Source organism: Myotis yumanensis, unplaced genomic scaffold (genome assembly GCF_028538775.1).
Source record: "Myotis yumanensis isolate MYYU_CA2020_CCGP unplaced genomic scaffold, mMyoYum1.0.hap1 SCAF_23, whole genome shotgun sequence".
NCBI classification, from domain to species: Eukaryota; Metazoa; Chordata; class Mammalia; order Chiroptera; family Vespertilionidae; genus Myotis; species Myotis yumanensis.
In genome coordinates, this window is record NW_027223774.1 from 13,646,071 (window position 1) to 13,754,750 (window position 108,680).

The 108,680-nt window shown below is 53.5% G+C and overlaps 3 protein-coding genes and 2 non-coding genes across 9 annotated transcripts; 2 read left to right on the forward strand and 3 right to left on the reverse strand.

Annotated features, from left to right (window-relative positions):
- Positions 1 to 23,526: 23,526 nt before the first annotated feature.
- On the reverse strand, positions 23,527 to 33,898 carry CEACAM16 (CEA cell adhesion molecule 16, tectorial membrane component). Of its 2 annotated transcripts, XM_070401803.1 has the most exons (8): positions 33,893 to 33,898; positions 31,827 to 32,001; positions 30,391 to 30,735; positions 29,796 to 30,071; positions 28,570 to 28,848; positions 25,987 to 26,313; positions 24,025 to 24,096; positions 23,527 to 23,902 (listed from the first exon to the last, which is right to left on the reverse strand). In XM_070401803.1, exons 2-7 carry the CDS (start codon positions 31,861 to 31,863, stop codon positions 24,032 to 24,034), a joined length of 1,329 nt encoding a protein of 442 aa, XP_070257904.1. In that variant the 5' UTR covers positions 31,864 to 32,001; positions 33,893 to 33,898; the 3' UTR covers positions 23,527 to 23,902; positions 24,025 to 24,031. The 2 variants fall into 2 exon arrangements, with proteins under 2 accessions (XP_070257904.1, XP_070257903.1); XM_070401802.1 differs by lacking the exons at positions 24,025 to 24,096; positions 33,893 to 33,898 and having other exon boundaries at positions 23,530 to 23,902; positions 31,827 to 31,938.
- A 6,603-nt stretch (positions 33,899 to 40,501) lies between these two features.
- On the forward strand, positions 40,502 to 40,607 carry LOC139000419 (U6 spliceosomal RNA). Its single transcript, XR_011469595.1, has one exon. It is a non-coding gene; the product is annotated as a U6 spliceosomal RNA (small nuclear RNA).
- A 4,400-nt stretch (positions 40,608 to 45,007) lies between these two features.
- Positions 45,008 to 66,833, reverse strand: CEACAM19 (CEA cell adhesion molecule 19). The gene is made up of 7 exons (XM_070401991.1): positions 66,778 to 66,833; positions 63,933 to 64,301; positions 55,399 to 55,549; positions 48,828 to 48,874; positions 47,450 to 47,526; positions 46,805 to 46,861; positions 45,008 to 46,078 (listed from the first exon to the last, which is right to left on the reverse strand). Exons 1-7 carry the CDS (start codon positions 66,830 to 66,832, stop codon positions 46,025 to 46,027), a joined length of 810 nt encoding a protein of 269 aa, XP_070258092.1. The 5' UTR covers position 66,833; the 3' UTR covers positions 45,008 to 46,024.
- On the forward strand, positions 52,724 to 52,849 carry LOC139000432 (small nucleolar RNA SNORA25). The gene has a single exon (XR_011469608.1). It is a non-coding gene; the product is annotated as a small nucleolar RNA SNORA25 (small nucleolar RNA).
- Positions 66,834 to 75,544: 8,711 nt separating the features above from the next.
- IGSF23 (immunoglobulin superfamily member 23) lies at positions 75,545 to 97,013 on the reverse strand. 4 transcript variants are annotated; one of them, XR_011469407.1, is made up of 7 exons: positions 96,881 to 97,013; positions 89,496 to 89,780; positions 84,695 to 84,955; positions 83,627 to 83,777; positions 80,570 to 80,606; positions 76,936 to 78,961; positions 75,545 to 76,840 (listed from the first exon to the last, which is right to left on the reverse strand). XR_011469407.1 is itself a non-coding variant. In XM_070401760.1 (6 exons), exons 1-5 carry the CDS (start codon positions 96,942 to 96,944, stop codon positions 80,573 to 80,575), a joined length of 795 nt encoding a protein of 264 aa, XP_070257861.1. In that variant the 5' UTR covers positions 96,945 to 97,013; the 3' UTR covers positions 75,545 to 78,961; positions 80,570 to 80,572. The 4 variants fall into 4 exon arrangements, 2 of the variants coding, with proteins under 2 accessions (XP_070257861.1, XP_070257860.1); XR_011469408.1 differs by having other exon boundaries at positions 75,545 to 76,200; positions 76,668 to 78,961; XM_070401760.1 differs by having other exon boundaries at positions 75,545 to 78,961.
- Between the last annotated feature and the right edge of the window lie 11,667 nt (positions 97,014 to 108,680).

Sequence of the window (108,680 nt, forward strand, 5' to 3'; positions counted from 1 at the left end):
AGCTTGCCAGTTGGGGCCACGGTCTCCGGGGCAGCCCCCGGCCACTGACTGGGGTAGGAAACTGTGGCACTTCTGCCCGCTGTGGAATTCCTCTAGTGGGCACTTTGCTTCAGGGGCTCCCCCTTGAGCTGGCAGCCTGGCCTGATGTGGGGAGGTGAGCAGGAACCTGCCGGGTGAGCATGCCTGACTCCGTGAGGCCCTGGTGCTGCTCACCCTTCCGTTGCCCTCTTCGCTCACCTACGCTCTGCTCTCGGGAGGACCTGGCCCGGGGCAAAGGCCGTTGGAGGCCGACCACCTACGTGTGAGTGTCGGCTCTGCCTCAGTGGCATTGGAGCGGCATCCGATCTCCCTGGGCCTCAGTTTCCCCCTCTGAACCAGGAACATCATAACGGGATGGCCGAGAGGACCAGTGAGTGAGCAAGAAGCCCTCTGGCACAGCGGCCTGGCACAGACACATCGTGAGGGGCGAGCGAGCCTGGGTTGGCCTTCCACTCTGCCAGTTTGCCCCCGTGAGAGGGGCGCTGGGAGGTCAGGCTCGGAAAGCGCTGCCGGGCCTGGCGCTGCGGCTGCCATCCGGGTGGGAGGTGAGCGGGCACCTGCAGGGTGGGCCTGGGTGAGCCGTGAGGCCCTGGCCTCGGGCTGAGAAGTGGAGGGGAGTCCCCGGGCTGGGACACGGTGGTGTCCCAGAGAAGTTCCCCGATTCCAGGATGCACCTCGGAGGTGAGGAGGGGAGCCCCTGCCTGCGCGTTCCATCAGCAGCGAGGAGGGGGGACGTGCGCACCAGAAGGCTGCCTCCCTCCTCAGACCAGAGCTTCCCCAGGGCAGGAGGGGGGGCCTCCACCATCAGACTCAGAGGGCCCCGGGGGCGGGCCGGGGGGGGGGGGGGGGAGCATGTTCCCACCAGCCTGGGAGTTCCTTGCGGGTTTGAATGGTGTTCCTCCTCCCTCAGATCAGATCCTCCCTGAGAAGGCGGGTGTGTCTTCTCCATAGACCAGGTACTTCTAACAGTGGGTGATGCCTCTCCCATCTGCACTTGCAGCTCGGAACTCCCCGGGGAGGGGGGCGGGGGAGGGCGGGGGGGGGGGGCCTGCCTCCCATCAGGCCAGGAGTTCCCTGAACACAAGGCAGGTGCTTCCCTCCTGTGTCTGGGACAGTGGTTCTCAATGGGGGGGTGGGGGAGGGCAATTTCACCCTCCTCGCTGGGGGCACTTGGGTGAGTATTAGACTAGAGCAGAGCTTCCTGGAGATAGTGGGCGTGCCTCCATATCACCCTAAAGCTCCCGGGAGAGGGGAGGGGGGTCTGCTCCTGCCTCCTCCATCGGACTAGCTCCTGAGCTGTGGAGCCTGAATTAGTCACCACACTGGGGGCACCGTGAGAGCGAGGTGATCTTGTCCCCAGTAGGAAAGTGGGAGCTCCGAATTACCCAGATGCTAGGCCAGTGATGGCGAACCTATGACACCTCTGACACGCGAACTCATTTTTTTGGTTGATTTTTCTTTGTTAAATGGCATTTAAATATATAAAATAAATATCAAACATATATGTCTTTGTTTTACTATGGTTGCAAAGATCAAAAAATTTCTATATGTGACACGGCACCAGAGTTAAGTTAGGGTTTTTCAAAATGCTGACACGCCGAGCTCAAAAGGTTCGCCGTCACTGTGCTAGGCGGTACCTGCCTCCTTCATGAGCTTGGCCTTGCTTCCTGAGCCCCCCTCAGCCCCATCACTCCCTGAGACCGGCCAAGCCTCCCCAGTGATCCGGGCCCGGAGCCGGGAGCCCATCCCCGCGGAAGGGACAGCACCGAACCTGAAAAGACAGTCTTTTCCCTGGAAGTCTGTGCCGCCCCAGCCCCAGGCCACAACCTCCACCGCGGCCACCAGAGCCTAAAAATACAGACGCAAAAGTCCCCAGGCTCCTGGGAAAGCCGAGGCCACACCAGGCCCTTCCTCATTCGAGCCTGGGCCGCATGGACTCGCCGCCCCTGTCCCCCACCACTGTCCCAGGGGCCCACCCCTGCCCTCCCACACCTGCGCTCCAGGGCGCGGACCCCGCGGGCGTGTCTCCACCACCCCATCCCTCGGAATCGGGTGGAAAGTGGCGTAACCCCCCCCCCCCCCCCCCACTGTCGCCTCCCCTCTGGCCACCCTGGCAGGCTCCGTCTGCACCCTGAAAGCAGGGGGCTGGTGCTATCCGCGAGCCTGTGCCCTTGGAGGCCAGTTCTGGGGGTGAGGCGGGGGGCGGGGCTGGTGAGAGGGGGTGCATGGCAGCTCTCAGTGCCGAGCTCTGCGGGAGGCGGCCGTGGCTGGGCATTACCCAGCTCTGAACTTGCCGCTCTGGCCTCCTGTGGTCGCGGAGTCACAGCACATTTGCTCACTTCTGGGAAAATCACGTTGAAATGTGTGTTTCAGATCCCAAATTCTCTCCTCGCGGTGCCCGCTGCACCCCCGGCCGGCAGGCCACGGCCGAGGAAACTTGCCCCGTGGAGAACCAAGCCATCTGAGGAACAGAGAGATGTGGAACCGTGGGATGAAAAAATATATTTAAAAACTATGAGAAAAACCCTGTGAAATATGATGTGGAGAATCGCATAAAACACAACGTTCCATTTCACAAACGCTTGTGAAAGGAGCAGAGCAGGGCGCTGCCAGTCCCTTAGGAGCCCTTCCCACCTCTTTCTCTTCTCTTCTTTGTTGTTTTTTTAAAATGAACGCTCCATTTTTTAAAAATATATTTTTATTGATTTCAGAGAGGAAGGGAGAGAGAGAGAAAAAAACATCAATGATGAGAATCATTGATTGGCTGCCTCCTGCCCACTGGGGATCGAGCCTGCAACCCAGGCCTGTGCCCTTGATTAGAATCGAACCCAGGACCCTTCAGTCTCCAGGCCGAGGCTCTATCACTGAGCCAAACCGGGTAGGGCTCTTCTTTTAAAAAAGATTTTATTGATTGCGTTTAGAGAGAGAAACATGGATTTGTTGTTCCACTTATGCCTTTATTGCTTGATTCTTTTTTTTTTTTTAATATATTTTATTGATTTTTCACAGAGAGGAAGGGAGAGGGATAGAGAGCCAGAAACATCGATGAGAGAGAAACATCGATCAGCCGCCTCCTGCACACTCCCCACTGGGGATGTGCCCGTAACCAAGGTACATGCCCTTGACCGGAATCGAACCTGGGACCCTTGAGTCCAAAGGCTGATGCTCTATCCACTGAGCCAAACCGGTTAGGGCTATTGCTTGATTCTTGTGCGTGTCCTGAAACCTTGGCCCATCAGGATGATGCTCTGACCATCCGGGCTACCACACCTCTTTCAAATCACACCGCTTTCCTTCCCCTCAAGGTAAGCCACATTTTTGTGTGCTTCAGTGCTTTTTAAAAAAATACTTCTCTACCTATGAAGACACACCTGACCGCTACAATTTTGAATTTATAATGAAGAGAGTCCTATAGCACAACCTCTTGGACCTGGCTTCTCCCATTCCATTCTATGCTGCTGAAGTCCATTCAGATTCCAGCGTCGACTGGCGTGTCTCCGTTTCCATCGCTGTATCCTATTCCCCCGTCTGGATAGACCACAGTTCATGAGCCCACTCCCCTGCTGATAGGCGTGTGAGCGGTTTTCTGTGTCTGACGCTTCTGCACAATGCCGGGTGCATCTCCCGTGCCCGTGAGCACACGTTTTTCTGCATGATCCGGGCACAGGTGTGTGCGTGTCCGACTGCGGAGGGTGTGGCCAGTTTCCCCGTGTGGTGGCACCAATTTCCACTCCCATCTCCAAGGTTTGCTGTGAGTTCTATGTGCTTCACATTTTTGCCAGCACCAGACCTGGCCAGACTCCCCCTCTCCCCCTTTCTTATTTAGAAAAAATGTTTTTATTGATTTAGAGAGAGAGGAAGGGAAATGGAGAGAGAGAGAGAGAAATGTCCATTGGCTGCCTCCTGCTCGACCCCTACTGGGGATTGAGCCCGAAACCTGGGCATGTGCGCTGACCGGGAATCGAACCTGTGACCTTTGAGTGCTCAGCCAACTGAGCCACACCGGGCTGGGCCAGCCAGATTTTTAAAACAGGAATCATCCTGGCCTGAATCTCGAGAAGCTCATGGCGGTTCTAATCGGCAATTCCTGGCTCAAGAATGAGGTTGAGCATTTTTTCCTGGGTCCATTGTCCACTTGAATCCAAGTGTAACAAAATCTTTAGGACAAAATATTCTAGGATCTCAGACTCTTAGGGGCAACAAATTCTAGACTCCCAGACCTTCAGGAAAAAGACATTCCAGAACCCCGTGCCTCAGTTTCCTCATTTGTGTCGTGGGAATAACACAAGCCTCTATCTCAGAGGACTGGTGGCAGGATTAAGTGAGTTATACGATCACACCTACAACCGAGCCTGGTGTGCGGTGAGTACTCAGTAAACTTGGTTTTCCCTAAGGCAGGAATTTCATCCATTTGGTCCTTTTCTGTATCCTTAGCACCTAACACAGGATAAAGGCTCAATAAATATTTACTGAATGAATGAGTCCTGGAACCAAAGGTTCAAAGGGTCAAAGCAGCTTGTAATTGAAGAACTTTAGAAGCAAAGACTAACAGAATTTAAGAAATGATGACTGGCCTTAGCCGGTTTGGCTCAGTGGATAGAGCGTCGGCCTGTGGACTGAAGGGTCCCTGGTTCGATTCTGGCCAAGGGCACATGCCTGGGTTGCGGGCTCGATCCCCAGTAGGGTGCGCGCAGGAGGCAGCCGGTCAATGATTCTCTCTCATCGTTGATATTTCTCTCTCTCTTTTCCTCTCCCTTCCTCTCTGAAATAAATAAAAATATATTTTAAAAATGATGATGGATCAGGCCAGAGAGTCTTAGGAACTGAAGAATAATAAAAGTGCATCCTCAGCAAACCCAAGATTCACTTAAAGTTGTCGAAATGAGGAAGCTACACTGGGTCAGAAGGGTCTGGCGGGGCTGAGAAGACAAGGCCTCTGTCCTCCCATCCTACGAAGCCACCTCACCTTCCTCGCTCGGCTGCCTCCTCCCATCTCGTCCTTCCTTCCACGTGGGTGGATTCTAAGGAAGCTGGAGAAAGTCAGCGGGAGAAAGTCCAGGCTCCTGCCACGGAGGCCCTGCACCAGGCACCACCTCTCTCCTGCTTTATCTCCCACTGCTCTACCTCCACCCACACCCCTGCTTTTAGAAGCGCCTCTTCCCTCTCCCCCCCACCCCCTCCCTGCTTAACTTCAGCCTCAAAAATAAGCCTCTTTCTCTGAGATCCAAATCAGGGCACGCAGTAGGTGTTCAATAAACATATCAGGTCTCAGCTCTGACAGCCTCTCCTCCAGGAAGCCCTCCCTGATTTCTCATGGTAGGCAGGGTCAGGTGTCCCCTCTGGGTTTCCCAACCATTCTGGGATGTCGCTATCCGGGGGCAGCCCAGGCTCTGCTGTGTGAGAACCTGGAGAACCAGACACTGTCCCAAACAGCTGAGACCGCAGGGAATGGGTCTGTCAGGCCCCTCTCTGACTTTTAAAAAAGGCTTGCTTACAACGCTCTGAATTGTGCCCCCTGATGCCATCCCTCTGGGACCTGGGGATGGCTCTACTTGCTTTTCTAGGTCAACAAAGGAGTGCCGGATGGTTCAGAGGAGGGCCTGACAGGCCCAGCCCAGAACCTGCCCTCCTGAGACACAGAGCCATTGTCCGCAGCTCAGGTCTCTGTCAGCAGTTCCACCCCACAGGCCCATAAAGCACCTCTGTTTCAGGTGCGAACGTTTCTGTGTACCCACCGTGGGACCCGAGACCTCAGCGACCACCATGGTTGTGCATTCCCTCTTCTCACATCTCCCTCCGCCTTATTCAAGGCACAGAGAGGTTAGGGTCTTCACCCAAGGCAGTGGTCGGCAAACCGCGGCTCTCGAGCCACGTGTGGCTCTTTGGCCCCTTGAGTGTGGCTCTTCCACAAAATACCACGCACGGTGCGATTGAAACTTCGTGGCCCATGCGCAGAAGTCGGTTTTCGGCCTGGGCGAGTCTATTTTGAAGAAGTGGCGTTAGAAGAACTGGGGGATGTCGGTAGGTCGGTCGGGCGAAGGAAGATGCGGCACAGGCACATTGTTTTGAGGTACGTTCGCTGAGGTCGACCCCTTCCAACTCTCCCATCCACACTCGTCTATCTGAAACAAGTACACAAGACGAGTGTGGATGGGAGAGTTGGAAGAGGTCGACCTCAGAGAACGTGCCTCAATCAGATGGAGGACGTTTTTAGCAAAGGCCAGCTTAGGAGCACCCTAATTAAGTTAATAACAGCGTGCCTACCTATATAGTTTAAGTTTAAAAAATTTGGCTCTCAAAAGAAATTTCAATCGTTGTACTGTTGATATTTGGCTCTGTTGGCTAATGAGTTTGCCGACCACTGGCCTAAGGTCACACAGCCAGGGAAGGGCAAGGGGAAATAAAATTTTAAAAATCCACCACAGGGAGGGAAAATGAACATACAATAAAACACACCCACTTTAAGGGTGCACTTTGGATGAGTTCTGATAAAAGCGTAGCCATATAATCATATCACAATCAAGATAGAGAGCATTTCCCTCTGCCCACATTACCCTGTGTCCTTTGTAGTCAAACTCTTGAAGCCAAGTTCCTTGCAGCCACTGATCTGTGTGATTTTTTTAATTAAAAAAAATGTATTGATTTGCCGGCCGGCGTGGCTCAGTGGTTGAGCGTCAACCTATGAGCCAGGACCAGGGCACATGCCCGGGTTGCAGGTTCGATCCCCAGTGGGGGGACGTGCAGGAGGCAGCCGATCAATGATTCTCTCTCATCATTAATTTTTCTCCCTCTCCCTCTCCCTTCCTCTCTGAAACCAATAAAAATATATTTTAAAATTTGTGTCAATTTGAGAGACTGACAGAGAGAGAGGGAGAGAGAGAAACATTGACCTGCTACTGCACTTACTCACGCATTCATTGGTTGGTCCCTGCATGTACCCAGACCAGGGACTGAACCTGTAACCCTGGCAGATTAGGACGAGGCTCCAACCAACCCAGCACCTGGACAGGGCTGGTCTTTTTTAAAAAAATCTTTATAATTTTTCCCCCCAGAATGTCCTAGAAATGGGATGATACAGTGTGTAGCCTTTAAAAAATCATTAAAACAAAACAAAACAAAAACACCCGCACAGGCAGGAACATTCACCCTTTTCCGTGCACCGCGCCATGGCTGTGACACGCGTGCGGTTGTGTACCATCCCCGCATCCAAATGAACATGATTTTCATCGCCCCCCCAATTACCCTCCCCCCACCTCCCCCCTGCAACGGCCAGTCTGCGTTCTGCCCGCAGCGGTGGCCTCTCCCGAATGTCTAATAATGAGGCCTTTTGATTCTGGTCTTTCACGCAGCTGCGTGCACCTGAGATCCATCCACGCCGCCGTGTGAGCTGCAGCTTGTTGCTCGTTACAGGTGGACACAGCCCCTCGTCCCGTCTGCCCGTTGGAAAACATCTGGGTTGTTTCCAGTTGCTGGCAACTATGCACAGGGCTGCGATCAACAAGCTCAGACAGGCTTCTGTGTGACCAGAGGTCTGCGTGGGTCGTGGGTGAGTACGCAGGCATGAAATCGCTGGGTCGCGGGAGGAGTGTATGTTTAACCTCCGGGGAAACTGGCAAATGTTTGCTGAGGTGGCGACTCTGGTTTGCATTCCCACCAGCAGCCTGTGATTGCAAAGCCGCTATGAGAGTCTGGGTCAGGAAGACAGGTCTGAGCTCCTGGCCACGCAGCCACACCGCTCCTGGGAAAAACAAAAAAACAAACAAAAAAGATTGCGACAAAAGCTCTCTCCACCTTAATCACCACGCAAGCAGCTGCTGAAAGAAAGAAAGAAAGAAAGAAGGAAAGAAAGAAAGAAAGAAAGAAAGAAAGAAAGAAAGAAAGAAAAGAATGAGGCCTGGCCTGGTGGCTCCGTTGGTCGGCACGTCGCCCTGTACCCCAAAAGGTTTTGGGTTGATTCCCAGTCAGGGCTCATCCCTAGGTTGTGGGTTCGATCTCCAGTAGTGGGTGTGCATCATCATTGATGTTTCTATCTCTCTCCCTCTCCCTTCTTTTCTCTGAGATCAATAAAAACATATTTAAGAAAAGGGGGGGGGACCCCACACATCCTCAGGTGAGGATTAAAAAAATAAAAAAGAATGAGGAAGGACTTCCTGGGCTGACGCACTGTGATCTCCCAGATACATGGCTGGGGGCGGGGGCGGGGGGGAGGGGATACAGAACAGGATAAGAGGGGTGTCATTGACATAAGGAGGGGGCGGGGGAAGAAATGTGTGTACATGCTTTCTTGTTCGGGCGTAGGCTATTTCTAGAATAAAACACGAGAGCGAAACTGGGAGGTGGGGGCAGGACTGGGAAGGGGATGAGCAGAGGGGCCATGGTGGGTGGGCCACTTTCACTTCCATCTTGTGCTTTGTGGATTTGGAAACTTGTGAAGGCCTTACCTCTTCAAAATAAACGCCTACACCCGCTCACTCTGCCAGCAGGCCTTTCAGGCCCTGCTCTGCCGGTGAGCACACCGGCTCTGCCCTTGGGGAGTCAGAGTGCAGCTCTGGAGACAGGCTGGCTGTCAGTCAGAGGAAAACAGAGACAGGGTCGCCTATTTGCAGTGGAGAAGAATAAAGCCAGCGAGGGAGCGGGGAGGAGAGTGCAGAGTGGTTTAAAACCTTAAAAAAAATCCAGCCCAGCCGGGTGGATTCCATTGATAAGAGTGGTTGAGCATCGACCTATGAACCAGGAGGTCACAGTTCGATTCCCGGTCAGGGCACATGCCGGGGTGGTGGGCTCAATCTCCAATGTGGGGTGTGCAGAAGGCGGCCAATCAATGATTCTCTCTCATCATTGATGTTTCTATCTGTCTCTTCCTCTCCCTTCCTCTCTGAAACCAATAAAAATATATTTAAAAAAAATCCAGTGGCCAAGGGAAGCCCCTCTAAGGAGTGGCATTTGGGCAGTGGTGTGAAGGCGGTGAGAGAAGGAGCCATGCGGGCATCTGGGGAAGAGTGTCTAGGCTGCGGGAACAGCATGTGCAAAGGCCCTGAGGTGGATTGTGCTGGCTGTTTGAGGCCAACGTGGTTGGAGCAGAGTGAGTAAGCAGGAGAGGGGGGAGGCGGTGTGTGTGGAGGAGATGGTTTGGGGCCACGACAGGAACTTTGGTGTTTGCTCAGAAGGAGAGGGGAGCCGTGGAGGGTTCTGAACAGGGGTGGGCCGTGATCTGACTTGTTCTCAGGCCCCTCTGACTGCACATGGGGGCAAGGACGGAGGCTGGGAGCCCAGTGGCGGAGGGGACCACAGGGTCCAGGCTGTCGGTGATGTGATGGTGGGGAGCTGAGAAGCGGCTGCATTCAGAGGCTGTGTTGAAGGTGGTCAGGCCAATAGATCCGACTTCTACCTTGGGAGGCATTGCACAGAGCAGCTCAGGGAACTGGGAGAGGGAGGAATGAGAGGACCAGGCCTGGTTTGTGGAGACTAGGGGAGGCGATGCTGGGGCCCGAAGCAGGCGAGGACGTGTTTGCAGGAGGAAAGCACAAGGATCCGCCAGAGAAACAGAAAGGACGGCGGAGAGAGCAGTGGTCAGGCCGCACAGAGCCCTCCAGGCCTGTGGCTGTGGCACAGCCCTTGGGCTTCCTTCTGAGGGCACGGGGGATGGGGGTGGGGGGGTGGGAGGAGGGGGGCACTGGGGAGCCATAGCAGGTTCTGAGCAGGCGTCAGGGTTCTCCTGCATGAACTCAGTTTTTGTTTTTTTGTTTAATATATTTTTATTGATTTCAGAGAGGAAGGGAGAGGGAGAGGGAGGGAGAGAGGGAAACAATGGATTAACTAACTGCTTCCTGCACGCCTCACACTGGGAATCGAGCCCACAGCCTGGGCATGTGCCCTGACCAGGAATTGAACCATGACCCCGCTCAACCACTGAGCCACGCTGGCCGGGCAGGGTTGAGTTTTAAAAAGACCCCTCTGACTGTGGAAGGAGACCAGCTGCTCAGCAAGGGAGAAGGTGGCTCAGGTTAGGGAGGAGGTAAGGGAGGGAAGCCTCGGGGGCGGGAGATGGCGGGGTCCACGCGACTTCAGAGGCCACAGGGCTTCTCCTGCATGAACTCAGCGAGTCTTCACAACCACACAGAGAAGTATCCCTGCTCCACAGCTGGGGAGCCTGAGGCTGGGAGGGGCGAACTCAGCCCGACTCCAGGGCCTTTACGCCTCCATGACCCCTACTACTGACAGCTGGGGAGACTGAGGCTGGGAGAGGAGGCCGGGTCCCAGGTCCTAGGCCACAGTCAGGAGCCGAAGCGGCGAGATTCGAACCCATACCTGACCTTTCAGTGCCAGGAAGAGATATGGGCCCTGCCCATCCCTCACCCCCAGACCAGAGGGCTTGACCTCCTGGGAGTCCCCGGGCGGGGTGAGGCCGCCACACCTCGCTCCCTCCCCACCCTGAGCCCCAAGCCCAGCGAAGGACTTTAACCCTGGGCCACCAGCAGCCAGCACGCAGAGGCCGCTGCGCAGAATTCCCCTTCTCCCCGTGCCAGGGGAGTTACCCAGGGCGCAGGGGGCGGGGAGGGGCAGGTGCAGAGGGGACAAAGGGAAAAGGGGAACATCTCAGTTCGCCAGGGCCAGGCTGCTTTCCTCCTCTGTGTCTCAGTTTCCCTCTCGGGAACCCAGGCAAGGCTCCTTCCGTGGACAGAGGAAGGACCCGCAGAGCTTTGCTAGGGTGACGGACGCTTTCCCTCGCGTCTGACAGGGAGACAGTGTCCCCAGCCTGATGGGGGAGACGGGGGGTCCCAGCCTGATGGGGAGGGACCACTGGGAGCCCTCACCAAGTCCGATGGGGGAGACAGGATTTCCCAAGCCGGACAGAGAAGATCAGAAGTGCCAGCTCCATGGTGGAGAGCAAGTCTCTAGTTTGGGTTTCCAGTCTGAGGGGGGAGGCAAGATGCTCCAGGCTGAGCTCCCACGGTGACCAGAGATGAAGAACGTGTCTGTTGCAGCCCAGCCAGCTCTTTCCTGAGCCCGGAGCTGGAGCCCCTGTTTGCTGGAACCCCAGCGCCGCAGGGGCCAGGACCAAGGGGCAGAGAGGCCGCGGGCACGTGGGACTTGCTCCTGTGGCCCAGCCTGACCCCTCTTCCCCGCGCTCCCGCCCGGGTGGTGGTGCGCTGGCGCCACCTAGTGGTCGCTGTGGGCCAGGCCTCCCATCCAGAGCGGGAGGAGAGCTGAGCCCCCAGAAGACCTGGATGCAAGTCTCCCCTTCACTCCCCCCAAAACCCATCTGTGATTCTGTGGCTTCGCTACAGGCAACCTCCATGTGGCAGCGGGGGCGGGGTGTGTGTGTGTGTGTGTGTGTGCGTGTGTGGTGTTTTTCTGATTACAAACCCACCCCTGCCTCTCCTCTGCTCATGGCCTTCCCGTGGCTCCCAGGGCCTTCGAAGGAAGTGCACACACAGGCTGCAAACCGGCCTCCCTTAGCCTCTCCCCAGCCACCCGGGGCCTTGGCGGGGCCTCCTCGGGGCAGGGAGCTGTTTCTGGAGGAAGTGTCTCTCGGGGCTTACCTTGAGGCCTTTGCACGGGCTGTTCCCTCTCCCCGGAGCACCGTTCCCCGTCTCTTCCCCAGCACGGCTCTTAGTCCTCCCGCAGGCCCAGCCTGACTCCCTAGGTCAAGGTGTCAAGGTCACAGTCCTGCGGGCTGTTGTAGTCCCTGCTCTATCCCTATAGGGCAGCGGTTCTCAACCTGTGGGTCGCGACCCCTTTTGGGGGTCGAACGACCCTTTCACAGGGGTCGCCTAAGACCATCGGAAAACACATATATAATCACATATTGTTTTTGTGATTAATCACTATGCTTTAATTATGTTCACTTTGTAACAATGAAATTGGGGGTCACCACAACATGAGGAACTGTATTAAAGGGTCGTGGCATTAGGAAGGTTGAGAACCACTGCTCTAGGGCCTGACACTAACATACTCCACGGATTGTTTGCTTGTTTGCATGAATGAATGAATGAATGAATGAATGAATATGAATGAATATGAATGAATATGAATGAATGAATGAATGCCAGGCTAAAGAGTTTGCAAGGGCAGCCATAGGAGAGTTGAATCAGGGAGAGACACGGTCAGAGTTAGAAGCCCCCAAGGTCCCCCTTAATCCTGGGCCTTTGCACACACAGTTTCCTCTCCCAGAAACATTTGCACCTACTGGTATGAACGCTCACTCATCCTCCCAAGGAGCCCTCCCTGACCCCCAGCTGGGTTGTCACTGTCTGTGATATGGGCTCTGGGGGGACAGGGGGCACCCACCGCTTTCTCCTCAGAGCTGACAGCACAGACATCCTTCGGTCAGGACCTGGGTTGACATCCCTGCTTCCCCATTTGAGGAGCGTCTTGGGTGAGGGGGGCCTCTCCTGGAGCCCCACTTTTCTCGTGTGAAATGTGGAAAGAATTGGTGGTTCCTCCCCAGCTTCCCAGGGCCGGTGGGGGGGGAGGTCGGGGGGGCTTGAGAAGATGAGACCCTGAAGTCCTCAGCTGACCACAAGCCGGGTGACTGTGGGTAACCCACTTCCCCTTTCGGGGCCCATCTGGCTGGACAAAGGGGCGGCAGGGGCCCGGTCCTGCTGGGACAGTTTAGGAGGCCTGCGGGGCTTCCCAGGCGGGAGGGTCAGGGACAGGCGGAGGGAAGAGGTGTCTGCTGGGCTAGGGGAAAACCAGCCCGACCAGCTTTCCCCGCCATCAAACGGATAACCAGAGGGAAGCAACAAGGCCGGCTCCACCCGGCTGGGCTGGCCGGCGGGAGGGGAAGTTGGGGGAGAGGATAAGGGGCCCCTCGAGGTGGGTGAAAACCACAGTCCACAACTTGCTGCCGACTTCCACCCTGGAGCCTGCCTTCCTGCGGCCTCATGGGTGGCAGCTCCGCCCCCTGCCCGCTCAGCCCCAAACCCGAGAGCCCCGAACGCCTGTCTGCTTCCACACCACGTCCCGTCCATCAGCAAGCGCTATCGGCTCTGCCTTCCAAATCCATCCCACCCCCAGGGCCACCACCCTGGTCCAGCTGTCATCACCTCCCGTCACCATGCTGTCGCCTCCTGGCTGCATCCCCTACAGTCTCTTCCGACACGTGGTCAGAGGGATCCTGTTGGAGCCTGAGGTAGAGCCCCCGGCCTTTGCACATGGGCCCAGGCTCCCACCTCACTTGAGCTGAGGGCAAAAGTCTTCATCATGGCCCACGAGGTTAGCATGATCCGGTCCTCAGTTGCCCTCACTTCCTCCACTCTCCCCTTGCTTCCTCCACGCCAGCCACACTGGCCTTGAACCTGCCTCCTGGACTTTGCACATTCTGTGCCCTGTGTTTGAAATGATTTCCCTGCCAACTTTCCACCCAGCTCACCTTGTGGTTAGCCGAATAATGTCCTCCCTCCCACTCCCCCAATCCCAGTCTGAATCCCTAGAACCTGCGAATGTTGCCATGAATGGCGAAAGGGGCTTTACAGTTGTGATGAAGTTCAGGATCCTGAGATGGGGCGATGACCCTGCATTATCTGGGTGGGCCCTACCTGTCATCCCGGGGGGCCTTGTAAGAAGGAAACAGAGGGAGGTTGGACTACGGAAGAGAAGGTGATGTGAGGTAGAAGCAGAGATTGCAGTGATGCAGCCACAAGCCAAGGAATGCTGGCAGCCACCAGAAGACGGAAGAGGCAAGGAACAGATTCCCCCCTGGAGCTTCCAGAAGCCTGTTCCCACCTTGGTTTGAGCCCTGTCAGCCTCATCTTGGACCCCTGACTTCTGGAACTTTAAGAGAATACATTTCTGCTCTTTTAAGTCAGTAAGTCTGTGGTATTTGTTATAGCAGCCACAAGGAGCTGATACAGACCTTAAATCCCGCCCCTCTGGCAGGCTGCTTTGGAGCCTCCACCTTACATTTCACACTTGGTGTTTTCCTCTTAGAACCCACGCTTTTCTGTCAGGGCATCGTGACACTTGGTAATGACTTTGTCTACTGGCCTGTTAGTGTCTGTCCTCCACTCTGGGCTGTGGGCTTGTGAGGCCAGGGACCCGCAATGTGGGTCCGTGTGTGCACCTGTGACCTTATACAGTACATGCTTAGGGTACACACTTGATAGATATTCCCCATTCATTCATCCATTCATTCATCCATTCACTTATTAAGTGTTTACTGAGCACCGATTGTTTGCCTGGCACTGTTCTTGGAGCTGGGGTGTGCGGGCAGTGATTCTGCTCTTGTGTTGCCCCTTATTATGTTCCAGAGCCTCCAAATTCATATGCTGATGCCGAACCCCCAATGTGCCGCCTGGAGATAGGGCCTTTAGGGGGGTCATTAAGGTTAAGTGAGGTCCAGCAGGTGAGGGCCAGATCTGATAGGATTAGTGTCCTTATAAGAAGAGACACCAGCCGTCACCGGTTTGGCTCAGTGGATAGAGCGTCGGCCTGTGGACTGAAGGGTCCCGGGTTCGATTTCGGTCAGGGACATGTACCTTGGTTTCGGACACATCCCCAGTAGGAGGTGTGCAGGAGGCAGCTGATCGATGTTTCTCTCTCATCGATGTTTCTAACTCTCTATCCCTCTCCCTTCCTCTCTGAAAAAAATCAATAAAATATATTTTTTAAAAAAAGAGGAGACACCAGCCAGTTTGGCTCAGTGGATAGAGCGTCGGCCTGTGGACTGAAGGGTCCTGTGTTCGATTTCAGCCAAGGGCACATACCTAGGTTGTGGGCTCGATCCCCAGAAGGGGGCGTACAGGAGGCAGCCGATCCATGATTCTCTCTCATCATTGGTGTTTCTCTCTCTCCCTCTTCCTTCCTCTCTGAAATCAATTAAAAAAAAAATTTTTAAAAAAGAAGAGACACCAGAGAGCTTGCCCTCTCTCTGTCCCCATGAAGCCACAAAGAAGGGGACATGTGGGCACGTGGTCAGATGGCAGCCACCTGCAGGCCCCGAGATGAGGCCCCAGAAGGAAACATACTTTGCTGGCACTCGCAGCCTCTAGAACCGTGAGAAGTAAATTCCTGTCGTTTAAGTCACCCTGTCTGTGCTACTTTGTTACGGCAGCCGGAACGGACTAAGACACTCTCCAACATTCACTGTATTCCCGTTGGTGCCTTGGTTCAGTTCGCATAGCCCTGGTGGTTTTCAACGAGACCCTCAACTTCGTCCACAATCGTCCCCTGCAAAGGTGGCCCTGGGATCCCCCCCCCCCCCCCCGCCCGACATGGCTGGGTGCAGTGACACGCTCCCAGTGACACGGTCTGTGACTTCTCAGACGAGGCGTAAAAGGCCCCTGGCTTCCTCCTCGCCGCCCCATCGGATCACTCGCTCCAGGGGACTCAGCGGCCTGGTCCCGAGGATGCTCTGTGGACTGAGATGCGAGGGACTGAGGCTTCTGCCAACAGCCCTGCGAGTGGGACAGGAAGTGGGTCCCCCAGCCCCAGCCAGGCCTCCAGACGACTGCGGCCCGGCTGCCAACCTACCTGCACCCTCACGAGGCCCCTGAGCTGAGCCACCAGCTAAGCCACTCCTGGATTCCTGACGGACGGAAACTGTGAGGTAACAAAGCCGTTGTGTGTTGGGGTAATGTGCTATGCAGTGGCCTACAAACGATATCATAGCTCTTCAGTGTGTTTTGTTAGCTGGGAGGGCAGGCCTCCTTCGCATCACTACTGCTTCTATTCTATACCAAGCACTGGCTTGGGTGATAGAAACATCAGTGGTGAACAGAAGAGATCAAATGCCTGCCTCACGGAGCTCACAGTCTGGCGGAGAAGACGTAATGAAGGCGTGAAGAGGAAGCTATAACACGGTCGGCTGTGCCGTAAGTGCTGTGAAGAACAGGGCTGGAGATTTGAACAGAAACCTGAATGACGTGATCCAGGGGAAGAACGTTCTTGGCAGAGGGAGAGGCTGGTGCAAAGGCCCTGGGGCAGGAGTTGGTTTTGTTCAAACAGCCTGGAGGCCAGGAGTCAGAGGAGAAGCAGGTGGACTGTGATCCAAAGGGGAGCTAATTCCAGAAACTAGACCTTCCCTCAGGGAGGGGGTGGGGGTGGGGGTGGGGGTGGGGGTGGATTTCCTTTTCCCAGGAAGGTTCAGGCTGACACCTGCTTCTGAGAGTCACCTGCCTGTGATCAGCCGCACAGGTGAGGCCCTGTGGCTGCCCTGGTCCTGTGCAATCCCGTGTGTGTGTGTGTGTGTGTGTGTGTGTGTGTGTGTGTGTGTGTGTGATGCCCTCTTTGGAACCTTCACTGTGCGTCAGGACAGGCAGGAGCTGACCAGACTCCCTGTCCCTGCTGGGTTCCCAACGTCTGGCCTTGGCACCCTGGTGCTAGGCACCTACCCCCTTCTCTCTCTTCTTCTCCTCCTGCTCCTTCTCCTCCCTCCTCCTCCTTCCTTACCTCCTCCGCCTTCCTATTCATCCTATTCACTTTCTCCCTCCTCCTCCCTCTCCCACCCTCCTCCCCTCTCCACCCTGAATCAACATTCCAGCCCAGGGGAGAAAAACAGGGCAGATTTCCTTCCTCTCCCTGGCAGGGCTCCAGGCAGTGACTGGACCATTGTGTGTTCTGGCCTCAAGGTCATTCCCGCCCCTCCTCCCTGCCCTCCCCCCTGCAGAAGGGTTACTTGAGAAAAGGCATCTAGGGTGAGGGGGAGGGATGGGGCACAGAGAGGCAGAGGCTGACCTGGAGGCCCAGACTAGCTCCCGGCCACAGCCACGGCTGGTAGAATCCCAGGCCCCCAGCACCATCAACTTGGTGACTTTGAGGAGGAGGGGAGGGAGGAGCTGCTATCAGCCTCCTCAGTCTGAAACCTGCTGTGTGACGCTGGGCCAGTGCCTGCCCCTCTCTGGGCTAACGGGTGACTTCCGGCAAGTCACCTCCTCTGCCTTGCGCCTCACTTTCCCTTTTCTGTTAAACAGTCTCTGCATCTGGGTCACCCCACTTCCCAGTTGACAAAAATTAACCAGGCTATTTCTTGCTTTCTTTAAAAAAAAATTATTTATTTCAGAGAGGAAGGGAGAGGGAGAAAGAGATAGAAACATCTATGATGAGAGAAAATCATTGATTGGCTGCCTTCTGCACGCCCCCAACTGGGGACTGAGCCTCCAACATGGGCATGTGCTCTTTTTGTTTTTTTAAAATATATTTTATTGAATTTTTTACAGAGAGGAAGGGAAAGGATAGAGAGTTAGACGCATCAATGAGAGAGAATCATCGATCAGCTACCTCCTGCACACCCCCTACTGGGGATGTGCCCGCAACCAAGGTGCATGCCCTTGACCGGGACCGAACCCGGGCCCCGTCTGTCCATAGGCTGATGCTCTATCCATTGAGCCAAACTGGCTAGGGCTAGGCTATTTCTTTAAAAAATTCAACTTCCAGCTCTTTTCCCTGGAGAAGCAGATTTCCTGGGCCCTGTGTACTTTTGTTGTTGTTACTCCTATTTTTCCCCATTGATTATTAGAGAGAGTGGAAGGGGGGGAGAGAGAGAGAGAGAGAGAAAGAGAGAGAGAGAGAGAGAGAGAGAGAGAGAGAGAGAGAGAGATGCCTCCTGCACATGCCCCACCGAGGCAGGGATCTGAACTATAACCCAGGTATGTGCCTGTCAGATGCAGCCAGAGCTCAGCTGCTCTGAGTCCATAGATTCTTCTGAATTCTGCTCAACTACGCCAACTATCAGGGCAGGTATCTTCTCAAACCCTGCCCGTTGCACTCTCTGTTGGGTCTGAGCCCCTCTGCCTAGGGACTGGGCCTTCTTGGATGCCGGGTCTTAGACGGAGAAGTCGTGAGAAGTTGTGGGAATATAAAAAAAAACAAACGAGTCTTTACTGCAAAAGCCAGTGGCTATTTAGCCATCAGACAAAACAGTCCTTCCCAGCAATCCCCTATAGGCAGCCGCACACCGGCTGGTAAATACCTACCTTCCCCACACAGTAGCAGCAATCTCTGTAGCCACACTTATTATTTGAGCAGCCGCACGCTGCCCCCTAGACACACTGCCTCACAGAGTCGAGCACCTGAGCTCTCTGCCTCAGCAGCCTCTCCAACCGCTCCAGCCTTTCCTGCACACGGCAGCTGCATTCTCTGTGTCTGCCTCAGCTTCTCTCGTACGCTGGCTGGTCAATACCATGCATTACACCACGTAGATAAAGGAGGCCTCTAGCCAACAATGACATCAATCATGTTGGCTTCAGAAGGGCACAGTGCACAATGAGTTCACTGTGGCCTTGCAGCTGCTTATGGCACCTTAGCTTTGAACATTCTGATTAAGATTCCCATGTTCAGAGTGGCCTTGGCCCTTCCGGCGTACCATCAACAAGGCCTTTCACACTCTGTTGACTCTCTGTGACGCTGTTGTGGTTCCCACAGTGCCCTTGACTGGGAATCTAACCCAGGACCCTCCGGTGTGCAGGCCAATGCTCTAACCACTGAACACACCAGCCCGGACTAGACATTGTGAGTTTTTAATAAGCAGCCAGGAGATTGGGGGAAGGCGATCCCCTTTCAAAAGGACGAGGAGCAAGGTAGAGAATCCGTGTTCAGAGCCTGTCACCCCTGAACTTGAGACCAGTGAAGTCACGATTGTAAAAGCCCATAAACACTTACATTTTCTTGTAAGGAGTTTTCTGCAATTTAATTATCAGGAACATCGTGTATTTGATAAAAGGAGGCAAACCTGTGTGGCAGGGTTAATTCAGTCCCCCGGGGAGAAGGCATTGCAGAAAAAGGATTGTTTTTGGCTCTTCTATCTGCCTGTCGCCAAAAGCTAACAAAACGTTACGAGGGTCAAAGGCCTTTACCAAGCACGTGTGTGCCAGATTCTTTGCTCGACTCATTTAATCTTTTCAACAATCCTAGGAGGTGGGCACTATTTTAAAAAATATATTTTTATTGATTTTTTTTAGAGAGGGAGAGAAAGAGAGAAACATTGATGTGAGAGGGGAACATCGATCCTGCCTCCTGCACACCCCCTACCAGAGACTGAGCCTGCACCCTGGGCATGTGCCCTGACCAGGAACCAAATGGCACCCTTTCGGTGCACGGGACCGTACTCCAGCCAACTGAGCCACACTGGCCATGGCGATGGCCACTATTATTATTATTTTAAAATATATATATGTTTTATTGATTTCAGAGAGAGAGGGAGAGAGAGAAACATAAATGAGAGAGAATCATTGATTGGCTGCCTCCTGCACACCCTTTACTGGGGATTGAACCCACAATCCGGGCATGTGCTCTGTCTGGGAATCAACCTCCTGGTTAGTAGGTCAATGCTCAACCACTGAGCCACACTGGCCAGGCGATGGCCACTATTATCTTTTTACTAGAGGCCTGGTGCACAACACTTGTGCACTGGGGTGGGGGTGGTCCCTCAGCCTGGCCTGCGCCCTCTCACAGTCCGGGACCCCTCAGGGGATGTCCGACTGCCAGCAGGAAGCAGGCCTAAGCCAGCAGTCAGACATCCCCTGAGGGGTCCTTAGTGCTGCCAAGGAGGCGGGAGAGGCTCCTGCTACTGCCGCTGTGCTTGCCAGCCGTGAGCCCAGCTCCTGGCTGAGAGATGCTCCCCCTGTGGGAGCGCACTGACCACTAGAGGGCAGCTCCTGCATTGAGCGTCTGCCCCCTGGTGGTCAGTGCGTGTCATAGTGACCGGTCGTTCCGCCGTTTGGTTGATTTGCATATAAGGGTTTTCTTATATAGGATTTGTACAGGTGAGCAGAAGCAACCTGCCCACAGCGATGATGCGTGGCCAGCTCAGCTCCGTCTGGGCCCCAAGCCTGTGTCCTCGAGCACCTGCTCTGCTGAGGAAGGAAGGGGACTCACCAGCCAGGGCCTCCCCACAGCAGCTGGGGAAACGGTGGGACCTGTGCCTCAGTTTCCTCCCTGTAAAATGGAGGAACTGGCAGTAGCTACTCATAAGGGTTGTTGTAGGAATTCATTGAGATAGTGCCTGACAAAATCAGTGCCCGAGGTACAGGAGCTATTATTATTTTGTGGTTATTGTTGCTGTTCTGTGAAAGGAGGGAACTGGACGGCCTGAAGGATTCAGTCAAGGAGCCCAGAGATATCTAGAGAGATGGGAGACTTGGTTTTGGGGACATCTGAGCCTCTACACCCTAAGGATACGCGATCTGCTTGACCCAGAAACCTGAGCTGCCTCCTCTGTCGCTCCCAGCACCCCTCCTACTGGCCTCATTCTGAAGTGCACAAAGCAAGACCCAACTAAATACAACCCCAGTATGGGGGCGTGCAGGGGGGGAGGTAAGAGATCAACCGAAGGACTTGTATGCATGCATATGAGCATAACCAGTGGACGCAAGACATTGGGGGTGGGGGGTGGGGTTGGGGGTGGTTGAGGGCATGTGCCGGGGGGTAGGGGAGGCCAGGGGAAGGTCAATGGGGAAAAAAAGGAGACATATGTGCTACTATTTGTAATACTTTAAACAATAAAATAAAATTTAAAAAAATAAAAAATTAAAATGTTCTAGATAAAATACATAAAAATATAATAAAACAATAAATACAACCCCAGTCTCTCCCAGTTCCCCGCTACCATGGCTGTGGCTACCGTTTGGCTTAGGTGAGAAAGGTCATTTTGTCCCGCATGGAAGGTAGGAGGTCTAAGGTCTGGCATGGCAGAGCCTGCCAGCTACCCACCTGGGAGCCATTCTTCCTGTCTTCCTTAGTGGCAGGACCCTGATGTTCCCTCGGGCAGCAGTGCACCCAGGGAAAGGACTCTACTTCTCAGCCTCCCTTGCAGCTAGGGTCATCACGTGACTAAGAGCTGGCCAATCAGATGTAAGTGGAAGTTGTAGGATGGGACTTTGGGAAAGGTTTCTGAAAAGGGGCACGGTCCATACATTGGTGGGGGGCTCTTGTTGCTCTTCGTCCCCTTCTTTCTGGAACATGGATGAGGCGGCTGCAGCTCCAGCAGGCGTCTTGGACCACGAGGTGATGAAGAGAATGGAAGTCCCAGGCCAAGAACAATGGAGCAGAAAGAAAGAGCTGTGTCCCTGGTGACACCATGGAACCACCATTCCAGCTCTGAACAATTTGTTTATGAGTGCTTTTTTATGTCTGAGAGAGGCAACCTTCTATCCATGCAAGCTACTCTTACCTATGCCAGTCCTCTTTATTTTTTTTTAAATATTTTATTGATTTTTTACAGAGAGGAAGGGAGAGGGATAGAGAGTTAGAAACATCGATGAGAGAGAAACATCGACCAGCTGCCTCCTGCACACCTCCTACTGGAGATGTGCCCGCAACCCAGGTACATGCTCTTGACCGGAATCGAACCTGGGACCCTTCAGTCCACAGGCCGACGCTCTATCCACTGAGCCAAACCGGTTAGGGCGCCAGTCCTCTTTTATCTTATGTTAGTTTTGTCTTTGTTGCTTCTGTTGTGTGTTATTTCCAGTCTCTCCTACTGGCCACTAAAAAGAAATTCTCACCGATATACGGAGGCTCGAGCCCTACAGCTGCCACTGACTTTTCGTTGTTGTTGTTGTTGTTAATACTCACCCGAGGATATTTTTCCATGGATTTTTAGGGAGAGTGGAAGAGAGAGGGAAAGACAGAGAGAAACATCGATGTGAGAGAAACACATCCGTTGGTTGCCTCCTGCAGGAGCCCTGACCAGGGCCCGGGCCAGGGAGGAGCCTGCAACCGAAGTACATGCCCTTGACCGGAATCGAACCCGGGACCCTTTAGTCCACAGGCCGAGGCTCTATCCGCTGAGCCAAACCGGCGAGGGCTGTCACCGGCTCTTATGTGAACTTGGAGGGGTGGGGAGAAACGGACGCTATTTCCCATTGGGGGGCTGACTAGTGTTGGGATTAAGAGTAAGGGCTCAAGTCCATCCTCAGTTTCTAGGGGTGTTGCTGCCTGGAAACTCTCATACTAGAGGCCACTGATTTAGGTAATAGCTTCCAAAATCATAGCGCCCCTGGACTTTCTAGTGGACAGGACTTCTGGCTCTCTCTTCATTGGCCAGAGTGGGTCACATGGCCTCCTGTAGCTGCAAAGCAGTCTGGGAAAGTGAGTACCTGACATTTTTCATCTTCTTTCACAGTAGTCAGTGCTTGCTATCATGGAAGAGGAGAGGGGAATAGCGGCTGGGGAGCAGTTCACAAACCTACCATGTCCCCGTCCCCCCCGCCACACACAATGTATATTTATTGAGAATCTAACCCGGGACAGACAGGCCCTCTACTTCAACCAGAGCAGCGTCTCCTTTCTTTTCTATATGAGTCTCCTCTGCCTCTCATCTCAAAAAGTTTGTCTATTTTATTGGCATTTCCAAAGAATCACTAGGATTTATTGACCAAACCCAATTTTGTTTTAAATTTTGTCCAATTTTTGCTTTGATCGTTCTCAATTTCTTACCTTGTTTTCTTTGATTTATTTTGTGGACTTTTCCTAGTTTCTTGAGTGGAAAGCTTATTTGCTTCACTTGGAAGTTCTTTTCTTTTATTACATTCAATGCATTTAAACATCCCCCCTCCCAGTGTGGCTTTGGCCACACCCCACAGGTTTCTATATGGAGTGTTTTCACTGCCGTTTGATTCTGGTTGACTATGAATATATATATTTTAATTGATTTCAGATGGGGAGAGGGACAGAGAGATAGAAGCATCAATGATGAGAGAGAATCATTGATTGGCTGCCTCTTGCACGCCCCCTACTAGGGATCGAGACTGCAACCCGGGCATGTGCTCTTGACCGGAATCGAACCTCCAACCCTTCAGTCCGCAGGCCTGTGCTCTATCCACTGAGCCAAACCGGCTAGGGCTCTGGTTGCTATTTTAATGACCTCTATAATCTAAATATTATTTACATTTAAGGAATTGTTTTCAAATGTGTAGAAATTTTGGGGGAGAGAAGGCTATAGCTTTTGAACTGATATCTACTTTTATTGCATTGCTATTTTATTTATTTATGTACTTTTTTTAGAGAGAGTGGAAGGAAGGGAGGGAGAGAGGGAGAGAGAGAGAGAAACATCAATGTGAGAGAGACACATCGATTGGTTGCCTCCCGCACGTGCCCCAACCAGGGCTGGGATCAAACCTGCAACCCAGGTTCATGCTCTTGAGCAGGAATTGAACACATGACCCTTGGTGTACGGGCTGATACTCTCACCATTGAGAAACACTGGCTGCATTGCTATTTTAAATAACATATTGACCTACCATTTAAACTTGCATTGAGAGAAAGCTCTGCAGCTAATACAATGGTTTGGAAAACTCTAGTTTACCCTGAGCCCACACCCTGGACATACTGAAGGCCCAGTGAATCGATGGCAAATGTGAGATTAGGACCCCGATGTTGTAACTCATATCCATCCTGTGCACAAGCAGCTCGGCTTCAGGGCCTGGGTGGTGGAGCGAGCGCAGCATGGGGGAGGCCGCGTCCGCAGAGCCCAGCTCTGTGGGTGCCCACGGGAGGGGCAGTCTCTGGCCCCCTGGGAGGCCGGACCCTCAGCTGTCACCTGGGCAGATGTGGGAAGGGCCCGAGGCCCTGCCAGTGAGTAGGAGGGCTCGCAGCCCTGTGATCCGGGCACCCCTGTGCACGCACGCACACAGACCGAGAAGAATCTCGGGTGGGAAAGGCAGCCTGCGGGCAACCAGGAAGCGGCAGGGTTGGCGATGGTGGAAGGAGAGGCGGACACACGGTGTTAACCAGCAGGTTTATGGCCTCGGCGGCTCTCCGACAGCTCAGTGGAGGAGTAGGGCCCTGTTGGCTCTAACTCTACAGTGGAAGCAGGAGAACAGAGGACCGAAACCACGGTGATCTTCCGCTCACGGGGGGAGGTGGGGAGGGTGGCAGAGGTCTTCTCTCTGGAGGTCTCCAGGGCGGCGCTGCTACGCCAGGGCTGTGGGGGAGGATGGGGCAGAGGGCAGAGGGGGCCATCAGGGAGGCAGGGGACCAGGTCCCCGGTGCCCCCACCCCTCCCGCTCCCCTGCCCACCCCCAGCCTCCCGGCGGCCCCGCCCACCCCACGCTCAGCCTGTGCCAGGTTCAGGTTCAGGAAGGTAGCGCTGGTCCTCGTGCAAGGGAGGAAGGCTGACTGTGAGAAGAGAGACAGGTGAAAGGGCATTCCCGGGCCTCATTGGGGGGTGGCCTGCTGTCCCAGGACAACGTTCTCCGCCCAACGCTGGCCCAGAAAACCAGGGCTTGAAGAGTGAGTGGATGAAAGAGGGGGTCGGGGTGCCTGCCGGTGATTGGGTCCCTGATCCTAGAAGCTTCAAGTCCGAGGGAGGGCGACTCTGTCCCTGACTCAGGGACATGGCTTCTGAGAGTGTCTGGTCTGATGGGGGAGGCAAGACTCCAGCCTGGGGAATGACCTAGTCTCCAGTGTCTGTGAGCTCCTTGTCTAATGGGGAAAACACGGCCCTGTTTCTGGAACATGGCCTCTCAGACCCCTGGAGAGGCTCAGTCTGATGGAGGAAACACGGTCCCTGGCTCTGGGAGCCCCCAGTCTGATGGAGGAAACACGGTCCCTGATTCTGGGAGCTCCCAGTCTGATGGAGGAGGCATGGTCCCTGACTCTGGGAGCTCCCAGTCTGATGGAGGAGACACGGTCCCTGACTCTGGGAGCTCCCAGTCTGATGGAGGAGACACGGTCCCTGATTCTGGGAGCTCCCAGTCTGATGGAGGAGACATGGTCCCTGACTCTGGGAGCTCCCAGTCTGATGGAGGAGACACGGTCCCTGACCCTGGGAGCTCCCAGTCTGATGGAGGAAGCATGGTCTCTGACTCTGGGAGCTCCCAGTCTGATGGAGGAGACATGGTCCCTGACTCTGGGAGCTCCCAGTCTGATGGAGGAGACACGGTCCCTGATTCTGGGAGCTCCCAGTCTGATGGAGGAGACACGGTCCCTGACTCTGGGAGCTCCCAGTCTGATGGAGGAGACACGGTCCCTGACTCTGGGAGCTCCCAGTCTGATGGAGGAGGCATGGTCTCTGACTCTGGGAGCTCCCAGTCTGATGGAGGAGACACGGTCCCTGACTCTGGGAGCTCCCAGTCTGATGGAGGAGACACGGCCCCTGATTCTGGGAGCTCCCAGTCTGATGGAGGAGACACGGTCCCTGATTCTGGTGAGAAAAACCTGGTCCTCAACATTTGGGAATTCCCAGTCTGGCGGAGAAGACATTGTTCCTGATTTGTGGGAACTCCCAGTCTGATGGGGAGACACGGTCCCCAACACCTGGGAGCTCCCAGTCTGATGGAGGAGACATTGTTCCCAACTTCTGGGTGCTCCCAGTCTGGGAGTGGTGGTCCCCAACATCTGGAAATTCCCAGTCTGACAAAGGAGACACAATGCCTACCACCTAGACACCTCCATCGTAATGGAGTAGGTCATTCCCATTTCAGTTTGAGAGAGAAATTCCACCCTCCGCTGGGAGAAATTCTGTCCGCACTCCCACCGTAACGCAAAAGGTGAGACGTGATCCCCATTGTCTAGGGTGACAGTCTGAAGAGGGAGGCAGGATCCACCCTGACTCCAGACCTCCAGTCTGACAGGGGAGGTCAACTCCCACCATTAGCCAACTTCCCCAGTGCGATGGTAGAAGCAATGCCTTCTGTGTTTTAGGGTCTACTCATCTGTGGGGAAAAGGATGCCCTGTTCTCCTGTCAGTCTGGGGTACCGCTTGTCTGAGAGAGAAGGCATGGAAGCCCCCTCCAGTAGCCCCCAGTCTGACAGAGGAGGCCTATGGACCCCCCCAGTAGCCCCCAGCCTGACAGAGGAGGCCTGTGGACCCTTGTTCTAGGTCATCAGTTTGACAGAAGAGGCAGAAGAGCTCATTTGGGGACCCCCCCAGTCAGATGGAGGAGGCAAGGTCCTTTCTGGCAGTCTGGTGGGAAGGCATAGCCATGGGAGAGTTAGAGAAGCCCCTTTTGGGAGCCCCTGTCTGCAGGTGGCGCCCCCCGGCCCCCAACCCTTCCGCACACTCACGGGCCACCTGCAGCTCCAGCTCCAGCGTCTCCGTCTTGCCCTGCAGCGTGACGGTCTTGAGCGTGTAGCGCCCGGCGTCCGTGAGGTTCACTTTCTGCACCAGCAGCGAGCAGTTGGGGAAGCCCACCTCCCGGCCGGTGTGCGCGGGGCCTGCGATCCAGTTCCCGGACGGCAGCTGGCTGAGCAGCCGGTTGGGCTCGGAGGCAGGCCCGCGGTACCAGGCGTAGACCAGCAGGTCCTTGGGGTAGCCCTGGACGGTCAGCGTCACGTCCTGGCCCTCCGTCGGCTTGGTCGGCACGGGCACGATGGACATGGCCACGACAGCCGCTGGGGGGAGAGTGAGGGGACGCGGGCTCAGCTGGGCATCGTGCCCCCTTCCTGCCCCCAGCGGGCTCAGCTATGCCCGCCCCCAGCCGGCTGTGCTCCCCCGTGCAGGGCTCTGGGAAGGAGACAGAGGAAGTTGGTGGCTGATGTGGAGGGTCTCGCGTCCCGATAAGCCTGCCAGGGATTCTGTCTTCCTCGGTCAGACCGGGCGGCCCCAGCCGGGCGGGGGGTGGCCACCTCTCCCCCATGAGACGAAAATTGTTCAGCCTTTGGGGGATCTTTCTCTCACGAAAGTGCAAGACCCTAGAGCAGTGGTTCTCAACCTTCTGGCCCTTTACATACATTTCCCCATGTTGTGACCCAACCATAAAATTATTTTCGTTGCTACTTCATCACTGTCATGTTGCTACTGTTATGGATCGTCATGTCAATATCTGATATGCAGGATGGTCTTAGGCGACCCCTGTGAAAGGGTCGTTCGACCGTCAAAGGGGTCGCGACCCACAGGCTGAGAACCGCTGCCCTAGAGGCTAGGGTCATGTCTCCTCCATCAGATTGCAGACTCCCAACATATAGGGGCCACGTCTCCCCTATCTGATCGGAAATTCTAGAAAACGGGGGGCCGTGTCTCCCCCATTAGATCAGAAATTCTAGAACGTGGGGACCACGTCGTCCCCATCAGATAGGTGGGAGCTGTGTGCCCCAGGGGGTCCTTCCTGCCAGGCGGGGAGGCCCGGACATGTGCGGGCTGCGGTTTCCCATCAGGCTGAGCGTTCCTGGGGGGCAGAGGCCGTGTCTCCTCCATCGGGTGGGAGCACGATCACTGGGCTCGGTCTTTCCAATCAGGCTGGGACCCCAGAGACTGGACGGGGGCATCAGACTAGACATTCCTAGAAAGTGGGAGGCCTGTACTCCCCCATCAGATTGGGAGTAGCCCCAAGGTGGGAACTGTGTCTCCCCCATCAGACTAGGAATTCTAATAAATAAATAAATAAATAGATAGATAGATAGATAGATAGATAGATAAATAAATAAAAGGGCCATGTCTCCTCAAGGCCATGTCTCCCCCATCAGAATAGAAGCTCTCCCCAAGCGAGGACTGGGTCTCCTCCATCTGATTGGAAGCTCATTGAGGGTGGGTGTCAGGTCTTCCCCATTGCCTCTCCTCTCTGACTAGCAGATGGTCCCTGTCCCAGGACCATCTCTTTGAGGGCAGAGACCATGCCTCCTCCATCAGATCAGCGGCTCCCCCGGGAGGGGAAGGATGATGTCTCCTTTTTCCTCTGTCTCTCTCCTGGCACCTGCCGGGGTTGCTGACAGTTCAGAAGGCCCACTCCCTGCACGTACCTGCACGCCTGGGACACCCCCCTCAGGCAGGGCCTGGGGCAGCACCTGAGGTCATCTGCCCCCCCCCCCCACCCCCCCTGCCTCCTGCCAGGACCAGCTGCCGGCCCAGTGGGGAGGGGCAGGAGGCACACTTACCTCTGGGGATGTCATTTCTGCTTTGGGTGAAAGAGGATCCACCCTTTGGATGAGACCCAGCCTGTTAGGAGGAGGGAGGGGAGGAGGGGGGGGGGGCGACTGCTCCCACGGTCCCCGGGGGATGGGGGCCACTTGGGAAGGAACCAAGAGGGAATTAATCAGACCCTAATGTTCAAAGCCACCACCCCCAGGGGATGAGGAAGTGTCCCCGGAGGCTCCCTACGGCTCTGAAAACACCAGCTGTGCCTGCAGCCCCAGCCCCAGGTCATTTAAGGACAAGGACAAGACAGTGCCGTCCCAGCTGTGTTTTTCCATTTGCCAACAATTGGCTGTGATTTTCAGAGAGAGAGAGAGAGAAAGAAAGAGAGAGAGAGCCCCCCAGTGGGTGCCCACACCGTCGTTTGGGCCAGATAACGGGGTAACCCACCAGGCCGCCCAGAAATTCAGAGGCCTCTCCCAGGGCGTGGGTGAAGGCCCTTGGCAGCTGCGACTGAGTTTAGAACGGGGCCCCCGCTGTGCAGTGTGGGCCAGGTTTGCCGTCTGTTTTCCAGGTGACAGGACGCACTGTCTCCCTTTGCCTCCTGGACGAAGAGGGGTCCACCTGGCAGGTTGCTTGGCCACCAGCTGGGTTGAGACTCTCTCCCTTTCCCATCCTTAGTTGGGCGGATGGTGGCCTAACCGCTCGCTGGTGGAGCAGCCAAACCTTTACGGTCCACTGGGCCTCCCGGGGGGGAGGGGGCCGGGGGAGAGGGGCAGGGGTCCGGCTGGGCGACTCACCAGTGAGCTTGACCACCACCGAGGCCGATCCGGAGAGCAGGGTCTTGGGGTTCTTAGCAATACACGTGTACGTGCCCTCCTGGGCCGCCGTCATGCCGCTGATGTTGAGGTGGTCTTGGCCGTTCTTTAGGGCCCGCCCGTTGAAGGCCCACACGTACTCGGGGTCCGGGCAGGACCGGGACACGCACCACAGGGTGAGGGATGCGTTGAAGTCAACTTTGATGGTGCAGCCCGTGAGGGTGGTGGAATCCTGGAGGATGGCCACGCGTTCCGGGCCAACTGTGGGGCAGGAGCGAGAGACACGGGGCAGTAGAGGGGGGCGGGGAGGGGAGGGGAGGGGGCACCCCTGGCTTTCTTTCCACCGGCCTGGGCCCCTGGGAATAGCGGGGCCTCGTGGAGGGAAAAAGAGCTCCGGCCTTTTCGGATGCCACACGGGTCTCTAACTCGCTCTAGGAAGGATCTTGAGTCACTTTCCCTCTCAGGGGAGGGATCTCAGTTTCTCTTCTGGAAAAAGAGGGTGTTGAGCCAGACTGCATTTCAAGATAGGCTTGAAATCGACGGCTCCATTAAAAAAAAAATAAGTCTAAGCGGTTGGTTTCCGACAAGCCATTCTAGAAGTCTAGCGCGCTAAGGCTCCACGGGTGATGGCTCAGATGCTAGGATGGTCAGAGTCTGGAAATCTAGGTTTTCTAAGATTCTAGGGTCCAGTGGCTCTAAGGTTGCAGAATTAGATGCTAAGATTCTAAGAATCTCTGCTTCTAGAGTTACCAGCATCCTCAGAGTCTAGAATTCAGTGCTTCTTAAGTCGAGTCCCTTGGTCGGAGCATTCTAGGTTCTAAGATTTCCTACGTCCCCGGCCCTCGAGTGCCTCAGTGGCTAATTTTCCTCGGGTTCCACACCGCGCATCAGCGGCCCCTGGCAAGGACTCGTGGCCTTGGTAGTGTTTTTATTTTATCTCCCTTCCCAGTCCGCCACTTACTTCCCGCCTCCTTTTCAAAAACCAGTGTTGTCCCTTCCCTGAGGGAACTGCTTCAAACTGGAGGGTTATCCCATCCCAACAGTGTCCTGAGTCCTCAGGAGATGGGCCAGACACCTTTTCAGAGGGATCCCTGGTTCCTAACCCCAGGACACCTACGGACATGCTGTCTGCCCTTGGGCGCCCTGCCTTGGCCTCGGTTTCCCCAGCTATGAGGTTGGGTGTCACGGGCGGGGCCGGGAGGACTCACAGTACACGTTCAGGTTGATGGGCTCGCTGCGGCTCACACTGACCGGGTTGGAGACCTCACACTGGTAGGCCCCCGCCTCCTCCCGGCGGATGCCATGCCGGGTCAGCACCCGGCCGTCGGGGGACAGGCCTAGGCGGAGGGCGATGGGCAGAGCCTCGCCGTTGAAGAACCATCGGACCTCGGCGGGGCTGGGGCTGCTGCACAGCAGGCGCAGGGTGTCTCGGCGCTCCACCAGCTCCGTGCTGTTGGCGATGACCTCGGGCTGGGCCAGGATCTCTGTGGGGCAAGAGACAGAGGGGGAGGGCCCCGGGCACCGCCTGCTCCCGGGGCCTCCCCATTCCCAGGCAGGGGGCATGGCTGCATCCTGGTGGTGCCCCTGTAACCCCAGCCACAGTGGCAAAGAATGGGGAGAAGAGGCAGGTGTAATCCTGGAGGCCATCCTGAAGGAGGCGGGCATTTTCATGTTATTTTAAGTTTTTTTATGGCTTTAACATTTTTTGGAGGTTTTTTCTTCTTCTTTTTTTTTTTAGAAGAGGGATTGGAAAGGAGGTGGCAAGGCCTGGCTGGGGAAGAGAAGGGCTGGGGGTTATCTCACCATAGACTCGCAAGTGTCCGTAGCCCACCTCCGTCTGAAGCTGCCTGTTGAGAGTCTGAAGGATGTAGGTGCCCGAGTGCCCAGGCAGGGCGCCCTGAATGTCCAGGCTGCCGTCGGGGCGCACAGCTTCCCGCCCCGTGTGGGCTGGGCCGGGGGTCTCGTCGCCTGTGCTTACGATGTAGCTGGACACCAGGTAAGCCAGGCTGAGCGTGGGCCCCGCATACCAGCTGTAGGCGAGCAGCTCCCCCGACAGCCCGCGGACAGCCAGCGTGACGTTGTCCCCTTCGGCCGGCTGGTCGGGCTCCGGGGTGATGGAGATCTCTGCCCCGGTGCTCAAGAACGCGGCTGGGGAAGGAGCCAGAGGAGTGGGATGAGGCCGGCGTGGCCGGTCCCCTCATCAGAGGGAGAAGGAGACATGGGCTCCTGGCACCTGGGCTCCTGCGATGCCATAAGTGCTCAATACATATTAGCCAGGCTCAGAGTCAGTCCCGGGGAGGGGGGTGCTCTGAGAACTGAATTTGATGGGCTTTGCCAAGCGCATAGCCCACCGGCAGCTCCGGGGACCTTGCATTTCATGGGACTCAGACAGAGTCACCAGACGGAGGCTTCCAGGCCGGGGCTGGCTCCTCCGGCCCTCGGCCCTGACTCCCAGGCCAGTGCTCTTCCCTCGCCTCCCCACGACGAAGACACTCCACCCAACAGCGAACCTCCCAACCCGACCAGCTGGTCAGGGCCGCTCGGCTTTGCAGTGTGTGTGTGTCCCCGGGATGGGTAGCCACGGCGGTTCTCACGCAAGAGGCACGCACGCGCCTGGCCTGCTTTCTGGGACTTTCCAGGCGGGTAGAGCCTGGCTGCGAGGCAGGGCGCGGGTCTCCGCCGCTTCCTGGCTGTGGGACCCGGGCCGCGACCTCCCTTCTTGAGCCCCGGGTTTCTGGTCTATGAAGTGGGGGTGAGGAGTGGGCCTCGGAGCAGCTCCAGGTGGGGAGGACGCCCTGCCATGCTGCTCAAGTGACCTGCAGACCACGCTGTGCGTGAGGCCCATTTCATAGATGAGGAAACTGAGGCCGAGAAGGGGCAGGCACCTGCCCACAGCCAGGTCCTCGGGGAGGGGCCGGCCGCTGGTGAGAACGCACCCTGCTCCAGCTCCCACACCTCAGTCAGGGTTTGCCACGTGAGCCAAGGAGTAGCAGGGGCCGCCTCGCCCAGGCTCAGGCCCCGGCCGGCCCTGGGAATCTCCGGGGCCCACCCTGCCGGCCCCACGGGGCTGCCCGGCCCACGCCGGTGCCTCTGGGAAGAGCACACGGACCCTCTGCCTGTGTGGAGCCCAGCTGCCTCCCTGCCCAGCCTGCTGGGCTTCTGCTCACACCGTCCCTCTCCCTCCCCGAGGCCATCGGGGCTGAGGGTCGGGGGCACCAGGGGGCACCTCTCTCGCTCACCGCTGAGGAGGAGCCAGCTGCACCCAGCTAGCGCCATCTTTCGCCCCCGATCTGGCTCCTGGAGGCAGCGGCGTTGGCGTCCCGAGGCTCCTCCGAGGCCCTTCCTGGTTGGGGCTTGGCTCCGTCTGGCGCCGGACCTGGGAGGGCTCGGCGATTTGGAGCCGGGGGAGATCACCTGAATTTGGAGGGATCGAGTCACCAAGGATCGGAGGCCCTGTTTGGGTCCCAGAGCAGGCGTGGCGGGCACGGGCCAGGGGCCACGACCTGGCCAGGCCTCCTGGGGCACTGCCTAACCTTCTTTGTGCCGAGGGCCTGGGTTTGGTACCGGGAGAAGAACCAGGTCGCCGGGGAGGAGGGGGGTGGCGGGGGAAGGTTTCAGGCCAGTTCCTACCCAGGGCCCAGGCCTGGCCTCTCTGATGTGCTTCGGGGTCAAGTGAGGAGCAGAACCAAGACACGGAGGCTGCGGCTTCCTGGCCTCGCTGCTGCGGGCGGCCTTCAGCTGTCACCTCAGGGGGTGTCCTGGGAGGCGGGCGCTGTCAGGGCCTCCGTTCCTTTGCAGCTGGGGAAACTGAGGCACCGGGCAGGGGCTCCGCTGGCCTCAGTTCCGGCAGGAAAGGGATGTGAACTCTGCTCTGTTTCAAAGCCGCACAGAAGGGCCCGAGGCTGGGTGGCTGCCCTCCGCCTTTGGGATGTGCTTCCTGGCCTCCCGCTCAGGACCGAGAAACGGGGTGTAGCCCCCCGCTCTGGGCTGTGGCGAGCAGTCAGCAAGAGGCCGCACGTTAGGAATTAAGCCGGCGCCTGGCAGAGGGGGCCCCACAGGCGAGGTCGGTTGGTGTGGCTGCTACTAAAAATGTGGGCCTGGACCTAAGGCTGCTGTCCTCTCCCTCCAGGGCTCTGGGCACGTCATGGAGCCCACGGGGCCTCAGTTGCCTCATCTGTAAAATGGGAACGATGACAGCGACCCTCGCCTAGGGCTGCTGAGAGCATTAAATGAGTAAGCACGCGTGGAGGACTTACAGCAGTGCCCGGCACAGAGCAAATAAATGCTCAATAAATCGCTCTTTCGCGTATTCAGCGAGTATGGAAGGAGCCGCTCCTCCTGCAGGCCCTGTCCTAGGTGCTGGGAGGCATAGTCCCTGCCCTCGTGGGGTAAACAAATCAAATGTAAAATCTATTCCATGTCGAATGGAGGTAAGTGACGTCTAGGAAAATAAAACCCAGGAAGGGGGTTCGCAGGTTTAAATTGGGGGCAAGAGAAGGTGATGTTGGGCCGAGGTCACGTGGGAGGGCAGGGACGCAGGGGGGCGGGGGGGCGTGTCCAGGAGGAAGAGCATTCCTGACAGACGTGCGATTATCATGTCTTGGTGGCCGCTGGGTCCTGGTCCCCCGGGGCCCCAGGGGCCGGCTCCGGGGCAGGGCCCACCGGTGGCTCACCTGTCCTGGTTTGTTCCTCCAGAGCCCTGTCCTGAGCTGCCCTTGCTGGGCGGGGCTCTGATGGGGGAGTGAGAGGTGTGGGTGCCCTGGCGCCGCCTGCTCTCCCCATCCCGCTGTGGCCTCACCTCACCCTTCTCTGTCCTGGCCCAGCCCCTCCCCTGAGCCCGGGACCGCATCCCAGTGTCACTCAGGATGCCTCCCGGTGTCCCTGGGCACCTCTCACTCACCTCGTCCCAAACTGACCTTGGCATCTGCCCCAGATCTACTCCCCCGCCCCGTCCTCTTGTCAGGGGCGGCGCCACCGTCCACTGTCATTGGGGCAGAGAGACAGGCCGAGCCCCTGACGCCCCCCTCCCCACCCCACCATGCCTTATGGCGCCTGCCTCCTAAATGTTTCTTCCATGAGCTCCTTTCTCTCCCGCCCTGTGGCCCAGGCCCTGGTCTTGTCTGGCTGCCCCTCCCAACTCTTCTTCGGTCTTTGCCCCCCACCCACCGTGGTGGGTAGAACCTGCCATGGCTCCCCAGCCTCCTGGGACACCCCTTCCTTGTGGAACTTCTTGCTCCAGTTCTTCTGTCTCACGTGCACTCCCTCCACTCAGCCTGTCCCCTGCTTCCCTCTACTGTTTCCTCACCTGCCTAACAACTCCTCCTCCTCCAGGCAGCCCTCCTGGGTTCTCAGGCTGGGCCAAGTGTGCCCTGGGATCCCATCCCAACCCTGACCCCCTGGGTCGGTCTCCCCGACTGGACTGTGAGTCCTGGGACCGCAGGACCAGGGGTGCTGTGGTCACCACTGTGTCCCCCGCACTGCCCAGCCCAGCCCAGCCCAGGGTTGGGCACAGGGAGTGTTTGTGGAACCGGACCCCAGGTGTGGATGACTCACAGAGACCGGAGTCTCCAGGGAGGCCCTGGTTTCTGGTGAATTGGCTGAGGAGCATGACAAGGACTTGGCTCCAAGAGGCTTAGGGCGGAACCCGGCTCCTGTCCAGACTCCGCCATGTCCCTGCCGCCCACAGCATCACCGGGACCCTTCTCTGCTGTCTGCTCCAGCCCCTCCTCCCCGGCCCCTCCTCCCTGGTCCCTCCGCTGGTGCTCCTGGGCACCACAGGAGCCCAAATGCTCGGTCCAGTAGCTGCAGTTTGTGGAGCACCGGTGCCAGGCCTCACAGTGGAGCAGGCAGCGCTGGACAGGGCCCGTTGTCTCTCTGTAGAGTGGGTGGTGGGTGACCATGACATTGGCCTCCCTGGGTGTCCTCTGAGGGTGGAGGACAGCGGCGCATGGAGGGCCCTCGTGTGTGGACACTTCATTCACCACGCAGCTCACATGTGCTGAGACCTGCACTGTGCTGGGCTCCCTGCTAGGCGCTGGGTCGCAGCCATGAATAAGACAGACCCCAGTCCCAGCGCCGTGGAGCTGGGGAAGCCGGAGTGGCTGCGGCAGGTTCAGGGAGGGCAGCGAGAAGGCGTCACAGGAGGTGACATTGGAGTAGAGACCCGTCGAGAAAAACTCAAAAAGAGTCTAGAGCCCTAGCTGGTTTGGCTCAGTGGATAGAGCGTCGCCTGCGGACTGAAGGGTCCCAGGTTCGATTCCAGTCAAGGGCACACGCCCAGGTTGCAGGCTCGATCCCTAGTAGAGAGCGTGCAGGAGGCAGCCGATCAATGATTCTCTCTCATCATTGATGTTTCTCTCTCTCTCTCCCTCTCCCTTCCTCTCTGAAATCAATAAAAATATATTTTAAAAAAAGAAGAAGAGTGAGGCTTTACTAGAAATAAATGATAGAGATTTATTCTAGGGTCTTGGAGTTTGCAAACTGGAAACACAGCCAGGCAAAAACCCAGACGTGTCCCGAAGAAGCAAATAAAAGTACTTTTTAAAAAAAATAATAATTGACTTCAGAGAGGAAGGGAGAGGGAGAGAGAGAAACATCAATGATGAGAGAGAATCATTGATTGGCTGCCTCCTGCACGCCCTACACTGAGGATCGAGCTGAAACCTGGGCGTGTGCCCTGGCTGGGAATCGAACTGTGACCTCCTGGTTCATAGCTCCATGCTCAACCACTGAGCCACAGTGGCTGGGCGAAAAGCACATTCTTGAGAATGATCAGTCCTGCATTCTTAGCCCCGGGGTTGGTCCAGGACGGTTATCAGTCAGATTCAGGGAGACGGGGAGCTGGGTGCCAGGAGGTCTGGGCACCTTGTGCCAAGGCCCGGGTAATGGGTGTCAGGTGGCCTGGATATGTGAGTCCTTCAGGGCACAATTAGAGGGCTACCTGGAGGGCCAGGCACTCATGCAGGACTGGAACATTCCAGAAAGTTTAAGTTCCCGGGCTAGTGAGAACAGGAGTGGAGTCTTTCCTCATGCCCGGACCCTCATCACGTTACTACTTGTAGCAGCTTGGTGTTCCGTAGACTCAGGAAGGGACCTACGTGATTCTGGGGGAAGAGCCTTCCTGGCAGAGGGAACAGCCAGTGCAAAGGCCCTGGGGCAGGAGTGCTTTGGTAAGTGTGAGGCCCTGAGGCTGGAGCCTGTTTTGCAGACAAGGAAACTGGAGGTTCAGGGTCATTGCCTCGAGAAGCTGGACTGGGTACTCTCATCTTCCACACGACCAGCTGGGGACAAGGTTCTCTGACCCTGTTTTGTCAGCTCCGTTCCCCCACTCCCAGCCCTCTCTCACCAGCCGCCTCATTCATTCCTTAGGGAGCCCAGGCTGCCTGGGCCCACCTCATTCAGCCCCCAGGCTGAGGCCCCACCTACCGGGCTTAGTCAATGTTTGCTACGTAGATAAGGTGGGTGGCCTGTGTCCCCTGGCAGGACTGTTGGCCTGTCCTCCCCGTGCGGAGACCTTGGAGCTGAGGGGTTGGCTGGCAGGTTTCTGAAACCCCCTCCCCCTCTCGGTATCTCACCAGGGCGAGGCTGAGGCTGCTGCAATATTTACTCACGGATCTGACCTCAGGGTGTGGCTTCCTGTGCCACCTGGCCAGATCCCGGCTTGGTCATGTTCCTGGGGAGAAGGGACCCATGTCCCCTTAACTCCTCACCCTGGGAAGAGCACGCAGACCCCCGTGCGAGAGGAGACAGTGGGCGGGGGGGGGGGGGGGGGGTAGGCGCCTCAGGCCTTGGCACGGGCTGTTCCCTTTGCTCGGATATCCACCTCGCCCCCCTCCTCCTTCCCCTCTCACCTCATTTACCTGGGGCTTTCCAGGCTATTCAATCATTTAACAAATATTTATTGAGCGTGGACTATCTGCCAGGTTGCGTCAAGGGTACAGGCCACCTCGCTTCCCTGTGGGGCTAAGTCCTATTGGAGGGAGATGGGCAATAGTCAAACAACTGATAACCGCGTCTCATCAGGGAGTCAGGGAGAGGTGAGTGCTATAAAACATAACACAGGGCCAGAGGACGGGGAATGGCGGGGGCGGGCCTCTCTGAGGAGGGAACGTCGCAGGGAAAGGGGTTGGCAGAAGGGACAGCAAAGGCCCTGAGGCAGGAGGTGCCTGGTGAGTGAGGACAGCTGGGAGGCTGTGTGGCTGGAGCTGAGTGAGGGGGGAGGGGGCAGCGGGAGGTGGTTGGAGAGGGAGAGCATCTTGTCTCCCCTCCCCTCCCCCGCCCCTCCCATATCATTTGAAAGCAAATTCCAGCCGTTATCTAACTTTATTCATAGGTACTGCAGCCCGCATCCCTAAAATGTAAGGGACTCATTAGAAAACCACATGCACAGTGTCACTATTTCACCTCAAAAGTGAAAAGGAAGTGAAAACAAGCCATGCCTTAGTCTCTTCAAATGCCCAGCCAGTGTTCAAATTCACTTTGGTCTCCGAAACAATTTAATCTCTTTATCAGCTTCACCGGGGCATAAGTCCCTTCCCAGAAAATTCATCTCGGGCAGCCAGCACCCAAATCTAGCTCCAGGGCCCTTTTATCACCCTGAACGCTTCCTCAGGGCAGGATTTATTATTATTATTATTATTTTAATGTGTTATGATTTTTTTATTCATTGATTTATCTTGTTTTTAATCATTCTTTATTGTTGAAAATATTACACATGTCCCCCTCTCTCCCCCACTGACCCCCAAAGACCTTGTATGCATATATGCATAACCCATGACACAGACAATAGGGTGCTGAAGGTCTGAGGCAAGATGGGTGGGGGGGGCAGTGCAGGTTGGAGGGGGTCAAAATGGTTAGCTATTTCGACATCTTTGCTTCAGCAGTGGCCTCCTGGCCTCCAAGTCCCCTGTGGAACCCCTCCCTCCAGACTCACCCCCCCACCCACCCCGCCCTGGCACAGGAGAGAGCCTGCACCCCCCTCGACGGCCGCTCCCCCTGCGCCAGCTGACCAGCCACTGTTTCAGAGGGCAATGCCCTATGCTCACAAAGGGGCTGGATTCCGAGGAAGGGTTTTCCCCATGAATCATAATCACTCTTGGTCACGGCCCAGCCCGCTTCCTTCCCCACACAGCCACTTCCTCGTTCGCAAAATAAGCAGCCACAGCCCTGAGAATCTAGGGGCGCCCTGGACTCAGAGGAAGGAGTGGTGGTGGCAGGCAGTGACCTCCGGTGGGCAGAGCGTGGGTGGGCAGAGCGAGGGCTCCTACGCTCCGAGGTCCAGCCTAGGACACTGGTCTCTTCCTCATTGGGCCAAGCACTTCGCCCCAGGCCTGAAATTCCACCCTCCGGTTAGCACCCGAGGCTAAGCCTTGCGCTCTCCTCTGCGCCCTCTTGTGGAAGCCAGGGCCCCCTGCAGGACACACAGACCCCAGCGTGGGCTGTGGGCATGGGCATGGGCTACATCTTCTCCCTTCAGGCTGGAAAAAGAGGAGGGTAAAGCTTGGGTGTTAGAAAGATATTGGTTCCATTCCCAGTTTGTCCACTTACACCCTGCCTCAGTTTCCTCAGCAGTAAAACAGGGATAATGTAGTTCTTCCCTCACAAAACTGTCACAAGGCTCTCTCTATATAAAAGCCTAATATGCTAAGTGTCAGACCGTTCGCTCAACCAGTCGCTATGACGTGCACTGACCACCAGGGGGCAGACGCTCTGAGTGGTAGGTTAGCTTGCTGCTGGGGTCCAGCCAATCGGGACAGGGCAAGATGGGCCGGACACACCCTGGAGCCTTCCCATGGTCCCTCCTCGGCCGGCCCTGATGGGCCCGATCAGGTCTGGGTGAGATGGGCTAGACCAGGGGTGGGCAAACTTTTTGACTCGAGGGCCACAATGGGTTCTTAAACTGGACCGGAGGGCCGGAACAAAAGCATGGATGGAGTGTTTGTGTGAACTAATATAAATTCAAAGTAAACATCATTACATAAAAGGGTACGGTCTTTTTTTTTTTTTTTTTTTTTAGTTTTATTCATTTCAAACGGGCCGGATCTGGCCCGCTGGCCGTAGTTTGCCCGCGGCTGGGCTAGACACTCCCTGGAGCCCTCCCGTGGCCCCTCCCCTGCCTCTAAAATATTTCATCTAATCAATTTCCTTTCAATGAGCACGAATTTGTGCACTGGGCCTCTGGTACGTAAATAAATGTACAGCACTTAGCACAGTGCATGGTGTATACAGTACATGCTTAATAAATGTTTATTATTATTATTTGTTAATCCTCACCCAAGGATGTTTTTCCCATTGATTTTTTAGGGAGAGTGGAAGAGAGAGAGAAAGACAGTGAGAAACTTTAATGTGAGAGAAACACATAGATTGACTGCCTCCTGCATGAGCCCTGACCAGGGGCTGGGCCAAGGATCGTGCTGTAACCAAGGTGCATGCCCTTGACCAGAATGGAACCCGGGACCCTTTGGTCCGCAGGCTGACGCTCTATCCACTGAGCCAAACAGGCTAGAGCAATAAATATTTATTATTTATTATTACATTGGTCCCAGATTGCCTTCCCCACTAGACTGCAAGCTTTTCGAGAGTAGGAGCTGGTCTGGTTTCTCTTCATGTTCCTGGTGCCCAGTTGAGCTCAGCAACAGAGCTTGGTGTACAGTAGTTGCTCAATAAACGCTTGTCAGTGAATGAATGGAGACTGCTAGGTACCGAAGAGAAGGATCTAGATTTTGAGAATCTACGCACATTCACTTAGTCCACATACATTTCTTGAGCCCCTACCCTGTGCCTGCCCCATGCTGGGTGGTGCTGGGACCCACTGGTGACTGAGACAGGCCCTGCCCTCTCAGGGCTCACAGTCCAGCAGGGAGACAAACCTGTCTTCAGACAGTAACGACCCAGAGCGGGCAGGGCTGAGGTGGATGAACTCAGCTCGGGGTTTAAGGAGGGCTTCCTGGAGGAAGAGGCGTCTAAGCTGAGACCTGGAGGATGAATGGGGGCAGGGCAGGTTGAGTGGAGTGGTGTGCCTGTGGACATGCTCCAAACAGTGGGAACAGAATGTGCAAGGGCTTGGAGGAAGTTCAGTTCAGTGAACCTGCCTCCTACACGCCCCCTACTGGGGAACAAGACCACAGGGTGGGGTGAGGGGCGGGGGTGCTGAGAGAAGAGACTGAGGGGCCCCCAGGAGCCAGACCTGGTGGGGAGTTGGAGGTTGTGGTGAAAAGTCTGGACTTTTTTAGGGCACTGGGGAGCCATGGATGGTTCTGTTCTGAGCAGGGAAGGGCAGTGCTGAGCTTGGGCTTTAGAAAGATGCCGTGTCTTGTCTTGTGCTGGGAGGATGGCAGGGGGCAGGAGACCAGGTAGGAGGCTGGGGAGAGGCTGGGGAGGAACAGCCTGGCCCCGGGCTGGGCTGTAGAGACCACGGGACACTGAATTCGGGAGACCTAGGGGGCAGGTTCCAGTATCTGCCCCAGGGACACTGAGGGAGGGAGGTGCCTATGTCAGGTCTGTGCCGCTGGGCGAACTCTCTGCAGACCTGGAAAGGCAGAGAAAGGGGCAGATGCATGGGAGTGTGTGGAGGGGGCAGGTGCATGGAGAGCGGGCCTCAGCAGCCTCTTGTCTGCGGGTCTGCACGGTCCTCTGCTGCCCCCTGCTGGCTCCCATGCTGCCTGCAAGTCTGGCAGCAAAAAAACAACAACAAAAAAACCAAAAAAATCCCGGACCCAATAAAGCCCCAACCCCAACCAGAGGTAAAATACGACCGTGTTGCAGGCCAACACTCACATTCACTGTCCCGAATCCCGCCCACACCTCGGGCCTAGGTCTCCAGCTGCCTTCTCCCGCCAACGCCTCGAACTAAACTCCAACTGGCTTCCCAAACCCAGCCCTCCTCTTTCTTTTGCAAAAAAACCGGTTTTATTGGGTGCGCTGGGAGGCAGCACATATACCACAATCGGAACAGACAGAGCAGACTAGCCTGGCCCCTGCGCAAGGATGACAGGCAAAGGCGTGAAGTGTTTCATGTGTAAAAAACAAACACAGTTTTATTACAATGTAATTCACCGTCCATATAATTCACTCACGTTAAGTACGCAGGTCAGTGTTTTTGGCATATTCGTAGGGCTGTGAAACTGTCACCACAATAAAGTTTATTTTTATTATTATGCTTAAAAATGTGCTCTTATTGCTTTAGAGAGAGAGAAAGGGAGAGGGAGAGAGAAGCATCCACCAGCTGCCTCCGGCACGCCCCCTACTGGGGAAAAGCCTGCAACCCCCTGTTGGTGCAGAGGAGGCTGCCCAGCCAGCCGAGCCACACGGGCCAGGGCAGCTAATCAGTTTTAGGACCTTCCCATTACCCCCACAAGAAACCTTGTAGCCATTAGCAGACACTCCCCTCTCCTCGCTCGCAGCCCCTGGGCACCTTCCGTCTGCTTTCTGTCTGTAGGTTTGCCTGTTCTGGATATCTCATGTGAGTGCGATCCTACAACACGCAGCCTTTTGTGTCTGCTCCTTCACCTGACTCAGCGTTCTCAAGATTCATCCCTGTCGTAGCATTTCATTCCTTTTTTTATGGCTGAGTAATATTTCATGGTCCGGATAGACCCCATTAGGTTTATCCTTTCATCCCTGATGGAAATTTGGACTATCTCCACCTGTTGGCTATTGTGAGTAACTAGGGGCACAGTGCACAAATTCGTGCACCCTGAAAGAAACTGTGGGCCTCGAGGCTGCGGTAGGCTCAGGGGCGGGTCCCCACCCAGCCCCTCCCACTGCCGGGTCCCGTCCCCTGTCTGCCAGCAGCCCCACTCCCACCGCTGCGGCTCCCACACGCTGATGGCGCTGGCCCCGTTCGCACCAGCTGATGGTACCGAGTGATCGGGACCGGCCCCAGGCCCCAGCAGTGGGTGCGAGTGTGAGCAGGGCTGGTGCCAGCAGCAGGTGCGAGTGCCTGGTGGGACCACAGAGCATGGGAGCAAAGAATTTTCAATAACCACCAGAGCCTCGCCCTGATGACAGCAACCGGTGCCCTGCCTTGGTCTGGCGCCCCTGCTCATCTACTCCACCATCCCGCTGCAGCCAAGGCCCTTCATGTTCCACACATGCCCCCTGGTGGTCAGCACATGTCATAGCAACCGGTTGTTCAGTTGTTCGGTTGTTTCAGTTGTTCCACCGTTGGGTCTATTTTCATATTAGCCTTTTATTATATAGGATGCTGCTGTGAACATTCGTGTACAAGCTTTTTTTGTGTGGATGTATGTCTTAATTTCTTGCAAACCCAGCCCTTTTGCGGTGTGAACCCCATCACTGTCCCCTGTCATCCTGTTGAACAAACCAGATATCTGGGGGTTCCCTGACTCTAGTACCTCAGTTTTCCCAGCACCTGCTTCCTATTTTCCCTCTTCACACCGGCTCCCCGGGGACAGCACATGGGACACTTTGTTGTCAGCTCTCCAAGGGCAGGGATCTCTGTGTGTTGGCAGCTGTCTGCTCAGAGCCTAGAACAGCTGCACCGAGCAGGTGGTCAATAGATGCGGAACGGATGAACGGACGAATGGTTGACATGCCCCCCTCCCCAATCCCCCAAAGCTAACCCAGGACCAAATTCTATCAACGCTTCATTCTAAATATCTCTTGGCTCTCTGTACTTCTTCCCCCAACACCCGGGCCCAGCACCTGCCAAGTGAATGGATGAGCCATTGGATGAATACATGGAGGAGGGCAGGCCTGCCTGGACATTTCTCTCAGGAAAGCATAGTGGTTGAGAGTGTGGGCTCCGGTGTGAATCTCAGTGGTGTGTCGATTGAGCTGTTTATACACGTGGGGACCCTGACCAGAGTACGCCGGATGTTAAAGGCCCGTGTGCCATACACACGTGCAAAGGCGATGACACGGCAGTTTGCACGCACTGCACAGGCGCAACTTTATCGTATGTAACACTGATGTCGCTACTTGGCAAGAAGCCTCTTTTGTCTGAGTTAGTGTAAAGTGCACTGCTGACCAGCCTGCGTGTGGCTGCTGTGTTTGCAGTGGCTGCTGTGTGTGCAATAAAGCATGTCCCATACACCTCGGCTACTCGAGTCTTCTTCCAGTTCCCGGCGTCCTTGGAGCTCCAGCCCCGAGCAGAGGAGCTCGCACCCAGGAATACGCATTTCAGTTCTCCTCATTCTGGGCACCTGGTAGGATTGCACCTGCCCAGCCCTCTTGACACGAGAGTGGACCTTGTGACCTGCTTTGGCCAATGAGATGCAAGTGGGAGTGTAACTTCCGGGGTTGGAAGCCAGTGTGTGATTTGCCATGGTCCCTCCCTTTCCCTGTGCCGTGTTGGGCTCTGTCCGCTGGCTCCTGAATGAATAGATGTGAACCAGAGCTCTCCTGATCCTGGTCACACCCACCTACCTGACATGAGCACGTAGCATGAGCAAGAAATAAGTCTTTGATTTTTATTTATTTATTTTATTTATTTATTTTTATTTTTTAAAATATATTTTTTATTGATTTTTTACAGAGAGAGGAAGGGAGAGAGATAGAGAGTTAGAAACATCGATGAGAGAGAACCATCGATCAGCTGCCTCCTGCACATCTCCTACTGGGGATGTGCCCGCAACCCAGGTACATGCCCTTGACCGGAATCGAACCCGGGACCCTTGAGTCCGCAGGCCGACGCTCTATCCACTGAGCCAAACTGGTTTTGGCTGATTTTTAAAAAAATATATTTTATTGATTTTTTACAGAGAGGAAGGGAGAAGAATAGAGTTAGAAACATCGATCAGGTGCCTCCTGCACACCCCCTACTGGAGATGTGCCTGCAACCAAGGTACATGCCCTTGACCGGAATCGAACCTGGGACCTTTCAGTCCGCAGGCCGACGCTCTATCCACTGAGCCAAACCGGTTAGGGCAAGTCTTTGATGTTTTAGTCATGGAGATTGTGGGGGTTGTTTCTCCATTTGCAAAATGGAACTGTAATCGTCCCAGCCTCCCAATCTGAGAATTCAAAACATTCAGACCTGTAAAGGTACAGAGGCCAGGCTTTCTCACTGGAGCTATTGTTATCATTATTTTTATATTTAATTCTGGTTTTATAGTAATGAAGGAAAAAAACAACACCTTTTGGTAACGCCATTTCCTGGGGCTGTGGTAGGAGGAGCCTGTATTAGTCAGCTATGGCTGCCATACAAAACACCACAGACCTGGTGGTTTAAACCACACATTTTTATTTTCTCACAGCTCTAGAGGCTGGAAGTGCACAATCAAGGTGTCAGCAGGTGTGGTTTCTCCTTAGGCCACTCCTCTTGGCTTTCAGACAGCTGCCTCCTCGTTGTGTGAAACCAATCCTGTTGGATTAGGGCCCCACCCTATAACCTCATTTAACTTTTTTTCCCTTCACATTTGATATATTTTAATGGACACATTACAGATACCAGACTCCCCTGTGTACACCTCCACCCCATTTCCCTCCTAGCTCTCCAGAGGTGAAACAAGTCAGATTTTGGTGTTTTATCTTTCTCATACATGTTTTTACATTTTAGTGTATGTGTACACACCCATCTTTGTTCTGCGTGTTCGGAAAGGACAGTCTTGAATCGGGAGGGATATCTTGGCTGCAGAGGCCTCCTCTGAGAAGCGAGGGGTCCCAGCCCCACACCTCAGGATTCCAGAGCTGGGAAGACATCCCTGTAACTTTGGGCTGAAAAAACCAGCAGGGACTGTGGCTGAGTGACACGGAGGCTGCTGGAGACCCAGCAGTTCTTACACGGTCCAGCTTCCTCTGAGCTCCAGTGCTGGGTGGAGGCTTTCAGGGATCCAGAGACACACAGAGAGGAACTGGATTGTCTGGCATCAGGGCAGGAAATTGGGAGTGGTTTGTTCTCAGATGGGGTGCTGACAGGAGGTCATTGTTTCTGTGCTGGGACCTCCCCTGTGGCAGAGCATATCTGAGTTTCCATCAGCATGGACCACACTGTTTGCTCCACCCTGGTGCCTCCCTGAGCCCTCACCCCATCCAATTTGCAGCCCCACCCAAGCTGTTTGAGCAGCTTTTCCATATGAATGGCCTGTCTCAGCTCAGGCTCCAGACTTTTCTAAAATCTCTCAAACAAGCAGGAGCTGATATCAGTGTACCCCAAGCCTATCAATAAGAGGCCCAAGACACCAAACTAGCACCAGCCTGTCTTGCTTCACAACTGGGCCTAGCCTGGGCACTTCCAAGCCCAATACAAATAGCAGCCATCTGCAGATCTCTCTGTAGCTGCTGCCGGGTGGCCCCAGGCCGTGGCTGACTTTGCACCAGGAGCCAGTGCACCCAGGGGACGGCTTCAGACCATACCAGATTACAACTCTACACATCCACAACTGACACACTCCCAATGACCTATTCTAGTTTCTTTTCTTAAAAATATATTTTTATTGATTTCAGAAAGGAAGGGAGAGGGAGAGAGAGAGAGAGAGAAACATCAATGATGAGAGAGAATCATTGATTGGCTGCCTGCTGCACACCCTACTGGGGATTGAGCCCGCAACCTGGGTATGTGCCCTTGACTGGAATCGAACCTGGGACCCTTCAGTCTGCAGGCCAAGGCTCTATCCACTGAGCCAAACCCGTCAGGGCTACGTTAGTTTTTTAGTTTCCCGACTCTCTCCCGTCAGAGTATCCCTCCAGGAGAGCATTTCCTCCACTTCGTTCGCTGCCAAAGCTGCAGGATCTAGAACTGCGCATGGCCACACAGCCTGTTTATTGCTGGATGAATGAATGAGTGAATTAAGGGCCAGAAAGGGGGCTCCCACTTGGGAGTGGGGGTGGGGTGGGGTGGGGTAGAGAAAGGAGTCCTGCCCGGAGGGATTTGGTCAGATCCAGGTGGGGACAACAGGCAGAAGAGGGCCACAGGTTCTGAGAGATGGGTTTAGAGAGGGTGGGCTCTGCCTGAGAGGGGAGGGGTGAGGCAGCCAGAGTAACTGACCAGGACTGTCCTCTGGGCCACAGATCTGTGAGGCCAGCCCTCCCTGCGTGTATGGTGGGGGGTTGCCTTGTCCCCGGGGGGAGGGGCTGGGAAGGCAACCAGGGAGGGGGTGGGTGTTGTGGGCTGACAATCATGAGTCCCCCCAAGTGGGCGCCTGTGAGGTCTGGCTGGAGGCAGGCCCCAGACCGCCCTCCTCACCCCCAAATACCCCAGTGGAGGAGGAGAGGGGAGGGAAGAGACTGCTTTTCCCAGCTCATGGCTTAGGTCAGGTTGCTGGAAGGATCAGATGAAGGGCGGGTGGCACACGCAGAGGGTGAGCGACAGGATGGGCCCTGCCCGGTCTCCTGTCCCCGCTGGACACCTGCTGGGGTCTTGCTGTGTCTTCAGCGAGTCCACCCGTCAGCCCCACAGCCCTGCCGGCCTGGTCCTGCCAGTTCCCTGGGGCGGTCTGAGGCCTCCCCTCTCCCGCCGGCCTGGCTGGGACCCCTTTCAGGGGGTTGGCACCAGCTGGCAGTAAGGGGCAGGGTCGGGGTTCAGCAGGTCCTGGGGAAAGAGAGAGAGGGGGTGTTGTTGGGGTGAGAGTTGTGGGAGACAGAAGAACCAGCTAGGGACTGGGAGACACAGTGGAAAACACACCCAAACAGAGAATGGCAGGCCGAGATGGAGAGAGACTTAGAGACGGAGGAACGGGAAGAGGCAGAAAAGGGGGCAGACAGGGCGACAGAGATGAAGGAACGGGAGAGACAGACACAGAGAAACAAGAGATGTGAGGAGGTACAGAGAAAGTTAGGGAGAGAAAGATGAAAGGAGGGCGGGGGGGAGAGAGAGAGAGAGAGAGAGAGAGAGAGAGAGAGAGAGAGAGAGAAGGGGGTAGGGAGACACACAGGGGTCTGTAGACAGACTCAGAGGCACAGAGAGGGGGACAGAGACCCAGGGGCAGACAGGAGGGGCCTGAAGGGGCTGAGACCCAGGCCCAGGGATGGGCCTTGACCTGCTGTGTGACCCTGGGCGAGGCCCTTCCCTCTCTGGGCTGGTTTCCTCCTGTGACACTCACAGCCTTGGACCCTGTGACCAAGGAGGGAACTGCAGCCTCAGGAGGGGAAGGACCTGCCCAGGGGCTCCCCGGAGGCTGTCCTGGGCACCCCAGGGGCTGCAGACCCCGAGGCGAGAGCGGGGGCTGGTGGACAGCCCCGCCCAGCGGTCTTCCTGACCCTTCCGCACCCGGCTCCATGGGGTCCCCGCCGCCCCGCCTGCCTCCCAGCCTCGCACCTGATAGTGGTGGTCCTCCGGCACCTGCGGCGGGGGCGGGGGCTGCAGGGGTGGGGGCTGCAGGGGCGGGGGTGGGGGCTGCAGGGGCGGGGGGCTGCAGGGGTGGGGGCTGCAGGGGCGGGGGCGGGGGCTGCAGGGGTGGGGGCTGCAGAGGTGGGGGCTGCAGGGGTGGGGGCTGCAGGGGCGGGAGCGGGGGCTGCAAGGGAAGAACACAGGTGAGCCAGGCCCCGCACCTCCCGCCTCACCCTCCCCCCTCTGCCCTGTGGTGTCATCCCCGCCCCCATGGCCCCTCCCTGCCCTCGGTGCTCTCCGTTGGGAAATGGGTGTGGGGGCACCGCCTCAGGCAGCCTGACCATCACCCCCATACGCCCAGCCTCCCGCCAGCACCGGGGCTCCATGTTTTCAGTCTTAGCTTCTGAGGTTTCTCCTCTATTTAATGTCATTCTTATTCCCCCCACCCCCCCCCCATCCCCCAGGATAAAGGGCGTCCGTGCTCAGTGCGGAAATAGAGGCCAGAGGGAGACGGAGCCCACGGGCTGCTTCCTTCCAGCCCCTTCTCTGGCCTGTAGACCGGGAGGGTGCGGGAGGGGAGGCGCCAGGGGGGGCGGGCCGGGCGGAGGGGCGGGTGGGGCTCACCGCGGCGGCGCTCAGGGACCCCGTGTCGCGGAGGGGGGACGCCAGGAGGCCCGGAGACCGCATGGCCTCATAGATGTTGTCGTCACCTGAAGCAGAGGACGAAGGCGGAACAGCTGATGGATGCCCGAGGCCCACTCCGGCCGCTGCTGGCACCCACTGATTCACCCAGCGATCAGCCCTGCAAGCCCCTCTTCTTGCCCGGCCCTCTGCCAGGGACACAGCAGTGAGGGAGGCAGCGGGGCTCACAGTCCGGTGGGGGAACAGGCCTGCCCCCAGACAGGGGACCACCCCGAGTGGGCAGGGCTGGAGGGGGGAGCCCAGATGGCTCCTGGAGGGGTGTCGGGAGGGCTTCCTGGAAGAGGGAACATCTGAGCCTGTCAGGGAGGGGAGAGCTGTGCACAGAGGGGTGCAGGCAGAGGCCCGGCTGCCATGTTTTTTTTGTTTTTTTTTTTAATCCTCCTCCCGCCCCCCCAGGATATGTTACATTGATTTTATTTTTAATTTTTTAAATTGATTTCAGAGAGGAAGGGAGAGGGAGAGAGAGAAACATCAATGATGAGAGAGAATCATTGATTGGCTGCCTCCTGCACGCCCCACATTGGGGATGGAGCCCACAAGCGGGCATGTTACATCGATTTTAAAGAGAGGAAGGGAGGAAGAGAGAACCATCGTCGATTGCCTCCCTTATACATCCTGACCAGGGATCGAACCCAAAACCGAGGTATGTGTCCCGACCAGGAAGCGAACCTGCAGCCTTTGAGTGTATAGGTCCCATAGTATACTATAGGACAACGCTCCAACCAACGGAGCCACCGGACCAGGCCAAGCTGCCATGTTTGAGGAACTGTAATAGGTTTGTTCGGTCTGGATGTATATATTTTTGTTTTGTTTTGCTTGTTTGTTTGAGGATGGGAATGTACCATGTGAGAGATGAAGCCAGGAAAGTCGGGGGAGGGGGGCTGGCTTATGGGAGTCCTTGAGAGCCATGTTAGGGAGCCCGAACTTCAACCTACGGCACTGGGGAGCCATCGAAGGTCTTTGAGTAGAGTGACATGGTCAGAGTTTTAGAAGGACGCTGGCCAGTGGCAAGGAGCTGGGTGTGGGGATCTGGGAGGTGGAGCCTGAGTGGGTTGTGGCTGTTGGTGGCTGGGTGAGTGTGGTGCCTGGGGTCAGGGAGTGGCAGACACTGAGCAGAGGAGAAAAACAGGTTTGGGGTGAGTGCTGATGCCCTCAGAATCTGTGGGCTGAGCCTGGGGACCCCAGAGAGGTCTGGGGGGCAAATGTTTGAGAGGCCCCTAGTAGGGGAAGGCCAGGGGAGTTGTTGCTGGGGGAGAAGAGGAAGGAGGCACGAGACTGCCCGGGTCGCAGGACGGGGCCCCTGGCTTACCAGCGTTGTGACTGGGGCCCAGCTCCGGTTTCCCTGTGGTCGCCATCCTGGGGGCATGGGGAGGGAACCGACATTAGTACAGCGATGTCAGGGGGTGGAGAGAGGCCCAGGGGAACCGGAAAGCCCACCAGGCCCCAGAGAGAGCCATGTCCCTGCCTCAGAGTGAGCCAGGTCGAGGCCTGTCCCTGCCCACGTCTCTTCTCCCATAATCCCCTGCCACACAGCCGTTCCTCAGTTCCCCCAGTCTCCACCTTACGCCAACGAGCAATGTTCCTCCAAAGTCACCATTTATGTGGACTATGTAAGCCAGTGGTTCTCAATCTTCCTAATGCCGCAACCCTTTAATACAGTTCCTCATGTTGTGGTGACCCCCAACCATAAAATTATTTTCGTTGCTACTTCATAACTGTAATGTTGCTACTGTTATGAATTGTAATGTAAATATCTGATATGCAGGATGTATTTTCGGGGGTCTTGACCCACAGGTTGAGATTCTAAGCAATTCTGCTCCATCCACCTGCTCATGATTTCCTTAATATTTCTCTTCAGGTGTTCTCTATCTCTCTCTCTCTCTCTCTCCCTCTCTCTCTCTCTCTCCCTCTTCTAAGCTCCAAGAGCCCTTCTTTGGCCTCTGTAATTTGTTTCCTGAGCCCATGCAGCCCAGCTGGCTCACTCTTTCTACCTCTGTGACTTTCTAAATAAACTTTCCCTTGTATTTGAAAAAAAAATTCTTTTTAAATGGGCTCATTTGAATACTCTAATTTAAAAAGTACACTTGGCCTCACTACCACAAATTTGTAAATCTACTGAATAAGTATTTATGGACCACCACCCATGAACTGGGTACTGTTGAAGGCACTGGGGACACAGACCAACAAAGACCCCTAGAGCGGACACACTGGTGGGGAGAGAGAGATAGAGATTGCATTGATCAGATGATTGATAGATAGATGATAGAGAATTCGAATAAACAATCAGCAGTAGAGAGAAAAGTGTTATGAAGGAAAACGCAGATGGAAGGGTGGAGGGGGTGCATAGGGTGTCCGGGAGCCTCCCCGAGAAGGTAGCATTTGAGCAAAGGGCTGGACCAACCAAGGGGACCAGCTGTGCAGAAATCATGGACAGAGAGTTCCAGGCAGAGGGAACAGTCTGTACAGAGGCCAGGAGGCAGGAGCGGGAACAGCAAAGGAACAGCAAGGAGAGGAGTGTGGCTGGGAGGAGGGACTGTGAGCGTGGGAAGAGGGGAGTTCAGGGAGATGAGGTGGGGGTTGGAGATTATTCAGGTCTTATGTCCACGGTGAGTGAGGATTATGGCCTTGACTTTGAGGGACCCCAGCTGACTGTTTAAAAAAGTCTATCTATCTATCTATCTATCTATCTATCTATCTATTTTATTGATTTCAGAGAGGAAGGGAGATAGGGAGATAGAAACATCGATGATGAGAGAGTATCACTGATTGGCTGCCTCTTGTACACCCCCTACTGGAGGAGATGGAACCCACAACCTGGGCAAGTGCCCTTGGCCAGAATCGAACCTGGGACCCTTTAGTTCACATGCTGACGCTCTATCCACTGAGCCAAACTGGCTAGGGCCTGCCTGGTTTAACAGGATCTCTCAGGCTGCTGCATGGGGAACAGGCTGTGGGGCCAGGAGTGGAAGGAAGCAGGGAGAGCCGCTAGGAGCTGTTATATTATAAATAAAAACGCTTGCCAATGAGACATAAGCAGAAAATGACCGGGAAAATAAAGGCAAGCCCAACGATGATTTACATTTGTAGCTCAAGCTGGTCGCCGAGGTTCTCTTGGCAAAAGCCAGCAGGTGTTAGTTAGAAAGGCGTTCGAGGCTGAGCAAACCTGAGTGGGTTGTGCACTTGCCACAATCAGAATGATGCGAAGAGACTAGAAAACAGATTACCCACCCATTAAAAAACCTCTTTTAAATATGGAAATATTTCAGACTTAGAGAAAAGTTGCAAAAATGGTGCAAAGAACATCTGTTTAATTTTTACTCAGATTGCCCTATTATTTTTACTCCTTTTGCTTTAGCCTCTGTCCTCCCTCCCTCCCTCTCTCTTTCCCCCAGGTATATCCCCCCCTCCCCTTAATCATTTGAGGGTAAGTTGCCTGCATCATGGCTCTTTACCCTTAAGCGCTTCCATGTATTTAGATATTTCCATGGTTTTGTGTTTTTAGTGCCATGGCCCAGAATGCCATCTTAAGTTGCCTACAGCTTAGCCAGTGCTTTGAGAATCTTTGAGATTCTTTGAGAGTCACTGGATGTAGTGGGGGGAAAGCTGGTCTGAGGGTCTGGGGCTTACAAATCACTCAGGCCTGAGTTCCAATCCTAAGAAACGACTGGCATGCACAGGCTAGTTCCATGCCATTTGGCGAATGACTTCATGTCTCTAAGCCTTAGTTTCCTAGAGATTATGGCAAACTATGGCCCAAGGGGCAAATCTGCTCCACCACCTCTTTTGGTTCCTCTTGTGAGCTAAGAAGGAGTCTAACAGGAATGGCTAATGTGCCTCCACTACCTTTGCCATGACGGGAGCAGACATTATTAATCAATCCCAGCATCCTTCCCCACTGAACTTAGATGCGCCTCCAACCCCTTTCCACCGAGCTCTCTAGCACCTAGAACAGTGCCTGGCACATAGTAGGCCCTCAACAAATATGTGATGACTGCTTTACTGACCAGAACTGAAAAGTAAGACAGGCTAGTAAGCCAGGACAAGCAGAATCGGGAAACTGAGACCGATAGTTAACCAGCAGTTTGCAGCCATCCGGTAAATCCTGTCTGCCCCAAGCCAGGCACACTCGACACATTGCAGACGGCTCACGAGAATTCTCGCTTCATATTACACAGCGTTTTACAAAGTACCATACTTTAAAAGATATTATCTTATTAGAACATGTCATAAATAACTTCAAAATGCAATGGGTATTTCATGTTAAAGCGTGCCTTTAACATTTAGGTAAAACGTTTTTTTTTGTACTCGTTCAATAGAAACTTATGTGGCCAGTGGGTAAAGCTGGCAATAAAACTACTGGCCCGCAATTAAGATGGGTACATGGCTTGCACTGCTCCTCCCCAACCAGAGGGTAGCTTAACTCCCCTGCTTGGGGAGACAGATGCTGAGCAAACTGACAGCAATTTACAGCAGCTACAGAGGGTCACCTCCCTACAGGGAACATCTAGGCCTCAGCTGTATTTCAGCTCCAGACCCAGAAAAGCAGCAAAACCAGGTGGGCCACGCCAGGACCAGCTGCCATGACTGACCGCCCCGCCCTGGCACTGACCAGTCCGTGGAGACCAGGACCCTGGAGGAGCACACCTGGGAAAGTGATGAATATTCTGCTGAAACCCTCCCCGAGACTCCCCTGAAATTCCTGCTGCCAGAGAGAAATAAAAGCCTCAAGACAAAGGACCCAGCACAGTCTCCATCCCAGGAGCATGGCGGTGCCGCCTCCTTCTTCCCCCACAGGCCTGCATCCCCTAACCCAGTGGTCGGCAAACTCATGAGTCAACAGGGCCAAATATCAACAGTATGATTGAAATTTCTTTTGAGAGCCAACTTTTTTCAACTTAAACTATATAGGTAGGTACATTGTTATTAACTTAATTAGGGTACTCCTAAGGCTTAGGAAGAGCCACACTCAAGGGGCCAAAGAGCCGCATGTGGCTCTGGAGCCGCAGTTTGCCGACCACGGCCCTAAACTCTAAGGGACCCCATGAGGCTCGCAACCAGGGCAGCAATGGGCCGAGGCAGCTCATCCCAGACACCCCCCTGAACCTGTCCCAAGGCCCCCAGCAGCCCAGCAGGCTCACTCCCCAGCCCTTTCTCGCGTCACTGTCCCCCGCGTTAATAAATAAACGTCCTCTAAATTCTCCTGAGAGGTCGTTTCAAAGAGAGCTCACGGGACCAAAACCAGGAGCTCTTCGCCTGGGACCTAAGATCGAAGTTCTCCGCAGGATGCAATAGACACTCCACAGTGCTGTGCTTTCCCGAGGAGACAGAAGGTTAGGCTACTCATTTCAATGATGAGTGATGTGGCCAAGTAAATAAATGTTTTTCAAGTTTAAAAAATAAAATTCACCCAGACTCGTGCTGTGAAACTTCTGCAGGGAGTCAAGCCCCCACACACTCCGGGTGGCCCTAGGGCAGTGGTTCTCAACCTTGGTTGCACATTAGAATCACCTGGGAATCTTTTTAAAATCCTGATTTCTGGGCCTCATCCTCCGGAAATTCTGTTTCTTTGTTGCTAATGTTGTGGCCCCGCCCCATAACAAAGAAACTGAATTTCCGGAGGACGAGGCCCAGAAATCAGGATTTTAAAAAGGTTCCCAGGTGATTCTAATGTGCAGCCAAGGTTGAGAACCACTGGCCAAGGCAGACCGGCTCAGGGCCAGGCCCCTTGCCCAGGGACAGAAACTGTGTTCACCTAAAAATAAAAGGCCGATGCCAAAACTGGTTTGGCTCAGTGGATAGAGCGTCGGCCTGCGGACTGAAAGGTCCCGGGTTCGATTCCGGTCAAGGGCATGTACCTGGGTTGCGGGCACATCCCCCGTGGGAGATGTGCAGGAGGCAGCTGGTCGATGTTTCTCTCCCATCGATGTTTCTAACTATCTATCTCTCTCCCTTCCTCTCTGTAAAAAATCAATAAAATATATTAAAAAAAAAATAAATAAAAGGCCGAGCCCTGACTGGTTTGGCTCAGTGGATAGAGCGTCGGCCTGAGGACTAAAGGGTCCTGGGTTCGATTCCAGTCAAGGGCATGTACCTTGGTTGCAGGCACATCCCCAGTGGGGGGTGTACAGGAGGCAGCTGATGTATCTAACTCTCTTTCCCTCTCCCTTCCTCTCTGTAAAAAATCAATAAAATATATTTAAAAAAAAATAAAAGGCCGAACCGAGAGGCAACAAGCTTTTATCTGAGGCCAAATTGCCCGGCGACGAGCTTTTATCTGAGATAAAAAAAGAAGAGCGATTCAGGAAACAACTGGCTCAGGCAGAAATCCAGACAGTGTTCTGATTAGGAGGCGGATCTTGAGAAAGGGCAGGGATACAAGGACATCCATAGAAGGAGGCATTTCTGTGGGTGCAGAGAAGGGAGCACAGTGATTTTCATTCTAAAAAATGCTTTAGGTGGCCGGCCTCGTGGTCGCCATCAGCCCGTAGTCATAATTATAATACTGCCTCCTTGTTATTTTGCAAACAGTACTTTGGACACAATGCGACTTTAATCCCAGGCCAGAGGTCACCTTGCGCTGTTTAACATCCAAAGCTTTGAGGGAGGAAATGTTCAAGGCGCCTTTTTCACCCAGCGCCCTCCCCCCCGCCCTCTGTCAGCTGTCAGTCTGTCCTCTGTATCTATGAATCTGTTTCTATTTTGTTTGTTGCTCTGGCTACATTTTAAGGTGGTTCTGCTTATATTATTATTATTATTATTTATTTTATTATGTTAAAAATATTTTTTAATTGTTTTCAGAGAGGAAGGGAGAGAAAGAGATAGAAACATCAAGGATGAGAGAGAATCATTGATTGGCTGTCTCCTGCACGCCCCCTACTGGTGGGGAGGGAATCGAGCCCGCAACTCAGGCATGTGCCCTTGGCCAAAATTGAATGTGGGACCCTTTAGCCCGAAGGCCGACACTACCTACTGAGCCAAACCAGCTAGGGCAGCTTATATTATATTTTACAGCTCCTTCTCACCCCTACATAGAACGTATCAGGAGAAAGACAAGTAAAATGATGAAGGTTAAGAAAGCGCAGCACATAAGGAAGAGCTACGGGAGAGAGAAGACTGCTCCGACCCCCTTCCCTCCCTCACCACCCCCGCGCCCCCTCCCCCCTCCCCTCCCCGCCCCCCACCCATGCAGAGGTAGGCAACATCTGGTGGCTTTGCCTGCCCACCACCCACTCCACTTCTTTGGCCATAGCTTCTGGCTTTCCTTTGGGGAACCCCTCCCCACTCTCAGTCCGTTTGATCATGTGAAGCTGGGTTTATTTCCAGCTCCAGGGCTGCACGAATAGCCCATGTTCGGCCAATTGGAGCGTCCCAGCACCCGGCCACCATGCCTGGTCCGTGCAAGAGCCTGTGATTGAAGGCAGCCCTCTGGCTTCGTTGGAACTATCAGGGACAAGGTTACGGTCCTTCCTCTGCAGTGGCTGAGCTGGTGGCGTATAAACCTGGAGCTTTTTGTCACACTGCAAGGTAAGAGCCTGCCTGGGAATAAAGCACCATAGAGGGAAGCAGGGTTGAGAGATGCATGGAGGAGTTTCCTGACAAAATTGAGTCCCTGGATCCAGCCACACCTGAAGCTCATGCAGGACCAAAACACTTTCTAATTCTCTGTAAGCCAGTTTAAGCGGCGGGTTTTAGTCCCTGGCAAAGCAGAATCCTGTCTAAGACAGGACAGAAAGATTCTGTCACCTCAGGAGTTCCAAGATTGGATGAGATTGTGACTGAGCCAGATGATGTGACCTGTGGAAGAATCAATGAATGGGAGGGATTGAGAGGGGGCTGGGGAGGAGACAGAAGGGACGCAGCGTGGCCTGGGGCCCCCGTACCTGTGCCTCTGGCCCCTCCAGCCTCTTGTCACCAGGAGATAGGCAATGCTGCCGACGAGGAGGGACGCGGCGGCAAGAGATCCGATGAGGATGGCAGCCACGATCCCAGTGCTCACGGGCAGGTGTGTAACGGGCGGCTCCGTAAAATTTTCTGAGGAGAATGAGAGAGGTTATAGAGTGCTGATGTGTCATTGCCACTTCCCACCCCAGAGCTCTCTCCTGCTTTTCAGATCTGAGTTGGTTCCACTGCACATAAAACCCAACGCGTCACCCGGCCGGAGTGGCTCCGAAAGGTTGTGGGTTCGATTCCCCGTCAGGGCATGTATGGAAGGCAACCGATCGGTGTTTCTCTCTCACACTGATATTTCTCTCTTTGGGGGACTCCCGGGCACTCAACTTGAAGGGTTCTCGATCTCACCGTGCCAGATTTGGGACAAAGCCTACCTGACTTCCAACCCCCACCATGAGGACCCCCAGTCTGTAATCTCAAGTTGGACACTTATGTCCCAGCCCTTCTTGGCAGCTGAGTTCATAGACTATGAGATCAGAATACTGGGTTCTAGTCCCTGCCTCCTACTTGCTATGTTGAACGTGGGCAGATTGCTCAACCTTTCTAGCCTCAGTTTTCCCATCTGAGAAATGGGGATAATAAGAATACCTACCTTATAGGGTTGTTGTGGAGATTGAATGAGGTTTCTCACACACACACACACACACACACACACACACACCTCTCAGTTCTCCAACAAAGTAGAGTCTATGCCAGTGGTCGGCAAACTCATTAGTCAACAGAGCCAAATATCAACAGTGCAACGATTGAAATTTCTTTTGAGAGCCAAATTTTTTAAACTTAAACTATATAGGTAGGTACATTGTTATTGACTTAATTAGGGTACTCCTAAGCTGGCCTTTGCTAAAAACGTCCTCAATCTGATTGAGGTCCGTTCGCTGAGGTCGACCCCTTCCAACTCTCCCATCCACACTCGTCTAGTCTTGTATACTTGTTTCAGATAGACGAGTGTGGATGGGAGAGTTGGAAGGGGTTGGCCTCAGCGAACGTACCTCAAAACAATGTACCTCCCCCGTACTGCGTCTCCTGTCGCCCGACCGACCGACAACCCCCACTTCTTCTAACGCCACTTCTTCAAAATAGACTCGCCCAGGCCTAACACCGACTTCTGCGCATGAGCCACAAAGTTTCAATCGCACTGTACGTGCACGCCCACACGTGGTATTTTGTGGAAGAGCCACACTCAAGGGGCCAAAGAGCCGCATGTGGCTCGCGAGCCGTGGTTTGCCGACCACTGGTATGCCCTTGTACGGATGAGGCACAGACAGGTGAACTGACCTCCCTGAGGGCTCATGGTAAGTGGTCACGCCTGGGCCACCTGGACTAATAACCGCTCTGTGTGGCTCCTAAACCATGACTGAGTCCTGAGAGCCCTTGGATGGTGGGAATGGGCTCTTTCAGGCTCTGAGCAGGTAAAGACTGTTATTTCCAAATGGACTAGAGCAGCGGTTCTCAACCTGTGGGTCGCGACCCCTTTGGGGGTCGAACGACCCTGTCACAGGGGTTGCCTAAGACCATCGGAAAACACATATATAATTACATATTGTTTTTGTGATTAATCACTATGCTTTAATTATGTTCAATTTGTAACAGTGAAATTGGGGGTCACCACAACATGAGGAACTGTGTTAAAGGGTCGCGGCATTAGGAAGGTTGAGAACCACTGGACTAGAGCCCCTCTCTCTCTCTCTCTATTAATAAATGTTTGCCTATTTCATCCATCTCCCTAAAAGTTTATCTGTTCAAAGTGCTCAAAACCCATTTTAAACTTTAGTCTTGTCACTGGGGGGAAGGGGATAGCCTGTGTCCAGACTTGTCTGGTATCTGGGCATATTCAGTAGTCGATTCCATCCCCAGGGAATTGGCTAAGTTAGACCCATTTTGCAGATGTACAAACCAAGGCCCAGAAGGTCACTTTGGGCAGAGGATAGAATGCTGTCCCTTTTCCAGAAACTGCACCAGCAACTTTTGCACCTTCTAGCTTATCCAGTCCCTACAACAGCAGGTAAAATTCAGTGGCTTCCCTGAGTGATTCAGGAGGTAGGGCAAGGCCGAGGCTGTGTTCTGGCTCAGGGAACCTCCCAGTGCCTGTCCTCCCGCTCCCTCACTAATTGCCCAATCTTCCCACAATACCCAGAGCCCCCTCGGCCAGGACCTGCTTGCTCTGCCCCCTGCTGCCCAGTCCACCCACCACTCTCATCACCCCCGACTCCCTTCCTCACTGTCTTGGTTGTCCAGCCTTTGCCCATGCTGTTCCCTCTGCCTGGCTTGCTCTTCCCCACGTGCTGTAACTCCTCCTCATTTTCCCATTTGCAGCTCTTCTGGAAGTTTTCTCGGATAACCCAGGCCAAGGAGACTCCTGATACCTTCTCTTCATAGCTTACTCACTTAGTTATGCAATTAGTGTCTTTTAAAAATATATATTTTTTTATTGATTTCAGGGAGGAAGGGAGAGTGATAGATAGATAGAAACATCAATGATGAGAGAAAATCATTGATTGGCTGCCTCCTGCATGTCTCCCACTGGGGAGGATTGAGCCTGCAACCCGGGCATGTGCCCCTGGCTGGGATCGAACCTGGGACCCTTTAGTCCACAGGCCGATGCTATATCCACTGAGCCAAACTGGCTAGGGCACAATTAGTGTCTTCATGTTGGTAGAATGGGCATGTGGGTGTCCCCCCAGCACCTCTACCATGCCACCATTGTGGACAGGAGAATAGCAAGGTCATATCACAGAAGAGCCTATCACTGCAATCAACTTTGGGAAAAACAGTAATTCACAGGCTTTTTTGGAGGGATTGACCCCAATCCCAGTTCTGCCTCGGGCCTCATTAACATATTCCAATCAGTATAGACCCACCCCTTGTCACAGTTGGTTGGATCAGGATGGGCAGCAATCCAGATGGAAGCCAATCAGAACCCTTCATTCACTCGGCCTAAGTGATTGGTTCAGGCGGATCCAGCCCGAGTGAGGGGAAGGTCTGTGGTTGGAGTCTGGGAACAGGACATCCCTTCTTCCCAGAGTCCTGGAGTTGTGAGGCCTGTGAACACGGGTCATTTTGCCACCAGGAAGGCATCATCCATGCCTCCTCCTTCCTTGGGAAGAGAACCTTGAGTTTTCGTTGAGCAGAACCTGCTGCAAATAGACATTTCCCAGTCTTGTGCTTATGCCTTAAAGCACCGTGTTGAGCAAACAAAACGCGACATTGCTTCTGACATAGAAACCCCGGGCAATTTCACATCCAGATTTCTGGGTCCACAATTCCCCACGTTATAAGGACACGGGTCCTACTGGATCAGAGCCCACCCTACTGACCTCATATCACTTGGGCACCTCTGTGAAGGCCCTATATCCAAAGAAGGCCCCATTCTGAGGACTGCGGGCTAGGACAGCGTATCTTCCTGAGGGGACCTAATTCCACACACAACACCGCCCCTCCTGGCTGCCTGGCACCTGCAGAGCCCTTGAGCTGCTCTGGATTCTCCATCTGTCCCTTCGCTGCTTCCATCAGCCGGAAGCAGTTTCCGCCGCTGCAGCAAAGACCCTGCCCGGTTCGCATGACGAAGCGTCCTCTTTTTAGAACTCGCTGATTTTCTGCCTTTTATTATAGACAGCGAGCAAGCAGACAGGGAGCCTGTGAATCACTGTATTTTCCAAAGTTGATTGCAACGGGACGCCCTTCTGTGATCTGGCCTTGCTCTTCTCCTCTCCAGCGGGAGGCGCTGACACCCCGGCCTGGAATAGGGGCCAACCTCCGTGACTCCCTTGTAACCCAAAGGATGAATGCAGCGAAGCCCTGGCCCGCTGGCTCGGTTGGTTGGAGCGTCGTCCTGTACCCCCAAAAGGTTGCAGCTTCAATTCCTGGTCAGGGCACATACCTAGGTTGTGGGTTCGGTCCCCAGCTGGGGTGTATAAAGGAGGCAACCCGTTAATGTTTCTCTCTCTCCCCACCTCTTTCTCTAAAATCAATAAACATGTCCTCAGGGGAGGATTAAAAAAAGAAAAGAATGCCGTGTAGGTGGCACGGGGTGACTTCCAAGGCGAGGTCAGGAGAGCCCCCATTTCTGCCTTGGTCTTTTGGAATACTGACTCTCCACGTGCTCTCTCTCCCTCAGGGCCCGCGGGCGGCCACACTGTGTTTTCAGGCCGCCCTGGGCCTGCGTGCGAATCCTTCGCCTCGACTCCTTCCAGAGACTCCCCTTCTTGGCTTCCTGTTCAACCTCCCACGGTCATGTGACCCAGGCTCTGAAGCTAGAGACCTAGGCAGGGGCCCCGGACCAGGCCTTTAATGGTGAGGACGAGGTGGACATGCCCACGGACGTATAAACCAGGGCAGAGATCTCCGTCCTGTTCCTTCTGTGAACTCGGTGCCTCTCACACAGCAGGTGGGCAATGGATGTTTGTTGAATGAATGAATGAATGAATGAATGAACGAACGAACGAATGCAGCTTTCCAGTGCCCCGCAGGCAGGCAGGTGCAGTTTTGCTGAGGAATTGCTGGTTCCTGGTTCCCAGCCTGGAGGCCCCATGAGCACCCAGGACTCTATTAAGCCTCTTTCTTTCTTTCTTTCTTTCTTTTTCTTTCTTTCTTTCTTTCTTTCTTTCTTTCTTTCTTTCTTCCTTCCTTCCTTCCTTCCTTCCTTCCTTCCTTCCTTCCTTCCTTTCTCTCTCTCTCTCTCTCTCTCTTTCTTTCCTTTCTTTCTTCTGTTAATCCTCATCCAAGGATACTCTTCCATTGATTTTTAGGAAGAGTAGAAGAGAGAGGGAAACACAGAGAGAAACATCGATGTCAGAGAAACACATCGATTGGCTGCACAAGCCCCAACCAGGGCCCGGACTAGGGAGAAGCCTGCAACCCAGGTACATGCCTTTGACCGGAATAGAACCCGGGACGCTTTGGTCCGCAGGCCGACGCTCTATCCACTGAGCCAAACCGGCGAGGACATATTAAGCCCCTTTCTGCGCAGGCCCACTGGGGGGCTTCCCTTACAGCCAGATCCCCTCATGATTAGGAGAAATAAAGCACCCTGCCATCTCCACCCCTCACCATGGAGGGGCTGAACTTGGGCCCACAACGGCCCTCAAAAATAAATGCCCCGGTTGTCAAGGTGACTGTCCCAGCTCTGTCCCTAATTCCCATGAATTCAGCCGCTGCCTTTTGCTTTGCTCTTCCTTTTCCATTGAGCTGCACCGCTCTGCTTCCCCACTCCCTGTGCTCAGTCAAAGCAGGTCCTGCCAGGCCCTGTTACTTCCTGCTTTCCACGGGACTCCTCTCTCCACGGGACCCCTCTCTCCACAGGACCCTCTCTCCCCGGGACCCCTCTCTCCCTGGGGCCCCTCGGTGCTTCCTGAAGTCCCTGTGATAGAGAAAGAGCCGGTGGCAGAGGCACCAGGGGATGGGCTGGTCCCACCTGGAGCCTTGGCTCCCCTCCTCCCAGTGGTGGGGTCTTGGGCCCTCCCTGGGCCTCAGTTTGCCCCTCTGTAAAATGGGGGTCACCCCAGGGCTTCCCCAACAGGGTTTGTGTGGGAATGAAATGAGTTGAGGTCAGCAAAGTTCTGAGCTGGAGGTGGTGGTATGGAGTACGTGCCCCTTAGATGGGAGATGGCATTGCCATGATTTCCCCAGTGCCTGGTGTGTGCTCAGCACTGCTCTAGGCACCAGGGGATTAATGGTGAAGGAAGCGATAATAAATACTAATGCACATTATGACAATTATAGGTGCTGAGTTCTTGCTCATCTTCCCAGCCCTGATCCCCAGCTCCCCATCCTGTTTGCCCTACTTGGTCCCACCCCCTCGGACAAGGGGTGGACCCTGGACTCAAGGGGAAGCCAATCACAGGCCAGGTGGGCCAGCCAGGTTCTCTCTCAGTCTGTCTGTCTGTCTGTCTGTCTGTCCAGCCCCTTTTCTTTTTATCTCCGCATCCTGGGAGAGGAGATTCAGAATATGCAGAGAGGCCTGGGCTCCCAGGCCCCGAGGGGAGAATGGAGCCCCAGCAGAGACGAGACCAGCGATGGCGCCCTCTGGAGGAGGAGGGAGCACCTGCCTTCCTGACAACTCAATTCCCCGCCAGACCCTGTGGGCCCCACCCATTCATTCAACAGTGAGTCCTGCCCTGCTCTAGGCTCCAGGGAGACAGCTGCGGGCCCAGGCCTCCTGGCCCTCACATCCCAGGGGCTACCTCCGGGGCTTGACAAGATCGCCCCCCTGTGCGCCAGCTGGAGAGAGCTCTGTCCTTACAGTCTCATCCTCGGAGCAGGTACATCCTGCGGAGGCTCTCCTTGCTATCCTGCCTCAGTCATGCTGGTGTCCCGTTGGCTCAGGCTCCTCCTGGGTAAAACAGAAATCCAACCCGCACTGGCTCCACGGATGGGCTACACTGTGACTCAGATCACTCTCTTTCTTAAACCCGGTATGGCTTCTTGTCAGTCTCCCCACGGCCGACAAGCCTGTTCCCTGTGCGCCTCGCAGACTCGCCTACGAACACCCCACCTGCTCACTGCCGTGTGGCCATGGCATTGTGCGGTCTATGTGTCGAACACACCAAACTAGTTTGGCCTCAGGGCCTTTGCACTTGCTGTTCCCTCTGCCAGGAACTTTGTCCCCAGAAATCTGCCCGGCTTCCTGCCTCCTTGGCCTTCTTGTCATCTCTGCTCCATGTCCCGTCTCCAGGGAGGCCTCCCCGATACCCATCCCAGATCTCATCATTCTGTTTAATATTTTTACTGAGCAATCGTAACCTCTCTGTACCTCAGTTCCCCAACCGTAAAATGGAGACCACGATGGCACCTGCCTCGTGGGAGTTTTTTTTTTTTTTAAAGTTTTCATTCATTCATTTATTTAGTCAACAAACATTAACTGAGAACCTATTATGTTCCACACACGTGGTAGATGTTGGATGATAAAAGGATGAGTACGTTCTATTTCTCTCATTTTGAAGACGTGCTCTCCTAGTGAGACCCAATATGTGAGCTGATAAATTAGAATTCATTATGAAATTCGCAAAGGTAACTTTGGGGACGTAGATGATGAGTGATTGAGTCTGGTTATTATGGGCCACCCCCCACCAACTTCTTTGACATATAACATTTAAAAAAAATATATTTTTATTGATTTCAGAGAGGAAGGGAGAGGAAGAGAGAGAGAGAGAAACATCAATGATGAGAGAGAATCATTAATCGGCTGCCTCCTGCACACCCCATTCTGGGGATGGAGCCCGCAACCCGGGCATGTGCCCTTGACCGGAATCAAACCCAGGACCCTTCAGTCTGCAGGCCGACGCTCTATCCACTGAGCCCAACAGGCTAGGGCGACTATAACATATCATGGAGTTTTTTACAGGTAAAAGTGAGTTACTCTAGGGCAGTGGTTCTCAACTGGGGTGACTTTGCCCCTGGGTGACATCGAGAGACAATTTTGGTTGTCACGACTGGCAGGGGGGCTCCTGGCATCTGGTGGGGAGAGGACAGCGATGGTGTTCAGTGGCCCACAGGGCACAGGACAGCCCCTGCTGTAAAGAATTAACCAGTTCAAAATGTCAACAGTGCCCTGGTTGAGAAGCTATGCCCTAGGGCAAGAGTGGGGGACCGTTTTTTTCTTCCAAAGGCCATTTGGATATTTATAACATCATTTGCGGCCGTACGAAATCATCAATTGAAAAATTAGCGCCTAGCCGTCATGGCTCAGTGTTGAGCATCGACCTATGAACCAGCTGGTCACAGTTCGATTCCCAGTCAGGGCACATGCCTGGGTTTTGGGTTTGATTTACCAGTAGGGGGTGTGTAGAAGGCAGCCGATCAATAATTCTCTCTCATCATTGATGCGTCTCTCTCTCTCTCTCATCTCCTCTCTGAAATCAATAAAAATATATTTAATAAAAAGATCCATGCATTAAAAAAATAGCCTGCTGTATTTTGTCAAACACTTAATTAACTCACCCCTAGTGCCTTGGCAGGGCCAGACCAAATGATTTCGCGGGTCATATACGGCCCTCGGGCCAGACATTCTCCACCCCTGCCCTAGGGCATGTTTGCAACAGTCCCTGGCCCGTAACAAGTGTCCAAGAAATGGTAGCCGTTGCTGTTGTCCACTACCCTGTCTCTTGTGTTTGGTCCAGAGTGGATTAATCAAAAAACACGTGATGTATGACCATGAAGACTGAGTGATATAGTGTATCCCTCTGGACCAGGCATACACTAGGTGCTCAATAAGTGTTTCATTCATGAGTGCACGTGAGGAGTAAGTGAGATGGTCCACTCGCCAGGTCTGTCTCTGTGTTTGTCATTCAGTTGATATTTCATTAGCTAATGCATGCGGGGAGTAAATATCTTCGGAGCCTGGCACACAGGAAGTGCTCAATCAATGTGTGTGAAATAGAGGAAGTGTTTGCATCGGGCCCAGCACGCGGTAACTGCTCAGGGTGCATGAGCCTTCCCACTTCCTCCCCCAGCACCCAACACTCACCGGGCACCTGGACCTCAGTCTTGGCCCGCATGGTCCTCGAAGGGTTGATGTGGACCTCCACGTGGTAGGTGCCGCTGTCTCTGGGCTGGGCGTCCCGCAGCAGCATGGAGCCATTGGGGAAGCCAACGATGTCGCGCTGCCCCATGGCGCTGCCATCTCTCTGGGGCCGCGGTATATCAGGGATGTAGGTGAACAGCCTTGTGCCACCGTCTGTCTCCTTCCCCCGGTACCAGATGAAGTCCTGGAAGGTGTCTGGGATGCCCTGGACAGACAGGAGCACGTCCTGGTTCTTTTGAGGTTGCTCTGGAATCTTCTGGATGCGGAGGGCTGCCCAGGAGCCTTGGGGGACCCAGAGGGCCAGGACTGAGGCTGTGGGGAGTTTCAGGGAGGCCTGAGATCAGAGGTGTGTTGAGCAGGGACCATAGCATTCTCTGCCCTGTAAGTCCTCATCTGAGGGTAAGAACTCTCTCTGAGTGCTGTTCCTTGGGAACAGTGCTGGAATTGATTAGTAATGTCTGCCCTGGGTTCAGGAGTGGGAACCTGGGTATGGATGCCACAGATGTGCCATTCCATTGGTCCAGAAGGTTTTCTGCCCTGAGATGCTGTGTGGCCTGCTTCTAAGCACTGGGAGTCTCTGAATTCATTACTTCATTCATCTAACCCAAGCATGTCAAACTCGTGGCCCGCAATTGATATTTTTGTGGCCCAGCCAATAGAACAGTATGTAAGAAATGTTTTAATAAAAATTTTGTAACTTAATTTTTACAATATCCTGTTACACATAATCTATCTATATAAAAGGCTAATATGCTAAGTGTCCTTTCACCTTCTGACTGGTTGCTATGATGTGCACTGACCACCAGGGGGCAGATGGTGAATGCAGGAGTTGCTGTGATGCGCACAGAGAAATGGCCCCGTGGACCTGGCACCCACAAAGCAACAGCCGGCTTCCCCCAAGTGGGACACAGGCCCCACCACCACCCTGGAGTGACAGCCCACCAAATCACAGCCGATGCTGCCGAAATGGCGCAAAATGCAGCCCACAGCCCAGCCCAGCCCTGAATGGGTCGCTGTGGGTGCCGGGTAATGCCATCACGTAGCAATGCCCAGCTTCCTCTCCCTAGCGATGACTAGCCCCCTTGCAGTTTCTTCAGCCCAGGAACACAGGTGGAAACATTTCACACTGTAACCAAATGTCTGTGAAGCGTTTTCCCGTGCCTCATCTCATTTGAGCCTCACAGAAGTCCGGGAGTAGGTAGATAGGAGACTCGGTGGAATCCTGTTTTCTTTTCATTAGCCAGAAAACGGAGATTTAGAAAGTTTAGAAACTTGACCCAACTGAAAATAAGTAAGAAATGGTGGACCTTGAAAATGACTTCAGGTTTTCTCACTGCGCAGAATATAGTCAAATGCTGCTGCAGTGAAATATTTTACCCTTTGTTCTCCCTGAGTGATCTACAATAATAATCTGCTTCGAGTTGATAATTACTGCTGTTTTGCTGACAATTACCTGAAGAGAAGTTGGGGTGCTTCACTGGGCTGGAAAACGTTTAGCTACATCAGAAAGCAGGTCTAATTAAGCAAGTTTATTCTATATACACGAAAGGCTAAGTTGACTTGCACATGCGTGATACATATAAAGCTCTCACTGATGCCAATTGCACGCGTGTGTTTCAATCTGTCATTGTCGATCATGAATTTGGTTGACACTTTTATTATAGAGAAAGGGCGAATAGCAATATTAAAATATTTCTTCTAATTAATTTCCTTTCAATGTGCATGAATTTGTGCACTGGGTCACTAGTTATTAATAATGAACTACAACGTTCGCTAATGACTGATTACTACAATCATGTTGCATTCAATTCCCTTACCCACAGGTGCACCATTTCTCTCACTAATACTAGCAGCGAATATTTTAGCAGCCGATGGCCACGTCATTAGTCTTGGACTGACTTGTTTGGTGTTCACAACAGGAAATATTTTGCTTCAGGAGAACAAGAAAAATAGGTTTATTTGTGTTACACTTATTAATTTGTGCAGTTACTCAGTGTCTGGTAAGTTCATGTTCAAAACAAAATATTAATTTTTATTAAAATGTTCTATTCTTTTATGTTAACGACGACTCATTTATTTCAGACCTTTGTATTCAGCATGTCTCTATTGAAATAAACCTATGTTTCGATGAAAATTGAAGCTTTTGTTTTTATTTTGTGGCCCACATACACTTAAACCTTGTTTATTTGGCCCATGTTAGCCTTTGAGTTTGACATGCTTGGTCTAACCCAGTGATGGCGAATCTTTTGAGCTCGGCGTGTCAGCATTTTGAAAAACCCTAGCTTAACTCTGGTGCCGTGTCACATATAGAAATTTTTTGATCTTTGCAACCATAGTAAAACAAAGACTTACATTTTTGATATTTATTTTATATATTTAAATGCCATTTAACAAAGAAAAATCAACCAAAAAAATGAGTTCACGTGTCACCTCTGACACGCGTGTCATAGGTTCGCCATCACTGGTAACCAATACTTATAAGCACATATATTATTTATGCTAAAATGCCTATTATACAGGATATGTCTAAAATTCCCTCGATATCTAGGCACCGGGGATGCAGCAGGGAACTGGATACACAGATACATTCCTGCCCTCGTGGTCCTAATATTCTAGAAAATTCCATAGATAAAGTGGTGATGGGGGTGTGACTCTGCTCCTCCCCTTTTCTTCCTTCTCTAATACTTTCATCTTCCCTGACAGCTTTCCTTCTTCCCAGGGGAAACCCCACCCCCAGGGCTGAGGCTCACTTGCTCGCCTGGGCGTCGGGGGCGCATTTCCTCCTTACCTGAGAGCAGGAGGCCCTGTGAGAAGTGGCCCTGGGTCCCCGTGGGAATCTCCATCTCGGCGTCCTGTGGAGATGCCACCGGCTGGGCCCCGAGGGGGCCGGAGGGCTGGCCCGGGCGGTCCGCAGGGGGCCAGCTCGGGGAGGACCCCGGGGGAGCCCCTGAGACACGGCAGCGGCCGCCGAGCCGGCCCGGCACCCTGTTCTCAAGCCTCGGAGCTTCACCTGTGCTCCCTGGGATGAATGTGCAGACACTGGTTGGACCTGTTTTCCAGCGACTGGGGAATTTGCTGGGGCTTCCCAGCACTCCTCCCTTGATCCCTTCACTCTCTTTCCCACTCAACCTGACTGTCAGGAGCAGCAGCAGTCATTGTAACGACAGTTACGGTGGCCTCTGGTTGAGCAATGCCCCCTGTCCGTCCCCAGGCCCGACACACACTACTGCCTCATCCAGCATCCGCCATGAGTCACTTTTCCCATTTTAGAGATGAGGAAACTGAGGCTAAGGAGGGTGGCAGGTCTACCGGAAGGGGGAGGTGGGATTTGACGTGGGGCTGGCTCATTCTAAAGCTCTTAGCATGGTTTTTCAAAAGCATTCATTCATTCATTCATTCATCCCAACACACACTCCCTATGCCAGCTCCACGCTGGATGGTGCTGGGGACAGTGATGATTAGACAACTCCTGCCCTGTTCTCAGTCCGCGGTGGGGCTCACATGTCTGTCTGTGTGTGTGTGTGTGGGGGGGGGGGGGGGGGAGGGACAGACACACCAGGTAAGGATGATGCAGAGTGATCAGCACTTGGATGGAGGAGCTCGGGGGCTGGGAGAACCCAAGGGGATGCTTGACTCAGCTTGAGGGGCAGGGAGGGCTCCCTGGAGGAGGGGACAGCTGAGATCTGGAGTAGGAGAAGGGATGAGGCAGAGAGTGGGGTGGGTGGGTGGGGGGGTGAGGTGAGTGTAAACAGCACAAGGGGTCAAAGGCTCGGAGGCTGCATGCCCTCGAGGAGCTTTGAGGAAGCTGCTGAATCCTGGACAAGTGGGGGCCGGTGGGAGAGGGCAGCCCGTGGGCGGGGGCGTGTGGCTGGAGAAGTGGGAGGGGTCAATTATAGTTTTGAGCTCTGTTGGGACAGAGAGTCCAGGGTTGTGCTAATACCATGTGGCTATTATAATATAAATTTAGCCCTGGAAGGTGTGGCTCGGTGGTTAGGGAATTGGCTCATCCACCAAAGGGTTCCGGTTCCATTCCCTGTCAAGGGCTCAGACCTGTGTTGCAGATTTGATCCTGGCCCGGGTTGGGGTTTGTGTGGGAGGCAAGCAATCGATGTGTCTCTTTCACATTGATGATTCTCTCTTTCTCTCCCCCTCCCTCCCTCCCTTCCTTCCACTCTCTCTAAAAATCAATGGGAAGAATATCCTTAGGTGAGAATTAACAACAACAAAACTACATATATATGTTTATTTATTAAAATTCGATGCCTTGTAAAACTTAGTTCCCCCAAACCAGCCACTTTCAGGTGCTCAATAGCCCCACATGACTCGAGGCTGTGACATACAGAGAAGATATAAAACATTTCCATCATTGCCGTAGAAGTTCTACCAAACAGCGTTTGTCTAGGACAGCGGTTCTCAACCTGTGGGTCGCCACCCCTTTGGCGGTCGAACGACGCTTTCACAGGGGTCATCTAAGACCATCCTGCATATCAGATACTTACATGACGATTCATAACAGTAGCAACATTACAGTGATGAAGTAGCAACGAAAATAATTTTATGGTTGGGTCACAACATGAGGAACTGTATTTAAAGGGCCAGAAGGTTGAGAACCACCGGTCTAGGATTAAGGGGAGGAAAGGCGGTGGGGAGGGGAGGGCAGTGCCAGGTGAGATTTCTGTGTTGCAGGAAGAGGGAACACCAAATTGGGGTTTGTGTGTGTGTGTGTCCTTGACACACATCAGATAGTAGGAGGTCGTAGCACCTTCCCTAATCCCCAGGTTGGAGTGAGAGAGCAATCTCGACTTTGAACCACCTGGAGGGGCGGTGTGGCCCCGGGTGTCCAGGTGTCTGAACTAACACAGACCCCAATGCAGCCCTACTGCCATTGTAAGCAGTGCCCGGCTGTGCATAAAGCCATTTTTTCCCCTGGACTTACAGTTGCTGAATCTTCTCTCTCTGTCCCAAGAAGGACTTTGGTTCCATTTCCAATTTTTTAAAAAAGAATCGATTTATTATAGAAACTTAGACTCAAAAAGAAGAGTAAAATTCATCCATCTTCCAATTAACCAGAGAGAAAGTCACTGCTAATATTCGGGGCTTTCGCCTCCTGTCCTGCAGCCTTCATCCCCTTCTCTCCCCACCTCCTGATTGGTCCAAGCCTCTCAGGTGGTCCCCTGCTTCTGACCAGGGATTGGTTGAACAGCGGGCGCACTGGCCAATGAGACCTGAGGGGAGGCTGCTGGGGCAGCTCCCTCAGGGTGGGGTGGGCTGCTTCTCCAGGTCCAGATCTGGCTGTGATGCCTGGAATGCAGAGCTCTCTTGGCACCAGCCTGAGGATGATGCCAATATGGGGACGAAAACAACACACAGCAGAGGAGCAGAGCTGAATTCCACACATGGCGTCTGGAAGAAAACCAGGCAACCCAGTGTCCTGTTTTTAATCCCAGCCAGGCTGGCTGGGGGGAGGGGGTTGGTGTGTGCTTTCTGTTATTGGTGCTCGAAGCATCCTGATCATTATCCTATATAATAAAAGTCTAATATGCAAATCGGCTGAATGATGGAATGACTGGTTGGGGCGTGGGGCGGGGGGGGGGGGGGGGGAGACAGGCAGGCCAGCATGGGGTGCCAGGCCAGCCAAGGTGGGTGCCAGCAGGTAGAGGGAGGGGATGGCTATCAGCAGCAGTGGTGGAGGGGCGATGGGGGGGCGGAGTCGGAGCTGCCCCCTGGTGGTCAGTGCACTCCCACATGGGCTCCCGGACTGTGGGAGGATGCAGGTTGGGCTGAGGGGACCCCCTCCACTCCAAATGCACAAATTTTCGTGCACCGGGCCTCTAGTATTTTTATATACTGACAAGGATTCTCTCATTGGATGAACTCAACTCAGGATCCCCTGAACTTTTTTCTAACTAGGTTCTGACTTTTGGACTTCTGTGTTCATCTCTGCATTGTCCAAATTTCAGCAAGAATCCTCCTAAGTCAGGTTAATGAGAACTTCCCACACTTGACATCTGATTAGGTACGTCATCTGTGAACACTGCATCCATTTGGGGCTAGGGTTCAAGGTCTGGAGAAGGGGCTCCACACAAACGGATACACTAGATAAAAAATACAAATTTAGAAGGCACAGGGAGCCAGGCGGAAACTTTACTCTCTATTGGAGAGGCTCTCTGAATGCCTGGACCCATTAGCTTTTATTTACTAGAATACACATTTGCCTTTTAACAAAGCAAACAGGCATATCAATGGTAAAGTTTGGTAAACAATAAAGGATTATCAGGTTAGGGGATTGCCTTCAGCCATTCAGCCAAAAGCAGGGCTATATTATGCTGATTTTCAGCCCTTGCTGAATATCAAAGTCCATTAGCCTTCCAGCAGACTTCTCGCATAATTATGCTAACTACTTGTTGGTCTTAGCCTCCAGCACTCATCTTCCACCATCCCCGGGGTAAAGTCTGACCACTCTGGCCTGCTAGGCCGGTTTACCCAGAATCTTCTCTTACGCACGGCCCCCTCCCCTTACCACGCATTCGCAAGTGTCATTGTACTAGTTTTTGACAGTTAGAATATTTTTTTCTTTAACAATTCACCCATCTTTCCCTTCATGAATTCAGTTGGTTCCTGAAAATTCTTCCAGGAAGAGTGGGGAAATGCAAAACATTTTCTATGAGAATTTTAAGGTTTTTTTTTAATTATTATTATTGTGGCAAAACACACATGAAACTTACCATTTTAACCGCTTTAGGTGCGCAATTCAGTGGCATTCAGCATATTCACAATGTTGTGCAACCATCACCACTGTCTATTTCCAGATCGTTTCTATCTCACCCAAAGCAAACCTTGGACCCATTAAGCAGTCACTCCCCATCCCCCCTTCCCCAGGCCCTGGCAACCACTAATCTCTTTTCTGTCTCTGTGGATTTGCCGCTGTTGGACATTTCATATGAATGGAATCCTACAATATGTGGCCTTGGGGTCTGGCTTGTTTCGCTCACATCATGCTCTCAAGGCTCCTCCATGTTGTAGCCTGAATCAGTGCTTCGTTTGCTTTTGTGGTTGCATCATATGGCTGCGTGGCTGTACCACATTTTGTGTATCCGTCGATCCACGGATGGACATTTGGCGACTGTGAATAGTGCTGCTATGAGCATTTGTGAACAAGTTTTTGTTTGGGGACCTGTTCCCAATCCTAGGAGTGGTATTCTTGGGTTACTTCATTGTTTTTTAAGAAGTTAGATTTCAGTAGCACAGGCATCCTCACCCAGGGCAATTCTCAGCACAGAGGCTTCTGGGACCTCCCAGCAGCTAGAAGCAGGATCATATGGGCTTGAACCCTGCCCCCCTTACTCCACACAGCGCAGTGAGGGGCGGGGGGTGGGGGGGTGGGGGGCGGGCGGCAGGGTGTTTCAGCTTCTCTATGATCGGCACCAGACCCTCTCCCTCCCATCTGGTGCCACGAAGCCTGGAGATGCCACTGCCTTCAGTCGGCTTCCCGGTTGGAGTCGCAGGACGCCCCTGGATCCCAGGGCCCTGGCCTCCTCTCCTCCCAAGTGGCCAGGCAGCCTGTGCCCAGACTGACCGTCTCTATGGTAACGAAAGGGCAGAAACAATCTGAATGTCGTCCCGAGAGGCCTGGTAGAAAAAGCCCTGGACGCCCCCCTGTGGAGTTCCATGTGGCTGTAAAAGGCTAAAGAGGCGCTCTCAGAATTTCCAGAAACCCTCAGTGACAGAAGCAAGGCGCAGAGCAGAGCGTGAGAGGATGCCTGGTGTGGGCAGCATAACAGACATTTGTTGCCGGTGCATGAACTCACCGTAAAGCAGCGCCACGGTTACCTGCGGTGGAACAGGGGCCCTGGGTGAGAGTGGCAGAGAGAGTAATGGGTCCCCAAAGATTTCCGGGTCCTCATGCCAGGGACCTATGAATTGGTCTCTCTCGTGGGAAAGAGACTTTGCAGCTGTGATGACAGTAAGGACCTTGAGGTGGGAGGTTGTCCTGAATGACAAGGGTCCTCCTACAGGAAAGAGGGAGGCAGTCTCTTCTCCTTCATAAGGGGAACGAGAAAGTCAAAGGAGCAAGGCTGTGCCTCGTGGGCTGCAGCCAAGGAATGCAGGCAGCTCTAGAAGCTGGAAAGGGAAGGGTTTGTCCCCTGGAGTCCCGGGATATTTTACCATTGGTTTCCCCTTCCCCTCCTCCTCCTCCTCCTCCTCCTCCTCCTCCTCCTTCTTTTTAAGAGAGAGAGAGCGTGGAAGGGAGAGAAAGAGTGGGAGAGGGAGAGAGAGCATGAGAGAAACATTGATGTGAGAGAGACACATCAGTTGGTTGTCTCCCATACATACCTTGACTGGGCCCAAGGGATCAAACCTAGAACCCAGGCACGTGTCCTTGACCAGGAATCAAACCTGCGACCCTTTGGTGTGTGGGCTGATGCTTTCACAACTGAGCCACACCAGCCAGTGTGCGATATTATTTTTGTTCATAACTGTCTGAAGTTTCCACAATGGTCCTATATATTTTTTAAAATGTGTGCTTATTGCTTTTTCAGAGAGAGAGGAAGGGAGAAGGAAAGAGAGAAACATTGATCGGTTGCCTCCAGCATGCTCCCTAACAGCAGAGACCGAACCCACAACCTGGGCATGGGCCCCCACTGGGAATTGAACCTATGACCTCTCGATGCACAGAATAACACTCTACCAGTGGAGCCACACCGGCCAGAGTGGTCCTGCATTATTTTTGTAATAAAGAAAAAGGCCCAGCCCTAGCCAGTTTGGCTCAGTGGATAAAGCCTCGGCCCTCAGACTGAAGGGTTCCAGGTTTGATTCCGGCCAAGGGCACACACCTGGGCTCAATCCCCTCTGCAAGTCACAGTAACTGGGGGAGACAGCCAATCGCTGTGTCTCTCTAACATGGATGTTTCTCTCTCTGTCCCTCCCCATCCCTTCCACTCATAGTAAACATCAATGGAAATATATCCTTGGGAGAGGATTAACAATAAGGAATAAAATAAAATAAAATAAAATAAAATAAAATAAAGTAAAATAAAATAAAATAAAATAAAAAATAAATAAAATCAGTGAGAAAAAAGAAAAGAAAACGGCCCAATAAAAATTATGTCACACAAATTTACTCCTTTGCTTTTTTTTCCCGGCTACCTTTAACCCCAGCATCGGTATGAATTGGAGCAAGTTTTCTGATTGCCCTGCACCTCTATTTGCTCATCTAGAGAATGGGGACAGTACTTACTCCGTCAGAGATGACTGAGCAGAGTGATGAGGTGACTGAGCAAAGCCCAGAAGTAAGGGTCAGGTGCCAGTTGGAGAGCCAGCGCGGTGTCCGTATGGCTGTGTGACCTGGGCAAACAATGGCGTTTTTCAGGGCCCAGCTGACCTTTAACCCAGGCATGGCCACAGTGCTGACCACACTTAGAGTTTGGGGATCACACTGGGTGAGTTAAGTACCAGGCACAGCAGGCATGCCATGCAGAGCATGGCATGGACTAACCCTCATAAACACCGTGTATGCAACACAGAAATACTCTCAGGGCCCCAGGCCGATGTCTTTCTTTTTACTTTCCTGCATCCTCTCCTCCCTCACACCCAGGGGTCCAGGCCCCCAGCACCTCCTCCCTCAGACCCAGGAGTCCAGGCCCCCAGCCCTCCTCCCTCAGACCCAGGCGTCCAGGCTCCCAGCCCCCTCCTCCCTCAGACCCAGGAGTCCAGGCCCCCAGCCCTCCTCCCTCAGACCCAGGAGTCCAGGCCCCCAGCCCTCCTCCCTCAGACCCAGGAGTCCAGGCCCCCAGCCCCTCCTCCCTCAGACCCAGGCGTCCAGGCCACAGCCCCTCCTCCCTCAGACCCAGGCGTCCAGGCTTCCAGCCCTCCTCCCTCAGACCCAGGAGTGCAGGCCCCCAGCCCCTCCTCCCTCAGACCCAGGAGTCCAGGCCCCCAGCCCTCCTCCCTCAGACCCAGGAGTCCAGGCCCCCAGCCCCTCCTCCCTCAGACCCAGGAGTCCAGGCCCCCAGCCCTCCTCCCTCAGACCCAGGAGTCCAGGCCCCAGCCCCCCTCCCTCAGACCTAGGGGTCCAGGTCTACCCAGGACTCACGTGCTCCAGACAGCCTGTGGGCTCCGGGTTGCTGCGGGCATCACAGTTCCGAGTGGTCTCGCTACGGCCGAGGTACCAGTTGTTGTCATAACCAGAGATGAGGACCTCGGGGTGGGGGTGGCGGGGGCCAGGGTGAAACAGACACGCAAGCTCAGTGACTGGGAGCCTTCGGAGGGGCCTAAAGATATGCGAGATTCACGCCAGAAGAGGAAAAGCCTCAGTGCATTTCAGGAACAGCCCGAGATGGAGAGGCCTGGGAGGCGTCTGGGGCAATGCTTCCCCCGGGAGCCCTGGCCGTGGGAGGGGGCAGCACACAGAGAGGGCTCGGGACCTGCTTCCCTCTCCCTGTTCTCCTGGGCAGCCAGGCCCCGGCTTGCCTCGCGAGTCCCGGGAGATCAGGGCACTTGGACACGCATGGCACACAGGCCATTGTCAAGGCTCTGACAAGTCCTGCAGGAGAGACTCCGGGATGAGCGGGTCAGCCTGCTGCTTGTCCATCCCAAACGGGATCGGTCAGAGGGAGGCCCATGAGATGGAGGTTTTGCTGACTGGGGGTGGTCAGTGTACACCCTTCTTTCCTCAGACCCAGTGACAATATCGAGTGTCCAGTGCAGATTGCACTTGAGGGAATCAGCATAGCCACTGCCCATCCGTGTGGACAATGACAGGAGGACACGGACCCTAGAGGAGCCAGTGCAGCCAATATTGGGGGCAGTGGAGGGAGTGCCTCTGAGAGCCAGGGTAGGAAATGTAGGGTGTCGATGCAGACGGCGGTCACAGGAGCGGCCTGGACGACACGGGGAATATACTTCCCCGGGCTGGTGACCTAAGTGACTGTGTAGACGATGGGGGCAGTGCTCTCTGCGGCTCAGAGGAGCCAGTGTAGACGATGGTAAGGCATGTGGAAAGCAGACAGGGAAGGTGGTGTAGATAATGGGACGGCAGCTTAGCAATAGGGCCAGGTCAGTGTATGCAGTTGCCCAGGGAAGCGGGTGCGGGCGGTGTGAGGACTGTGCTGAAGGGAGCCGTGTAGACAGTGTGGGTGTCTGTGTAGACAGGGGCCAGGGAACCCAGGGGAGACCACCTGGGGAGCAGTGTGGGCTGTGGGCCGTGGGTGAACCTGAGGGGGGTGGGCGGTGAAGGCTTAAAAAGACCGACAAGAGCCGAGACCAGTTTGGCTCAGTGGATAGAGCGTCAGCCTGCGGACCGAAGGGTCCTGGGTTCGATTTTGGCCAGGGGCATGTGCCTGGGTTGTGGGCACATCCCCAGTGGGAGATGTGCAGGAGGCAGCTGATCGATGTTTCTCTCTCATCGATGTTTCTAGCTCTCTATCTCTCTCCCTTCCTCTCTGTAAAAAATCAATAAAATATATTTAAAAAAAAATAACAAAAGAAGACAGACAAGAGAATAAAGCTGGGGCTAGGTGGGACGCACCTCTCTGATGGAGAGACAGTGCCACAGCTTGCAAACAGAGTCTTTATTTTAGAGTCAGATCCCACGAGGCAAAGGAAGGGTGTGGTCAAGATGTTTACAATGTTCTCTTGGGTTTCGAATCTACATAATTACATGCACCTGATCGTTAGTAACAAAGAAACAGAATTTCCGGAGGATGAGGCCCAGAAATCAGGATTTTAAAAAAAGATTCCCAGGTGATTCTCATGTGCAGCCAAGGTTGAGAACCACTGCTGTAGCCGCTCTCCACATTGGTCAGGTTAGTGAACAGCCTGGCCGTCCACCTGGCTGGAGGGTGTTGAGGTTAAGAGGCTGAAGCGGTGAGTTGCCGGGCAGGGTCCTGGCACCGGCTCTTGCTGACCTTCCCATCCAGGGGCCAGGAGATCCGGGCGGGTGGGCGGCCTCCGGTGGAGACGCAGCGGGCCTCAGGCGCAGGCTCCTGGCCTGGCACGCTGGGCGGGGCCTCCTGGGTCTCAGCCTTGTTCTGGGGCTTGGCTGGGGCGAGGGGCAAAGGGACAGGTCACTCCTCACCTGCCCTCATTCAACCGACGTCTCGGCTGCAGAGAAAGGGGCTGATCGCGGGTACAGGGCAGGCAGGTTCCCATCTCAGCCCTGGCCCTGAGCAGCTGGGTGGCCTCGGGCAAGTCTGTGCCTCAGTTTCCTTCTCTGTCAAGTGGAGACGACAGGACCACAGGCGGTGAGAATAGGCACGTGGCCTCTGAGCGTGGTACCTGACACATAGTAAATGCTCAACAGACGTGGCTATTGTTGGGGACTGAATGCATAGCCTGCTCTGGGATGGGCAGTGTTGGGGACCCAGCAATGGCCCAGACAGCCCCGCCCTGCCCCCTGGGTCGGACAGTCCAATGGAAGACGGACTCCTCCCCGACAGCGAGGACCCACGGGGGCCTGAGTGTGTGTGGGGTGGGGGTTGCGGAGGGCTTTGCAGGGGCGAGGAGGGCTGAGCTGTGCCTGGAGGTCACCAGGGGACGTGCCTGGCTCAGGGTTGTAAGTGACAGGACTGGGCGTTCACTCCGGGCCTGTCTGGGAACCATCCTTCTGTTATCCCCAAACCCGGGCCCCGTGGTCCCTTCCCCAGCGTTCCTGGGTATTCGCCGAAGATTCCCCTTTACCTTGACTCACAGGTTTTACTTCACCCTCATCCTAAACCGTAAGACCCGGGCCCCAGGTCTTCGGCAGTGACCAGAGCTGCTTGGCTTGGGTGCCAGATGCCGGGTGCCGGGTGCCAGGCCCTGCTCCAAGCACTTGGCCCTTCGTGAGTCACTGGCACAGCCTGGAACGGTTCCTGGCTCAGCAGCGAAAAATAAAGGTCAGCCTGTATGCACCCTCAGAGCAATATCCAGGCCACACACGAGGAAACTGAGGCACAGAAACTCGTACCGGGATGATGAGAGCCATTGTTTGAACCTTGTGTGGATCTGGAGCGGGAGCCTGCCCAGGGGGCTGTTCTCGCTCTTGAACTTGGATGAGAGCAGCTGCTTGGCCTGCTCTGGCTGGGAAGCTGACGCCGGTGCGGGGCTCCTTCTAGCTCCCGAGTTGGAATGAGAGCTGCGGCGTGAGCCTGCTCTGGCCCTGGCTCTGGAGCTTGAGAGAGAGCCATGGCTACAGCATCCACTGGCTCTGGGCTTTGGCGGGCAGTTGCCTTGGGGCCGGCACCAGCTCTTGAGGTGGTTCAGAGTTTTCTCTGGAGCTGGTGCCTCTGTCTCCGGCTCCAGGTGCTCCAGCTGTGTGTGTGTGGGTGGGTGGGTGGGGGGGGGGGGGGCACTCCCGGCCTGAGCCTGGAATCAACATAATCAACATACATGTACCGAGCACACATCGTGTGACACACGTGGGTCCTGCAGGCATGGAGCTGACAGCCTCATGGATGAGATCATTGTCCAATCATTGCACCCATAAGTACCGAATGGCACCATGCTATGAGCGATGATCGTTGTCAAGCAGAAAGTGCTAGGAGAGAGCTTAGCCACGGGACTGGTTGAGAAGAGGGTGGTCAGCAGGCTTCTGGGAGGAGCTCTGCCCAGTTTCTTTCTGGAGGGGAGGAAGCTCGTGACGCTCAGCTGCTCCCGAGGGCACGGGGTCCTGCTGCGTCCTGGGCCAGGGGCGGCTGCTGGCTCCAGTGCCACCTCTGACACACAGCCAGCCCGGGAGCAGCTCCCTGCGGGCCCACCCAGGCGGGAAATTATTTCTTCCCCGACAGCGAGGTAAGCAGGAGGAGGGAAGGGGTCGGAAGGACGCCTCAGATAGGGAAGGTGCTGGTTAGATATCAGGGGCTCCCGAGCACAGCTGGATCTTTGGACAGAACAGGGCCAGGACCCGGGACAGCCACACAGCCAGGGGTCTGTGCATAGGGCTGCAGGGTGATTTATTTATTTTGAAACAATAAGGACTCAGCGTTGCACCTTCTGATTCCACAGCCCACCGCCCCAGGTGGTATTATAAATTAAAACTCAAATTAATGGAAGGTAAATAAAACCTAAAATTCACCTCCTCAGCTACTCTGCCCACATTGACAGAGCTCAGTAGCCACAGGTATTGGACATGCAGATATATACTTATCCATAACCGCATTGAATCCTATTGGACCGCGCTGGTCTGTGCTACGGGCTTTGGGCGCACTTGAGTTGGCATCACGTGTAGCTGTGTGACCTCGGACAAGTCGCTTGCCCCCTGTGAGCCTCACTTTCACCCTCTGTGCATGTGCACAGGGATATTTATCTGGCATAAGAGGTGGCGGGACCCCAGAGAGATGGGTTAGGGGTTCTGGCCTCAGGGAGGGAGCAACAGGGGAGTGGGGTGATTAGACCAGCTACCTGGGTGGATGATATAAGATTGGACTCGCAGGAGGTACACAGCGTGGTGGTTGGCACACGGACGTCTGTTCGGGTCTGCTACTGCTATTATTAATCATAATGACATGGTCAGTGGCTTTCTGTTGAATGTTCCTCAAATGTCAGATATTTCCACATGGGAGTTTCATTCATTCTCATTTCCCCCTTGCCTGCCATCTGCCAGATTCCCCAGCAGCTCAGAAGACAGTGGTCAAGCCAGTGTGCTAACCACCCCACTTCCCTGCATTGGGAAGTTTCCTTCTTCTGTAGCAGACACAGTTCGGGATATCTGCCCAGCAAGGCCACACTCCCCATTTTCTGGGTACTGAGCCCCCACAGGTAGCGCTGAGCTCCCAAGGCTTTGCCTGTACCTGCCCCCTCCCCAGCCACAGTGGTGGGACCCAGGTTAACACCTGACCCAAGTGAGCCAATCAGATGCCTTTCCCACTGTTTCGGAAACAAGGCAAAGGGGTTTGGGCTAAGCTGGGCTGTTCCCTGAAACAGCACTGTGATAGGCGTAGAAGCTGTGGGATGGTGTCTGTCTCCTCGCGGAGGGAGAAGCACTGAGCAGCTGTCTGTAGAAAGAGACAGAGAGAGAACTGTGAATCCATGTTCCTGGAGGAGAGGATTACAAAGGGAGGGGTGGGCGGCAGAGAGAGGCAGCGAGCAACTGCCCTGGTCCAAGCACTGATGGCCACCGGGTTCTTCCCCTCCCATAACAGGCGGAGTCCATTTCCCCACCTCTCGAATTAGGGCTGGTCATGTGACTTGCTCTGGCCAATAGAATGTGGCAGAAGTGGTGATGTGTCAATCCCTAACCTTGGCCCTAACACCCAGTGGTTCTCAACCTTCCTAATGCTGCGACCCTTCAATACAGTTCCTCATGTTGTGGTGACCCCGAATTTCATTGTTACAAATTGAACATAATTAAAGCATAGTGGTTAATCACAAAAACCATATGTAATTATATATGTGTTTTCCGATGGTCTTAGGCGACCCCTGTGAAAGGGTCGTTCGACCCCCAAAGGGGTCGCGACCCACAGGTTGAGAACCGCTGCGCAACAGGCATTGCCCCATCTGCTCTCACTCTTGGAATCCTGCCTCTGTCATGTGAATAAGCTTGGGTCGGCCTGCTGGGGTATGAGAGATGATGCAGAGAGAGGCTGGTGTTTCCAGGTGAGGTGATCCTATGCCAGGCACCCCTTAGGCAGTCTGCCAACTGACCATGATGCATGAGTGAGCCCAACAGAGACCGGAAGAATGGCCCAGCTAACCTCAGCTCAAATTGATAACCCACAGAATTGGAAGCTAAATAAAGACTGTGGTTTCAAGGCTTAAGTATGGGAAGGTATAGTTTGTTACACAGCAAGTGCTAACTGATACATCCTTGGATTCCTGAAAATCTTCTTGGATCCTAATATCAAACCCTTCGTTGTATTTTTTTAAAAAATATATTTTATTGATTTTTTACAGAGAGGAAGGGAGAGAGATAGAGAGTTAGAAACATCGATGAGAGAGAAACATCGACCAGCTGCCTCCTGCACATCTCCCACTGGAGATGTGCCCGCAACCCAGGTACATGCCCTTGACCGGAATCGAACCTGGGACCCTTCAGTCCGCAGGCCGACGCTCTATCCACTGAGCCAAACCGGTTTCGGCACGTTGTATTTTTAAAAAAATATATTTTTTATTGATTTTTTACAGAAAGGAAAGGAGAGGGATAGAGAGTTAGAAACATCCATGAGAGAGAAACATTGATCAGGTGCCTACTGGGGATGTGCCCGCAACCAAGGTACATGCCCTTGACCAGAATCGAGCCTGGGACCCTTCAGTCCGCAGGCCAACGCTCTATCCACTGAGCCAAACCGGTTAGGGCTCCTTGTATTTTTTATTGAGCCACTACAATGCGTTTCTTTTGCTGGCATCCCATGAGTTTTATGAAATACACACTGCTTGTGGAGGTGGTCTCCAGGAGTTTGGTGAGATGGGCAGATGGGATGTCTTGTACAATCGGTCCCCAGGGCTCTCAACAAAGGGGGAACATCCCACAAACAAGTGATTAGGAAACCAGGAGGGAGGAGATCGCCTATGGAGCCTCCAGGAACTTCATCTCATCCCTGAACATAGGGTTCTCTTCCCGCCCTTTGTGGCATCAGCTCCCAGGCTGACAGGCAGGTACTCACACTTCAGCAGCATCTTCGTATTCTTCGCCTGTTAGTCCTGCAATGAAATAAAGAGAAATTATAACCACAGTCACCACAATAATACACTTATTGAAGGCTGAACATATACCAGGCACTCTTTTTTAAAAAATGTATTTTATTGATTTTTTACAGAGAGGAAGGGAGAGGGATAGAGAGTTACAAACATCGATGAGCTGCCTCCTGCACACCCCTTACTGGGGATGTGCCTGCAACCAAGGTACATGCCCTTGACTGGAATCGAACCGGGGACCTTTGCAGCTGTAGGCCAACGCTCTATCCACTGAGCCAAACCGGGCAGGGCTACCAGGCACTCTTTACAGCGCTTTCCTCCCGTTGTCTTAGCTGCTTGCACACCCACACTTTGAGGTAAGTATTACCGTCATCCCTGTTTTGCAGACGGGGCACAGAGCATTAAAGGACTCACCGAAAGTCACACATAAGCTAGCACTTGGCAGAGCTGGGATGAACCTAAGTAGCCTCATTTGGGGTCCATGGCCTTAATGGCAAACAGCAGGGATCTCTGCTGGCCCTTGGTGGGTGTGGTCGATGTGTGTGGGGCTGCCACCCCTCCTCCGTGGTAGCGTCCAGACAGTCATGCCTGTTCCCATGACCTCATCTCCAAGGTCACCGCTGATTCACCCAGGCTGGTTCCTTCTGGTGGACGCCAGAATTGATCTGTTGTCTGAAACTATTAGTAAATGGGTTTTGGCCAAGATGGTGGGGAGGACCAGAAGCGACACCTCCAACCCACTCATGGAGACAGGAAATCGGGTGGTCTGGGTGAGGAGGGTTATGCCAGCTGGACGTCTCACCCTTCCTTCCTAAGAACTTGGCTTTGGAATTGGATCTGGGTCTGGTTCAGGGTCAGCCAGTTGTCAGCTGTTTGTCATCGGGCAAGTTGATGAGTTTCTCTGAGCTCTGGTTCCACTCATTTTGAAAACGAGGACAAGAACAGAACCCGCCCCTGAGAGTTCTTGTGACTCAGAGATCTTGGCTCATCGTGAGGACCCAGGAAATGCCACAGGGAAGATGATGTGGGTGACTCAGGCAGCAGCCTGGCCCTCCCCTGCCTCCAGAAGGCTCCCCGTGGAACTCACAGACCAGAGATCTGGGCAAGGCCTTGCCAAACCATTTCAACTTGCAGATTTCTCTTCCTCCGTCCATAAGCTACGAAGGTGTGCATGGTTAATGGTAAAAAAAGGGGCGGCGTGGGTTAGAGGCTGGAACTGGGAGCGAGGCAGGGTTTTGAGTTGGAATTCCTTCTCTCCAGCTGTGGGGTCTGTGGCCAGTCACTTCTTCCTGGGCCTTCGTTTCCTCTCTGACAAAACTGAGATCTTCATCGCTACCCCACCCTGCTACCCTCTCTTGTGGCGATTACAAAGAATAATGTTGCCCTAGCTGGTTTGGCTCAGTGGATAGAGCGTCAGCCTGCAGACTGAAGGGTCCCAGGTTCGATTCTGGTCTAGAGCACATGCCTGGGTTGCAGGCTCAATCTCCAGTAGGGGGCGTGCAGGAGGCAGCCGATCAATGATTCTCTCTCATCATTGATGTTTCTCTCTCTCTTCCACTCCTTTCCTCTCTGAAATCAATAAAAATATATTTAAAAAAGAATAAAGTTTAGGAAGAACATAATAGGCATTCAATACAGGGAAAGTTATTATAGTATGATAATAGCTGACACAGCTAGGATTAAAATGTAAGTCAGAACGACTGAGCACTTCTGCCCACCACAGAAGCAGTCACTCACTCATTCATTCACTCATTCATTCATTCATCCATCAATCCATCTATCCATTCATCCATTCCCTCCTCTGCTCTAAACCCACATGACCCCCATCTCACTCAGAACAAAAGCCAAGCACCGACATGACCCGCACACCTTCCACTGTTTGGTGCCCCACCCTTTCCCTCTCTGATCTCAGGCCTTGCTTCTTTTCCCATTCCTCACGCCACTCCAGCCACACTGGCCTCCTTGCAATTTTTTTTAACATGCCAGGCAAGTGCCACCTCAGGGCCTTTGGACTTGCTGCTCCCTCTGCCTGGTGTGCCCTTTCCCCACATACACACGGGCTCCCTCCCTCCTTTCCTTTGCCCAGTGTCTTTGCTGAAATGTTACTCTCTCGGGGAGGTCTTGACTGACTTAGCTCAATTGCTCCTCATCCCCACACTCCCTGGCCCCCTGCCGGCCTTATTCCTCTCCTTAGCACTCATCATCCCTCAACATACGACCTAGAGTTCACTGGGCCACCACATAATTGTTGGTATCTGCCTAGGATGGAAGCTCACGAGGGCAGGGACTTCGCAGTATTCATTCCCACAGTATCCCCAGCGCCTGTCTCATGGATCTGTGCGGAAGGAACGAATACGATGCTTACCGCATCCCAGACACCGTTTTAAACACTTTAGAAATATTAGCTTGTTTAATCCTCACAACAGTCCTGTGAGGCAGGTCTTAGGATTGTCATCCCCATTTTGCAGATAGGCAAACTGAGGCACAGAAAGGGGAAGTGACTTGCCCATGGCTTCACTGCGGGTAAGTAATGGAACCGGAATTTGCACCAGACAGACCAGCATCAAAACCCTCTTCTGCCCTGGCCGGTTTGGCTCAGTGGATAGAGCGTCAGCCTGCGGACTGAAAGGCCCCAGGCTCGATTCCGGTCAAGGGCATGTACCTGGGTTGCGGGCACATCCCCAGTGGGAGGTGTGCAGGAGGCAGCTGATCGATGTTTCTCTCTCATGGATGTTTCTAACTCTCTATCCCTCTCCCTTCCTGTCTGTAAAAAATCAATAAAATATATTTAAAAAAAAAAAAGAAAAGAAAAATCCTCCCCAAGTCAACAATCTTAAGGAAAAAAAAAAAAAAAACAAACCCTCTTCTGACTCCTGTGGTCACTGTGGGAGCTGAGGAGGCAGATGGCCACACGGGGTCAGTGCCATCCGCTCTGAATGAGCCTAAAGCTCCTTGGGACGAGGCGTTTTGTTTTGCTGCTGAGTGGGGAGGTCAGTCCAGGCACACGGGTCAGGGACAGACGGTACCTTTGGGTCTGGGCGATGGCGGAGCCAATTCCTACCATCACCACCACCAACCCGGCACATCCGGCCAGCAGGAGGGCGATGGCCGATCCTCCTGACACTGTGAGAGGGGGGTCCAGGCCGATGGGCTCGTCTGTGGAATCCATGTCGACTTCTGGAAACCGAGAATGGGTGAGACTGGAGCAGCCGCCCTCCCTCCACAACCCCCACTCCCACCATCCCAGCTCCTCAGTGTCGCTTCCATCCCTCCCTTCCTCCACATCCTCCAGGTCTCTGCCCAGGCCTCCTCCTTGCTCTCCCGCCCCAGTCTCTCCCCACCCATCGCCCCACCTTCGGAAGTCAGTGTCCCCTCTGAAGCTCAAACTTGACCCCGTCCCCCCTCTGCTCAAAAGCTCGCCGTGACTCCCCAGGACCTGGGGAGGAAGCATGGCCTTCAAGGCTCTGCCACCTGGACAGCCTCAGTGCACGAATTTCATGTACTGGGCCTCTAGTTAATACTATTGATAATGCTAATTGTAGCAATGATACTATCTAGTGTGTATCGAATACTCACTAGTGGTCAGCAGTATGAGGCACTGTTATTTTAAGCTGTTCACCTGCTTATCTCATTGAATGCTCACAACTATACTTTGGGTGGGCACTCTTATTGTTCCAATTTTACAGGTGGAGAAACTGAGGCACAGAGCTGGTCCAAAGTTCCCATGGCCAGGACGCGGAGCCAGAATTCAAACTCCATGCCCATGCTCAGAACCACTTGTTACATGAGCACCTGCACTTTCCCGCCGGCACAGGCTGAGGCTCAGAGAGGCAAAGGGGCTCCAGAAGTCACACCCGGCAAGTGGTGGGAGCCGGGACCCAGGTAGCTGGCTCCAGATCATGAGCTGAGCCTCCACAGCCTGTCATCTGTAAAATGGGCTAATAATGCCCAATGTGCCATGTGCATGTGATGACAACTTGGCTACAGAGCGTCTCAGAGGAGACTGCTCACAGAAGGGGGTTCAGGGGAACCAGGAAAACTGGCCACCGACCAGCGAGGGTGCAGGGGTGCAGGGGTAGGGCTGGGGAGCTTACCTGACAGGGAGACCTTTACGGGCTTGGAGGGGCGCTGTTCCTGGCTGTTCTTGGCCACGCACATATAGGTACCCAAGTCCTCCCTGGACAGCCGCCGGATGATCAGCTTCTCCCCTGTCCCTCGGGGCTGCCCGTTGAAGGTCCAGTAGATCACGGGTGTGGGTCTGAGTGCAGCCAGACAGCTCAGGATCACCGAGTAGTTGAGTTCACTCTGGACGACACCCAGGGAAATCTCCGGGAATGTGTGTAGCAGCGCCTGGGCTGTGTGAACAGGGAGCAAGGCCATGTGGATGGAGAGGACTTGGAGAGACTGAGCCCTTCTTCTGCCCACCACAGAGGCATTCATTCATTCATTCATTCATTCACGAACAAATGGACGTGGAGTGCCTGGTCCGTGCCCTGCACTGCTCCAGGCACTGGGCATAGCGGAGCTGTTGGTGCCCCCACCCCAGCTCCCAATCATCCCCACTTCCAGCCTCTGTGCCCTGAGGGCTTTTGCTGGCTGCCAGAGCCCATACTTCCGAGGCAGCAGGTCAGCCTGTTGGGGAACGGGTACCCCGGGAGTGGGCCTCCGCAGCGGCTGGCGTGGGAGTTATATAAATATCCCAGCCCCTCCGCCCCAGCTGGACCAGGGCGAGGCGAGGAGCTGGGAGGAGTGCTTGCATTCTGGGTTATTTTGAAGGCAGAGCCCCCAGGATTTGCTGATGGGTTGGATGTGGGTGGGGGAGAAAGAGAGGAGTCGAGGGGGCCTCCGAGGCTTGGGGCTTGAGCTACCGGCTCCTGGGGGATGCTCTTTACAGATGGGACACACACAATTCTCCTCCTCGTCCAATTCCTATTTTATTTTATTTATTTTACTTATTTATTTATTTTTATTTATTAATTTAATTTAATTTATTATTTTATTTTATTTATTTTATTTTAATTTAATTTAATTTTATTTTATTTTATATTTTATTTTATTTTATAGCTGAAAGACTGTGAGGTTTGGGTGTCTTAGGGTCAGGTCTAAGGGTCAGGAGAACACAGCTGCGATTTGAACCCGGGAGCGTGATGCCACGGTGAATGCTGGGAATCTCCACATGCGGCTCATTTAAGATTTCAGTGCAATGCAAGTGAAAAGCTGTGGCCCAGCCAGAGAGCTCCCAGGAGCTGCCTGGAGCAGGTGGTGCCAGAGCTAAGCCTTGCAGGGGGAGAGGGAGCCCACCAGGTGTAGAAACAAGAATCAATGTCGCAGATGCCTAGACCGGGTTCTTATATGAGCCAAACACCATTCTACACACGTGTTAACTCCCGGTTTGTTACTGCGAGGGAGACCCAGGCCTGGGGGGAACCATTTAGTAGGTTGCAATCAGCATTTAAAACTCAAAATGAAACATAATACGAAATGGCAGAATGCATTACTCCTAGCAAGGATGGCTATTTTATGACATTTATCTTTTAGTTACTTGTGGTGTGTGTATATGAACACACTGGGTCATATTTGAAATGCATTTCTTACTGTGAGTCATGATTTACTAACTTTTTAAAATCCTCACCTGAGGATATCTTCAGAGAGAGGTTGGGGGATGAGGGGTGGGGAGAAGGGAGAGAGAGAGAGAGAGAGAGAGAGAGAGAGAGAGAGAATGAATCAGTGTGAGAGTGAAACATTGGTCAGTTGCCTCCTGTACACGCCCTGACTGGGGATAGAACTTGAAGCCTATGTATGTGCCCTGACTGGGAATCAAACCCGCAACTTTCGGTGTATGGGATGATGCACCCCTCCAACCAACTGAGCCACCCAGCCGGGGCTACCACAGCTTTTGTTTTTATCCATTCCTCTACTGATGGACACGTGGCTGCTTCTAAATCTTGACTATCGTAAATAATGCTGCAGTGAACATAGGGGTGCACATAGCCTTTCAAATCAGCGTTTAGGGTTTCTTCAGATACATTTCCAGAAGTGGAGTCACTGGGTCATAAGGCAGTTCCATTGTTAGTGCTTTGAGGTAACCCCATACTGCTTTCCACCAATCTTCACTCCCACCAATATTGCATGAGGTTTTCCTTTTCTCTACATCTTTGCCAATACTTGTTTGCTGATTTATTTATCATTAGAGGCCCGGTGCATGAAATTTGTACACGGGTGCAGTCACTAGGCCTGACCAGCGATCGAAGTGCGAGTGTCTGGTGTGGAAGAGCAGGTCCCAGCTGACCCCTGGGTCCTGGGCAGCACCTGGGCCCCTGGGCCCCCACATGCTCCCCTCTGCCTGAGTCATGGTGCCTGAGTCCCCAGGCGGAGATGCGGTGAGCACAGCTGGGCCTCTGGGCTGCCCAGTGGCGCCACATGGAAGCTGGGCAGGCAGCGTGCTCTCTCCCAGCTGGCCTCGCAGACCAGCTCCCGCACGAACCCACAGGGAGCCTGACCAGCCCCTGAGGTCCTGGCTCACCCGGAAGAGGCTGTGCAGGTGCTGGGTGGGCACCTAAGTGCAGGGGTGGGGGAGGAAGGGGCTCCCAGAAAGTGAGCCCTGGCGTCCAGGGGAGAGTAGCAGGGGGAGTGAGAGCGAGCTCGGTGGACACCCCGCATTCTTACCGCACCTCCGTCCCCATCACCCCTGCCCCCTGGTACCCAGCAAGAGGTCGCAGAGTGTCACCGATGCCCACCATGTTTCATGCAGCCCCCTGGTGGTCAGCGCACGTCATAGCGAGCGGTCGAACTCCCGGTCTCTGGTTGAATGACCACCCAAGGGGACAATTTGCATATTAGGCTCTTATTATATAGGATAGCCATTCTGACAGGTGTGAGGTAATAGCTCATTGTGACTTTAATTTGCATTTCTCTAGTGACTAGTGATGTTGGACATCTTTTCATATGTCTACTGGCCATCTGTATGTCCTCTTTGGAGAAGTGTCTATTCAGGTCCTATGCTCATTTTTAAATTGGACTGTTTGGTTTTGTCTTCTAATTTTTATTTTGTTTTCTTTTTGTGTGTGGTTTATTGTTGTTATTAACCCTCATCTGAGGATATTTTTCCATTGATCTTTAGAGAGTGGAAGGGAGGGGGAGAGACAGAGAGAGAGAAACATTGATGTAAGAGAGGCACATTGATTGGTTGCCTCCCGCATGCACCCCAAGGGGGTTCGGGGGATTGAGCCTGCAACTGAGGTACCCTTGACTGGAATCGAACCCGAGACCCTTCAGTCTGCAGGCCAACGCTCTATCCACTGAGCCAAACTGGTTAGGGATGGTGTTGTTTTTTTAAAGATTTTTTTATAGAGAGAGAGAGGAAGGGAGTCAGAGAAAAACACCGATATGAGAGTGAAACATGAAAAGCAGCCTCTTGCATATCCCCAATTGGGGATTGAACCCATAACCCGGGCACGGACCCTGACTGGGAATCGAACCAGCAACCTTTCAGTGTACAGGACGATGGCCCACCATCTGAGCCTTACCAGCCAGGGCTGGTGTTGAGTTTCATAAGTTCTTTATGCATTTTGGATATTAACCCCTTATCAGATGTATCATTAGAGAATATGTTCTCCCATCCACTGCTCCGAGGGGATGAACACACCTTTAAAGAAATAATTAAGTGAGAACGATGCTGTTAGGGTGGACTCTACTACAATCTGACCGCTGTCCTTACAGGACCCACAGGAAGACACGGGTGGTGTGCCCCCGGAGGAGAGACCGTGCGAGGACATAGCAAGAAGGGGTCCGTCTGCAAGCCAAAGAGAGGGGCCTGAAAGGAAACCGAACCCGCTGACCCCCTGGTCTTGGACTTCCACCTTCCAGCACTGTGAGGAGTAACGGTCTGTTGTGGAGGCCGCATGGCCTGTTGTGTTTTGTTATGGCAGCCCTAGCAGACAAACCGTCTCCGAACCTTCTCCAGAGCAGGGGTCTGGCTAGCCGCAGGGCTTTCTTTTTCTGGTTCAGGTATAAAAGTCCAAGTTCAGAGCTGCATAGCTCGTAAGAACAGAGGTGAGTTCGAAGGCGGCCACTGGAGACCTCTGCCCTTCCCTGAGTGACAATGAGCAACTACATAATGACTCTCAGTTGGAAAGTGTGACCGATGACAAAAAGTGGTCACAACACTGCAACTCCTTTCTGCAAGTGGTGAAGCCACCCCCCCCCCCCCCCCCGCCCCACCCAAGGAAGCTGGGCCAGTCGTGTGACTTGCTGTGGCCAATCAAAGATGGCAGAAGTGCCCTAACCGGTTTGGCTCAGTGGATAGAGCGTCGGCCTGCGGACTGAAAGGTCCCAGGTTCGATTCCGGTCAAGGGCATGTACCTTGGTTGCGGGCACATCCCCAGTAGGAGGTGTGCAGGAGGCAGCTAATTGATGTTTCTAACTCTCTATCCCTCTCCCTTCCTCTCTGAAAAAATGAATAAAATATATTTTTAAAAAAGTTATCTCCCCATAAAATTATTAAAAAAAAAAAAGATGGTGGAAGTGATAGCATGCCAGGGCCTCACCACTGCTCCTGTTCTCGTTCCATTGCCAAGAGAACAAGCCCAGGCCAGCCCGCTGGAGGGTGGAGGCCAACAGGCCCATTTACCACTGCGGCCCCAGCGGCCCCAGCTGCCCCAGCTGCCGAAGCTGCCCCCAGGCCACTGCCAGGCCTATGGAAGAGGCCACCCTGGACCCGTCAGGGCCCTGGCACTCCCTGGCTGACACATGAGTGAGACCAGGACTGTCCAGAGGAATCATGAGCTAAAGAAATGGTTCCTATTTTAAGGTTTGGTTGGAGGGGGGTTGTTAGGGAGCAACTGACTGCTGGCACAGAAGGGGTTCTGATGGGCCCAGCTTTGGGGCCCCACTCACCCTTGACATGTGTCTGCTCGGTCACACTCCTGCGTCCCCTGCTGGTGTCCAGCACCACAGTGTCGCTGCCCGCGTCAGTGTGGCCGGGCCCCGGGCCGCCCTCGGGGGAGGAGACCATGGCTTCTTGCTGGGCCTCGTGCCCTCGGAACCAAGAAGTGGAGAGAATGCCATCGAGGTTCCTGGGGACGGGAAGGTGAGCACTGGCTCCTTCTGTCAAGACGTCTGGAGGCGCAGAGGAGGGCAGCTCCGAGGAGGCAGGGCAGATGCAGGATGCGAGCAGGGTGCCTGGAGGGGTGGGGAGGAGAGGAGAGAAGAGGGACCCAAGGTGAGGTGCTGCCCCAAGCCGCCCTCCCCGCTCCGGGGAGAATGGGTCCGGCACAGGGAGAGCTGACGTGGACAACGGTGATCATGGGAAAAATATTGTAGGAACGGAAGGGAACGTTCACTGAGAACCTCCTGTCAGCCAGACACCGTTCTAAGCACCAAACATGTGTTAGTTCACGTCTTCCTTATACATCGACCCCACACGTTCCACTGGGCGGTCGGCTGCACGCTAACCTCTGCTCTGCTGTGTCCTGAAAGGCTGGCCTCTCTGAGCTCCCTTGTTGGTGCCCCCCACCCCGCCTTGCCCTTTGCTTCTGACCTTGGGAGTGACCTTGTGGTTATGATCCCACAGCTCCCTCCCTGCTCCACCAGCACAGGCGGGCTGTGTCCCTCTACTAAAGCTCCTATTGGGTGGCCATCTCTCTCTCCCTCTGGCAACTTGTAGCCTGGGGAGGCGGGGCGGGGGGAGTCACTGCTTCCACGGCTGCCAGCCCCTGGGTCCTGCACAGTCTCATGTCGCTTTACCAATCCCCTGCCTTCACCTCTGCAAAGTGTCCCTTTACCAAGCCCTGCTCATGACTCCCTTTGAGTTCGCCGTCTCCTTCTTGCCTCTGCCTTTACTGATCCAACTATTCCACCCCTATTCGAGGTGAAGGAACAAAGATGCGGAGAATGTAAGACATCTTTCCAGGACGTCATAGGTGGTAGGCAGCACCTACGGAGTGGAAATTCTCCACCCCTAACGTACATTGTGGAGTGAGTCCCCCGCTCTCCGTTTCTCTCACTTCCTCTCGTTAAATGTCCGCGTTTGCTTAGAGCTTGAAGCCGAGCCCTGGGAGTCTGGCTCCAGACCCTCTGCTCTTGGCCACCCCGCTCTGTTACCTCTCACTGGAATGGTGACTGTTGCAGTAAGAACAAACGCTCCTTCCGTAAAAGACTGGAAAGTTGGTCCTGGCCGGTTTGGCTCAGTGGGTAGAGCGTCCCCCCCACGGACTGAAGGGTCCCGGGTTCGATTCTGGTCAAGGCCACGTACCCTGAAAGGAAGGCAGGAGGCAACCAATCAATGTGTCTCTCTCACATCGATGTTTCTCTATGTCTCTCTCTCTCTCCCTTCCACTCTCTCTAAAAATCAATGGAAAAATATCCTTGGGTGAGGATTAACAACAAGAACAAAGACTGAAAAGTTTGACAAAAATAAAAAGAAACTTCTACAAAAGTTAAAAAACAACAACACACCCACCACCCACAAAGTCAATCTAACAATGACCTACCAGGGGAAAGCATTTGCAACTGATACCACAGACAAACAGCCCATTTCACTAATATGTAAAGTGCCCCTAGAAATCAATAAGAAAAATATCAACAACCTAACAGGAAAATATCCAAAAGATATGGGAAGGTGATTTCTAGAAAAGAAAATTCAATGTCTCTTGACATAGGGACAGTGTTCAACTGTACTCACAGCAAGATAAAGGGAAATTAAAACAAACTGAGGCAATAGGTAATGCTTTGCACCTAGCAGACTGGCCAATGTCCAAAAGTTTGATGTTGTGTCAGTGAGACTGAGGGAACAGGAAGCTCACACACGCTGGTCCAACCCCATGCAGAGCGCAGACTGGCCAAGTCTTTCAAGATTAAAAATTCCCAAGTCTAATGCGTGTGAAGTGCTTACGACGGTGTGCTAACAAGGTGACTGCCAGATAAACGCTTGACATCCCAACTGTAATTTTCATCGTTAGTCTTCTTCTTGCCCCCACAATTACAAGTACTGGGTGCACTGGAAATATGCCTTTTAAAGATATAAAGCCATAAAATAAGTGGTTACATTCTAAGGATCAGAAATGCCCACTTATAGAACAAATGCTGACACATCAGCTCTCTTCCAGGAAAGTGAATGAGAAATAGAGGCTGGGGATAATGATTCCCGGGGCAGGCAGCATCATCACAGACAACCGCACCGCGCCCTGGAAGGGGTGTGAGAGGCCGCAGGGGCACCTCCAGGTGATCTGACACCAGATGCTGGCTGAGTGCCAGGGACTGTGCCACATTCTCCCAACCATCACCTCACTGAGCCCCTCAACCACTGGGGCTTGTTCTAGTCTGGTGGTTCCCAACATTATTTGGCCATGCCCCACCTAAGCATCTCCAAAATCCTGATTGCCGCCCGCCCCCATGACATATAATTCTTTCCAGAGGCCTGGTGCACGAAATTCGTGTGCGTGTACAGTCCCTAGGCCTGGCCTGCGATCAGGGCTATCTTCCCTGGCTGCCTGCAGCTGTCCCTGTCTCCCACCCCCACCCACCCCCAGTTCTCATTCACCACTGGGCGATCAGAGCCTGACTGTTGGGGGGAGGGATCGAGAGGTTGGCCATTACCGCCTGCTCACTGGCCCCTCCCCCACCGCGGGACACCCTCTGTGTATGGGGCAACTGGCAGGGCAGGGACCTTGGTCTGGCGCCGCCCGAGTCCTCCGCCACCCACCCCCATTCCCTGTTCACCATCGGGCAGTCGGAGCCTGCCAGCTGGGGAAAGGGACCGAGACGTGGTCAGTGCGCCTCATAGTGACTGGTCGAATGGTCGTTCTGGTTGATCTGCCCTTAGGGTCAATTTGCATATTACCCTTTCATTATATAGGATTATTTAGAAAGCGAACTCCTGTTCATGTGGAGGAAGCCTAAAAGCCCATTAACGTGGTCTAAACAAGCTTCCAAAGAACATGGCATCCATGAAAAAGGAAAAGAAAAGAACGAAAGGACAGTTGAAGGACTGAGAAAGAAATCACCAAGAAATTGTAAAATAATAATAATAATAATAATAATAATATGAAGTGATATGAAAAAAATAGCAAATACTTTGTAAAGTATCCGATTGCCCCAAACATAATAGAGACCTTAAATGCATAAATATGTCACAATATATACTTATATAGTATATCTGAGGCCCCTAGAACCACAAGAAATGCAAAAAATTCACTGTTAATAACATCCTCAAATTGCCCCCCTTAAGAATCGAATTGTCCCCCTGTGGGGCGTGTGCCCCATGATGGGAACCACTGTTCTAGTCTGTTTCACAGGCTGAGGAACTGAGCACAGCAAGCTTGCACCTCAGACCCCAGGTCATGAGTGTAGAGCTGGGAATTCCCCCACTGGGTTTCTAGGCCCTAGGACAGGGGTGGGCAACCCCTGGCACAAGTGCCAAACATGGCACGCCAGTAACTTTTGCTGGCACGCGAAACCCTCTCTTGCAATCTTCCACTTACAATTGTGAATCTTTGTTCTCAGTGATGAATTTTGTTAAGTCTCATAATAGGAGTAGCCTGATGGATGAAAGTAGTAGCTCGTGCATATCTCTGAAGGTCACGAAATATAAACCTGATGTAAAATCTCTGTCATCAGTGATGCAAAGTCTCACTGATAATATCAAACGGAGTCATAAAGTTTTCTGTCGGACTATCAGTGTACATGTATACATTAAAAAATAAATGTATTTTTCATCATCATATACTGTGTTTTTGTTGCTCGAATGAATTTCACTATTTCTTCAAGGTTCTTACATACGTACACCTTAAGAGATATCAAGTAGGTGTAAGATGTTCTCAAAAAATTAGGGTTGGCATGCAGAAGAATTCTGAGTCAGAGATTTTGCTGGTTTTGGCACGCACTCACAAAAAGGTTGCCCACCCCTGCCCGAGGATCTAGGGCAGCCGTGGGCAAACTACGGCCCGCAGGCCGGATCCGGCCCGTTTGAAATGAATAAAACTAAAAAAAAAAAAAAAAAAAAGACTGTACCCTTTTATGTAATGATGTTTACTTTAAATTTATATTAGTTCACACAAACACTCCATCCATGCTTTTGTTCCGGCCCTCCGGTCCAGTTTAAGAACCCACTGTGGCCCTCGAGTCAAAAAGTTTGCCCACCCCTGATCTAGGGGGCTCTTACTTCCTGCCTTCACTGATTTTACCTCTGAGTTGGTAGCTGGTGTGACTTATCTACTCCCCTCCTCATAAGCCTTCCCTGGCTCCCTAGTGCCTCAGGACACTGCTCAGAATCCTCTGCCCTGCACCCCTGCTACATGCCTCTGCTCTTCTCTCCGTTCCTCCCTCACGTTCTGCGCCCGTCACACTGATCTCCACACCGTGCTCCGGCCGCCAGGCCTTCGCCCACGCTGCTCCCCCGCCTGGAATGCTGTTCTCCTCCGACTCTTTTCCTAGCTGTGGTTCGAGCCTCAGCCCAGGCACCCTCTCCTCACGCCTCCGCTGACGTCAGCTGTGCTTGGAAACAGGAGCTACCGTGTTTGGGCAGAGACCTCACCTGACTGGATGGCCACAGAGGGACAGGAATAAGGTGTTACACCCAAGTGCCTGGCCAGGGTTTTGCTCTCTTGTCTTGATGAAAACAAATTGCATTCTTAGGCTTTTATGAAACAAGAGCACAAGGAAGCCATCTGCATAACTGATGTCACACCTGTCTGAGGCCATATTTCGATTTTGACAGCGTTGCAAGGTTCCCTTTCACTGTCTCCCAGCTTCACACCTGAGCGCTCCAGTCTCCCTCCTCACCCCACTCCTGCCCCCGACACTGTGGGTCATTCTGTCTGGGAGGGTGTGTTTCCCTCTGGGCTGTGAGCCCAGGAGGCTCTGTCCCCGGCACAGGCTGGGCACAGAACGGGGTTTCGTGCACCGGGCCCCTAGTTATTATATAATTATACATTATATAACATGTAATTAATTTAATAGATAATTATGCATATATTACATGATTATATATGATTATGATATATCAATTTTATAATTTGATAATGCATAAGTATAAAGAAAAGTATAAATTATGTTAATAAACAGAAACTATATTTTACATATATTTAAAATGTATTTCTATAAAGGGTGTGGCGAAAGTAGGTTTACTGTTGTGAGTAAAGGAAACACACTTTATTCTTTTACTAATGGCCTGGTGCATGAAATTCGTATACGGGTGTGGGGGTGGTGTCCCTCAGCCTGGCCTGCACCCTCTCCAATCTGGGACTACTGGCTCCTAACTGCTCACCTGCCTGCCTGCCTGATTGCCCCTAACCAGTCTTCCTGCCGACCTGCTTGCCCCCAACTGCCCCCCCCACCAGCCTGCTCACTCCCAACTGTCCCCCCCCCAGCCTGCTCGCCCCCAACTGCCCTCCCCTCCTGGCCTGATCGCCCCTAACCACCTCTGCCTCGGCCCCACCACCATGGCTTTGTCCAGAAAGTCTCCTGGTATAATTAGCATATTACCCTTTTATTAGGATAAATTATTTATTAATTATTGTATTATTTTCAATATGAACAACTGAAAACCTACTTTTGCCCCACCCTGTATACCATACGTTTAAATAAATAAATAAAACAGTAGGTAAGTATCTAAGTATGTCAGATGAAGGGTGGCGTCTCAGCGCTGAGCCACGGACATGATTCCAGAGCTCTTCCCTCACGGGCGGGTGGTGATTTTATTTTATCTCTAACCTCTGAGTCAGGGACACTCCCTGACCCACCAGGTACAGCCCAGGGAAGGTGGTCAATGATATTGTAACGACTACGTACGGGGCCAGGTGGGTACTGGAAATATTGGGGGACACTTGTCAAGTATCCGATTGCCTAACCACTGTGCTGTACACCTGAAACTAACACAGAGTGACATCAACAAGGAAAGAGCTCATGGAGAGAAGGGGCGCAGAGCTGAGAATGGGGAGAAGGGGAGAGTTGAGAATGAACTTGAGTCCTTCCCAGGGGTGCGGGCTGGCGCCCCCCCTCCCCCCTCCGCCCCCAGGTGAGGGGCGGGCGCTCCTAGGGGCCTCTTAGAGACACAGATAGGGAAATAGATAGGGAAGTGTCCCCAGAGCATGTGGGAACTTAGCCCTCCAAGCCTCCAGGTGAGGCGTGGCCTGTGGGGCGGAAACAGAGGGCGGGTGGACATGGCCCACCTGCAACAATCGAGAGAACAACAAAGAGATCCATGCGTCTGTTTCCCAGGAGCCAGGGGCTGGGCCTGTGCGGAGAGCCAGCTGCAGGCTGTCCTGGCAAAGACCCTCACGGGCAGGGCTTGCTGGCCTGCGACCCTGCGACCGACCGTGGCAGAAAGAGGCTGGAGGGGGCCAGGAGATGGCCGAGAGCCTCCAGCGGGCCATTTCATGGAAGCCTTAGCAACACCCTCCCCGGGGCCGAGTGTCCCCAAAGCACCCCTCACCCAGGAAGTTCCAGTAACAAACAGTGCCTCAGCCACACAGCGCGCCCTCCCCCACCCTCTTACAACTATCATCAGCAAACAGAAACCTTCCCACTTCCTTTCCCCTTTGCCTATGGCCCTGGAATGGGGGGGGGGGGGGGGGGGGCGGGGAAGGGGGTGCACAGACTACAGCCCTGGGCTGGGAGAACGGACGTGAGACCAGGCCCACCACGTCCCATGCTGTCCCCGCTTCCGTCTGACACAAACAGAAGCATTCAACCAGGCGAAGTCTGGGGTTTTGGAACGACATGGAACTGGGCTTTACAAGACCCGGGGGAGGAGGCAAATCGCTTATCATCTGAGAGGTGGATGCGTGTGGATCTCCACGTGGGTCAGATTCTCCTCCTGCCACTTCCAAGCTGCGGGGCCGTGGAGGGCACATAACCTCCCCTGCCTCAGTGTCCCCTCTGTGGACTGGGATCCACGCAGCCCTTGCATCATGGGATTAAGAATGAAACGCTGCTAAGTGAAAGCTTGGAGAAGTACTGTCACAATGACCCCTTTGTAGTAGGGTTGCTGTTGTTACATTATTGACACTATCGCTATCTCAGCACTGTGATTAGAGGTGGCGAGCTGGGCGAGACGGGGCGCGCTCGTGGAAAGGGGCTGGGGTGGGGGCCTGGATTCCGATTCTGTCGGAGCCTCCGTTTCCTCCTTCATAAGAGGGGTCCATGGCACAGGTGCCCGTGCCCCGTGGGCACTGACCAGAGCGGCAGCTCTGAGTGGGGCAATGCTAACTTGGATAGAAACTCCCCGAGGGGCTTCCTTTCCTGGTCCCTAGGCCGAGGTGGAGCCGCTGTCCCGCACGCACCTGTTAGCAGCAGTCCGTTCCAGGCAGGGCCGTGGGCAGAGCCGGCGCTCAGGGGGCGCCTCATGCCGACTTCTGTACCGGGGCACAGCGGGGAGGTCGTCCTGTCAGGAGTGGGGTTTCCCAGACCGCACAGTCAAGTACTCTGCCCTGGCCCTGCCCCTGCCCTGCCCCTGCCCTGCCTCACCCCTGCCCTGGCCACACCCCCACTCCCCCCACAGTCCCAGCCTCCAGCTGCGGGCTGGGAACCACCTCCAGGCCCGCATTCTTCTCAGCAGGAGGTCGGTGGGAGGGGTGGGTGGGGAGTAGGTTGGGGGGCAGGGCTCCTGGAAAAGGGGCTCTGAGGCCTTGCTTCCCTCCCTCTCTGCACACCCTCCCCCTCCACGCTGGGAGAAGATAAAGGAAGAGAGTGGGGCACAATGATCACCCCAAGTCAGAGGTGAGTCATGGCCAAAGGTCATCAGGTAGGGTGTGGGGAGGCCTGGCTGCTTCCTCGCTTTGCTCTGGACTCTGTGATACCAGCTCTGAGCCTCAGTTTCCCTTCTCTATCGAATGGGGGTGTCGCTCCTCTTGCCCAGCCCAGAGCCAGAGGGGCCCACGGATATCAGGTGCCCAGCAGAGGGCCTGCCAGATGTAGGTGCTAGTGAGTGGTGGCCGCTATTACAGCAACATAATTCTTTTTTAAAAACTATATTTTATTGATTTTTTACAGAGAGGAAGAGAGAGGGATAGAGAGTTAGAAACATCAATCAGCTGCCTCCTGCACACCCCCTACTGGGGATGTGCCCACAACCCAGGCACATGCCCTTGACCGGAATCGAACCTGGGACCCTTCAGTCCGCAGGCCGACGCTCTATCCACTGAGCCAAACTGGTCAGGGCAGCAACATACTTCTTACTGCTGGTCTCCAGGATGCCCTGAGGCTGCTCAGAAGCCCAGTGTCAGGGCCTCGCTCACACTACACCTTGCATTTTGGATTCTGGAAGGAGAAGCCACGAAAGCACCTCCCTCTCATCCTTTGATTCTCCAAGTCCATTCTTACCTCCTCACACTAACAACTGTGTTGCCCAAATAGCTGGTGGTTGCCGAGCCCAGCACCTGCTGTAGGACAGGCACAGCACCAGCTCTCACAGTCTTTGTCTCATTGAAGCCTCAGAGGCACCTTGAGGGATCGGGGTGACCTTCCTCTTGCCCAGGGGTCCCCAGAGACTGAGTGACTCATTGACCATCACGCAGCCACTCACAGCGGCTCCTGTCGGTTCTTGAGGAGCCACCTCAGTGCCTTAGCACCTGCTGCTCCCTCTCAAAGCATCGCATGGCTGACACAGTCCAGACTCAAACCAAATAGCAGCGCCTCCAAGAGGCCTTCCCCAAGGCTGGCTGCAAGGCAGGCCCGCCCCCCCGCCCCCCCAAGCTCCTTGCTAGTGTTAATGTAAAAAAAAACATTCAAACCTGTAAAGAATTTTTGTGAGTTTATTTGAGCCAAACTGTTGACCATTGCCAGGAAGCAAAACCTCAACGAATTGAGATAATGCCCCGGAGAATGGCGGGTTACATCTGTGAAAGGGCGAGGGCTATGCCCTCCATCTTGCCTGTATCCTCCATGTTGGGGCCACGTGCGGCCTTCTTCCCAGAAGCCCAGGCCTCTGCTGGCCACGCCCGGGATTTTAAACTAACCAATGACAATCAAGGGAAGTGCACGCCATAGATATGACCACATCCTGTGTAATGGGTCACCAGCTCGCACCTGGCCAATGGGGGGGGGGGCACAGCCCCCTCTCCCGCCCCTACTCCAACCCTCTATGAAACCCCTGGTTCGAGCAGACTGCTCTCTTTGCCACCTGCTGCTGCGTCAGTAAGGAAGGTAGAGGAGCTAAGCCCGGGCTTAAAATAAAAGACTCTTTGCTTTTGCATCGGATTGGATGGCTCCCTGGTGGCTTCTTGGGAATCTTGAAATCTGGGCATAACAATCTGTATTTATACATTGCAAGCAAAGGAAGGGACGTAGGTGGGTTACATAAAATCCATTGGTGATAGACTAGAGAGGCGGGAGAAAGCAAAGCAGGGAAACCTCTGGGATTGGATAAAAAGTAAAATGATAGACACATACTTAGGTGGGTGCAGGAACAATTAACATGATAACAGTGAAGGAATTTGTGGTATCCGTCCTGGCGCCCAGGCACATTAGGTTGTGCCTCAAGGGGTCCGGGAAAAGGGAAGTTATAAGTTACCCTGACATTTCAAGGGTATGTTATTATAGATGCAAAAAGACAGACAGGCTCAGTTGAGGTAAAGGTTGACCTCGTCAGTGAAGATACCGGCCCAGGACGTAACTGCCCACCATAACTGCTTTTAGTTAAAGTTTAATTTCAGACCATCCTTTGTGGTGACTTTAGGTCTCTGAGTTTGCAAGACCGCCATGTAGGCCTCCCCTGAGCTTGTCAGGTCAGCATGTGGCCCCTTTCGTCCACACTAGCAAGATACACTGTTTTATTTTTTTATAGTATTTATTACTATCTGAAATTCTTTCTTTATTCTCTTCTTAATGATCTCTCTCCCCTCCCCCAGGGCCACCTCAGATCCAGGAAGGTAGGGATTTTGTCGGTCACAGTGGTGTCCCCAGTGTCTAGAACTGTAAGTACCTGGCACCCCGTTAGTGCTATATAAATATCTCCCTAGTGAATGAATAAGCGAGTGTGTATAATGAGAGGGCTGAGCATTGAATGCAGATCTGACTCAGAAGGTCATGCTTTTCCCAGAGAGGCCCAAGTTCTGCCCTGGGGCAAGGTTCCATCCACGAAAGGGACTTGGTTATGCCTCTGTTGGTATTAGCAGTCCTGCCTCTTTTATGACTTTGCCTCTGCTGGGGCGACAGTCAGGCCAGGGGACCGCTGATGGGTGATAAGCAAATGTTTACAACACATTTAACTACTGGGTGGAGCCAGCTCAGTCAAGGGTTCTGCAAGCCGGAGTGAGGGCGGTGAAGGATGAAGAAATGACAAAGAGAATATGCTGGGTCTAGAGACTCTAGGTGAATCTTCCGGTGCCTGGCTGAGGCCACAGAGAGAGATATCCAGAGGCAAGCTGAGCCTTTATTCCATAGCCAGAGGTAAACAAGGTAGCGGTCACCATAGTTACAATGTTCTTGTGGGTTTCACTTGTTTTGGCAGCACTTGCTGCACCTCCCACAGCCCATTAGCTACCTAGGAAGGATCTAGGCAGCGTCATAAGGTCAAGCCTAATTATGTTAAGAGGACTGTGCCCTCTAAGCTGGGACTTGTTTGTGGCTTTGCCAAGGGGTCAGTCCGAGGCTTAACCCTCTAGCCAGGCCCTACAAATGACCATTCGTCATGTGGATGAGGACTGTGTTTTCTGCTCACCCAGCATTCATCTCTTTTATTTAGTTAACAGCTCCTAGGGCTTCTGCAAAAACAGCCTCCTCCTGGGTCCAGAGAAGTGAGCCACCCAAGCCCAACCAATCAGAGCACTTCATCCTCCAGCCACAGTGGCTGGGCGAGGGCTGGACAATCAGAGCCATTCAATCCCATCCTTCAGTGATTACTTGAGAGCTGGGCACACCACCCAAAGCAGACCAAGGAGGAGTGTTCTAAGGACTGCTCCTCAGGATTCTGGGGATTAAAGCATTTTCCTTTTGCTGGGTTTGCTAAGGAATCTAAGTGTGGAGCTGCAGAGGCCCGCTCTCTGCCATGAGTAGAGAGATTTCCTAAGAATGAGACCAACACATGGGAAAGGTAGCCAGCTGATGGACAGAGATGCCTGATGACAGCATTTAAACACCTAGATCCAGCTGTGCCTGAAGCTGGCTATGAGAGTCTAGATATTCCCACTGCGCTTCCCAGAACAGTGTGATTTGGGATTCAGTTACTTGCCTCCAAAATAACTTTGCTAGAAAGGACAGCTGGAAAACAGACTTTGGAGAGCATATGACTTGGCATCCAGCCAAGATTGAAGATAGGGAAAGGGACGCCCCCCAGGGAGGAGTCGGTTAAACTGACCCTGAGAGAAGAGAAGGATTTAGCATGTTGGTGCTTCCAAACCTCAGTCTTTCTCACACCACATCATAATCCCTCCCATATGCACACTCCACCTACACTTTTACATATTTACTTAATATTTTTTAATACAACTTGTCTAAAATAAGCTAAAATCAGTTTTTTAAAAAAATTTATTTCAGAGAGGAAGGGATAGATAGAAACTTCAATGATGAGAGAGAATCATTGATTGGCTGCCTCCTGCCACCCCACATTGGGGATAGAGCCCACAACCCGGGCATGTGCCCTTGGCCGGAATCGAACCCGGGACCCTTCAATCCACAGGCCGATGTTCTATCCACTGAGCAAAACTGGCTAGGGCCTGACATCAGTTTTTATTATTTTATTTTATTTTATTTTATGGACTTAAAAAAAAAGTGTATCTTGATTGATTTCAGAGAGGAAGGGAGAGAGCGATAGAAACATTAATGATGACAGAGAATCATTGATTGACTGGCTCCCGCCCACTCCACATTGGGGATCGAGCCCGCAACTGTGGCATGTGCCCTTCAGTCCGCAGACTGACGCTCTAACCACTGAGCAAAACTGGCTAGGGCTGAAAGCAATTTCTAAACAATAACATCCACAAAATGATATGTTAATATGCTAATTACATACCAAGCAAAATAGAGACAAACTCATAGACAGACAGCAGGAAGACAGCTCTGGTGGTGGTGTATATGTTTGGGAGGCATGGAGCAATTCAGCAAAAAAGGAAAAAATGAGAGTTCGAGGACTCATGGACGTGGACAACAGCGTGTGATTGTGGGATGAAGGGGGATGGAGGGCATAGAGGGGACAAGTGGTGATGGAAAAGAGAAGATAAAATAGGTATGCTAATTACATTCACGCAGATAAAAACAAGCACATCCTGATAAAAATACAATAGCTCTGTCTACATAACTACAAGACTTTTTGCTGTGTCACCAAGAGAAAAGGAGCCTCAATCGGCTGCACAACGATATGAAGATACTGAACACGGCTGACTGTTCTTTCAACATCGTTAAGGAGGTAAATTTGGTTTCTTTTCATCACCATTCAATGTGTAAACAATTGGCTCCTAAGTGCTCTTGGTGAGGGAAGACAAGACCTTGTGATTCACTAGCTCAGCGGTTCTCAACCTGTGGGTCGCGACCCCTTTGGGGGTCGAACAACCCTTTCACAGGGGTCGCCTAAGACCATCGGAAAACACAGATATAATTACATATTGTGTTTGTGATGAATCACTATGCTTTCATTATGTTCAATTTGTATCAATGAAAACACATCCTGCATATCAGATATTTACATTGCGATTCATAACAGTAGCAAAATTACAGTTAGGAAGTAGCAACGAAAATAATTTTATGGTTGGGGGCCACCACAACATGAGGAACTGTATTAAAGGGTCGCGGCATTAGGAAGGTTGAGAACCACTGCACTAGCTGGATGTAAATTGCTCAAATTGTTTGGCCTCGTTTAATTATTTTGTCCCAGTTTCCCTTATTCCACTCATCCAGGAACTTCCCAAGCTTTCTACTATCTGGCCTCATTATTACTGTTTTAATTTTCACTGCAGTTTATCCACCTTTCCCCCCAACAGTTTAGCATCAGTCCTTTTCCCTGGTACTTAGGCTGAACTGAGCCAGGCACCGGCCCTTGGCAAGTGGACATCATCCCAGTCTGAAGCTGCGCTGTCCAGTGGGAAATATAATCCCATACTGATGACCTCATTCTGAGTGTGGGAAAGACGGGAAGGAGTGAGGAGATCAAGCCTGTGCTTTTAGGAACGCAGTGCTCTCAGCCTGTGCCTGCCTGATGGGCTGGGGGTACCAAGGAGAGGGCGGCAGCCATGCCCGTGCCCCTGCTGCCCCCTTTGCCTGGAGCACCTTTCACCCCTTCTCCAGCATCTACAGGACCCCAGGGTGTCTGCTCTCAGCCCCCAATCCCTTCTCCCGAGAGAGCTGGTCAGAACGCTAACAAATGTGGCCACGGACTAGTCAGTTCTGATAGCTCAGGATGTGCTGGCGGGTCCAGCACCCTCTGCTCCTTCCCCAGCGGCTCAGAGGCCTCCACCTGGTCTCCCCATCCCTCCATCCTTAGTCCATCCTCCACTTGCCAACGAACTCTTCTGTGGCTTGGCCATGGCCCTGTCCTTCGGGCTGTAACAGTATCAAGCTATTATTACAGATGACCCGCAAACAACACAACATGGGTTTGAACTCTGTGGGTCCCCTTATACTTGGCTTATTTTGGGAAGGGGAGGTAAATACCTACGGTACCAGAAAGTATTTTCTCTTCCTTACTAGCGGCCCAGTGCACAAATTCGTGCACCTTGAAAGGAACTGTGGGCCATGAGGCTGCGCTGGGCACAGGGGCGGGTCTCGGCCCATCCTCTGCACCCCTCCCACTGCAGCCCCTGGTCCCCTGTCTGCAGGCAGCCCCAGTCCCGCTGCCGCCACTCCCACATACTAATGGTGCTGTCCCCGCTTGCACCTGCTGATGGTGCGGAGCGATTGGGGCCAGCGCCAGCAGTGGGTGCAAGCGGGGACAGCACTGTCAGTGGGTGCGAGCAGTGGCTGCTACCCCGATGCTCCTTAGGAGCAGGGGGAGGTGGGTCCAACCCCAGCAGGTCCAGGGGTCCCCAAAGGTGTGGACGGAGTCAGTGAAGAAGGAATGACACGGAGACAGCCTTCAGTTGATCAGCAGCCTAGCCAGGATCTCTAGCCAGGAACTCCAGCCAAGTTCTGTCTAAGATCTCCAACCAAGTTCTGTAGCCAGGTTCTAGCCAGGGTCTCCAGCCAGGTTCTGTAGCCATGTTCTCTCGCTAGGTTCTCCATCCAGCTTCTCTAGGTTCTCCTGCCATGTTCTGTCTAGATTCTCCAGTCAAGTTCTGTAGCCAGGTTCTGGTCAGGTTCTCTTGCCATGTTTTCTTGCTAGGTTCTGTCTCTAGGTTCTGTCTCCTGTTGTCTTGTTACATCTGTATTTATACCAGTTGATTTTAATCCTGTCAATTTCTATTCCAAAGGTTAGGGCGTTTCTTATCTCCATTCCAGTGAGTAAAGATTATATAGCTTAAGCATGATTGTTCGTAGTTAAAGTGATTAACTACCCGCCTGGCACTTAGTGAAGGGGTTTTATTCCCTCCCTAACTTCAGGGAAAAATCCCTACCTGGGGAAACAACCTTTCTTGGAGAGGTGACCTTGGTTAAAACACACAGTGCCAAGAAGGGGAGCAAACATATTAAGAACAGTATGCCATATATGCCAGATCCCTTGAAACATATGCTGTGCAGATGTTTCTTCCCTGCAGCGACTGTGTCAAGCAGCAAGGATGTACTGGCTCCTGGCAGAGAAGCCCTCAGGGGCAATCAGGGCTGGCAGCCACTGCTTGCACCCACTGATGGTGCTGAGCGATTGGGACCGGTGCCGGGTACCGGAAGCGGGTGCGAGCAGGGCCATCACAGGAGCAGGGGGAGGTGGAGAAGTCCTGAGGGGTGATCGGGCTGGCAGCCACAGCTCACACACGCTAACAGCGCTGAGCGATCAGGGTCAGTGCTGGGTGCCGGCAGCGAATGCGAGTGGGACTGGCACCAGCAGCAGGTGTGAGTGCTGGGGGAGACCACGGTGCATGGGAGCAAAGAATTTTCAGTAACCACCAGAGGCTCGTCCCGATGACAGCGACCGGTGCCCTGCCTTGGCCTGGTGCCCCAGCTCACCTGCTTTCTGTGCGCACCCCCTGGTGGTCAGTGCACATCACAGCAACAGGTTGTTCGTTTGTTCGGTTGTTCTGCTGTTCGGTCTCTTTGCATATTAGGGTTTTATATAGAGGGATGATTTCCTCAATAACATTTTCTTCTCTTTAGCTTGCTTTATTGTAAGAATACAGTATATAATACATATAACATGCAAAATATGTGTTAATCAACTGTTCATGGTATCAGTAAGGTTTCCTGCCAACAGTTGGCTGTTAGTAGTTAAGCTTTTGGGGGGACAGAAGCTATACCTGGATTTTCGATGCTGTGTGGGTCGGTGTCCCCGTGCAGGGGCCCATGTATTCCACCCCGTCTTGCTCCACCTTGCCACACTCTTCTCTGGAAGCTGATACAGTGGGATACACCCTCTCCATCTAGTTCCTTTTTTAAAATTATTTTAAAAATAAATTTCTTGCCGAAACCGGTTTGGCTCGGTGGATAGAGCATCGGCCTGCGGACTGAAAGGTCCCAGGTTCGATTCCGGTCAAGGGCATGTAGCTTGGTTGCGGGCACATCCCCAGTGGGAGATGTGCAGGAGGCAGCTGATCGATGTTTCTCTCTCATCGATGTTTCTAACTCTCTCTCTCCCTTCCTCTCTGTAAAAAATCAATAAAATATATTTAAAATAAATAAATAAATAAATAAATTTTTTTCTGTTTAATGTGTTTTTATTGATTTTAGAGAGAGAGGAAGGGAGAGGGAAAGAGAGAGAGAGAGAGCAATGTGAGAGAGAAACATCATTTGGTTACCTCCCATATGCACCCCGACCCGGGACTGAACACATAACCTGGGCACGTGCCCTGACTGGGAATCAAACCAGAGACCTTTCGGGGTACAACCAACTGAGCCACCCGGCCATGGTGGAGGTGCGTGTTTTTGCCGAGGACAGTGGTGGGATGGGCCTTTGGTCTCTGGGGGGAGGAGGGTGCAGGAGATCACAGCCCCACCCCATTTACAGCTTCTGGGGATCACAGGGAAGCACCCCCGTGGCTTCCGATGATAAGAATGAATTATGAGTGCCCGCGCCCATCTGAGTGACCTTTCCATAAGAAAGGTCAAAGCTGGGCTCTAACAAGAGACTGACAGCTCCCCAAGCCACCGGCTCCCAGGCGAGCTGTTGATAGTTTCCTCTTGGTGGAATCAGTTCTTCAGACGTCTGTCAGGAACCTTCTCAGGTGAGAGAGCCTCAGGGTCTGCAGGTCCAGGCCACCAGCCTTCTCTGCAGAAGGAATGAGATTTTGGCAGAGCTTCCCCTGATCTCCACGCTCCTCTCTTTCTCGTTCATGCAAACCTTGATTTTTAAATGGATGCATTGGAGCCCAGCAAACGTTACATTCTCTATGTGCCCCTGGGCTGCGTGTGGCCGTGTGACATTTTGGCCAATAGATACCAATTAGAAGTGTTGCATGGGACATCCAGGGATTGGCCTTAGAGTTTTTCTGAGCCCTTCTTCCTTTTCACTCCTGACGGGATGGAATATGGATCTGATGGCTGGAGCGTCGGCAGCCATCTTGGGTCACAAGTTATGGACAGATGACAGAGCAATAATATGAAAGGAGGCAGGGTCCCCATGATTATGAAGGTGCCACATTAGCCCTGACACGCTAACTCCAGACTCCGTTTATGTAAAAGCAAATTAAACTTCCTGCCTGGCCGGCGTGGCTCAGTGGTTGAGCGTTGACCTATGAACCAGGAGGTCATGGTTTGATTCCCGGCCAGGGCGCATGTCTGGGTTGCAGGCTCGATCCTCAGTGTGGGGCGTGCATGAGGCAGCCAATCAATGATTCTCTCTCATCATTGATGTTTCTGTCTCCCTCTCCCTTTCTCTCTGAAATCAATATATATTTAAAAAAACAACAAACTTCCATCTTGTTTAGGCCATTTGACTTTGGGTCTTTCCGTTACTTGCCGCTGAAACCGGTCCTGACACAATGCTCTCTCAGGAGGAAGACACGCAGGATGCATGCGGTCAAGGCAAGTGTATCTCTCAAGGTTCTTTTTATAAAAAAATATATTTTTATTGATTTCAGAGAGGAAGGGAGAGGGAGAGAGAGACAGAAACATCAATGATGAGAGAGAATCATTGATTGGCTGCCTCCTGCACACCCCAAACTGGGGATTGAGCCCGCAACCCAGGCATGTGCCCTTGACTGGAATCGAACCTGGGACCCTTCAGTCAGCAGGCTGACGCTCTATCCACTGAGCCAAACCAGCTAGGGCTCTCTCCAGGTTCTTTCTTGAAACTGGCCAGTGGTAGGAGTATCACACCCCAGAAATGGACAAGCAGCACAAATCAGGGCTTTTATTTCTGCCCCCAGAGAACTGGCTTGCCAGCACACTGCTGCCCCCTGCTCCGTGCGTCCCTGTTGTCCTCGCTCATCCCCACTTCCCTCCTGCACGTTCCCATGTGCACACCCGCAGGCCCCCTAACCCCCCGCTTGGGCACTCAACTGTGCCCCCTCCACTCTGCTCTGCCCCCAGCAGCTCTGTGGTGACCCCTGTCTCTGCCATTCACCCTGTCACCTTCAGCCCTCCCCACACCACCATCGTCCCCAACTCCTCTCCGTCTCTCACACCCCCATCCAATCTGTCAGCACATCCGGAATGTCTCCAAATTGCCCATGGCTTTCCCTGCCTCATCCCCCACCCCCCTCCACCCTCCCAGGCAGCCACAGGTCAGCCTTCTCTCACTATAGGTAGGTTAGCTTGCACGTTGTCATCTTTTGTAGGAACAGGCTCACACTGCAGGCACTCTGCTTTTGTCTGGCTTCTTTTCCTCGGCAGAATTCTTTTGAGATTGAGCCATGTGGGTGCCTTCCCAACAGCCATTCCCTCCCATCGCTGCGCAGTAGTCCTTTGTGTGGATGTCCCGCAATTTGTTCATCCAGTGAAGCATGGTAATAATCCCTCCTTAGGAAAACTGCTGTTTGAACTACTCTGCTATTCTTGGACAGTCTCTTATTCTGTAGGTCAACTCTGTTTTTTACTTGAATAGAAAAGATAAACTTAACTGTCTGACCTTGCAAGGGGCTGATACACTGATACTGATATCAATTCACATAGTTTGCCAAGTGTTTGTTCACCCAAGGTTACAGATGTTTGATTAGGTATAATATGTACTCAAAGTTACAAGTTGTCTGTATAGATATGACAGGTGTTTGATTAGATATGGTATGTACTCAAGGTTACAAGCTGTCTTACGTAAGGAAGGATATAAAAAGGAGATACTCCCTCCTGTGTTTGTTCAGAATTTGACAGAGGTAACCTGCTCTGAACCTGAGTGCAATAAAGATGACTCCTAACTAACTGGCTCATTAGGCGTCTTGTCCAGCTCGCTGATTTGCGATACAACACCAGTCCCCGGACTGTTCCAGTTCTGAGAAACTGGGACCACCTGGTCCGAGCACTGTCACCTGTGGTCTGGATGGTGGCAGCCACCTCCCCCTGGTCTCCTGCTCCCGCCCTCTTTCCACCTGGTCTTTTGTGGGGAGCTGATATAGGGTTAAGCCTGGACTGACCTGTGGGCAAAGTCATAAAGAATTCCCAGCTTAGAGAGCACAGTCCTCTTAGCATAATTAGGCTTGACCTTGTATAAAGCTCCCTAGATCTTACTCGGGAAGCTAATGGGCTGAGGGAAGTGCAACAAGAACAAAAACAAGTGAAACTTACAAGAGCAGTGTAAACAAGTGAAACTTACAACAGTGTAAACAAGTGAAACTTACAAGAACTGTGTAACTATAGCAACCACTACCTTGTTTACCGCTCAGTATAAAATAAAGGCTCAGGTTGCCTTGGGATCTTTTCTCTGTGGCCTCAGCCAGGCACAGGGAAGATCCACGGAGACTAAGGAAAGCTAGAGAGTTCTGAACGCTGTCTCTGTGTAAAACCTTCTTCGCCGACTCCGTCCACACCTTTGGGAACCCCTGGACCCCATGGGGCTGGACCCCAGCAGTCTTTCCTCGATATGTATCCAGAGGGATTCTAGTATGACAGCAGGGCTGAATCTGGGAATGGCTG

Coding starts and splice junctions, on each gene's coding strand:
- CEACAM16 (XM_070401803.1), bottom strand. CDS start 31,863: ATGGCGCTAGCTGGGTGCAGCTGGCTCCTCCTCAGCG. Junction 30,072..30,390: donor CGGACACTTGCGAGTCTATG/GTGAGATAACCC, acceptor CTTGCCCCACAG/AGATCCTGGCCCAGCCCGAG. Junction 26,314..28,569: donor GGTGGTGGTCAAGCTCACTG/GTGAGTCGCCCA, acceptor CTCTCCCCCCAG/CGGCTGTCGTGGCCATGTCC.
- CEACAM19 (XM_070401991.1), bottom strand. CDS start 66,832: ATGGAGATTCCCACGGGGACCCAGGGCCACTTCTCACAGGGCCTCCTG. Junction 48,875..55,398: donor TGGAGGGGCCAGAGGCACAG/GTACGGGGGCCC, acceptor CCATGCCCCCAG/GATGGCGACCACAGGGAAAC. Junction 46,862..47,449: donor GCGACACGGGGTCCCTGAGC/GCCGCCGCGGTG, acceptor CCGCCCCTGCAG/CCCCCACCCCTGCAGCCCCC.
- IGSF23 (XM_070401760.1), bottom strand. CDS start 96,944: ATGAGGCGCCCCCTGAGCGCCGGCTCTGCCCACGGCCCTGCCTGGAAC. Junction 89,781..96,880: donor GAACGGACTGCTGCTAACAG/GTGCGTGCGGGA, acceptor CCACCCCTCCAG/GCACCCTGCTCGCATCCTGC. Junction 80,607..83,626: donor GCCATCGCCCAGACCCAAAG/GTACCGTCTGTC, acceptor ATTTCATTGCAG/GACTAACAGGCGAAGAATAC.